This window comes from Salmo salar, chromosome ssa28 (assembly GCF_905237065.1).
Source record: "Salmo salar chromosome ssa28, Ssal_v3.1, whole genome shotgun sequence".
NCBI lineage: Eukaryota > Metazoa > Chordata > Actinopteri > Salmoniformes > Salmonidae > Salmo > Salmo salar.
In genome coordinates this window covers 9,035,898-9,180,076 of record NC_059469.1, presented here as the reverse complement: position 1 = coordinate 9,180,076, position 144,179 = coordinate 9,035,898, and the positions used below count along the sequence as shown (strand labels likewise).

General features: G+C 42.4%; 1 protein-coding gene across 1 annotated transcript; it reads right to left on the bottom strand.

The window, feature by feature from the left end:
- Nucleotides 1-47,898: 47,898 nt before the first annotated feature.
- Nucleotides 47,899-134,999, bottom strand: LOC106589191 (glutamate receptor ionotropic, NMDA 2C). Its single transcript, XM_045710218.1, has 16 exons — nt 134,767-134,999; nt 134,489-134,625; nt 134,199-134,279; nt 105,691-105,756; nt 103,186-103,374; nt 102,351-102,691; nt 102,081-102,195; nt 83,313-83,524; nt 77,706-77,874; nt 75,288-75,441; nt 74,476-74,601; nt 69,239-69,468; nt 59,307-59,467; nt 58,891-59,078; nt 58,084-58,316; nt 47,899-50,871 (listed from the first exon to the last, which is right to left on the bottom strand). Exons 1-16 carry the CDS (start codon nt 134,981-134,983, stop codon nt 49,231-49,233), a joined length of 4,260 nt encoding a protein of 1,419 aa, XP_045566174.1. The 5' UTR covers nt 134,984-134,999; the 3' UTR covers nt 47,899-49,230.
- Between the last annotated feature and the right edge of the window lie 9,180 nt (nt 135,000-144,179).

Here is a 144,179-nt window from a genome sequence, read left to right as displayed (position 1 = left end):
ATCACATTTCCAGTGGGTCAGAAGTTTACATACACTCAATTAGTATTTGGTAGCATTGCTTTTAAAATGTTTAACTTGGGTCAAATGTTTCAGGGAGCCTTCCACAAGCTTCCCACAATAAGTTAGGTGAATTTTGGCCCATTCCTCCTGACAGAGCTGGTGTAACTGAGTTAGGTTTGTAGGCCTCCTTGCTCGCACACACTTTTTCAGTTCTGCCCAAAAATTTCTATAGGATTGAGGTCAGGACTTTGTGATGGCCACTCCAATACCTTGACTTTGTTGTCCTTAACCTGTCTGGGCAACGTGGGACGTTTGCATCCCACCTTAGTCAACAGCCAGTGGAATCGCGTCGTGCGAAATACAAATACCTCATAAATGCTATAACTTCAATTTCTCAAACATATGACTATTTTACACCATTTTATAGATACACCTCTCCTGAATCGAACCACGTTGTCTGATTTCAAAAAGGCTTTACAGCAAAAGCAAAACATTAGATTATGTTAGGAGAGTACCCTGCCAAAAATAATCACACTGACATTTTCAAAGCAACTAGCATGCATCACAAATACCCAAAACACAGCTAAATGCAGCACTAACCTTTGACAATCTTCATCAGATGACACTCCTAGGACATCATGTTACACAATACATGCATTTTTTTGTTCGATAAAGTTCATATTTATATATAAAAACAACATTTTACATCGGCGCGTGACATTCAGAAAATATTTTCCCTCAAATGCTTCCGGTGGATCAGCGCTACAATTTACAAAATTACTATTCGAAAACATTGGTAAAATATTATATTTTCATTCAAAGAATTATAGATTAACATCTCGGGAATGCAACCGCATTGCCAGATTTAAAAATAACTTTACTGGGAAATCACACTTTGCAATAAACGAGGTGCTATGCTCAGAAAAATAGGGTAGGCGATACAGGTTAGCGCCATCTTGGAACCATCTAAAATCAAATATACTATTGTAAATATTCCCTTACCTTTGATTATCTTAATCAGAAGGCACTTCCAGGAATCCCAGGTCCACAACAAAGGTAGTTTTGTTCGAAAAAGTTAATAATTTATGTCCCAATAGCTCCTTCTTATTAGCGCGTTCCGAAGGCTACTCATAATGTACGAGGCGCGCGGGACTTGTCGTCACGAATGTGCAAGAAAAATATATTTACGTTCGTTCAAACATGTCAAATGTTGTATAACGTAAATCTTTAGGGCCTTTTCAATCAGAGCTTCAATAATATTCAAGGCGGACGATTGCATTGTCTTACTAAACGTTTCGGAACAAGAGGGTACCCATGGGCGCCCGCGTCATAGTAGTAATGGCCCTCCCTCTATGACAAATTTTCCAGGCCTCTCGTTCGGTCAGTTTTTACCGAAGAAGACTCAAACCACTTTGTAAAGACTGTTGACATCTAGTGGAAGCCTTAGGAAGTGCTAAATGAATCCTAACTCACGGTGTGTTTCATAGGCAAAGTGTTGAAGGTGATTTCACAAATCAGATTTCAACTTCCTGCATGGAATCTTCTCAGGTTTTGGCCTGCCATATGAGTTCTGTTATACTCACAGACACCATTCAAACAGTTTAACCTGTTAGGGCTAGGGGGCAGTATTGACACGGCTGGATAAAAAACGTACCCGATTTCATCTGGTTACTACTCCTGCCCAGTAACTAGAATATGCTTTGGATAGAAAACACCCTAAAGTTTCTAAAACTGTTTGAATGGTGTCTGTGAGTATAACAGAACTCCTATGGCAGGCCAAAACCTGAGAAGATTTCAAGCAGGAAGTGGCCTGTCTGAGAAGTAGTGTTTCATCTTGGCTCTTTTTATTGAAGACTCAGGATCTGTGCAATAACGTGACACTTCCTACGTCTTCCATAGGGTCTCAGAGCCCGGGAAAAAGTTGAACGATATCGAGGCAGGCTCTGGCTGAAACACTTTATCGCTTTTGGCAAGTGGCCACTCAGAGTACTATGGGCTTAGGCGCGTGCCCGCTTCGACCGAATGCTTTCTTTTCCTTTGTCTGTTTATCTATACGCAGATTCCCGGTCGGAATATTATCGCTTTTTTCTGAGAAAAATGGCATAAAAATTGATTTTAAACAGCGGTTGAAATGCTTGGAAGTACGATAATGGAATATTTAGAATTCTTTTGTCACGAATTGCGCCATGCTCGTCACCCTTATTTACCCTTTAGGATAGTGTCTAGAACGCACGAACAAAACGCCGCTGTTTGGATATAACAATGGATTATTTTGGACCAAACCAACATTTGTTATTGAAGTAGAAGTCCTGGGAGTGCATTATGACAAAGACAACAAAGGTAATAACATTTTTCTTATAGTAAATCTGACTTTGATGAGTGCTAAACCTGCTGGGTGTCTAAATAGCTAGCCCTGTGATGCTGGGCTATCTACTGAGAATATTGCAAAATGTGCTTTCACCGAAAAGCCATTTTAAAATCGGACATATCGAGTGCATAGAGGAGTTCTGTATCTATAATTCTTAAAATAATTGTTATGCTTTTTGTGAACGTTTATCGTGAGTAATTTAGTAAATTCACCGGCAGTGTTCGGTGGGAATGCTAGTCACATGCTAGTCACACGCTAATGTAAAAAGCTGGTTTTTGATATAAATATGAACTTGATTGAACAAAACATGCATGTATTGTATAACATAATGTCCTAGGTGTGTCATCTGATGAAGATCATCAAAGGTTAGTGCTACATTTAGCTGTGGTTTGGGTTTATGTGACATTATATGCTAGCTTGAAAAATGGGTGTCTGATTATTTCTGGCTCGGTACTCTGCTGACATAATCTAATGTTTTGCTTTCGTTGTAAAGCCTTTTTGAAATCGGACAGTGTGGTTAGATTAACTAGAGTCTTATCTTTAAAATGGTGTAAAATAGTCATATTTTTTTAAAATTTAAGTAATAAATTGAAGTATTAAATCGGGTACGTTTTTTATCCAGCCGTGTCAATACTGCCCCCTAGCCCTAACAGGTTAAACAATTGTTGGAAAAATGACTTGTGTCATGCACAACTTTTAATGACTCCAACCTAAGTGTATGTAAACTTCCGACCTCAACTGTGCATGTAAGCGTCAACCACTGTGACACGCATCTTTTCCCATTGAATGCAATGTATTGACATAAGCATCAACCACTGTGAGGCTTATCTTTCCCATTAATGCAATGTATTGAAATAAGCTTCAACAACACTGACGCTCATTTTTTCCCATTGAATGCAATGTATTGACATTGGCGTCAACCACTGTGAAGCTTCTCTTTCCAATTGACTGCAATGTATTGACATAAGTGTCAACCCTGTGGCACTCATATTTTCCCATTGAATGCAATGTATTGATTTATCTGGTGATGCTTGTCTTTGTATTGATATATGCTTCAATTTGGTGATGTTGATCTTTTCTCATCCCATTGACTACAGTGTACTGACATAAGCATGTGTTGTGATGAATGATATTTTGTTAAACCGTCACAGGATGATATTTTATTTTTATATCATGTTAGTGTGAATTTATGTGTGCGCGTGCGTGCGTGCAAGCCAAAAATAAATACATCTTGTCAGTCCCACTATCATTCATACTTTTATTGATGTGATCAAATCCCCTGAGTAGAGGGATGTCGTTTGTATTGGTATATGTAGCTTCAATTGCCCTATTCTATATCAGACACACTTATAAGTCTTTATTCACCTTCCTGAATAAAGGGCAGGAGGACTCCTGTGTGTGTGTGTGTGACAGATTTACTGCAGCGTGTCCCTGCTCTTTGCACCTTTGACCATGCCTGTGACTCTGTACAGGGCTTGAAGAGGAGAGTGGGTGGGGGATGGATGGGGGACGGATGAGTACAGGAGTTTTTCAGAGGGCGGCGGAGGATATAGAGGAGGTGGGTGATGTAGATGGTCCCATGGGGAGGAGGGTTGCAGGAGATGGCTTTGGAGGACGAAGGAGGGCTAGGGAGGGAACGGCCAAACTATTTAGTCTCATTTGTCATCAGCTGCACCAGTTGTGTGTCCTTATATTGTCTAGAAACAAGCGCCTTCGGAAATAATTCTGACACCATTACTTTTTCCACATTTTGTTAGGTTACAGACTTATTCTAAAATTGATTAAATTGTTTTTTTCCACATCAATCTACACACAATACCCAATAATGACAAAGCAAAATGTTAGCAAATTTATTTAAAACAATTATGAATTATCACATTTACATAAGTATTCAGACCCTTTACTCAGTACTTTGAAGCACATTTGGCAGCGATTACGGCCTCGAGTCTTCTTAGGTATGACGCTACATGCTTGGCACACCTGTATTTGGGGAGTTTCTCCCATTCTTCTCTGCAGATCCTCTCAAGCTCTGTCCCGAAGCCACTCCGCTGCACAGCTATTTTCAGGTCTCTACAGAGATGTTCAGTTGGGTTCAAGTCCGGGCTCTGGCTGTGCCACTCAAAGACATTCAGACATTTGTCCCGAAGCCACTCCTGCATTGTCTTGGCTATGTGATTAAGGTCATTGCCCTGTTGGAAGGTGAACTTTTGCCCAAGCCTGAGGTCCTGAGCACTCTGGAGCACATTGTCATCAAGGATCTCTCTGTACTTTGCCCATTCATCTTTGCCTCGATCGTGACTGGTCTCAGTCCCTGCCGCTGAAAAACATCCCCACAACATGATACGGCCACCACCATGCTTCACGGTAGGGATTGTGCCAGGTGTCCTCCAGATGTGACGCCTGGCATTCAGGCCAAAGAGTTCAATCTTGGTTTTATCAGACCAGAGAATCTTGTTTCTCATGGTCTGAGAGTCCTTTAGGTGCCTTTTGGCAAACTCATAGTGGGCTGTCATGTGCATTTTACTGAGGAATGCCTTCCATCTGGCCACTCTAACATAAAGGCTTAAATGGTGGAGTGCTGCAGAGATTGTTGTCCTTCTGGAAGGTTCTCCTATCTCCACAGAAAAACTCTAGAGCTCAGTCAGAGTTCTTGGTCATCTATCTGACCTAGGCACACCTAGGCACTCCCCCGATTGCCAGCTCAAGGAAGAGTTTTGGTGGTTCCAAACTTCTTCCACTTAAGAATGATACAGGCCACTGTGTTCTTGGGGACCGTTAATGCTGCAGAAATGTTTTGGTACCCCTAATTATGATAAGTGTATAATATTACATATTGGATCTTTAAAAAATACACCTTTTACATTACCCTGCAGTTTACCTATAAAATGGGCTGATGGTGAAGTATGCTATCCATTTGTTTTTTGTATGCTGTTCTGTGTATGCCATTTTTATATTTGAGAATTAACCAATGATATTAGGCCACACTTGGCCATGATTACAGACACCTGTGTGTCTTTTGACACTATATAAGCGAGTCATCCCACAGTGTTTGTGATTATACCCTGATGAAGACAGCTTGTCTGTCGAAAAGTTGGATATTACATTTTTGCATCTGAGCTCCTAGAGTGTGCGGCTCTCCTTTAATTTCAAGTTTTCTACTCCACTAGCCAGCACCTCGTCTAAATAGGTGTGTGTTTCTTTTTCTTCTAGACTGTTGGCGAAGTAGACATACTTGGTATTCATATACATTTACATTTAACTTTTAATCATTTAGCAGACGCTCTTATCCAGAGCGACTTACAGTAGTGAATGCATACATTTCATAATTTTTTTCTCCGTACTGGTCCCCCGTGGGAATATCACAAAAGAGCTCTCCACAATGAATTTCAATAGAAAACTTGTAAAAATAGACAAGATCCTGCAACCATGGAGAGGTAAATACCTGTCTATTTATGGAAAAAATTGCCCTGATTAAAATGATACATTTGGATTAGCTAGCACAATGTGCCATTGGAACACAGGAGTGATGCCCTTTCTGTGCCCTGCGGTCTCTCTGACTCTATAAGCATTTATAATTTCATTGAGGGGTGAGGGGCTGTACTCTGTGTTTGCAGTTCACCACACTCTCTCCCTCTCCCCTCTTCATCACTGCTTTATTCTGTATTTTCCTTGCTATCCTCTACCCTCCTCTCTACTCCCTCCCCCAGTCATTCCATTCCCCATACGTACACTGAAAACATAGATCTTCTGACCAGGTCACATTACCTACAAGGTTGAACTGTCTCCTGACAAGGATCTGACAAGGCCACACAACCGCACGCACAGAGACACCAAGGGACAGCCTGCGGGCACATAATGGGTGTTATCATGTGTGTCTGCAGGGCTTGGTCCAGTCTAGTAATGTTCTGTCGTTCTGTTTGGCTGAGCTACTAAATGGGTCCATTCTCATCTCTATCGGTCTATTGCCTGTTGTAACTTGTACGCTGAGAGTCGGGAAGCAAGTTCAGGGAGTGTATTTAATAAATTAACATAGAACAAAACAAAAAACACACGTAGCGTACAGACATGAAACCGAAACAGAAACAATACTGCCTAGGGAAAGAACCAAAGAGAGTGACAGATATAGGGAAGGAAATCAGGAAGGTGATGGAGTCCAGGTGAGACTGATGAGGTGCGTAATGGTGGTGACAGGTGTACGTAATAATCAGCAGACTGTCGACCTCGAGCACTGGAGAGGTACTATACGTGACACCTGTTATGTATTATAGAATAACTCTTCAAAGTAATGACTCGGGACGTCGCGTTTGAGATGAAAGCTTCTTTTAGTACTAATACTTGTTCATGTTACATTTAACAACTTTAGATTCTATAAAACAATAAAAGTAATTTGCTAGGGAAAGGTCAGGATAATCACTTGTCACTTGTACATAACTGCCGCGTTCTCTCTCTACCTCCTGTCGCAAGGCATTCTGGAACTTGCAGTCAAAAGCGTAATTCAATACTATCCAATACAACAAAGTACGTATGTAGTTCTCTCAATCTCCAACACACAAATTCTAATACAATTACATATGTAAATAACTGTAAAGAAAATATCTTTAGATACAGCTCAATGAATTAACTTAAACATTAACTCTGTAACCCATTAAAGTTACAACATGTATCTCATTTTAGAAACATGTACTTTCTCTCTCTTTTCCTCTCTTCCTCTCTTCCTCACTTTATTTCTTTCTTTCCACTCTGGAGTACACTATTCTGCCGTTTCTGCCATTAAAGAAGTCCAGCAGTTTACAGTAGAAAACAAAAGTCAACAACTGAAATGACACACATACTGTAAACCTTCACTGTAATACAGTCCAACGAACTACTAATATTACACTACAGGCAGACATCCCAGACATAAATGCTTCTTTAACTGACCTTTCTTCAAATATCCTAGGAGTTGAAGCACTACATTCAGAACGATTAATTTTATTTCCTTTGTTAAATCCTCTTCCCGCTGAGAGTTCACACTACGCCTGTGTTTAATCTGCAGATTCTGCTTAGCCAGCCTCATCTCTACAACTTCCAGCCTCTCCTCTCCAGGGACAGGTCATGGCTGATTGCCCAACCATACCCACCTCATCTGGGCTTGGATGGAAGGGATGACACCCTGAGCCTGGTGGAAGAAATCTAACCTGTGTTTGCATTTTGGGAACATTTTTGCCCAATTTGCCCAATGGGCCTGTCTTGTGTTTTTTGGTCAAAATGATCATTATCTGCTTAATAACTGGGGCCTCGAGGAAATAAATGGTCCAGTGTGTTAGGAATGCCAGGGCTGATTTTGGTCCCAGTCTGCCCCTGCATGTGCGTGTGCGTGTACGCGAGAGAGAGAGCTTGTGATTGGTACCAAGGTCAGTTCAAAGCTCTCGTTAAACTCTTGTTTTTCTCACGCCATCTTATTTCGGCTCAGAGAGAAATATGGAGAAATGATGAGGAGAGATGATTTTCACATTAATTAACAGTTTGACCAATTTGACTTCAGATACAAATGTTTTGTACACCTTCTCCAAACGTAAAAATGCTGAAGTTGCTCCAAACGTCACATTTCAACAAAAACATTGACAGCCTGGGTTGCCATGGTCGATCGTTTGAGCTACCTGCTACTGCTGCATTAATTCAGAATGGTTAGGTTAAGGGTTAAGTTTTGAGATCGGGTTAAAACCCCCAAAATGTAACAAGTGTCTAGCACTTGGATTGAACACGCGACGCTCAGAGTCAGAGCTCGCAACTTACAACCATCCATCACCTCTGTCTACAATGCCCTAGCAAAACCCAAGCCAACTTGATGGTAATAGCACTCACCGTTGCCCCTAGTGGTGGGTTTTTGAAGGCATTTCTCGACGTCCTCGGTACATGGATGGACATCCAATTTCGAAGTGAATCTTGAGCGACCTGGCTGGTTCCCATTACTGTGCTGTTCACTGTGAGCCCAAAAGACAGAGGGAGAGAGAAAAAGGTAGAAAGAGAAAGAGAGAACAGTAATTGCACTCTGTTAATCTCAGGACAGATTAGATGAGTCTGAGCACCATTAGCTGTGTTTGCCCAGAGGCCACACACACACCCAAAACACACACACACACACACACACACACAAACTCAACCTCACACACCCTCACACACAATGTGATACCGGCTTTGTGATTATAGACCAAGGCCAGAACTCAGACTCCCCAACATACAATCAGCTGATTAAACGTTCTGAATACAAAGCTTGCTTGAACTAAGACAATGTGTGTGCTTGTGGGTGCATGCGTGCATACTTGCGGTTCGGTGGGTGTGTGGTGCTTTAATGATGAAAACGATAGCAATCTACTGCAGGCGAGTTTTAATTGCCGCTTTCCTCCGGGCCATCAGAATATTTCCAGCACACACACACCCACCCTTCTTTTTTATTTTACATGTTTGCATTACAGTCTCTATGCACACTCACATGCTCACACAAACACACTCACACTCCAACACACACACACACTCACATACAATCATCATACACGCTGCTGCTACACTGTTTATCATACAGTATATCCTGATTCCTAGTCACCTTACCCCTATTCATATCTAACCCTACCAGTGGCGGTCAGTGGTGTTTAAAATTAGGGAGGACAATTTTTTGTTGTTGATGAGCATTTCCTTATTTCTATTACAGCATATTGGATGAATGTCATTCACATGCCATTCACCCAGCTCAATGCAACATCAATAGGTTCAGGTTTCTACATGATACTCAAATTTGCTCATCATGAGGTTGCTACAACCTAGCCTACAAATACAAATGTATAAGGTAGGCTCACAGGTCGATAAACAAATTGGAGTAATCAAGGTGAGACAGTGACACATGCAATACTGTCTTGCACATTCTTGCCTGCATCTAGCTGATCTAGAGCATAATCATTAGTCCAAACAGTTGCAAAATATTTTGTTTTGCATCTAAAGCCAGAGTTTCTATTGGACGAATGCAGGTAGGTCCATCCCCGTTTTATTCAGTTTACTTCCGTTTAAGAAACGTTTGCAACAGAATCGGCAGAATGAACACACCCCTGATCACCCAAACACACACAGTTCACTTTCATAGCAGCCATACAAACAGCATCATCACATTTACGTGCTTTCCTCTCACATTTTCCCTTCACTTCTGGACTTCAGTGCACAACACAACAGCTGTCTGTAACGAGGCAAAAAACCTCTCCAAGCCAGATCTTCATACCATAACCGCTAACCGTTGCACACAGCCCACATCGTTGTCACCATATTAGCCAACGTCATAGTCAACATAGGTACAATCCAATCCATGTGTACAATCACACAGTACAGTGTGCAGCAAGCAGTTTAGCAGTTACGTGAGCGGGCCCCGGTGGCAATAAATTAATAAAACTGAAAGCTTACCTTGACTTGGAAGAGTTGGAGAGTTGGATAGCCTTAGCCAGCTAGGTAACATACATAATATCCCTCTCTGTTTGAGTCAGGTTGTTGAGTAGGCTAAATTAGCTGAATTTGCTAGCTAAGTGAAAGTGAAAAAAATACAACAAAATCTCTCTTCTGCTTTGCCTTAACTTTTTTTTAAATTAATGTTAAAAACTGTTCAAATATTGTCTTTCTCTCTCTTTGAGTCAACTACTCACCACATTTTATGCACTGCTAGCTAGCTGTAGCTTATGCTTTCTGTACTAGATTAATTCTCTGATCCTTTGATTGAATGGACGGTATGTCAGTTTATGCTGCAAGAGCTCTGATAGGTTGGAGGGTGTCCTCCGGAAGTCTTCATAATTACTGTGTAAGTCTATGGAACCATGAGCCTCCTAGGTTTTGCATTGAAATCAATGTACCCAGACGTGGAAGGAAAATCGCTGTCCTTCGGCTACTACACCATGGTGCTACCTTACAGAATGTTGTTAAGGCTTCTATTGACCTTCAATGCAAAACAGTGTTTTAATCAGTTCTTTGGTGACGTGAATGTATTTAATATAGTTTTATGTAAAAAAGGTTCACTTTTTAATGTTTCAATATTTACATTTTTATGAAATTCACTGAGTAGGATGGTCCTCACTTTCTTCCTCTGAGGAGCCTTCACTAACTCCTGTATCCCTGCACATTGTAAATATGGTTTTGGCACTGACCCTGAAACAGACAACGAATATAGCTTACTTACTTTCTCATGTTCTTTGTATTTCTATTTTTGTTGTGTTGTGTTTTTGTACTACTTGACTTTATCATTTTTTCAGTAATACTGCATTGTTGGGAAAGAACAAGCAAGAAAGGCTTTTCACTGTACTAGTGCATGTGACAATAGAAACTTGAAATACACACACACAATGATAGAGCTTTATATGGCAATGACACTAGAAAAACGGAGCTACGGAGATGTATCTGGTGTGTGCGTTCGTGAAGGTGTGCGTGCCTGCTTACATGAGTGTGTGTGTTGCCGTGGGGTTAGCACTATATGAAGGAGTTGAGTAGTGAAGGTATGAATAAATATCTAGGGTAAGTTTCATGTTATCCAGCTACTGTAATAGGCTAGTCAGAGTGGTAAAGATGACAGTCAGAGCCACACATCTCTAAACAGGATAGTACAGAGTTCACAGAGCCTCATCACTGTTCTTAGAAAATAGCAATCTCACGCAGGTCTAGGACTCGTTACAGCCAGGGTTCAGTTGCGTTTCCCACATGCTTTATGGTGCAGATCGGGACACCAAATGCTCTAAGGTCAAAATCCTACAGAGATATTTTTATTATTTTTATTTAACTAGGCAAGTCAGTTAAGAACAAATTCAATTTACAATGACAGCCTAGGAACAGTGGGTTAACTGCCTTGTTCAGGGGCAGAAAGACAGTATTTTTCCTTGGCAGTTCGGGTGTTCGATCTAGCAACCTTTCGGTTACTGGCCGCCCCGATACAGTCACAACCAAAATGATTGGCACTCCGTGATATAGATGATCAAAAAAAGACTATAAAATAAATACAAATACTGAGCTCTATTTTCATGAAATCCAGCAAATGTAAATGCTTGGAGTTTTCTAAACGGCATTGGCACTTGGAATGGAGCCCGTCCTATGGTCAAATGACAGGAAAATAGAGCTCTTTGGCCATGCACCACAGTGGTGGGTTTGTCGTCAAAAGAATGCAAACGCAGAAAATAACCACATATCTACTGTAAAATAGGTCGGTTCACCTTTGATGTTATAGGTCTATCTTGCTTCCACTGGTCCATTGAGCCCTTGTTAAGGTCAATGGCATCCTTAACTCTACCAAGTACAGGACATTTTAGCCAAAAACCTGGTTGCCAGAAAGGTGAAACTTGGCCACAATAACCCCAAGCACACATCACACTCCGTAAAGAAATGGTTAATTGACCACAAAATCACTCTCTGGAATTGAATCCCATTGAAAACCTGCCATTTGAATTGAAGAGGGCAGTCCATAGCACAGACAAAGGATATCAAGGATCTGGAAAGATGATGTATGGAGGAATAGTCAAAGATCCTTCCCAATGTGTTCTCCAATCTCATAAAACATTTTAGAATAAGGCTCAATACTGTTATCCTAGCCAGGGGATGGTGCCAGAGTATTGAAAACAGTTGTACCAATAAAAAAAATCTGACTTGATGAAAAAATGATTTGTCTCTGAGCAAACGTATTAGTATAAATTTAAGTTTCCCATTTTTTGGGAGAATACAATATACAGCTGTTTTTTTATTATTTATTTTATACAGTCTTTTTTGCTCATTTTTATCAAGGGTGCCAAACATTTTCGAAGTTACTGTTTGTGAAAGTGCCCATAGAGTACCACCATTCTGTTGCCAAAGAAACACAGTAGAACTCATTTAGATGGGCACAACAACAAAAAAACTGTCAGCAACTCAAGTAAAAATGTATATTTCCAGTTCTGCACTGTTGAAGAGTATATAAATGTAATATATATATTTATTCAACAGAATATTATAATAAACGACAACCACTGTGATTATTATTATTTGACTTTGCTGGTCATCTATGAACATTTGAACATCTTGGCCATGTTCTGTTATAATCTCCATCTGGCACAGCCAGAAGAGGACTGGCCACCCCACATAGCCTGGTTCCTCTCTAGGTTTCTTTCTAGGTTCTGGCCTTTCTAGGGAGTTTTTCCTAGCCACCGTGCTTCTACACCTGCATTGCTTGCTGTTTGGGGTTTTAGGCTGGGTTTCTGTACAGCTCTTTGTGACATCAACTGATGTAAGAAGGGATTTATAAATACATTTGATTGATAGTTGTTAATAAGGCTGTAACAGTAGATTCTACTCCAGTTTATCTAAATAAATTGCCATATTGAAACTGAACCCATCCTAGATAGTTGGAGAAGGAAGGACGGGTCATGAGATCAAGGAAAAAGAGCATGAGATCAAGTGCCAACACACACACACACACACACACACACACACACACACACACACACACACACACACACACACACACACACACACACACACACACACACACACACACACACACACACACACACACACACACACACACACACACACACACACACACAAGGCAGTTAGCCTATCATTTAGAGCGTTGGGCCAGTTAGAGCGTTGGGTCAGTAGTTCAAATCCCAGAGCCAACAAGGTGAACAAGCTGTCGAAGTGCCCTTGAGCAAGGCACTTTACCATAATTGCTCCAGGGTCGCTGTTGATAATGGAAGACCTTGGATGTCTCAGGAAGAGATGTGATATGCAAGAAAACACATTTGCAATTCACACATTAATACCCACCAAATTATTATTATTATTCTCACACACACACACACACACACACACACACACACACACACACACACACACACACACACACACACACACACACACACACACACACACACACACACACACACACACACACACACACAAGGCAGGTAGCCTATCATTTAGAGCGTTGGGCCAGTTAGAGCGTTGGGTCAGTAGTTCAAATCCCAGAGCCAACAAGGTGAACAAGCTGTCGAAGTGCCCTTGAGCAAGGCACTTTACCATAATTGCTCCAGGGTCGCTGTTGATAATGGAAGACCTTGGATGTCTCAGGAAGAGATGTGATATGCAAGAAAACACATTTGCAATTCACACATTAATACCCACCAAATTATTATTATTATTCTCACACACACACACACACACACACACACACACACACACACACACACACACACACACACACACACACACACACACACACACACACACACACACACACACACACACACACACACACACACTCAACCAGGCAAACTCAGATAACATTCAGCAATACCGACCGTGAAAATAGTCAAATCCCACTCGGACAAAGTTCAGCTTTACACCATTCTCTGGTAATCAGCCCCCTTCACACCTCCTCTCCTGCCCTAGAGTGTCTAAGACACAGGTGTCAAACTCATTCCACAGAGGGTCGAGTGTCTGCGGGTTTTCACTCCCTCTCTTGGACTTTATTGATTAATTAAGGTCACTGATAAGTCAGGAACTCCCCTCACTGGTTGTCTGGGTCTTAATTGAAAGGAAAAACCAAACACCAGCTGACACTAGGCCTTCCATGGAATGAGTTTGACACTCCTGCCTTAAGATAACTATTTTTGGTGCTAGGTAGAACCCTTTTTGGTAATAAAGAACACCCTGTATATGGTTCTACCTAGAACCCTCTATGAAGGGTTCTACCAAGAAACCTTTTATCCTCTAAAGGATCTTCCTAGAACCCTCTATGAATGGTTCCACCAGCCTTATTAGCCTTTAAGATTAAATTATTTATGATATTACATATATCATAAGGCCTTTCTTTGAAGGCCTATTTTCTAACCTAAAACAGTGGTGTTAGGAAACTCCTGGTTAACAGGCCACATCAGCCCTACTTGTCCCATTATGCTGGCTTAAAAATTGAAATGTAATTCCTATTGGAATCCAGACAGGGTTAGGATATCCAACAAGTGGAATTATTTATCACCCGCAACATGCATAGCTTCTAAAGCCATGACATCAATTTCTGGAATTTTCCAAGCTGTTTAAAGGCACAGTCAACTTAGTGTATGTCAACTTCTAACCCACTGGAATGGTGATATAGTGAATTAAAAGTGAAAAAATCTGTCTGTAAACAATTGTTGGGAAAATTACTTGTGTCATGCACAAAGGAGATGACCTAAAAACTATAGTTTGTTAACAAGAAATTTGTGGAGTGGTTGGAAAACAAGTTTTAATGACTCCAACCTACAGTTGATATCGGAACTTTACATACACTTAGGTTGGAGTCATGAAAACTAATTTTTCAACCACTCCACAAATGTATTTCAAGGCTTACCTTCAAACTCAGTGCCTCTTTGCTTGACATCATGGGAAAATGAAAAGAAATCAGCTAAGACCTCCACAAGTCTGGTTCATCCTTGGGAGCAATTTCCAATCACCTGAAGGTACCACGTTCATCTGTACAAACAATAGTACGCAAGTATAAACACCATGGGACCTCGCAGCCGTCATACCGCTGAAGAAGGAGACGCATTCTGCTCCTAGAGATGAACGTATTTTGGTGCGAAAAGTGCAAATCAATCCCAGAACAACAGCAAAGGACCTTGTGAAGATGCTGGAGGAAACAGGTACAAAAGTATCTATATCCACAGTAAAACAAGTCCTATATTGACTTAACATGAAAGGCCGCTCAGCAAGGAAGAAGCCACTGCTCCAAAACCGCCATAAACAAAACAGACTACGGTTTGCAACTGCACATGGGGACAAAGATTGTACTTTTTGGAGAAATGTCCTCTGATCTGATGAAACAAAAATAGAACTGTTTGGCCATAATGACCATCGTTCTGTTTGGAGGAAAAAGGGGGAGGCTTGCAAGCCGAAGAACACCATCCCAACCGTGAAGCACATGGGTGGCAGCATCATGTTGTGGGTGTGCTTTGCTGCACAAGGGACTGGTGCACTTCGCAAAATAGATGGTGTCATGAGGGAGGAAAAGTATGTGGATATAGTGAATCAACATCTCAAGACATCAGTCAGGAAGTTAAGGCTTGGTCGCAAATGGGTCTTCCAAATGGACAATGACCCCAAGCGTACTTCCAAAGTTGTGGCAAAATGGCTTAAGGACAACAAATTAATGGTATTGGATTGGCCATCGCAAAGTCCTGACCTCAATCCTATAGAACATTTGTTGGCAGAACTGAAAAAGTGTATGCGGGTAAGGAGGCCTACAAACTTGACTCAGTTACACCAGCTCTGTCAGGAGTAATGGGCCAAAATTCACCCAACTTATTGTGGGAAGCTTGTGGAAGGCTCCCAAAACGTTTGACCCAAGTAAACGATTTAAAGGCAATGCTTCCAAATACTAATTGAGTGTATGTAAACTTCTGTCCCACTGGAAATGTGATGAATGAAATAAAAGCTGAAATAAATAATTCTCTCTACTATTATTCTGACATTTCACATTCTTAAAATAAAGTGGTGATCCTAACTGACCTGACACAGGGAATTTTTACTAGGATTAAATGTCAAGAATTGTGAAAAACTGAGTTTAAATGTATTTGGCAAATGTGCATGTAAACTTCCGACTTCAACTGTGTGATATATAACAAAAGTAAACCTTGAATTTGTAGGTTTAAAATATCCCTCTTGTAGCCAGGGTTGACCTATTTTATGAAATGTCATTGACTGGTAAATATACTGCTCAAAACAATAAAGGGAACACTTAAACAACAAATCCTAGATCTGAATGAAATAAATAATCTTATTAAATACTTTTTTCTTTACGTAGTTGAATGTGCTGACAACAAAATCACACAAAAATAATCAATGGAAATCCAATTTATCAACCCATGGAGGTCTGGATTTGGAGTCACACTCAAAATTAAAGTGGAAAACCACACTACAGGCTGATCCAACTTTGATGTAATGTCCTTAAAACAAGTCAAAATGAGGCTCAGTAGTGTGTGTGGCCTCCACGTGCCTGTATGACCTCCCTACAACGCCTGGGCATGCTCCTGATGAGGTGGCAGATGGTCTCCTGAGGGATCTCCTCCCAGACCTGGACTAAAGCATCCGCCAACTCCTGGACAGTCTGTGGTGCAACGTGGCGTTGGTGGATGGAGCGAGACATGATGTCCCAGATGTGCTCAATTGGATTCAGGTCTGGGGAACGGACGGGCCAGTCCATAGCATCAATGCCTTCCTCTTGCAGGAACTGCTGACACACTCCAGCCACATGAGGTCTAGCATTGTCTTGCATTAGGAGGAACCCAGGGCAAACCGCACCAGCATATGGTCTCACAAGGGGTCTGAGGATCTCATCTCGGTACCTAATGGCAGTCAGGCTACCTCTGGCGAGCACATGGAGGGCTGTGCGGCCCCCCAAAGAAATGCCACCCCACACCATGACTGACCCACCGCCAAACCGGTCTTGCTGGAGGATGTTGCAGGCAGCAGAAGGTTCTCCACGGCGTCTCCAGACTCTGTCACGTCTGTCACGTGCTCAGTGTGAACCTGCTTTCATCTGTGAACAGCACAGGGCGCCAGTGGCGAATTTGCCAATCTTGGTGTTCTCTGGCAAATGCCAAACGTCCTTCACGGTGTTGGGCTGTAAGCACAACCCCCACCTGTGGTCGTCGGGTCCTCATACCACCCTCATGGAATCTGTTTCTGACCGTTTGAGCAGACACATGCACATTTGTGGCCTGCTGGAGGTCATTTTGCAGGGCTCTGGCAGTGCTTCTCCTGCTCCTCCTTGCACAAAGGCGGAGGTAGCGGTCCTGCTGCTGGGTTGTTGCCCTCCTACGGCATCCTCCACGTCTCCTGATGTACTGGCCTGTCTCCTGGTAGCGCCTCCATGCTCTGGACACTACGCTGACAGACACAGCAAACCTTCTTGCCACAGCTCGCATTGATGTGCCATCCTGGATGAGCTGCACTACCTGAGCCACTTGTGTGGGTTGTAGACTCCGTCTCATGCTACCACTAGAGTGAAAGCACCGCCAGCATTCAAAAGTGACCAAAACATCAGTCAGGAAGCATAGGAACTGAGAAGTTGTCTGTGGTCCCCACCTGCAGAACCACTCCTTTATTGGGGGTGTCTTGCTAATTGCCTATAATTTCCACCTGTTGTCTATTCCATTTGCACAACAGCATGTGAAATTTATTGTCAATCACTGTTGCTTCCTAAGTGGACAGTTTGATTTCACAGAATTGTGATTGACTTGGAGTTACATTGTGTTGTTTAAGTGTTCCCTTTATTTTTTTGAGCAGTGTATAAAGTCATAGATATTTGATAAACTGATGAAGAAATTGTTGCAGGATGTAATCACTGCCACCTGGTGAGGTTATCATAGGGCTAACATATGCCAGGTTATCTGATTGGATTAGCTTCAATGTAGCTTTCTATCTTGTGCAAGTAACAGTTTTAATTGGCTGATATGCATTTTGAGCTGGAGAAACTACCATACGCATTTCATAAGGCCTGAGTTTGACCCTAACCTTCACTTTGAACGAAAATCTCCCAGCATGCTCTATTGCAAGTTGATTTTTAGAGTTATTTGTTTCATTATCTATGTTTGTGCATGGTCATTGATTGATTAATTAATATTATGCTACTCAAATATAAATTCAACATTTTCTAAACTAATCCAATATGTTATTTGGACTTATTGCACTCATTACTGAAATGGTTGTTCCAGTTTAGATGCTTTAGGTAGACTCATAGCTTAGTCTTCCCAACCCCGTCAGTCATTCTGATTACAGATTGCGGGTGATTCATTTTTTTTTTTAAGTAACTGCAAGGTGGCCTGTAAACCATCAGTTTCAGCCTATTGTATTACACTCCCAGATAAAAGGTTTCGATTTGTTACTAATGGGGTACAAACACTCATCACTTTGGTTGTACCCTGTAAGGCCATCCTTTGTACCTTTTAGTTATATAAGTGCATAATTGTACCCCAGTTCATAACTCAAATCACATCAGGCCTGCAAGTAGAGTTGCAAAATAACTTTCCCAGTGACTTTCCCAAAATTCCCAGATTTTCCAAAAATCCTGGTTGATGGCTTGCAAAGTGATGTGTAATTCCAGCCAGAGTTAAGATATCCAACAATATCAATTTTTATTTACCTGCAACTTGCAATCAGAATGAGTTCCAGATGTAGGAACATTATGAGGACACTACCTAGGAAATTTTAACTTGAACAAAGGTTTCAGTCACAGCTACAAAATAAATCTAAGTAATAAGTTTAGAAAAATGTATGTGAAGACTGAGATTTGAATACATAATTGTTGCAGGATGTAATCACTGCCACCTGGTGAGGTTATCATAGGGCTAACATATGCCAGGTTATCTGATTGGACCAGCTTCAATGTAGATTTCTATCTTCACACAGTGCATGCATATAATATATAGAATATACTGGATAAATATATTGGGTATATATTGGATTTTATAAACTGGGTGGTTCGAGCCCTGACTGCTGATTGGCTGATAGCCGTGGTATATATATAAATGTATATATAATCTCAATTAATATTTAAGCAATAAGGCCTGAGGAGGTGTGGCATATGGCCAGTATACCACGGCTAAGGGCTGTTCCTCCCCACGACACAACACGGAGTGCCTGGACACCGGCTTAGCCGTGGCATATCGGTGTCACGACTTCCACTGACGGTGGCTCCTCTCCAAGTTTGGGTGGTGCTCGGTGGTCGTCGTCTCCGGTCTACTAGCTGCCACCGATAATTTTTTTATTTTTCATTTGGTCTTGTCTGTTTTGATTGTGCACCTGTTCCTTGTTTAGGTTGATTATTGTGGGTATTTATTTTCTCCCTACCCGCTTTGTTTCGTGCGGGTTTATTTTAGTTTCCCTGTTTTTATGTCGGGTGACGTGATTTTGTTGATTACTTCATTCAGGTGTTTTCCCTAGACTTTGTTCTAGTGGTGTTTTTTGGACTGTGTATTTAGGTCCTGTGCCTGTATGTTTTGGATGGACTTCATTAAACACTTTTGATTGCATTTACTCCTCTCCTGCGCCTGACTCCTACACCCACCTCTCGTAGAGAGCCGTGACAATTGGCCATATATCACAAACCACCGAGGTGCCTTATCGCTATTATAAACTGATTACCAATGTAAACAGTAAAAATAAATGTTTTGTTTAACCCGTGGTATACAGTCTGATATACCACGGCTGTCAGCCAATCAGCAGTCAGGGCTCGAACCACCCAGTTTATAAAATCCAATATATACCCAATATATTTATCCAGTATATTCTATATATTATATGCATGCACTGTGTGAATCAGTAGACTGTACACTCAGTTGCCAGTTTATTAAGTACACCACCCCGTTCACGAAAATGGTTAGTCCCTACAGAGAGTGAGCCATGGCTTGCTATATGAAGCAGTCAGATCGGCATTGAGGTATTCAGTTACTGTTTGACTGAACATTGCAAAGGGCAAAACTACCACGCTCAGCGTGGTATGATCGTCGGTGCCAGGCGCGCCGGTTCCAGTATCTCAGAAACGGCCGGCCTCCTCAAGCATGACAATGTCTACGGTTTACCGAGAATGGTGTGGCAAACAAAAAACATCCATTCAACAACAGTCCTGTTGGCCAAAAACAGCTTGTTGATGAGAGGTTGTAGGAGAATGGTAAGAATCGTGCAAGCTAACAGGCGGGCAACAAACAGGCAAATAACGGCGCAGTACAACAGTGGCCTCAGTATTGAAAATAGGAGAAAGATTGTTCAAACAACACTTCTCCCTCTATTGCATTTTGATGATATTGTTTACATGCATGCGGCAACCTCTGTTTTGAAACCCTTGGACGCAGTCTATCATTCCGCAATATGTTTTATCACAGGGGACAATTTAAGGACTTATCATTGTAGTCTGTATAAAAATGTGGGATGGACCTCTCTGTCTGTAAGAAGAGAGCTTCATTATCTTTTATTTACTTACAAAGCAATCTCACAGAAACTCCCTTCATATGTAACTTCATTAAGTTAAGAATCATAAGTTACCAAACCCATTCTCAGGAATGGATAACACTAGAGATCCCTCCAGTCTCCACAGAGCTGGGAAAATCTGAATTTTTTTTGCATCTAATTTGTGGAACAATCTGCAGAGTTTACTGCAGTTAGATGTGCTGGTGCCACTCAGGCAGTTTAAATTATGATTGATTGAGGACCTCAATGTAGTTGAATGTGATTGCTTTTCTGAAATATGTTTATTTTGGTATCGTGTGCTGAATTATATTGTTTTGTACACACAGTATATGTGTATGTTTTATTATTCTGTTTTTATTGTAATGTATGCAGGGCTCTCTTGTAAAATATATTTTTAATCTCAATGTGACTCCCTGTTTAAATAAAAGTTAAATATAAATAAATAAAATGGTAGGAGGTGCCAGGCACACCGGTTTGAGTGTGTCAAGAACTGCAACGCTGCTGTGTTTTTCCACGCTCAACAGTTTCCCGTGTGTATCAAGAATGGTCCACCACCCAAAGGACATCCAGCCAACTTGACACAACTGTAGGAAGCATTGGAGTCAACATGGGCCAGCATCCCTGTGGAACACTTTCAACACCTTGTAGAGTCCATGTCCCGACAAATTGAGGCTGTTCTGAGGGCAAAAGGGGATGCAGCTCAATATTAGGAAGGTGTTCCAAATGTTTTGTACACTCAGTGTATGTATGGTATTGTGTTAAATAAATATAACAAATTATGATAACATTTTCACTTTAGGATCTCACTTGGTGAAGTCCATAGGACCGAAAATGGGTGAATGCAACAACCATGTCTCTGTCACTAACACATACAGTCATTGGTGGTAACTCTACAATTTACTCAAGGCAAGGCATTCTGGGAAATATTTGTAAAAGCTTTTACACTAAGCAGTGTGTTAATTCAACACTGTTCCGGTGTTGATTTAACTCTGTTATTATTTGTTCGTTTTTTTACAATGGAGAATTTGCTGTGTAGGGGACAGATTAAGTGTTTTTGTTGTTGGAATTTACAGATAACTGGCTGCCAGTAAGTTACCATAAAAACAAGTTACGTTTCTTACAGTGTAGCAGCCAACCTGCCCTTACTCCAATCCATTGTAATTACAGTAAAATGCTGTGAAATATAAACCATCCATTCATTAATTAATTCCTTACAATTACGGTAGTATTAACTTTTTAACAGTATAATACAGTCAATTTTTATGGCTTTGATACCATATTTACATTACAGTAGGTGTACTGTAATATGAAATACATAATTTTACTTACTACACCCACGAGTTGCCTGTCATATTCACAGTAACCCCTTTACAATGTAATGTTCTACTAGAAGAATAGTGAAAGAGAGAGAGCGGGATGAGGAGATCAATAGAAAGAGGTGCTGATTGGGGAACAACTGACTTCAGAAGAGACACACACATGGCTGAACACACCGGCACTCAACTCATTTGACTTTCATAAAGGTAGATCTGTGGGCATGTGTTTTTTTGGTTGAGAGGAGCTTTGTTGCCAGGTGATGAATGGTTCCATAGGTGCATATAAAAACATCTGTGGAGGATGCAAGACATAGAGAGAGAAAGAGAAAGAGACATGGGGGGGTCAGGACCCCCCCCCCCCCGAGGAGAAAATTATTCACATAATAATTCACATTCTCATGGACACACACACACCTGAGGAGCGTCAGGACCCCCGAGGAGAAAATGTAGTAATTATTCACGTTCTCGTGGAAACACACATAAACAGGTGAATGTCTCACAAAACCATATGACCTTGAACAAGGGTATATCGCTCAGACCAAACACACACAGACACACACACACACACACACCTGAGGAGCGTGGTGGTCTGAATAAATTGGCTCATGTGACGTAAACTACTCCAGATGCTCAGAGTCACCTTGAGAAAAAGAGAGGGCTGACAGGTGATATAGGAAGAAAGAGAATGAAAGGGGGGAAGGATAAGATAGAGATATTAGTGGAATATGAGAAAATAGAAAGGGGATGGGGATAGGGGGAAGAAAAGAGGAGTATGATTAGGGAGGGGAGAGGAGCGGTTGGATAAGGAAGAGATTGTCACGCCCTGATCTGCTTCACCTGTCCTTGTGATTGTCTCCACCCCCTCCAGGAGGCGCTTATTTTCCCCAGTGTATTTATCCCTGTGTTTCCTGTCTCTCTGTGCCAGTTCATCCTGTCTGTTTCAAGTCAACCAGCCTGTTTTTCCTGTGCTCCTCCTTTTGCTGTTCTCTCTTTTGCTAGTCCTCCCGATTTTGACCCTTGCCTGTTTTCTGGACTCTGTACACTCCTGCCTGACCAGTCTGCCTGCCCTGACATCGAGCCTGCCTGCCACTCTGCACCTCCTGGACTCTGATCTGGTTTTGACCTTTTGCCTGTCCACAACTATTCTCTTGCCTTGGAACTAATAAATATCAAACACTCAAACCATCTGCCTCCCGTGTCTGCATCTGGGTCTGGCCCTGAGCCCTTATAGAGATATTACATTGTGAATGGGTGGAGGTATAGAGAGGAGGGAGGGAAAGGGGATACCTAGTCAGTTGCACAACTGAATGCATTCAACCAAAATGTGTATTCTGCATTTAACCCATTCCCTCTGAATCAGGAGAGAGAGGGGTGAGTGTGGACATATTGGGGAGCATGACAAAAGGGACCATGTTTTGTTTCTAATAAAATATACGTTGAAGATATCTATTGATTTGAACTGTAATACTCTAAGATATTTTATTAACAATCTGTGGTAGTAGTTCAATTCCAGTAGTCTATTGCAATATTTTGACTGATATTTGGAATTTCTATTACTTCCATATTAAATATTTTGTACCCTGCACCTGAGAAGTGTTTGATGTGTGACATTTTTTTGATTAATTGTGTGCCACTCACGTCATGTCTGAGTCACTCTCCAGATCAGGCGACGTGATTGGCTTAGCCAGCAGGAGCGTTAATTACCTTGGCAACGCCAAGATTCCAGGCTCGGTGCCCACATTCATCCCATCCATCACAGGAGCCGGAATGACTTTAGCATTAAGATACGAAGATTTCGAAATTCCAATCCAAAACTGTTAACTGACGTAAATGGGCAGACGTGACACACTAGACATCAGTAATAAAGGTTGCTCTCTGGATAGCTTCTGGACTGATCGCAAAGAAACACATAAAAAAAACACCTAGTGAGCAGACTCTGTTGGAGCTTGTATGAGGAAAACTGTAACATAAAAAATAAAATAAAAAAGTTTAGCCCTAAAGTTTTAGACGTGTTTCTTCAAACAATATCAAATGGGAAAATCTTCATTAGTCCAAATATATCTGATTTCAAAACAAAACTGATCTTTATTTTGTTGAAATTAATGCAGCATTTGTTATGCCAGTGGGATGCAGACAGACATTTACAATATATCAAGAATCGTGTGTTGAGTGGCAGATAACAAAGACGCCATTTCCTCTTTCACAAAGAAACCCTCAAAATTGTTGATGAGGAAAAATTATTACGTTGCTTTACATATTGGGCACGATATGATCTTTTTCCATCTAGAGATTTTGCGGTGTGATTTGTCATCACTTCTATGCTGTCACCAGCCTATTAGACCAGAGGATCCAATTCTAAGGCGCTCCAGTTTCTGAATGGTTCCAGGATGGGTTTTGGGGAGCAATTTGAGCGTGGCACCGGGAGCGGTGAGGTTCTTTATACAATGATGTGTACACAGGCCATACATCATCAGTACTGTCAGACACACATGCACATATTGTACACACAACACACACACAAACATGTGCACGTACACGTACACAGTCTACACACAGTAACCATGACAATGGTGAGCTTTTCCCTCTTTCATTACGTAAAGAGGCGGCTCACATTGTTGTTGACTATACTCAAGATGTCACCAAACTATCGCCTGTGTGTGTGTGTGTGTGTGTGTGTGTGTGTGTGTGTGTGTCACCAGGCTGTCACCTCTCTCCTCATCCTTCCAAGGTGGAAGGCCCCTGTGGTCTGGCTGGCACCAATCACCCCAGCAAATGAACTACCCCACCACAACCTGCCACACAGCCAGTCCCGACAAGGAGCGTGGCCAGGCTGCCAACGACACACATACAGACACATTTGCCAGGCTGCCAAAGAGCTACAGAGCTCCCACTGAACCCATAGCCCTCTAATTAACTAGGGGTGTAAGTCTCAACCCCTCTGTACTCCCTCACCCCTCCTCTCTGCACCCCTAGCACCAAGCAGACAATATAACCGGTATTATTAACTGGCAGATACATTGTGACGTGGGGCGAGAGATATTACTCAGGTTACTCATGTTATTATTATCACAGAATTTCATTTGTTTTACATGAGGGATATTGACCATGCTCCAGGGTTTGACACTCTTTTTCCTAAATTAACACAAAAACCCGAGATGAAAAAGATACAATTATGAATAGGAAGAGAGAAGATGAGAGGAAAAAACAGAGTACATTGAGAGTGGTGAGGATAGAGTTCATTCTGGTTTTAACCCCAGAGGAAATCAGCATGGACGAAGAACCATTAATAAGAGTTATCTCATCGTTGTCCCCCATCTGACCAACACATTTTCCCCCTCCAATGGAGACAGGGGAACGACTTTCACCGTCTGGATTCACAGATGGCAGAATTCTGGTCACCCCCCCCCCACACACACACGCACACACACACACACACACACACACATCTAAACACACACACACACACACACACACACACACACACACACACACACACACACACACACACACACACACACACACACACACACACACACAGCCATAGTAGTAAGGCACCCCTAGAGCGAATTAGGGTTAAGTGCCTGGGTATTCAATGCCAAGGGAAGCCAGGCTTCCCCCCCCAATAATGACAAAGAAAAAAAAATATATCTTTCCTTTCTCTGTTTCATAAATGTCCTTCAATTTGCAAGAGTCTGAATGTATCTCACAAGAGTCTGAATGTATCTCACCGGAGAAAGCATCCAAGTGAATTGAACAGTGCCCCTCTGTCTCCGTATGTGTAGCCAGCCCATCTATGCTGTCTGGTCAAAAAGAGTATGACTGTTGCCGACCATAGCATTGAATGCCTCCCTTGATAAAAAAAGGTATAAAATAATAACCATTCGGCGTTGAGCGAAACTGAGTGAGCGCAGCTGTGAACGGTCCTGGCACAAGAAAAAAAAGTGTCAAGGGAAGCCAGTTTGGATTTGGTATCACGCCAATCACATCACATTTGAAGCAAAACGTAATTGACAGAACTTGAATTGTTACATTTCGTTATGTCGTTGTCCTCCTTTGGCCATGGATGGAGATAGGGATTTGGACTTTTTAGTGATGGGGCAGTATTCGGAAATTCAGATGAATGACGTGCCCAAATTAAACTGCCTGCTACTCGGGCCCAGAAGGTAGGATATGCATATTATAAGTACATTTGGATTGAAAACACTCTGAAGTTTCTACAACTGTTTGAATGATGTCTGTGAGTATAACAGAACTCATATGGCAGGCAAAAACCTGAGAAAATATCCAACCAGGAAGTGGTTTGTAGTTTTTCAAGCGATTGCCTATCCAAACTACGGTGTCTGTGGGGTCATTTTGCACTTCCTAAGGCTTCCACTAGATGTCAACAGTCTTTAGAACCTTGTTTCATGCTTCTACTGTTACTGGGGAGAGAATAAGAGCTGACTCAAGCCTGAGACCTATGAGTTGTTTACTGCGCGGGTCATTCCTTCTTTTTCCTCTGTAATGAATACGCTATTGTCCGGTTGGAATATTATCAAAGATTTATGTTAAAAAGACCCTAAGGATTGATTGTAAACATCGTTTGACATGTTTCTACGAACGGTAATGGAACTTTTTTACTTTTCGTCTCGGATTTTGCGCTCACGCATTATGCCTTTGGAATAGTGATCTGAACTCGCGAACAAAACGGAGGTATTTGGACATAAATATGGAGTTTATCGAACAAAATGAACATTTCTTATGGGAGTCCTGGGAGTGCATTCCGATGAAGATCAGCAAAGGTAAGTGAAGATTTATAATACTATTTCTGAGTTTTGTTGACTCCAGAACTTGGTGGGTAACTGTATAGCTTGCGTTGATGGCTGAGCTCTGTACTCAGAATATTGAACAATGTGCTTTCGCCGTAAAGCTATTTTGAAATCTGACACAGCGGTTGCATTAAGGAGAAGTGTATCTATAATTCTTTCAATAACTGTTGTAAATTTCATCAGCGTTTATGATGAGTATTTTAGTAAATTGATGTGCTCATTCACCGGAAGTTTTGGGAGGCAAAACATTTCTGAACATCACGCGCCAATGTAAAATGGGGTTTTTGGATATAAGTATGAACTTTATCGAACAAAACATACATGTGTTGTTTAACATTGAGTCCTGGGAGTGTCATCTGATGACGATCATCAAAGGTTAGTGATTCATTTTAGCTGTATTTCTGGTTTTATGACGCCTCTCCTTGCTTGGAAAATGGCTGTGTGGTTTTTCTTGTCTAGGCGCTGTCCTAACATAATCTAATGTTATGCTTTCACCGTAAAGCCTTTTTTGAAATCGGACAATGTGGTTGGATTAACGAGAAGTGTATCTTTATAATGGGATATAATAGTTGTATGTTTGAGAAATTTGAATTATGAGATTTTTGTTGTTTTGAATTTGCCGCCCTGCTATTTCACTGGCTGTTGACTAGTGTGTCCCACGGGTGGGACACACATGTCCCAGAGCGGTTAATTCTCCGTGCTGGCCATTGATTATAACTGTGATTCTGATCCAACCATAAATCCATACATTGTGCCCCCGGACTGAGAGGATGGAAGTTCAACATGTAGCTAGATGTAATAACTTTAGATATTTTGTTGTTGTTGTGTATTTGTCTTTTTTTATTATAATTTTTATTTGAGGTATTTTCTTAAAACTGTATTGTTGGTTAAGGGCTTGTAAGTAAGCATTTCACTGTAAGGTCTACACCTGTTGTATTCGGCGCAAGTGACAAATACAATTTTATTTGATGTTAACTAGCTGGCCTGGCGGATCGTTGCACCTGAAAGGAAGTTAGGCTAGCATGTATGACTGTTTACGCAACATGAAAGAGGATGGCTTTTCTCTATAAGTAGGGTGAGTTAACATGTTTTTGTACTTGCACGCACAGAAATCAGTACCATGGACAGCCACATCATATTTAGCTTTGACTAAATCATTTTTGGTAACATTTAGTTGTCACTGTATTAGACTAAGTATCGGTGATTATAAGTTGAAGTGGTGTTGGAACAGTGAACACAGCCACTGTTTAATTTATATTTTAGTCATTGATCAATAACAGAGGCTGCTGCCAACATACAGACTCAAATCTCTGGCCACTTAAATAAACAGACTTAATAAAGGTATCACTAGTCAGTTTAAATAACGCCACTTTAATAATGTTTACATATCCTACATTACTCATCTCATATGTATATACTGTATTCTATACAATCTACTGCATCCAGCCTATGCCGCATGCCATCGCTCATCCATATATTTATGTATACATATTCTTATTCATCCCTTTACATGTGTGTATTTGTGTGTTTAAGGTAGTTATTGTGAATTTGTTAGATTACTTGTTAGATATTACTGCATAGTCGGAACTAGAAGCACAAGCATTTCGCTACACTCGCATTAACATCTGCTAACCATGTGTATGTGACCAATACAATTTAATTTGATTTTACTTACAGTTGACGGGGGCATGTCTAGCAGGGCAGACATTTGACAAACTGACTTGTTGGAAAGGTAGCATCCAATGATGGCACCACGTTGAAAGTTGCTGAGCTCTTAGGTAAGGATATTCTACTGCCAGTGTTTGTCTATGGAGATTGCATGGCTTTGCACTCAATTCTATACATCTGTCAGCAACAGGTGTGGCTGAAATCGCTGAATTGGAAGGGGTGTCCACATACTTTTGTATATGTAGTGTATGTAAAAGGGGAATAGATAGGCACTAACAATCAAATGCAAACAATTCACCCAATGAAGTCATGAAACAATGAATGTACACAAATTGGCGGGAGAGAGCACATTCTGGAAAGAGACTGCCACACTCCCCTTCTTGGACTGTGCCATCCCCACAGCCTACAAAATGGATTAGTCTCGGCCTCCCCAATGGATTAGTTCACTGAGATGGGTGCGAATAAGAGTTTGTCCGTGATGTACACGTCGAGGAACTTAAAACTTTCCACCTTCTCCACTACTGTCCCGTCGATGTGGACAGGGTGGTACTCCCTCTGCTGTTTCCTGAAGTCCACGATCATCACCTTTTTTTTGTTGACATTGAGTGAGAGTTTGTTTTCCTGACACCATACTCTGAGGGCCCTCACCTCCTCCCTGTAGGCCGTCTCGTCATTGTTGGTAACCAGGCCTACCACTGTAGTGTTGTCTGCAAACTTGATGATTGAATTGGAAATGTGCATGGCCACGCAGTCATGGGGGAACAGAAAGTACAGGAGAGGGCTGAGAACGCACCCTTGTGGGGCCCCAGTGTTGAGGATCAGTGGGGTGGAGATGTTATTTCCTACCTTCGCCACCTGGGGGCAGCCCGTCAGAAAGTCCAGGACCCAGTTGCACAGGGCGGGGTCGAGACCCAGGGTCTCGAGCTTAATGATGAGTTGAGGGTACATTGGTGTTAAATGCTGAGCTGTAGTCAATGAACAACATTCTTGCATAGGTATTCCTCTTGTTCAGATGGGATAGGGCAGTGTGCAATGTGATGGCGATTGCATCGTCAGTGGGTCTAGGGTATCAGGTAGGGTGGAGGTGATATGGTACTTGACTAGTCTATCAAAGCACTTCATGATGACAGAAGTGAGTGCAATGGGGTGATAGTCATTCAGTTCAGTTACCTTAGCTTTCTTGGGAACTGGAACAATGGTGGCCATCTTGAAGCATGTAGGGACAACAGACTTGGATAGAGATGTGTTGAATATGTCCGTAAACACACCAGCCAGCTGGTCTGCGCATTCTCTGTGGATGCGGCTAGGGATGCCATCTGGGTCGGCAGCCTTGCGAGGGTTAACACGTTTAAATGTTTTACTCACGTTGGCCCGGGAGAAGGAGAGCCCACAGGCTTTGGTAGGGGGCTGTGTCAGTGGCACTGTATTGTCCTCAAAGCGAGCAAAGAAGTTGATTCATTTGTCTGGGAGCAAGATGTCGGTGTCTGCAACGGGGCTGGTTTTCTTTTTGTAATCCGTGATTGACTGTAGACCCTCCCACATACGGCTCGTGTTTGAGCCGTTGAATTGTGATTATACTTTGTCTCTATACTGATGCTTTGCTTGTTTGATTGCCTTGCGGAGGGAATAGCTGCACTGTTTGTATTCGGTCGTGTTTCCGGTCGCCTTCCCATGATTAAAAGCGGTGGTTTGCGCTTTCAGTTTTGCGCGAATGCTGCCATCAATCCACGGTTTCTGGTTAGGGAAGGTGTTAATGGTCACAGAGAGTACAACATCTGCGATGCGCTTGCTAATAAACTCGCCCACCGAGTCATCGATTACATCAATGTTATTATCTGACGCTATCCGGAACATATCCCAGTCCACATGATTGAAGCAATCTTGAAGCGTGGAATCCGATTGGTCATACCAGCGTTGTATTGACCTGAGCACGGGCCATTTCCTGTTTTAGTTTCTGTCTATATGCTGGGAGCAACACAATGGAGTCATGGTCAGATTTTTCAAAGACGTGGAGTGGGAGGGCCTTGTATGCATCGCGGAAGTTCAAGTAGCAATGATCCAAAAAGCTACCAGCGCTTGTCGCGCATTCGATATGCTGATAGAATTTAGGAAGTATGATTCTTAGGTTTGCTTTGTTATAATCCCCAGCTACAATAAATTCAGCCTCAGTGGAAAGTGGAAAAGTCTAGGAGCAACAACGGCTCAGCCGCGAAGTGGTAGGCAACACAAGCTCACAGAACGGGACCGCCGAGTGCTGAAGCATGTAAAAATTGTCAGTCCTCGGTTGCAACACTCACTACCGAGTACCAAACTGCCTCTGGAAGCAACATCAGCACAATAACTGTTAGTAGGGAGCTTCATGAAATGGGTTTCCATGACCGAGCAGCCGCACACAAGCCTAAGAACACCATGCACAATGCCAAGCATCGGCTGGAGTGGTGCAAAGCTCACCGCCATTGGAGTCTGGAGCAGTGGAAACGTGTTCTCTGGAGTGATGATTCACTTCACCATCTGGCAGTCTGACGGAAAAATCTGGGTTTGGCTGATGCCAGGAGAACGATACCTGCCCCAATGCGTATTGCCAACTTTAAAGTTTGGTGGAGGAGGAATACTGGTCTAGGGCTGTTTTCCATGGTACGGGCTAGGCCCTTGAGTTCCAGTAAAGGGACATCTTAACGCTACAGCATACAGTACAATGATATTCTAGACAATTCTGTGCTTCCAGCTTTGTGGCAACAGTTTGGGGAAGGCCCTTTCCTGTTCCAGCATGACAATGCCCCTGTGCACAAAGTGAGGTTCATACAGAAACGGTTTGTTGAGATTGCTGTGAAAGAACTTGACTGGCCTGCACAAAGCTCTGACCTCAATTCCATCGATCACCTTCGGGATGAATTGGAACGTCAAGTGCAAGCCAGGCCTAATCACCCAACATCAGTACCCGACTTTACTAATGCTCTTGTGGCTGAATGGAAGCAAGTCCCTGCAGCAATGTTCCGACATCTAGTGGAAAGCCTTCCCAAAGAGTGGAGGCTGTTATAGCAGCAAAAGGGGAGAACAACTCCATATTAATGCCCATGATTTTGGAATGAGATGTTCAACGAGCAGGTGTCCACATACTTTTGGTAATGTTGTGTACTTCTGAAGCCAAAAAATAAAAGACAATAATCTCTAGGTAATTTTGTTATACAAAGCTAAGTAAATAACAATACTAAACTACCAATCTGCTCGGACAGAACAGATCTGGCTGTAACTTCAATTAGCACCAAAGTGTGGAGTGAGATGTGTGAAAACTCTTAAGCCCAAAAATGGCAGGAGAGGTTCACATCCTCCTCCACCCAAATGCAGAGGCCTTTGAATCTCCCCACTCCATGGCGTCCCCCTGTTCAGATGTCATTACGGTACCCCTTGGATATAAAAAATAACCCTGCACAGAATAAGTACAAAAAGAATCTCTTCAAGGACAATCCAGAGACACTATTTGCTGACTGCTACAAAGAGGGGAACGTAAGCAACTTCATTTTTCACACAGACCATCCCCTGGCATGACACAGTGCTATAAGAGCACACTAACACCATGTCAAGAGGGAATCAGCATGGAAAATCACTATACTAGACATCAGTGGAGGCTTGTGACTTGAACAATTGAGGAGGATGGGAGACCCACGGTATAGGTGCGGAACGCACGGAGGCGACAACGTTTGTTTCAAAAATCATCAAAGACTAATTATTTTAACCTAAAGCATTTAATAAAGACATTCATAGTACAATAGTATGGTGAATGGGAATGAGAGGGCTACACACAGTGTTAGGAAGGGATCACAGCAGTGACTGACTTCCGTGGAGGACAGGATTTGACTGGGAAGACAAAAAAAAGAACACAAAACACATACAGTTAGACAAAAGAGCTAAGAATGAGTTAGTCCAAGTAGGAATGAAAATCATTGATGTGTAATAATATGATTGTGTATGTGATTGACTCTACATACAGTAATGAGATAAAATTGATAGGGGTACTCACAGTGCTTGGAGAGGAAACAGTCAATGTGCCAGTGGATGAGCGGGCACATGAGACATGGCTTCAGTTAATGTCAGGAGAAAGTTGACAATGGTAGTGGAGTGGAGCGGTCATCGCCTCTTAAATCAGGGAACAGGAGGGTACTTAGCTGGAAATACAAATAGCTGATACATTCCATACATCTGCACCATCGTAGGTTTGAACAACAACTTTCTCCATGAAGTTATACTCAGACATCTCAAAATTCACAAAGTCAAACACAGACTGCGCATCTCACCCACTTGACACATCAAAGTAGCCCAATAAACGTTCCTGAATAAAGCCCTGATTATCTACATATCTGACGATAACTGACAACTGCAAGCAGACTGTTGGCACCATAGGTCCCAGAGTGGTGGGGCAATTTTTACCCCCTGGGGCCCGGAGTTTATCCTTAACTATTAATCCTTGTGTTGTCTTAATAAAATAAAAATAAAAATGTCTTGAAAGCATTGTTAACTAATGCGCAATGCAGTCAGAGGCTATAAAAAGGTGCTAAAGATGACAGTCCCCCCAGTTCTCTTTGCTGAAGCCATGAGTGCACGTTTCCAGTGCCCAACAGGATGTAGATCTTATTTTTTCAGATGTCCAGGAAGAACAAGAGAACAATGATTTAGAAGAGGAGGTAGCATCTGAAAAGATGGGGAAGAATACAACCCAGAGCACGATGCATCATCTTCAGATGAATAAGAAATCCCCCAAGCTGAAAGAGACATTTTTGTCGAAGAACGGCACAATAATATGGTCCTTGTCATCATATGACAACCAGGGCAGGATGGCAGCACAAAATGTCATAAGGATGACCCCAGGGCCTACAAGACATGCAGTTTCCCATGCCCAGTACATCACCTCAACATTCTACATGTTCATCACACCAGCCATCGAAAAAAATCATCCTGGAGATGACAAGTTTGGAGGGTTTCCGTAAATATGGAGACAACTGGAAAAGGATGGATGAGATTGACCTGCGTGCCTACAGAGGGCTGCTAATCTTCGCGTGTGTGTATAGGTCCCGAGGCGAGGCTACATGTAGTCTCTGGGATGCAGAGAATGGAAGGGTGATTTTCCGTGCCACGATGCCACTGAAAGTCTTTCACACTCTCAAGAATGCTAGATTTGATAACTGTGAGTCAAGACCTGCAAGACGTGTGAGAGAAACTGGCGGCCATAAGAGATGTCTGGGAGAAGTGGGTGGAGCGTCTGCCATACCTCTACAACCCTGGGCCTGAAGTTACAGTGGATGAGCAACTGGTTCCATTCCAAGGTCAATTTGTGTTTTCATATCTGTAATGTAAGTGATTTACAATGTTCATTTTATTATGTATTGCTGTAATATCATTGATTTATGTGATTGTTTTCTGTGACACTGATACTAATTACTGATAGTAATCTCTTTCGTCAAATGGTCGCTGTCCTTTCCAGCAGTATATGCCCAGCAAGCCAGCAAAGTATGGCATCAAGATATGGGTGGCCTGTGACGCACAATCCAGCTATGCTTGGAAGATGCAAGTCTACACAGGGAAGCCGACCAGTGGAGGTCCGGAGAAGAACCAGGGGATGTGAGTTGTGCTTGATGTGACAGATGGACTGAGGGGGCACAATGTCACGTGGGACAGTTTCTTCATCTCTTATGACCTCAGCCAGCAGCTCCTGAAGAGGAAGATCATCATGGTTGGCACAGTTAGAAAGTACAAGCCTGAGCTCTCCCCTGCACTCCTCGCTACAAGGGGGAGAGAGGACTTCTCATCAGTTTGCCTTCACCTCCGCCACTACTCTAGATTCTTACCACCCAAAGAGGAACAAGGGCACACTGCACAAAACGGCTGAGATCAGTGATCGTGAGGACAGAAAGCCAGCCATCATTCTGGACTACAACCACAACAAATGAGGCGTGGACAACCTGGACAAGGGGATTGGAACTTACAGCTGCAGGAGGATGACTGCCCGCTGGCCACTGGTCATCTTCCATTAAATCATTGATTTGTCCTCATACAATGCCTTCATGATACGGAACAAGATCAACCCTACCTGGATGCCCGATAAGCGGAACAAGAGGAGGGTGTTCCTGGAGCAGCTGGGAAAGGCACTTGTAACCCCACACATTCGAAGAAGGGAGCGCCTCCCCTACACAGCAGCCTCTATAGCGCTTGTGAAAGCTGTTCAGGGGGCTGAAGCTTGTCCTGATCCACCTGAGGCTGCAGCTGGGGCAGTGAAGAGGAGGAGATGCCAATTCTGCCCCACAAAGAAGGACTTTAAAACAAATACTATGTGCTGCACATGTGAGAAATACATCTGCAAAGTCCATGCACACACACTTGCATACTGTCCTACATGGGCTAATTAGAGTTGATTGATTTATGTTCTTCACGTTTCTGTTTTGTATCTACTTTGATTTTATTCATATTTATTGTTGTTGTTTATACACCTTGTGGGTGGAGGCAATGGTTAAAAAAAATGGGAGAAGACTAGTATTTTGTAGTTGAGTTTCTCATTGTACAGTATATAATAATATATCACTACGTTGCCAAAAACGTTCAAGACTTTTATTGTTTCCCTTCAATAAAATGCATTCAAAACTACTTTCTGCACATTTCTGCTACTTTCTTAGGCAATACAAGTGCTATCTCTTGCAAAAAAAAAGTTTTACACCTATGCAGTAACTTTAGCAATAATAATAATAAACATCTACTTTAGTACAGAAAACAATTATGACAGGTGTATAGCCTTTCCCGTGGCTCAGTTGGTAGAGCATGGTGTTTGCAATGCCAGCATGGTGTGTGCAATGGCAGGGTTGTGGGTTCGATTCCCACGGGGGGCCAGTACAAAGGAAAAAAATTATTATAATAAATGCATGAAATGAAATGTATGCATTCACTACTGTAAGTCGCTCTGGATAAGAGTGTCTGCTAAATGACTAAAATGTAAAAAATGTGTGTTGTAATAAAAATGAGTGACGTCCACTGATTAAATGCAATCTTTCTGCATTGTGGCTCCCTGTGGCTCAGTTGGTAGAGCATGGTGTGTGCAATGCCAGGGTTGTGGGTTTGATTCCCACAGGGGGCCAGTACAAAAAAAAAAAAATTGTATGCATTCACTACTGTAAGTCGCTTTGGATAAGAGCGTCTGCTAAAATTGTAAAGAGGGAAAATCCAGATATTCACAAAGTTTGTGATGAATGACAGGTTGTTGTTTCTTCATGCAAAATTTTAGGAGTTTAGTGAAGGCGGTAATTTTTTACCCTTAGGACAAAGGGGAGTATACAGAATGTTAAGACTACACAAGGGACTACACAAAACTCGGGATCCTGTAAGGTATGACAGTGATTAATCAGTTGTAATTTGTTTTTATAAGGGCTATGATGGGACCAGTTTTTCCTACTCAGGTCACATGGTTTTAAAAAACTGGAGAGAAAAAACCTGTCAAACTCCAGCAACCTTATACTTCATGTGAATTATATTTAGACTAGATTAGGAAGGGGGATTTCCTCTACCCAGACACAGAGACAACAACTGATCGACAATAGAACTCACTGAGCTGAGCTCGCTTTCTGCATGTTTGCATCATACAGGCCTATGCAACCATAAGCCTTAAAAGAATTCTGTCATCACTATTATGTTGATTGGTTAAGTCCAGTTAATCATTTTGGATTGAAAACGTGTAGGCAGCCTAGCCAGCCCAATTTGGAATATAAACCAAAATTTGATTACATTCACATGTTCCCGTTACAAACAAATGGACTATAAATACACAACGTTACCAATTAGTTACCCTGGCCAAATGGACAGTGCACATAGGCTGTATGCAGCTGCTCTTATTAGTAGCCTAAATCCAGACTGAATTTCATCCCATACAGCATGTCAGATCTGTAATGTTTAGGTGTGCCTAGGCTGCTGCAATGTAATGAGTTTTTGCTTGTGTGTGTCTGGAGTGATTATGTGTTATCATCGTTGCTAAATAAAAACCCGGAGGAAAATGGAAAGCCAACTTGAGCGCATGCGAAGAAATGTGCTGCGTCAACCTCTCTCTTTAATCTAACTTTTAATGGATGATGCGATGGAAGCGATCTTCAAGGTGTGTCCTCTAAAAGCCAATTCAAATCACATCACATTTTATTGGTCACATACACATGGTTAGCAGATGTTAATGCGAGTGTAGAGAAATGCTTGTGCTTCTAGTTCTGACTATGCAGTAATATCTAACAAGTAATCTAACAAATTCACAACAACTACCTTATACACACAAATGTAAAGGGATGAATAGAATATGTACATATAAATATATGGATGAACGATGGCGTGCGGCATAGGCAAGATGCAGTAGATTGTATAGAATATAGTATATACACATATATGAGTAATGTAGGATATGTAAGCATTATTAAAGTGATGTTATTTAAACTTACTAGTGAATACTTTATTAAGTCAATTTATTTAAGTGACCAGAGGGTGCTCCCTCTGCTGTTTTCTGAAGTCCACGATCATCTCCTTTGTTTTGTTGACATTGAGTGAGAGGTTATTTTCCTGACACCACACTCCGAGGGCCCTCCCCTCCTCCCTGTAGGCCGTACAGTCATTGTTGGTAATCAGGCCTACCACTGTAGTGTCGTCTGCAAACTTGATGGATGATTGAGTTGAAGCGTGAATGGCCACACAATCATGGGTGAACAGGGAGTACAGGAGAGGCCTGAGAACGCACCCTTGTGGGGCCCCGGTGTTGAGGATCAGCGGGGTGGTGATGTTTCCTACCTTCACCGCCTAGGGGCGGCACGTCAGAAAGTCCAGGACCCAGTTGCACAGGGCGGGGTCGAGACCCAGGGTCTCGAGCTTAATGACGAGTTTGGACGGTATCAGGTATCAGGTAGGGTGGACTAGTCTATCAAAGCACTTCATGATGACAGAAGTGAGTGCAATGGGACAATAGTCATTTAGTTCAGTTACCTTAGCTTTCCTGGGAACAGGAATAATGGTGGCCATCTTGAAGCATGTGGGGACAACAAACTGGGATATGATTGATTATGTCCATAAACACACCAGCCAGAGGGTCATTGCATGCTCTGAGGACCTGGCTAGGGATGCTGTCTGGACCGGCAGCCTTGCGAGGGTTAACACATTTAAATGTTTTACTCATGTTGGCCACGGAGGAGAGCCCACAGGCTTTGGTAGCAGGCCGTGTCAGTGGCACTGTATTGTCCTCAAAGCGAGCAAAGAAGTTGTTTAATTTGTCTGGAAGCAAGATGTCGATGTCTGCGACAGGGCTGGTTTTCTTTTTGTAATCCGTGATTGACTGTTGACCCTGCCACATACAACTCGTGTTTGAGCCGTTGAATTGCGATTCTACTTTGTCTCTATACTGACGCTATGCTTGTTTGATTGCCTTGTGGAGGGAATAGCTGCACTGTTTGTAATCGGTCGTGTTTCCGGTCGCCTTGCCATGATTAAAAGCGGTGGTTTGCGCTTTCAGTTTTGCGCGAATGCTGCCATTAATCCATGGTTCTTGGTTATCGAAGGTTTTAGTCACAGCGGGTACATCTCCGATGCACTTGCTAATAAACTCGCCCACCGAGTCAACGTATACATCAATGTTGTCTGAGGCTATCCGGAACATATTCCAGTCCACGTGATTGAAGCAGTCTTAAAGCGTGGAATCCGATTGGTCAGACCAGCATTATATTGACCTGAGCACGGGCCGTTTCCTGTTTTAGTTTCTGTCTATAGGCTGGGAGCAACACAACAACGATTTTCCGAAGGCAGGGCGTGGGAGGGCTTTGTATGCATCGCAGAAGTTCAAGTAGCAATGATCCAGAATTCTGCCAGGTCGTGTCGCGCATTCGATATTCTGATAGAATTTAGGGAGAATTGATCTTTGCTTAGCTTTGTTAAAATCTCCAGCTACAATAAATGAAGCCTCAGGATGTATGGTTTCCAGTTTACATAGAGTCCAGTGAAGTTCTTTCAGGGCCGATGAGGTATCTGCTTGGGGGAGGGATATACACGGTTGTGACTATAATCGAAGGGAATTCTCTTGGAAGATAATGCGGTCGGCATTTGATTGAGAGGAATTCTAAGTCAGGTGAACAAAAGGATTTGAGTTCCTGTATGTTGTTGTGATTACACCATGAGTCGTTAATAATAAGGCATACACCCCCACCCTTCTTACCAGAGAGATGTTTGTTTCTGTCGGCGCGATACGTGAAGAAACCGGGTGGCTGTATTTACTCTGACAACGAGCCATGTTTCCGTGAAACAGAAAATGTTACTATCTGTCTCTCTGGAATTTTGTCCACCTTGTTATTTAAGATTGAACATTGGTGAGTAATATGCTAGGAAGCGGTGGATGGTGTGCTCGTCTTCTGAGTCTGACCAGTAGGCCGCTCCGTCTGCCTCTCCTGCGGCGACCTCATTGCTTTGGGTCGGCCTCTGGAATGAGATAGCATGTCCAGGGTCGAGGTCCGACCAAAGAATTCTTGCATGCCCAAAAACGCAGTGGTGTTGATAAGCCGCTTGAGAACGTCCCTGTTTCTTCATACTTTCTCATTGTGTTGCGCAGTTTGAATACGCAGACCCTTGTCATGATCGATGCAGATTTTTCCCCAGAAGCTTGAATCTGATGTGCGCATTTATATGCTAACCTGCTTTTCTTTTGCCATTTAGCTAAATGATCAATGTTCTTCAGGTCACTCTACCCCCCCTTTCTCCCCAAGGCTCACTTTCCAAAAAGCATGCAAGGCCAGCAATACAGGCGGCTTGATGAAAGACTCCCTGTTAAGCAGCTATACTTTTGATACCAATTGGTATTGAGTGCCCTCACCTTTTAATCCTTCTTATTGAAACTGATCTCAGGTAGAGGTCGGCCCTCAGTTTTAATTCACATCTTTTCTGTGTACCCCAGAGAATGAAAGGGGTTCTTCAACAAAAAGTCAACAGAATTTGTGGTAGCGTTGGTGGCAAAAACTGCTCACTCGAGCTGGTAGCTAGCAAGCTACTGCTACTTGTTACTGAAGTTAGCAAGGCAAATTTAAATAAATTGCACTAACTGGACACAAAAACAAAAGTTCTAAAACCAAGAATACAAATTGTTATCTACCTCCTTTCCTGTACTTTGAAGAAACTAATATGAATTAAAACCAAAATAAGCTCATCTACCATTTTTCAATCTCTATCCAAGCTTCTCAACACAGACAGCCCCCCCCCCCCCCTCCATAATGCTCTGCAGCACAACCCCAATACAACACACTAGATTCATTCTCTGATCCTAATCCCATGATTGGATGGACAACATGTCAGTTCACTTCCTCCGCGGAAGTGGTCATAATTAGGTTTTGAAGTCAATGTACCCCGAGGAGGACAGAAGCTAGCTGTCCTCCGTTCTACCCCAGAGAGTGCTGTTGAAGTTATTACTGTATAGACCTTCATTGAGAAACAGTGTGTTTTAACCAATTATCTGGTGACATATGAGTATATTTAGTATAGTTTTATATAAAAAGGATAACTTTAGCGTTTTACTATTTTTATTTGTATGAAATTTCACTGAAATTTCACTGAGGAGGAGCCTCCACTGCTAGACATTGAGAAAATTGAATGTCTGGAACAGAAATGGTGCAATTCCAGCAGGACTTTTACAGGCTCATAGATAGAGCACAGCAGGAAAAGCTCTCTCTCGGTGACAATTCCCCCATCCGGAGTGAGTATGATCACTCCTCATCCTTAAACTGCCCTGCAGATGAGCAGCCCCAAGAGGAAAGTCAAACCCCCAGCACTGAACAGACCCAGGTCCCACTACTGCACTTCTCCATTGTTGAGAAAGATAAATTCACAGAGCTGGAGAGGGAGATGGTGGAGCTCAGAGAGCTAGTCCACACAAAACAGACCCACAAAGCAGAGCAGCACAACACACACCCCATCAAAACACGGAGGGCTGAAGGTGGAAATAGACGGATGTCTGAGATAGCTGGCTGCACTCCGGACTGAGGTGAGAGAACTTAAGTAGGAGAGCGAGGAATACATGGCACTGCTAACATCATGATGAGGAGGGACAGGAACAAGGAGGAGGTGAGAAAGGTGAGGTGTGACAGAGAGCAGGACACTCCCCCAGAGAAGCCAGCAGAACAGCCCACCTCAGACCCGGACCACAACCTCAACACCACAATGGGAGAAACAACAGGACCCACCAACCCAACAAACCCCACGCCCCCCTAACATCCCCGCTGTCAGCTCTCTTCAATATCCATCCTGACAACCCCACACGGATCCAATGAGGACACACAAAGCCAGAGAAATGTGCTCCTCATTGACTCAAATGGCAAATACATTCAAGAGAAAAAACTTTTTCCCAAACACAAAGTGGCTAAACTCTGGTGCCCAAACACTAGGGATGCCCTGGAGCTGTTGTCAGAAAACAGACTAGCATCTCCCAGCCACATCATAATTCACATGGGCACAAACAACCTGAGGGCCCAGCAAGGTGGCCACAGCACTCAAGGGAGTGATTAAAAAAAAAGCAAGCCTCTTCCACTTTCCCCAACACATAAGTGGTCATCTCCACCCTGCCACCATACAGCGGGTGAATGCAAGCATTTCCGGGGACTGTGCCTTTAAACCTAATGTCTACCTGGCCCACCACAACAACCCTGGACTTAAACAGACTTCACAACCAGGTCCACCTCTTCAAGGCAGCAATCCCAACTTTTGTCAGGACCCTGAAGTACGTCACCCAAAACCGCAGCCCCAGCACCTCACACAGGAGAAACAGAGCAACGGACACCCCGTCCAGACCAGCGAGACACCCTCCAGGACCTGTGAGACCCCTTCCCAAAGGACCTGCACAGAGAGAACCCACACCAAGATGACCTATACTCTAACCACAGCATCACCAGCTACATCCCCACCCCAACAAGCCGAATCGCCCTCAAACAAACCCTGATCACACCCTATATATGGCCCCCCAGATCAGACCTATGCCCCTTCTGCCCCCTCATGCCCTCCTGCCTCTGCAGTAAGGACCTCAGAATGACAGCCGCACATATGCCCAGGCCGTGAGCAGAGCAACAGGCCCAAACCACACCAAACACCCACCCAAGCCCCATCCTGCAACCTAAGAGGCATGTATCAGATACTCAACATGCTCTGCTCACACCTGCTGTAATGGTCGCCTAAACCAAACAAAAACAACACTAGACACTATGGAACACAAAGCTTTTATAATCTCATCCTGGCATGTACAACGTCTGAGGTCATCTGACTTTTACCTAAAGAGCAGGAACCCAGATATCAAAGAAATTAGATGTTTCTTGTAGAACATTGTCATCCTACAAGAAACATGGTATAGAGGAGACTGACCCACTGGTTGCCCTCTATGTTACAAAGAGCTGGTTGTCCCATCCACCAAACTACCAAGTGTGAAACAGGAAGAGAGTCAGGGGGCATACTAATTTGGTATAGATCAGACCTAACACACTCTTAAATAAGTCAAAATAGGAACATTTTATATCTTGCTACCTATATCCCCCCCAATAGAATTCCCATACTTTAACGATCACAGCTTCTCTATCCTTGAGGGGGAGATGAAACTACTTCCATGCCCAAGACATGTACTAGTCTTTGGTGACCTAAATGCTAGAACTGGACAAGAACCTGACCCTCTCAGCACACGGGGGACAAACACCTACCTGTAGGTAACAGTAGTCCCTCACAAATATGCCCCCCTAGACACAACTATGACAAAACAACCAACAAAAACAGGTCACAACTCCTGTAGCTCTGTTGCATGCTGGGTCTGTACATAGTCAATGGTAGTCTTCGAGGAGACTCCTATGGTAGGTACAGTACACCTATAGCTCATCTCTTGGCAGTAGTACTGTAAACTACTTTATCACCGACCTCAAACCAGAGTGTCTCAGAGCGTTCACTGTCAGCCCACTGGGACCCCTATCAGATCACAGTTCAATACTCAATTACGAAGCATCAAAGCCAAAGGAACGGCACAATATTAAAACATTATTTAGATGGAAGGAAAATAGTGTACCAAAAAACTATTGGGCAACAACAAATTCAATCCCTTTTAGACAACTTCATGGACAAAACATTCCACTGTAATAGTGAAGGTGTAAACTTATCAGTAGAAAGCCTTAACAGTATATTTGACCTTTCAGCTTCCCTATCAAATCAAAAAATTTAAATCAGGCAACCTACGAAAATTAAAAACAATGACAAATGGTTTGATGAAGAATACAAAAACCTAAGAAAGAAATTGGGAAACCTAGCCAACCAAAAACAGAGACCCAGAAAACCTGTGCCTTCCGTATGGTGAATCACTAAAACAATACACAAAAACACCACGGAAAAAGAATGAACAGCACGTCAGAAATCAGCTCAATGTGATTGAAGAATCCATAGAATCTAACCATTTCTGGGAAAATTGGAAGACACTAAACAAAGTTATCTATCCAAAACAGAGATGGATAAACCACTTTTCCAATCTTTTTGGCTCTACAACAAAGCAAACAGCAAAAACAAATACATGATAAATTACAAATCTTAGAATCAGCTACCAGAATTAATTATTACATTGAATGAACTACAGGACAAAATACAAACCCTGCTACTCAAAAGGCGTGATATTGATGGAATCCTAAATTAAATGATAATATACAGACCATAAATTTCAATTGGATATGCTTACACTCTTTAACATTATCCTCAACTCTGGCATCTTCCCCAATATTTGGAACAAATGACTGATCACCCCAATCCACAAAATTGGAGATACATTTGACCCCAGTATATGGGCACAAGGTGAGACCCAGATGCAGACACAGGAGGCAGATGGCTAGAGTCCAAGATCTTTATTAACAACCCAAAAGGGGTAGGCAAGAGAATGGTCATGGACAGGCAAAAGGTCAAAACCAGTACAGAGTTCCAGAGGTACAGAAAGGCAGGCAGGCTCAAGGTCAGGGCAGGCAGAATGGTCAAGTAGGCGGGAATGGAGTCCAGAAAACAGGCAAAGGGCAAATCCAGGCTGACTTGAACATACAAGACGAACTGGCACAGAGAGACAGGAAACACAGGGATAAATACACCAGGGAAAATAAGCGACACCTGGAGGGGGTGGAGACAATCACAAGGACAGGTGAAACAGATCAGGGTGTGACATCCAATAACTACTGTGGGATATGCATCAACAGCAACCATGGGAAAATCCTCTGTATTATCATTAACAGCAGACTCGTACATTTGCTCTGTGAAAACAATGTGCTGAGCAACAGTTTAATTGAAAGACCACGTATTCACCCTACATAACCTAATTAACAAACAAACAAACAAACCAAAAACAAAGCAAAGTCTTTTCAAGCTTTGTTGATTTCAAAAAAGCTTTTGACTCCAATTGGCATTGAGGTCTGCTATACAAATTGATGGAAAATGGTGTTGGGGGAAAAACAGACAACATTTATAAAATCCATGTACACAAACAACAAGTGTGCAGTTAAAATTGGCAAAAAACACGTTTCTCAGATGTTTTTCAGAGAGGGGGACTGGGAGACTAGTCAGGATCGAGGGAAAGATGAACGGAGCAAAGTACAGAGAGATCCTTGATGAAAACCTGAGACTCTGCATGCAGCATTCTACAAAAACATCCTCCTTGTACAACGTAAAACACCAAACAATGCATGCAGAGAAGAAGTAGGCTGATGTCCGCTAGTTATGAAAATCCATAAAAGAGCCGTTAAATTCTACAACCATCTAAAAGAAAGTGATTCCCAAACCTTCCATAACAAAGCCATCACCTACAGAGAGGTTAACCTAGAGAAGAGTCCCCTAAGCAAGCTGGTCCTGGGGCTCAAACAGACCCCACAGAACCCCAGGATAGCAACAGCAACAGAATTAGACCAAATCATGAGAAAACAAAAAGATAATTACTTCACACAATGGAAAGAATTTACCAGAAAACAGCAAACTCGGATTGCTATTTGGCCCCAAACAGAGAGTACACAGTGGCAGAATACCTGACCACTGTGATTGACCCAAAATGAAGGAAAGCTTTGACTATGTATAGACTCAGTGAGCATAACCTTGCTATTGAGAGAGGCCGCCGTAGGGAGACCTGGCTCTCAAGAGAAGACAGGCTATGTGTACACTGCCCAGAAAATGAGATGGAAACTGAGCTGCACTTCCTAACCTCCTGCCAAATGTATGACCATATCAGAGACACATATTTACCTCAGATTACACTGACCCACCAAAGATTTTGAAAACAAATCAAATTTCGATAAACTCCCATATCTATTGGTTGAAATACCACATTGTTTGATCACAGCAGCAAGATTTGTGTTCTGTTGCCACAAGGAAATGGCAACCAGTAAAGAACAAGCACCATTGTAAATACAACCCATATTTACTATATGTTTATTTATTTTCCCTTTTGTACTTTAACTATTTGCACATCATTGTAACACTGTACATAACCCTAATATTACATTTGAAATGTTTATATTCCTTTGAAACTTTTGTTTGTGTAATGTTTACTTTGTTTATTATCTATTTCACTTGCTTTGGCAATGTAAACATATGTTTCCCATGCCAATAAAGCAATTTGAATTTCACTGAGAGACAGAGAGAGATAGAGAGTGAGAGAGAGAGAAGTGCACACACATACTGTATATAGAATAAATAAGAAATGCGCTTTGGTGATGAAATGTAAGTTCCTTTTGTTATAAAATACATTTTACCAAGACAAATATGATTATTCATGTTCTGAATTGTTCAGTGAGGTCTTTCACTAACCTATCATTAATATTATATCCAAAAACTCAGATTTCATAACCAAATACATCCGATAATAAGCAATGAGCTATGTTAACATAGCGATGCAGGTTTCTCGTAACAACTTTTGAGGATTTTACATTCTGTGGTCGTCGTCATCAAAGTTGTTTCCGTGGTTCGCAAAAAGCTAAATTAGCATGACACGAGCTGAATTAAATGTAGGTTTTGAAAATGAAAGCTTGTTAAATGTAAATGTGCTCCGTTGACATTTCACAGAGATACGCTTGTTTTTGTTAGAAATCCAATTTCTTTCTTACAGGAATTCTGAATTCATATGAAAAGCATATACTAAAATATGAAAATACTACATGTCATGTCTCAAAATCGATATCCGTCTAACCTCTGTATTGTTTAATGTCCCGCAGACTCGAGAAGAAAGATGATGAGTTCAATGGGATAGTGAGCCTGTCAGGTAGCAAGTAGCCTTAATTCTTGCACAGAATCCAGCCTAGTTGACACAATGCAATTCTGTAGATTTTTGACCACTTTTTAGTCACCCTAATTATGGCCATCCTACAAGGGTAAAAACTCCAATAACTTTTTAATGGATTATAACAGAGGCATGCGGTTTGGACATTGTTTTTAGAGGGTTATCTACACAATATTATTTTACCCATTGTTTAATAAATGCGTTTTGATTGGACACCCTTCATAGAGGGCATAGGGACAGTGGTAATAAGACAGAAACAGATGACAGAGAGTGAAGCCGGCAGTGAGAGATAAAGAGAGATAAAGCGACAGGCACAGAGATGCAGACAGTGGTAAAAAGAGAGAAACATGGGACAGAGCAATAGAGTCACACAGAGAGAGCAAAAGAGAGACTCACAGGCACGTTTGTCCAAAATACTTTTAATTGTTCTTAGTGATTAATTACAATGTGGAAAAATCAGGTAATACAGATACTAGAATAGCTTTCAATGACCTCCTTTAGCTATAATTTACAGAGAGGAGGGAGGGGAGAAATAGTAAGTTCTGCCATCATTACACAGAGAGAGGAAAGAGAGAGCGGAAGAGAGAGAAATAGAGAAAGAGAGAGGGGAAAAGGAAGGGACTGGGAAAAAGACGGAGAGAGAAAGAAAATCAATCAAAGTAAATGCCTCACCAAGTCAGTCAGTTCTGCCATTATAAAAGTCCTGAAAGATATGCCTGAATAGTTATTGGTAATTTGAAACTAATATATATATATATATATATATAGATAGATATAGATATACATATATATAGATATAGATATATATATATAGTTATATATATATCTATATAGATATATTAATACATTAATATAATACTAAAACAACAAATAGCATGATATATCTACAGTATATATTATCTATATCTAAATATAGAATACATATGCAGTGCATTCGGAAAGTATTCAGACCCCATGACTTTTTCCACATTTCGTTACATTACAGCCTTATAGTGAAATTGATTAAATATTTTTTTCCCCTCATCAATCTACACACAATACCCCATAATGACAAATCTAAAACAGGTTCATATTCATTTCTTACAATTTGTAAAATAAAAAAATCTGAAATACCTTACATACGTAATTATTCAGACCCTTTGCTATGAGACTCGAAATTGTGCTCAGGTGCATCCTGTTTCCATTGATCATCCTTGAGATGTTTCTAAAACTTGATTGAAGTCCACATGTGGTAAATTCAATTGATTGGACATTATTTGGAAAGGCACACACCTGTTTATATAAGGTCCAACAGTTGACAGTGCATGTCAGAGCAAAAACCAAGCCATGAGGTCAAAGGAATTGTCCGTAGAGCTCCGAGACAGGATAGTGTCGAGGCACAGATCTGGGGAATGAAACCAAAACATTTCTGCAGCACTGAAGGTCCCTAACAACACAGTGGCCTCCATCATTCTTAAATGGAAGAAGTTTGGAACCATCAAGAATCCTCCTAGAGCTGGCCGCCCCGGACAAAATGAGCAATCGGGGGAGAAGGGCAGGGAGGTGACAAAGAACCCAATTGTCACTCAGACAGAGCTCCAGAGTTCCTCTGTTGAGATGGGAGAACCTTCCAGAAGGACAACCATCTCTGCAGCACTCCACCAATCAGGCCTTTATGTTTGAGTGGCCAGACGGAAGCCACTCCTCAGTAAAAGGCACATGACAGCCCACTTGGAGTTTGCCAAAAGGCAGACCATGAGAAACAAGATTCTCTGGTCTGATAAAACCAAGATTGAACTCTTTGGCCTGAACGCCAAGCGTCACGTCTGGAGGAAACCTGGCACCATCCCTATGTTGAAGCATGGTGGTGGCAGCATCTTACTGTGGGGATGTACAGAGTACAGAGCGATCCTTGATGAAAAACTGCTCAAGGGCGCTCAGGACCTCGGAAGACGAACCTTCGCCCCCAGTCTAACGGGACAACGATACTAAGCACACAGCCAAGACAACACAGGAGTAGCTTCGGGACAAGTCTCTGAATGTCCTTGAGTGGCTCTCCCAGAGCCCGGACTTGAACCTGATCAAACATCTATGGAGAGACCTGAAAATAGCTGTGCAGCGACGCTCCCCATCCAACCTGACAGAGCTTGAGAGGACCTGCAGAGAAGAATGGAAGAAACGCCCTAAATACAGGTATGCCAAGCTTGTAGCATCATACCCAAGAAGATTCTAGGCTGTAACTGCTGCCAAAGGTGCTTCAAGAAAGAACTGAATAAAGGGTCTGACTACTTACGTAAATGTGATATTTCAGTTTTGCAAAAATGTATAAAAACCTGTTTTTGCTTTTTCATTATGGTATTGTGTGTAGATTGATGGGGGGGGGACTATTTAATCCATTTTAGAATAAGGCTGTAATGTAAACATTTTTGGGAAAAAGTCAAGGGGTCTGAATACTTTCCGAATGCACTGTAAATCTGATGAGAAGCCCTATTAGATTGTGTGCTGCTGTGGATGTATCATCCATCCAGTGTGATGTGCTCAGAGTAGGCACATATCTAGTATCAGCCTACCTTCCCAAAAACCTTACCTTAACCATCAGGGTGGGAACACAAAACTGACCGTAGATCAACGTCCAGGATTATATAGCTTCTCAGATCACTTCTATAGCTGAAACCTTTTCATTGCACTGTAGATACACACACTAAGGGCTGGATTCAATCCGTATCCCCACAGTATCACGGAAGATCCTCGTTATAGCTCGTTATAGGCAATGTTCCCACATTTGCAGAGACTGCACTTACAGTAAACCCTGCATGTCGGCTCAATCGAAAACTATCTTTGCATTTTAATGCCGATCTTTCTCAATACTTCCGCGATATGGATTGTGTCCAGCCCTTAGCTTTCCGTATTCCTTACCAATATACAGTGTGTTCATATCTACAACGGAAACCTTTTTATTGCAATTCTTCTCCAGATTCTTTAACTGTACTCATACTTATAGAAATTGCTGGGTTGTCATGGCCTTGTACATAGCAGTCAATAGATACAGGTAACTGTGATCTTGTTAGTGTGTATGGTTGTGGGAGGTTTTTTGCTTATATGGAGAGCTGAAGACATGTTCCCCTTTCGCTCGGCTCAGTGGAGAAGCGCTCGGAAATAACCCGGCAAGGGCTGACAACACACAGAACACACACAGCACACATACACACACACACAGAATACACACACACAGCTCTCTGGGCTATGTGACATCTCTGAGAGCATCTGTCCCACACAGCAACACTACTGACTCTGTACATCGTGGACACGTAATACAATGCACAGAACACAGGAATATAATGTTTCAAAGCAGCAAGTGAAATCAACATTCCATCAAAAGCCAAGGGTGCTTCTAAGGGTTCTCCTATAGGGACAGCCGAAGAACCATTTTAGGGTCTAGATAGCACCTTTTTTCTAAGAGTGTAAAAATTGAGAAAAGGGGACGTCACTGTGCTAGGCTGAGCTAGCTACAGTACAGTCACCTCCACTACACATCCTTTCAGTTTCATGCTTTTTCCAAAATGGACAATTAACATTCAGTCAAACACTCTACTTTGTCTGTTCAATAAGGAATAAGGAAGTTCAACTGTCCAACCTACCTACCCCTCAGCTTACCACCTTTACTGTACAAATCCTTGGTGTACATGTTTCTGTGTATGAGACGTAGCCCACCTCCCTCTGAAACGGTCACTGTGGATCACAAATCTTAAATGTGGAAGTCAAACAGTATATTCTATTGTATAAATTCCAGTATGTAAAGTCTGTAGTGTTTGTCTGTGTCTCTCAGACCTCTGACTCCAGACTAGACACGCGTCCCCAGGGCTGGGTCACACAGGATCTGTCCTCAGACCTCAAACCTCCTGATGCATCTCCTCTCTGGGGCTCTAAGCCCGGATCCTGGTCCTCTCGGTAGGCTCCATTGGCCCCATAGGCTCCATACAGACTGTCCTGGTACAGTGACCCCCTCTGGCCTCGAATGCCACCTTCACAGGGCAGGAGCTGGCATACTGGGCTGGGACTAGGGTATGTACCGGGGCTGGGGCTGGCGTGGTTGCTGGATGCCTGGGAATGGGCCTGGAGGTCCAGGGGGCCATGGTAGAGAGGCAGCCCAGGGTAGGAGGTTAGATAGTGGGAGTACTGTCTGCTGAGCAGGTTGGTGGCTCTCCGGACCACCCCAAGGCCTACCCCCCCTCCGCCTCCCTGACCCCCCAGCATGGCCTCCCTGTAGGTGGGCAGGTGGGTGGAGTTTGAGTACCGCAGCTTCTTACGTCCGTTCCCTTTCCTCTGGTCCTGCCTTATGTGGAGATACGCATGCTGGCGAGTTGAGGTGGCAGGGTAACATAGGTTGTTCCGGAGGGGGGCGGGGTTGTAGAGTTTAGTGGGAGTTTCTTGGTCGGCCATGATGCAGGGGAACAGGTCTGGTAAAGCAGAATGTGATTGGCAATCAAGGGATGTAGGCGGAGTTTCGTCTGGCTGGAGAATCCGCTCACTCCCCCAGGTGGCTCGGAGGAAAGATGGCCGTCGGTGGAGCCTCTGTCTGCCTGCCAGAACCAGCTCCTCCAGGGGAAGAGGCCAGGAGCCAACGCAGCCTTCTACCCCAGGACAGAGCACCGTTCCTGGGTACAGGGAGTCGGGCATCTGGGTCGAGACGTTGTTCTCCTGAAGGTGGTTGGCCCGGAGTTCAGCCAGACACACTGTCTTCTCCTCCCTGCGCCGCCTCCTCTCTCCTCCTCCTGATTCCCCTGAGAGGAGGCTCTTGCTCCTCCTATTCTTCCTGGAGGGTTCTGTGTGGGATGGATGGGAGATGGCAGAGGGGGGGTGAGAGAAGGGGTAGATGTCTGGCAGCTGAAGCTCACTATAGGGGATGAAAGGAGAGCGGGGGTGGGAGATGTGGTGGGGCTCCACATACAGCCTACCTGTGGAGGGTTGAGAGTAGGAAGAGAGGTGGTCCCCCCCAGCCAGGTCAAGATGAGTTCTACTGAGACTAGAAACAGAAAGTGGTCTGTCATAGAGGGAGGAAGTGCGAGCCGGGAGCGTGTATCGTAGCGGCGTGGGTCTCGCCAACCCCTTCTGCCTGTTCAGAGAAGTCACTACACCCAGCGTGCAGTATTGCGGGCTAAGGGGGCGCTCGGGGGACAGGTGTGTGTGTGTGTTCTCTGTGACATGAGAAAACCCTCCTGGAACCATTTCCGTGGTGACCTGCTGCGGAATGTGGACTGGCAGGTTGCCGCCATGGCGACCCCAGTGTTCTATGGTCTTGGTGGCGTGGTCCAGTGAGGTCTCGACCTGGGCAGAGTTGACCAGGTCTTTAGCGGTGCGTAGCATCTTAAGCATGTTAGCCTGGGCGTAGTTAGCTGTCAGATCTGAGTTTGCCAGGTTAGGGTGGTCTGGTTCCTCCACCCCGTTGAAGCAACTGTAGATTCCCTGGGAGATGGAAGAGAGAGGGAGAAAGGGATAGAGTAGGTTAGAAAGAGGGAGGGAAAGTAGAGGAAGGGAGAGAGGAATGGGGGGTAGGAGTGTAAAAATGATGATCTATTACACTTAACCTTCAGCTAACCTAGAAGCCCTGTAGAGAGAAGACTTGGCTCAAAAGTTACACCTCACATATAGTAAGAAAGTAATTTCATTCAACTAATTTTGCCAGTTTACAAAAGTTATGAATTCCTTTACCATTCCCCTGATTATACAGAACATCCCTATAGCCAGTGTTGTGTTCGAGACCACCTAAAGCGAGACCGATTCAAGACGAAGACCGGAGCAAATCGAGACAGAATCAAGACCGAGAACAGGAATGGAACAAGGGGTCCGAGACCGAATCAAGACCGAGACCAGAAAAATGTCCAATTCAAGACCATGATTGTAATTTTGTCAAATCACCACCATAATAAGAGTTGTAAATGTCCAGTATTTCAGTGTTCATATTTCAGAACAACATATGGATTCTTTAGAATTTCAAAATAGTGAAAAAATGCATGCTGAGGGAAATTAGAGCTGCTCTATAAATTATTACTAACCCAAACACAGTGGGGAACAATGGGCCTTCTACACTTTCAGAGACAGCTAAGGATTTATAAAATATTGACTACAATAGTATAATACTAATGATCATTATATTATTTTTTTCCATGATGTTCGGATTTAATCGTTTCAGTTTTTGTTGGAAAGGAAAGGGTTAACACTGAAGAGAAAATAATATCCAATCAGGATTTTTCTTTGCTGGTCTCTGGGAGATACATCTTGCTAGCTGAGTCAGCCATTGGCTAGGCCAACAGAATCTAGACGAAGGCATCTGCCAATAAACTGTATTAGGGCAACATTTTGGAGGGACAGTGGAATCAACCGATCACATTTTGACTTAATGGATGGGACCGTTTTTACAAAACGCATGGAAACTTTTGCCTTCTTGAAGGCCAACAGGTCACTGCGCAATAGCGAGCAGTAGTTTCCCACGGTCTAGCTAGCTTTTGTTGTCGGCTAGTTTTTAGTGGCTGTAGCAGGTGTTATGAAAGAGGATGTTGTTGCTATTTTGTTAGCTTATCCCTTTTCAAGAATAAATTTCAACAAGAAGTTAAGTTTCAAATGATCATCATCCGGTGAGTGTTTTTAGTTTTTATAACACTTGCTGTTGTTAGCCATCTCTTTGAAAATAACTTATGAAACACACATTTAAAGTGGAACTAACAGCATTTTAGCAACATGAAATTTGATAAAAAATCTATTCATGTACACCGCCAAGAAGAAAATTGTCATTTTTACATTTTCATAAATTCTTAGAATGTTTGGGAATTATTTATAGTAAGGCACATGTGATAATTCTATTGCAATATAGAGTGAGAACGTGGTGTTTGGACAATTAATAGACACTGCAGTAAATAAAACTGTTTTGTCTAGGAGCGGAGTCTACAGAGACTGGTGAGCTATAGCCAATCAGATCTACAGTAGGCCTTTATACAAACAAGCCATTTGCCCCACGGCCCTGCAATCATTCACATTGAACTGGACTCAGGGGCGGAAATCCCGGGGGGAACGGGGGGGACATGACCCCCCCATCCTGGGAAAAATATGATTCGTCCCCCCAATATATCACTGAAACATAACTATGTAATTTAAATAATATTAATAATATGCAATGAAAGCAATTGTGCTGATTATAGACACTTAATAGCGCGTTTTTAAGTTTCAAAAGATTGCGACCCCCCCACCCTTTGCCTCAATGGTTTGATCCACTGCCAGTTCCTTAGTTGGCAAGGTAACAGAGGGGTCGTGTCTACTGTCTGAAAGGCACTCAATGCACATAACTGACGTGAGGTTAATCCAGTCAATCGCGCACACACACTAGCTGAATATGCAGAGCTAGAGCGCAAATATTAACTATTAAGCTAGCTAGTACCTATTCCATTTATGTGGCGTCGTCAAAGATGGAATCTTTGCTATCGTCAATTTATTCCAAGATCAGCATGCAGATGATGTAAGTTAGTGCTTCAAAGTCCCTGTGATAAGGTTAGCGATAAACTGAAGTCCAAACTGAACAGAACTACACTCTCTTCTACCATTGTCTTAAATATATTTAATGGTCTCGTTGCAAAAGCTAAATTGTCGCAAGGGAACTTTTATTTATTTATTTTATTTCACCTTTATTTAACCCGGGTAGCAAAGATTATAGCAAACACCACTGAAACTGAATTGGTTCTCGCTAGCTTTGCAAATTCAGCTATTGTTGGAAGCCAGCCAATATAAAATTACAAAAGGTTGCAGCATATGCTGTGTAAATGGTGAACTCATACAGCTGTCAACTCTTGTCATTTTAATCCGTTTCACATTTGCTAGCTACCTTTTAGATCGAAGCCCAAATAGAATGATAGAAGATGATAGAAGCCCATCTCCTACTGTAAATAACATACACACTGTGTGTGTGTGTGTAGCCAGCCAGCCAGCCAGGTAGAAAAATGGCAGAAAAATAAAAGACGGACATCAGAGTATTTTTCAATACACCAAAACGCATAGTAAGAACCCTAGTAGCCTAATATCTCAAAGACTAGTTGATAAAATGTTCATAAGAAAGAAATGAAATTCTAATGGAAATGTTTCACAATGATGTCATTAGGCAGAGCAGGCAACAGATGGCACACAGACAGCAGAGTTGGGGACTGATATGCAGGGACAGACTGGCAGAGACAGGGAGTCTCAGGTAAGTTTGTTGAGTCTTTGTTTGGCAACATTATGAAAGGTTCTCAATTTTGACTTGTAAAATAGGAACATAATTGGAAAATGCCATGGATACCCCCACTCTCAACTTAAACTGGTGACTGATCTAAGATTTGTTAAAGGCAATGGTATTGCTGTTGTGATTAGTTGTGTAGTTTTGGGTACCGGTAGTTAGGAGTACGGCAAACACCTTATTTCTTTGGTTCCTCAATATACATTTACCATATTACAATGTAGGCTATGTGTTACAGCACTACTGTTGGTGTCCCCCTCAGGAATTGCTCTTGAGAAAATTTCATGTAATTGTCCCCTCCAAAGTTGATATCAGATTTTCTCCCCTGACTGGACTGTGTGTTTACAGGCAGTGGCAACAGCACAACTTAGATAATTAGAACTCATTCGACAAAAGCCACAAAATACACCTGAAAGGATTTCTGCAAATGTGTTAACACCATGGGAGTCCTCTTTCATTTGGGAACTCTACAGTACTATTGATCAAACAACCATGAAAAGTTAGGCTCTCTCTCCCTCCGTTACGCACATCAAGAAGTTAAAAAAATTAATGCTAGCCAGAGCAAGATGAGCTAAAATCTAACAAAGGAACATTTGATAAACCCTCTCAAACGTTTTCAGCTAGTAGGCCCTCAAAATTGTACTGATAAACCATGGGGAATTGTAGCCTCCTCGTCCTTCTGCAGCTTGCCTGCCAATGCATGCTTGTCCCAACCAAGCACCCAAGCTGACTGGTTAAATTTGCCTAGCTTGCTAGCTAGCTACTTCCAGACACAAATTAGAGAACACCTCACTCTGACAATTTTACTCGCCGTAGCAGAGCTGGTTAAGCTGTTTACATGTTATCTAGTGCATTCTTGACCAACTATTACTTTTTTTGTCTACATTTATTGACACCGGTCATATTCAGCAGGTGTTGCGCATTTGTAAATTCATCAGTTGTTCTGCGCTCTGGCAAACTCAAATGAGAGTGCTCCAAAAAAAGATAGGAGGGGAAGAAGGTAGTCACTCACCCACTCCTCCAATGGCATGACATGACATCCTCCTAGCAGCTTGATAGCTAGCTAGATAACGTTAGAATCTGTGTTTTTAGCTTGCTACATAAATAGATACCCTAGCCTATTAGCAACGTTATGACTGTGATCATTGCGATGTGATTATTGCAATCATTGCCCTTGCTAGTTTGATCGTATTGACATTCCCAGCCTTAGTTACATTCATTTTTTTTTATTTCACCTTTATTTAACCAGGTAGGCTAGTTGAGAACAAGTTGTCATTTACAACTGCGACCTGGCCAAGATAAAGCACAGCAGTTCGACACATACAACAACACAGAGTTACACATGGAATAAACAAACATACAGTCAATAATACAGTAGAAAAAAGAAAAGTCTATATACAGTGAGTGCAAATGAGATAAGATAAGGGAGGTAAGGCAATAAATAGGCCATGGTGGGGAAGTAATTACAATATATCAATTAAACACTGGAATGGTAGATGTGCAGAAGATGAATGTTTCATGTTTTAAAGTACTGAATGTCATCAGTTTTTGTCCAGAATATTGAGTCATTGAAACTGACACAGCGCATCCCGAATGGATCCAGCAAACAATGTACCAGACCAGCTGTGATTTACAACATGATAGCAATATTTTGGGATGACCAGGAAATGTATTGGTGAATTATATTAATCATGCACTGAACTGCATCCATCTATTCTGGCAACAATGTCTTTGTGTACATCATAGAACATTGAGTCAAATAGATCTTTAAAACCTCTTATAAAGTTGGTTTTGTAGCATAAACTGGGAATTTTATATTTTTTACTGATATTATGATTGTCTGTTTGTTTCATAACTGAATATTTTAGGTCATCGGTTACTTTGTGTGCTAAACGTGATATTCTTTTGCAATGGGAAGTGATAGTTGTACCTTTCGATTGGGAATTGCTTAATGGTTGTGTTTTTGTAATGTTATGATTGGGACCTACTGGCTTATTTTGCCTGAGTTTCTGGACTGCTTATCCTTTAACATCATGCTGCATGTGACTGCTGTCTTTCCACCGGCCCTATGTAATGGTGCCTGGAGAAGTGGGTATAATAAAAATGTGCCAAAAGTTGCCAAACGGCCCGCCCAGCGAAGGAAAGGCACCCTGGTGTGAAATATCTAGTTTTTGTATGTGTTTTTCTGTAGATTTTTCAGGTTCTCACTCTCATTCACACTTATTTTCAATTTAAAAAATAAAAATAAATTGTTCACAACAATGATAAACCACATCATTCTGATTGGGTGGGCCTGTCATAGACTGGCTCCTCAGTAGGTGGGCCTCTGTCCACCCAGGTCCATCCATGTCTACGCCCCTGATGCAAACAGCGCATGATGACAATTGCGCATCACAAATAGCAGTGGTGTAAAGTACTTAAGTAAAAATACTTTAAAGTACTACTTAAGTCGTTTTTTGGGGGTATCTTTGCTTTACTATTTATATTTTTGACAACTTTTACTTCACTACATTCCTAAAAGAAAATGGTCTAATTCACACACATATCAAGAGAACGTCGCTGGTCATCCCTACACATGCTTTGTTTGTAATTGATGTCTGAGAGTTGGAGTGTGCCCCCTGGCTATCTGTAATTTTAAAAAACATGAAAATGGTGCAGTCTGGTTTGCTTTATAGAAGGAATTTGAAATGATTTATACTTTTACTTGTGATGCTTTAGTATAATTATTTTAGCAATTACATTTACTTTTGATACTTAAGTATATTTAAAACTAAATACTTTTAGACTTTTACTCAAGTAGGATTTTACTGGGTGACTTTCACTTTTATTTGAGTCATTTTCTACTAAGGTATGTTCCTCTTTTACTTTTACTCAAGTATGACAATTGGGTACTTTTTCCACCACTGACAAATAGCCTACTACTTCAGACTAAACTTTTTCAATACCTGGTTTGCATACCCATTGTTGCATTAGTCAGCATTTACTGGCTACCAATGTCATTCGTCTCTGAGCTGCTCCATGCCAAAACTAGTTGAGAGCTGCACGCTCTTGCTGCCTGCAGATGATATTCTGCTGAAACTAGGCTTTTTGTGCGGCGCGCATGTGAATATATTTCACGTGCTTTGCAATTGTGGAGGCTTCTTTGTGCACGATTTCTCTATTGTACTACATCATTGATAAGTTGCATACCTTTACTACACTGCTTTGATATGCATCAGTAGGGATTAAGAAGTGAGTATATGAAATGCCCACTGAAAGAAAAGTAGGTATATGGTTTATACCTGCATATAGCCTCCACCACTGGCCCTTTCTGTTCTACAAAAAGTGCACTCCCCGACATGTGCGCTGTTATTACAGTTGATGTCCATTCAGAATCACGAACTTGTCAGACACTGAAGGCCTATAGGTTTGCCACTGCGCAAACATGTCTATAATAGATATGAAGGCTGTTATCATGCTGTATTCATGTTTGAAGAATATTTGGCCTGGCGAAGCGGTTTTATGCGCTGACTGAATGGAATCTGATAATTCTGAGTTTTTACTCTGCTGCTAGTCCTCACTGTCCGAGACCGAGTCAAGCCCGAACAAGACCGACACTCAATATGTGGTCTCGATACCGGACTCGAGATCGAGACCTGTCTTGAGTACTACAACACTGCCTATAGCTAAACAAACACACACACACAATGAACACACGCACACACACACACACACACACACACACACACACACACACACACACACACACACACACACACACACACACACACACACACACACACACACACACACACACACACACACACACACACACACACACACACACTGAACACACTTGCTGAGCAAATAGTCTCATACTGCATCGGCAAACAGAGAGCCGAGTCTCCTGACTGCCCTGTTCACAGTCGACTGAAAAACTGACAAAGCCCAAATTAATTTGGCCCTCAGGGGCCCCCATAGGGATTAATTATCAGATAGTAATTTAGCTGCAAATCTGATAAGCCCTGATACAGTCACACCTCTGCAATTACACTCTGCTAGAGCAGGATGTGCACACACACACACACTCTTTGTAAGAGTGGTGTTCGAGTTGTGTCTATAGATTTTTGGCTAGTAACGTTTTTCTTATTCCTTCCTTGATACTGCCTCTCCTCTTGCCAACAACCACGCTTTCATTACATAGATTGATTGTTGATTAACACTAATGTTGAGCTGGAATTGTAACTGTGGTTCGATCTCATTATAACTATAGCTGGCAGATGATAATGTAGTCATTGAAATGATAGGCGGTGTAAACAGCACTAAGAGCTCATATCAGGCTTCATACATTGGCCACACATCCTCTCTCTCTCTCTCTCTCTCTCTCTCTCTCTCTCTCTCTCTCTCTCTCTCTCTCTCTCTCTCTAAACCTCTCTCACCCTGCTGATAGCGAGCAGGAAGTCCATGCGAGGAGACTTGTCTAGTTTCTTGCGTAGTTTCCAGTAGAGTAGATGTTCCCAGGCGAACACCAAGAGACTGAGCCCCATGGCCACCAGTAGCATGTAGAAGACCCCGGCCATGTTATCTATGTCCAGCTTACTACTCATCACCTCGTTCTTCTCATTCTGACAGATGCCTGACAGCCAGACCGTCTCCAAGCGCTGGGTGTCACCTGGGAGAGAGGAGAGGAGAGGGACATGGTCATAATCCCCTTGAGGAGGGACTCACAAGTGAATAACTAGTCAGATTCAGCCGCTTTATCTTTCTTTCAAATAAGGGTAGGCTACTGAGGAAAGCATTATTTATGACTTACAAATTGGGGTTAGCAGTGAACAAGAGACGACTTCCATAATTCTACCGTATCAGTAGGACCACAGATGGGTAATTGTACCGAAGCTCCTGTTATACCTATATAAGTAACCTTTTCTGTGTCTGCATGTGTGTGTGTGTTGTATAGTTTGTATTCCCAACACTGTCCTCATGATATCTCTAACACCTCCCTGTGGTCCCTACGATCCTACTGCGATAGGGGATATTAACTCCTACTGTGTGAGTGTGTGTGCCCATAGCGGTTATCATCCTCACACCTAGCCTACTGTGATGAAGGATATTAACTCTCTCTCTAAGCTTCACCCCCGGTGCTGCTGCACACACTGTCGTCAACAAATGAAGATGTGCCAGCTCTACGGGCTGTGTGTGTGTACGTGCGTGCGTGTGCGCGCGCGCATGTGTTTGCAGTGACACACCGTCTCCCAGGAACTGCAGCAAGGCCAGGTCAATGGGTCGTTTCCATCTGGAATCTTTCTGCAGGGCTATGCCATAGCCTGTCGTGGCAAACACTTTCCCAGAGCCGATAGTCACAAGCTTACAGCCCTCGTCCTTCCCTGCCATGTAGTTCAACACCGCAGCATCATAGATGAATGCATCCAGCTTCCTATTGAATGACACAAAAAAGAATCAGACAGTGATGTAATAAATCTCCAGATTATATTAGGAATGAGTTATAAAGTAGATGCATAGGGAGCCAAATAGAACTCCTTCCAGTAAATGGGACTAAATCCAATTTTTGGGTTAATGGACTGTCATTTATTTTGAGGTCATTGGGATGAGGGGTTGAGGGCTGGAGGAGAGTTCAGTGTTAAGCGCAGTGTATTTTTCTTACCCTGTCTTGAGGCTGTTGAGAGCATCCTCCACTCCTTTCTGGTTGTATTTGACCATGTGTGCGTGCATGTCGGGGTAGTTACTTCTGATGTTCCTCTCTGTACTGCCGTTAGGGACCGTACCAAAACGGAATGGAGGGTAGTGCTCCTGAGGCTTCTGGAACTGTAGTAAGTGATGAGGAGAGGAGATTCAGTTCAATGAGATCTAATTCAGAGCAGTCCTATTCATTTCAAACTGATTCAAATAAATGCAGTTTCACTCAATTAAATTCCTTTTGATTGAATGTCATTCTACCCTTTTCAATTTGATTAGATTTGATATAATTCAAGGCCGTTATTTTTGAGTCAATTCAATAGCCATAGATTGCCCGGACCTGCTGTTAGCCCGGACCTGCTGTTTTCGACTCTCTCTCTCTACCACACCTGCTGTCTCTAACTCTGAATGATCGGCTATGAAAAGCCAACTGACATTTACTCCTGAGGTGCTGACCTGTTGCACCCTCTACAACCACTATGATTATTATTATTTGACCCTGCTGGTCATCTATGAATGTTTGAACATCTTGGCCATATTCTGTTATAATCTCTACCCGGCACAGCCAGAAGAGGACTGGCCACCCCTCTGAGCCTGGTCCCTCTCTAGGTTTCTTCCTAGGTTTCTGCCTTTCTAGGGAGTTTTTCCTAGCCACCGTGCTTCTACATCGGCATTGCTTGCTGTTTGGGGTTTTAGGCTGGGTTTCTGTATAGCACTTTGTGACATCGGCTGATGTAAAAACGACTTTATAAATACATTTGATTGATTGATTGAGTTCAGTCTACTACACTCAAAAAAAAAACGCTGCTTTAAAAACAACTCAATTTGGGTAAATATAGGACAGAACACATGTTGGGTTATTTTGACCCAGCAGTTGGGTCATTTAAGAACACATTGCCAGAGCCAGGTTGGGTTGTTGATGCTGCGGTATTTAGCTAAAATCAGAGATGGGTAGACAAATATTACACAAATATTATGGCTGAACTCAAATGTGCTGGTTGATAAAATACCTGTATTTATGGGAAAGATGTTTGAAAAGGGTGTTTTGTTCTTAAATGATATTGTAAATTTTAATAATAGAGTTATGTCCTTCATGGAGTTATCATAATTGTACGGGAAGGTCTGCTCAATCCAAGAGTACAACCAATTGATTACGGCATTGCCCCAAAAATGGAGGATGCGGGTGGCAGTGGGAGGAGGTAGGGAACTGGTCTGTCTGCCCAATATAAAGGATCAAAACTGGCGGAGGAATAAAAATAGCATAAATAGGAAAGTATACCAGTTTCATTTGAGGACCAGGATGTTGACAACTGTGTCATGCAGATCGCAAAATAGTTGGGAAGAGATTGTTGATGTACCAATTTCATGGTACAGGGTGTATGAGTTGATATATAAAACAACGCAAGATTCAAGACTTCGTGCTTTTCAGCTAAAATTATTATATAGAATTCTTGCCACCAACAAAATGTTGAATACTTGTGGCATACCATCATCGAAGCTCTGCAGATTGTGTTGTGAGGATACAGAATCAATAGACCAGGTAGCCTGTTTCTGGTCTCAGGCTCAGGAATGGCTGAAAATGCATAGCATTGATCTAAAATTGACCCTAGAAATAGTACTGTTAAGAGATCTGGAGAGACCGGGTCAGTTAATTACTAATATACTAATACTCTTAGTAAAAGTATTTATCTTCAACACGCAATCTGTAGATTCTATTCGATTAGATAGATTGAAATTGTACGTTAAACAGCATAGTATAGTTGAAAGATATGTGTTGCGTAGAAACACGAAGTGGGTGACCAGCAGAGATAGATGGGATGGGCTGAGGGAAGCTGAGGGTTGGTATGTGGAATTGGAGACAAGTGGGAGTGGAGTTGCTGTGTGAGAGAGAGAGAATGATGGTCAAAAGATAAAGGGAAAAAAAGTCAAAATAAAACATAATAAAAGTACATTTGAATGGCACTAAGTGGCAGTGTTTTTACAACTAATGCCGGTTTGCCTGAGGCTGATGCCGTGCAGGTGTTTGTACACATGCATATACACACACTCTCATTCAAATAAACACATACAAGAACACACACATACATGTAATAGTGCCAGACATGCACACAAACATATAAAGTAGGCATTGCTGTTATGATTTCAGTTGTCCTTGATGTCCTTTGTTTTAAATGTATTATCTAGTTGTATTTTTTTGCATTGTTGTTTGATGTTTTCTTCTGTCTTTTCCTTTTTTCTCTTTAGTTCATTCTCTTGGTTGTTGGTGCATTGGGGGTTCTTGGGGGTTGGGAATGGAATGAATTGTTCAGTTTTTTTCCGGGGGGGGGGAGACTGTGGGAGGGGTCTAGAATGGTTGAGGAACAGCTATTGGGGAACTGTGGGGGGATCTTGGAGGGTTCGGGTTTCACAAGATTGTGATCATGAAAAAGGATAACTATGACACATATTTTATATCACTATCATGCACACGCACCCTCACACATAATGATGGCTCTGTTGCGGAAAGACTGATACATGTTTGATAGTGTCTTGATGCTGTATTGTTTGTCCTTCATGTTCTAATACTTTAATGTTACCCCTTCCTTGTGTTTTTTTGTAATAAATAATACAAAATAAAAAAATTATTTCAATCAGAGATGGGAATTATTTCTATTACATGTATTTCAAATACGTATTTTAATCACACTATATATACAAAAGTATGTTGACACCCCTTCAAATTCATGGATTGGCTATTTGAGCCACAGGTGTAAAAAAATCAAGCACACAGCCATGCATTCTCCATAGACAAACATTGGCAGTAGAATGACCTTACTGTCATAGGATGCCACCTTTCCAACAAGTCAGTTCGTCCAATTTTTTCCCTGCTAGAGCTGCCCTGGTCAACTGTAAGTGCTGTTTTTGTGAAATGGAAACATCTAGGAGCAACAACGGCTGAACCGCGAAGCTCACAGAACAGGACCGCTGAAGCGCATCGTGAGTAAAAAAACATCTGTTCTCGGTTGCAACACTCACTACCAAAGCGAGGTCCATACAGAAATGATTTTTCGAACTTGACTGGCCTGCACAGAGCCCTGACCTCAACTCCATCGAACACCTTTGGGATGAATTGGAACGGCGACTGCGAGCCAGGCCTAATCGCCCAAAATCAGTGCCGACCTCACGAATGCTCGTGGCTAAATGGAAGCAAGTTCCCGCAGTAATGTTTCAACATCTAGTAGAAAGTCTTCCAGAAGAGTGGAGGCTGTTACAGCAGCAAAGGGGGGACCAACTCCATATGTATGCCCATGATTTTGAAATGAGATGTTCGACAAGCAGGTGTCCACATACTTTTGGTCATATAGTGTACTTCTGAATATTTTGTATTACACTGGTCTGAATAACACTCCAATGTAGTATTCAGAGCCCTTGACTTTTTCCACATTTTGTTACATTACAACCTTATTCTGAAATTGATTAAATAGTTTTTTTCTTCATCAATCTACACACAATACCCCATAATGACAAAGAAAAAACCTGTTTGTGTATTAAAAAATGTATTAATGTATGAAATTTAAAAACTGAAATATCACATTTACACAAGTATTCAGACCCTTTTACTCAGTACTTTGTTGAAGCACCTTTGGCAGCGATTACAATCTCGATTCTTCTTGGGTAAGACGCTACAAGCTTGGCACACCTGTATTTGGGGAGTTTCTCCCATTCTGGATGGGGAGCGTCGCTGCACAGCTATTTTCAGGTCTCTCCAGAGATGTTCTATTGGATTCAAGTCCGGTTCTGGCTGGTCCACTCAAGGACATTCAGAGACTTGTCCCGAAGCCACTCCTGCATTGTCTTGGCTGTGTGCTTAGAATCGTTGTCCTGTTGGAAGGTGAACCTTCGCCGCAGTCTGAGGTCCTGAGCGCTCTGGAGCAGGTTTTCATCTTTCCCTCGATCCTGACGAGTCTCCCAGTCCCTGCCACTGAAAAACATCACCTAAGCATGATGCTGCCACCACCATGCTTCACCACAGGGATGATGCCAGGTTTCATCCAGACATGAAGCTTGGCATTCGGGCCAAAGAGTTCAATCTTGGCTTCATCAGACCAGAAAATCTTGTTTCTCATTGTCTGAGTCCTTTAGGTGCCTTTTGGCAAAGTCAGCTGTCATGTACCTTGTACTGAGGAGTGGCTTCCGTCTGGCCACTCTAACATAAAGGCCTGATTGGTGGAGTGCTACAGAGATGGTTGTCCTTCTGGAAAGTTCTCCCATCTCCACAGAAGAACTCTGGAGCTCTGTCAGAGTGGCAATTCGGTTCTTGGTCACCTCCCTGACCAAGACCATTCTTCCTTGATTGCTCATTTTCTCCGAACGGCCAACTATAGGAAGAGTCTTGGTGGTTCCAAACCTCTTCCATTTAAGAATGATGGAGGCCACTGTTCTTGGGGACCTTCAATGCTGCAGACATGTGTTGGTACCCTTCCCCAGATCTGCGCCGTCACGCTATCCTGTCTCAGAGCTCTACTGACAATAGCTTCATCCTCATTCCTTAGTTTTTGCTCTGACATGCATTGTCAACTGTGGGACCTTATATAGACAGGTGTGTGCCTTACCAATCATGCCCAATCAATTTAATTTACCACATGTGGACTTCAATCAAGTTGTAGAAACATCTTAAGGATGATCAATGGAAACAGGATGCACATGAGCTCAATTTCGAGTCTCATAGCAAAGGGTCTGAATACTTATGTAAATATGATATTTCAGTTTTAATTTTTTTTAAATTTGCAAGAAATACTGAAATGTATTTTCACTGTCATTATTGGGAATTGTGTGTAGATGGATGAGGAATAAAAAGAATGTAATACATTTTACAACAAGGCTGTAACATCACAAAATGTGGGTCTGAGTACTTTCTGAATGCACTGTATTTTATAAGAAGATACTTTAGAAAGCTGTCATTTGTATTTTCAAAATGCAAAATACTTTTGTGTATCATTTCTTTATAGCGTTTCACAATTGTGTGACCCCTTTCCCCCTACATTGGTATCAAAAGTCTGACGGCACTATGGTGTGATAAGAGCGTCTGTTAGATGAACTACAGTAAATGGAAATGTATAGCCTATGTAAAAATGAACAATTGCAAAGCATGCTGAGTATTCCTCGAATGAGTTCCGCGTCAAAACAAGGCCAATGACAATACCCAGTGTGCTTTGCAGTTGTTCATTTTCATTTTCACATGTACATTTACATTTTGGACATCAGCAGACACTCTTACCCAGAGTGACAGCGCATTCAACTAAGGTAGATAAACAACAGCATACGGTGTCACGGTCATAGCAAGTAAGACGTTTCTGTAACAGTTACTGAGAATGTTGTTGCTGTTCGGCAGGCAACTTGCAAATGTATTTTTGTAATTCAAAATACAAAATATAGTGCCTTCAGAAAGTATTCACCTCCCTAGATTTTTTCACATTTTTGTTGTTTTACAGCCTGAATTTAAAATGTATTTTGTCACTGGCCTACACACAATACTACATAATGTCAAAGTACACTTTGGATGGTGTATCAATACACCCAATTACTACAAATATACAGGGGTCCTTCCTAACTCAGTTGCCTGAGAGGAAGGAAACCGCTCAGGGATTTCACCATGAGGCCAATGGTGACTTTAAAACAGTTACAGAGTTGAATGGCTGTGATAGGAGAAAACTGAGGATGAATCAACAACATTGTAGTTACTTCAGTATACTAACCCAATTGACAGAGTGAAAAGAACGAAGCCTGTACAGAATAAATGTATTCCAAAACATGAATCCTGTTTGCAACAAGGCACTAAAGTAATACTGCAAAAAAAAAATATGGCTAAGCAATTAACTTTTTGTCCTGAATACAACATTTTATGTTTGGGGCAAATCCAATACAACACATTACTGAGTACCACTCTCCATATTTCCAAGCATAGTGGTGGATGCATCATGTTATGGGTGTGCTTGATTCTAACATGTATTGACTCAGAGGGTTGAATACTTATCTAATCAAAATATATTTGTGTTTTAGTTCTCATGATTTTTTTTACAGATGCTAGAATTTTTCCTCCACTTTGACATTACAGAGTATTTTGTGTAGACTGTTGACAGAAAATGACAATGAAATCCATTTTAATCCCACTTAGTCATAAAATGAGTAGTAAGTCAAGGGTTTGACAACTTTCCGAAGGCACTGTACATGTATTTTAATTAAATACAGTACTTTGCAAAATTATCTTATATTTTGATACATTGGTCTTTAGGGTATTTTGTAGTTGTATTTTGTAGTTTGTAATTTATGCCCATCCCTGGCTATGATCCACCGGGTCAGATCAGAAGACTGGAGGCGTGGCTTAGTTGAGGCATGGCTTTTGGCTAGTTGTTTTTGGCCACCTGTGAGAGTAAATGTCATCCCAGTTCATCTGTTCTGTTGTATTGTCAATATACACTGCTCCAAAAAATAAAGGGAACACTAAAATAACACATCCTAGATCTGAATGAAAGAAATAATCTTATTACATACTTTTTTCTTTACATAGTTGAATGTGCTGAAAACAAAATCACACAAAAATAATCAATGGAAATCCAATTTATCAACCCATGGAGGTCTGGATTTGGAGTCACACTCAAAATTAAAGTGGAAAACCACACTACAGGCTGATCCAACTTTGATGTAATGTCCTTAAAACAAGTCAAAATGAGGCTCAGTAGTGTGTGTGGCCTCCACGTGCCTGTATGACCTCCCTACAACGCCTGGGCATGCTCCTGATGAGGTGGCGGATGGTCTCCTGAGGGATCTCCTCCCAGACCTGGACTAAAGCATCCGCCAACTCCTGGACAGTCTGTGGTGCAACGTGGCGTTGGTGGATGGAGCGAGACATGATGTCCCAGATGTGCTCAATTGGATTCAGGTCTGGGGAACGGGTGGGCCAGTCCATAGCATCAATGCCTTCCTCTTGCAGGAACTGCTGACACACTCCAGCCACATGAGGTCTAGCATTGTCTTGCATTAGGAGGAACCCAGGGCCAACCGCACCAGCATATGGTCTCACAAAGGGTCTGAGGATCTCATCTCGGTACCTAATGGCAGTCAGGCTACCTCTGGCGAGCACATGGAGGGCTGTGCGGCCCCCAAAGAAATGCCACCCCACACCATGACTGACCCACCGCCAAACCGGTCATGCTGGAGGATGTTGCAGGCAGCAGAACGTTCTCCACGGCGTCTCCAGACTCTGTCACGTCTGTCACATGTGCTCAGTGTGAACCTGCTTTCATCTGTGAAGAGCACAGGGCGCCAGTGGCGAATTTGCCAATCTTGGTGTTCACTGGCAAATGCCAAACGTCCTGCACGGTGTTGGGCTGTAAGCACAACCCCCACCTGTGGACGTCGGGCCCTCATACCACCCTCATGGAGTCTGTTTCTGACCGTTTGAGCAGACACATGCACATTTGTGGCCTGCTGGAGGTCATTTTGCAGGGCTCTGGCAATGCTTCTCCTGCTCCTCCTTGCACAAAGGCGGAGGTAGCGGTCCTGCTGCTGGGTTGTTGCCCTCCTACGGCCTCCTCCACATCTCATGATGTACTGGCCTGTCTCCTGGTAGCGCCTCCATGCTCTGGACACTACGCTGACAGACACAGCAAACCTTCTTGCCACAGCTCGCATTGATGTGCCATCCTGGATGAGCTGCACTACCTGAGCCACTTGTGTGGGTCGGAGACTCCGTCTCATGCTACCACTAGAGTGAAAGCACCACCAGCATTCAAAAGTGACCAAAACATCAGCCAGGAAGCATAGGAACTGAGAAGTTGTCTGTGGTCACCACCTGCAGAACCACTCCTTTATTGGGGGTGTCTTGCTAATTGCCTATAATTTCCACCTGTTGTCTATTCCATTTGCACAACAGCATGTGAAATTTATTGTCAATCAGTGTTGCTTCCTTAGTGGACAGTTTGATTTCACAGAAGTGTGATTGACTTGGAGTTACATTGTGTTGTTTAAGTGTTCCCTTTATTTTTTTGAGCAGTATATGTTAAGGATGAGTAATGACACTTTTGTATTTTAATAAGACTTAGAAGGTGTATGCGTGCCTTAAATGCTGGGAAGGGTACCAATTTGATATAATGTTATTAATTCAGCAACATTTTAATTTGCAGTGTACAAATTTAACATGATGAACAGGAATGACATTTACTCTCATGGGTGGCCTAAAATAACAATCTGAAAGCCACACCCTCAATAGACCATTCCTTTGAATTACCCAAACATGGGTAATTTTTTACTTTCATGCTGGGTTGACCCAGCAGCTGTGTGTTTCTTAAAGTCTTACAAATGTTATTTTATTGTCCTAATATAAAATTAATAACATCATCAATGAAAGACTTTGACACAGTGGTACCAATTCCAATATTTGGGTATGAATAGGTTCTTGATTAACTCATACTCTTATGTACGCCTCATTAAAGCTACAAAATGACTAACTCTAAATTGTAATGCAATGACAATACCACAGACAAGACTAACCTGACTGACATTTACCTTCATGGGTGACCAAAAATAGCTATCTGAAAGCCACACCCCTACTTAGCCACACCTCCAGTCTTCTGATCTGGCCTGCTGGGTCATTGCCAGGGATGGGCATAAATTACAAATTACAATTACAAAATACCGAAAGACCAATGTATCAAAATATAAAATACTGTTGCAAGTATTGTATTTAATTAAAATACATGTATTTTGTATTTTAAAATAAAGAACTACATTTCCAAGTAACCAGAAGATCAGCAACAATATCTTGTGTGGTTGTGGAAACGTCTTACTTGCTTTGACTGTGATATGTTGTTGTTTGTCTAACTTAGCTGCATGCACTCTGGATAATTCTAAATGACCGAAAGCTCATTAGAATAACTCAGCATGCTTTCCCATTGTTTATTTTTACATAAACATTTATATTTAGTTCCTTTAGCAGATGCTCTTATCACACCATAGCATAATCAGACTTCTGATACCAATGTTGGGTGAAAGGGTGCCCGAAAATTCTGAACCGCTATAAAAAAAAAGTATTTTGTATTTTGAAAATACAAAAATTTCAGCTTTCAAGAGTATCTTGTTACAAATTATATTGGAGTGTAGTTCAGTCCAGTGTAATACAAAATACACACTACTCAGAAGTAATTGGAATATGTATTTCAAATATATGTAACAGACATACTGCCAATCTGGTCATAGCTCAATAACCCAACTAAGTGCTGGGTCAAAAATAACTATTTACCCAGGGATGGATTGTTCACACAGCATTTTTTTGAGTGTAGTACTTCAACTCAGGGCCGTTTGGCCAAGTCAGTTCAGAGTTGAGAGGATTCAAAGTGCAGGATGGATGAAACCTTTGACAGAACCACACAGAAACCAGACGCTCATGAAACTCAATTAAAGTGTAAATAAAAACTCTCCATTATAAGCTGTTAGTATTGACCTTCAGAGCCCTGTGAAGATGGATGGACCTCTCTACAATAAGATCCTTTGTGTGTGTGTGTGTGTTCACTGTCTGAGAATAATATAATATTGTCTCAACACCTCCCCTGAGGCCCTGGCTTTTTCTCTCTCTCTGTATCTATTCTCTGTTTATTTGTTTCTCGCTCTCGCACTCTGAAGTGAAGTTTGTCGCTTGTCATTTTCCTCTTCTGTGATTACGCTGAGGAATTGCGAGCCAAATTAAGAAAAGTGTGTGTGTGTGTGTGTGTGTGTGTGTGTGTGTGTGTGTGTGTGTGTGTGTGTGTGTGTGTGTGTGTGTGCTATGGTCTGACAGGGAGAATCTTTGACAGGATGAGCCCAGAGAGGACAGTTATCAGGATGGATGGATTGATGGATGACTCAGGGATTGATTAGATGTCCTACCTTCTTGTCAGACAGTCCAGACACAGTGTCTATGTACTGCTCCTGGATCATGAAGGCAGCCAGGTTGGCAGTGTAGGAAGCCAGGAAGATGACAGCGAAGAAGGCCCACACCAACACCATGATCTTACTGGTTGTGCCTTTAGGGTTCTCAATGGGGACTGAGTTATTGAACACGATGCCCCACAGTAGCCACACAGACTTCCCTATGGTGAAGGTAGGACCTCCAGGTGCTGGGGGAGAGGAGCAGAGATGGGCAGTATTTATGTTACATAAACACTACCGGTCAAAAGTTTCAGAACACCTACTCATTCAAGGGTTTTTCTTTATTTGTACTATTTTCTACATTGTAGAATAGTAGTGAAGACATCAAAACTATGAAATAACATGTGGTAACCAAACAATTGTTAAACAAATCAAAATACATTTTATATTTGAGATTATTCAAATAGCCACCCTTTGCCTTGATGACAGCTTTGCACACTCTTGGCATTCTCTCAACCAGCTTCACCTGGAATGATTTTCCAACAGGCTTGAAGGAGTTCCCACATATGCTGAGCACTTGTTGGCTGCTTTTCCTTCACTCTGCGGCCCAACTCATCCCAAACCATCTCAATTTGGTTTAAGTCAGGTGATTGTGGAGGCCAGGTCATCTGATGCAGTAGTCCATCAATCTCCTTCTTGGTAAAAATAGCCGTTACACAGCCTGGAGGTGTGTTTTGGGTCATTTTCCTGTTGAAAAACAAATGATAGTCCCACTAAGCCCAAACCAAATGGGATGGCGTATCGCTGCAGAATGCTGCGTTAGCCATGCTGGTTAAGAGTGCCTTGAATTCTAAATTAATCACAGACAGTGTCACCAGCCAAGCACACCCACACCATAACACCTACTCCTCCATGCTTTATGGTGGGAAATACACATGCGGAGATCCTCCGTTCACCGACACCATGTCTCACAAAGACATGGCGGTTGGAACCAAAAATCTCCTATTTGGACCAGACCAAATGACAAATTTCCACTGGTCTAATGTCCATTGCTCGTATTTCTTGGCCCAAGCAAGTCTCCTCTTATTATTGGTGTCCTTTAGTAGTGGTTTCTTTGCAGCAATTTGTCCATGAAGGCCTGATTCACACAGTCTCCTCTGAACAGTTGATGTTGAGATGTTGAGTTACTTAAACTCTGAAGTATTAATTTGGGCTGCAATTTCTGAGGCTGGTAACTCTAATGAACTTATCCTCTGCAGCAGAGGTAACTGGGTCTTCCATTCCTGTGGCGGTCCTCATGAGAGCCAGTTTCATCATAGAGCTTGATGGTTTTTGTGACTGCACTTGAAGAAACTTTCAAAGTTCTTAACATTTTCCGTATTGACTGACCTTCATGACTGACCTTCATGTCTTAAAGTAATGATGGAATGTCATTTCTCTTTGCTTATTAGAGCTGTTCTTGCCATAATATGGACTTGATCTTTTACCAAATAGGACTTGATTGGCTCAACTGATTGGCTCAAACGCATTAAGAAGGAAAGAAATTCCACAAAGTAACTTTTAAGAAGGCACACCTGTTAATTGAAATGAATTCCAGGTGACCACATCATGAAGCAGGTTGAGATAATGCCAAGAGTGTGCAAAGCTGTCATCAAGGCAAAGGGTGGCTACTTGAAGAATCTCAAATATAAAATATATTTTGATTTGTTTAACAATTTTTGGTTACTACATGATTCCATATGTGTTATTTCATTGTTTTGATGTCTTCACTATTATTCTACAACGTAGAAAATAGTAAAAAATAAATAAAAACCCTTGAATGAGTAGGTGTTCTAAAACTTTTGACCGGTAGTGTATTTGAAATACATATTTTAATTACTTCTGAGTATTTTTTTATTTGAATTACACTGGGCTGAACTACACTCCAATGTATTTTGTATTTTCAAAATTCTGTAATTTGTATTTTCAAAATACAAAATACTTTACATTACCATTGAGAGTTAGAGGCGGGGGGATGTTAGGGAGGAGAGGGAGGTGGAGATTAGATGTTTGGTTAATAAACCCAAGGTATCATAACAGCCTCATTAGCAGATGTACAATTGGATGAATGGATCAATAAAGCTCCCAAGATTCAGTGTTGTTGATGTGTTTCATGGAACATAATCCTTATACGTCCATGTTCCTATACTGTTGATGACAGAATCATGAATTTCAAATTAGCTTATTTCTATAGGCCCCTGCTAGGCATTATAGAGAGCTGAAAAGGTCAAACTTATATAATGTTTCTATTCATAGGTCATTCCCTAACACATCACTCAACCCAGCAGCATTAGCGATCCTCTCAGCATTAGCCTAGCTACTGAAAGGTTAGGCATTAGCCTGCCTCCACCTGGTGTGTATCATGATGGGGAAGACAGCATTAGCCTATAATTGTGTGTCGTGTTGGGGAACACTGCGCTTGCCGCTAGCCTGCTTCTAGCTGTGTGTCGTGTTGGGGAACACACCCTCAGTCCATCCATCTTGGTCATCTTAGCGGAGCCACATCCATCTCCGTCAGATTAGCCTAGCGACAAATGTTAATTAAACCAGGAAGTGACCTTTCAGACAGTGAGACGAGTGCAAGCTCTGGCATCTCGGCAGGCTGGGATTGAATAGCCATCTTCGTTGTGTGCAAGGCTATACCCCACAGTCTCCCGGGGACTCTCGGTCTGACATTCTGTTTCATAACCTGTAAAGCAGGCTTCCCCAACAGTTGGCCCGTGGGCCGAATTCCGTCGGAGGGTGATTTTATTTGGCCCCCCAAGTTGTCAGAAATATACAGTACCAGTCAAAACTTTGGACACACCAACTCATTCCAGGATTTTTCTTTATTATTACTATTTTCAACATTGTAGAATAATAGTGAAGACATCACAACAATGAAATAACACATATGGAATCATGTAGTAACCAAAACAGTGTTGAACAAATCAAAATATATTTTATATTTGAGATTCTTCAAATTAGCCACACTTTCCCTTGATGAGAGCTTTGTACACGCTTGGCATTCTCTCAACCAGCTTCATGAGGTAGTCACCTGGAATGCATTAAAAGTTCATTTGTGCAATTTATTTCCTTCTTAATGCTTTTGAGTCAGTCAGGTATGTTGTGAAAAGTTATGGGTGGTATACAGAAGATAGCCCTGTTTGGTAAAAGATCAAGTCCATATTATGGCAAGAACAGCTCAAATAAGCAAAGAGAAACGACAGTCCGTCATTACTTTAAGACATGAAGGTAAGTCAATCTGGAACATTTCAAGAACTTTGAAAGTTTCTTCAAGTGCAGTAACAAAAAACCATCAAGCTCAATGATGAAACTGGCTCTCATGAGGACCGCCACAGGAAAGGAAGACCCAGAGTTACCTCTGCTGCAGAGGATAAGTTCATTAGAGTTACCAGCCTCAGAAATTGCAGCCAAATAAATGCTTCACAAAGTTCAAGTAAAAGACGCAGCTTAACATCAACTGTTCAGAGGAGACTGTGTGAATCAGGCCTTCATGGTCGAAGTTCTGCAAAGAAACCACTACTAAAGGACACCAATAAGAAGAAGAAACTTGCCTGGGCCAAGAAACACAAGCAATGGACATTAAACTGGTGAAAATCTGTCCTTTGGTCTGATGAGTCCAAATTTGAGATTTCTGGTTCCAACCACTGTGTCTTTGTGAGACGCAGAGTAGGTGAATGGATGATCTCCGCATTTGTGGTTCCCACCGTGAAGCATGAGGAGGTGTGATAGTGTGGGGGTGCTTTGCTGGTGACACTGTCAGTGATTTATTTATAATTCAAGGCACACTTAACCAGCATGGCGACCACAGCATTCTGCAGAAATATGCCATCCCATCTGGTTTGGGCTTAATGAGTGTTTTTCAACAGGAAAATGACCCAAAAAATACCTCCAGAATGTGTAAGTGCTATTTTACCAAGGTGAGTGATGGAGTGCTGTATCAGATGGCCTGGCCTCGATTGAGATGGTTTGGGATGTGTCGGACAGCAGAGTGAAGGAAGAGCAGCCAAGAAGTACTCAGCATATGTGGGAACTCCTTCAAGACTGGAAAAGCATTCCAGGTGAAGCTGGTTGAGACAATGCCAAGAGAGTGCAAAGCTGTCATCAAGGCAAAGGGTGGCTACTTTGAAGAATCTCAAATCTAAAATATATTTTGATTTGTTTAACAATTTTTTGGTTACTACATGATTCCACGTGTGTCATTTCATAGTTCTGATGTCTTCGCTTTTATTCTACAATGCAGAAAATAGTAAAAATAAATAAAAGCCCTTGAATGAATAGGTGTGTCCAAACTTTTGACTGGTACTGTCTATATACAGTTGAAGTCAGAAGTTTACATACACCTTAGCCTAATACATTCAAACTCAGTTTTTCACAATTCCTGACATTTTATCCAAATAAAAATTCTCTGTCTTAGGTCAGTTAGGATCACCACTTTAAAGAATCTGAAATGTCAGAATATTAGTAGAGAGAATGATTTATTTCAGCTTTTATTTCTTTCATCACATTCCCAGTGGGTCAGAAGTTTACATACACTCAATTAGTATTTGGTAGCATTGCCTTTAAAATGTTTAACTTGCGTCAAATATTTCAGGTAGGCTTCCACAAGCTTCCCACAATAAGTTGGGTAAATTTTGGCCCATTCCTCCTGACAGAGCTGGTGTCACTGACTCAGGTTTGTAGGCCTCCTTGCTCACACACGCTTTTTCAGTTCTGCCAACAAATTTTCTATAGGATTAAGGTCAGGGCTTTGTGATGGCCAATCCAATACCTTGACTTTGTTGTCCTTAAGCCATTTTGCCACAACTTTGGAAGTATGCTTGGGGTCATTGTCCATTTGGAAGACCCATGTGCGACCAAGCTTTAACTTCCTGACTGATGTCTTGAGATGTTGCTTCAGTATATCCACAAAAATTCCCTTTCTCATGATTGGCCATCACAAAGCCATGACCTCAATTCTATAGAAAATTTGTGGGCAGAACTGAAAAAGCGTGTGCAAGCAAGGAGGCCTACAAACCTGACTCAGTTACACCAGCTCTGTCAGGAGGAATGGGCCAAAGTTCACCAAACTCATTGTGGGAAGCTTGTGGAAGGCTACCCGAAATGTTTGACCCAAGTTAAACAATTTAAAGGCAACTGAGTTTGATCCTGGGTCTCCTGTGTTAGCCCTCTGAGCTAAATCCAGGCTAGCAGACAGGTTAGTCTCAACTCACCTTTGGCACTGACCAAGCTTCGGTTGTAACCGACAGGACTGAAGTACTCAAACACGAATACAGTCACAGCGACCACGGTCAGGCACATTACAAACATCATCACCCACACCGCTGGGCTATAGGGCTCTAGTGGAGAGGAGGAGAGACACGGAGGGGAGCGATAGAGCGGGAGGGAGGGAGGGAGGGCAAAAGAGAGAAGGAGAGAGAGACATCTTTCTTTTCAGGTATTTTGGACTGGCCAACAATGGCTAACAATGTCTTCTGCATAGTATCTAAAGAAGAATTAAAGGTAATAATGGGATTCTTAATCCATTCCTTTGGTTGTCGTATTAGCTTTTGTACTGCCAGGCTCAAACAAGGTAATTATACATAATTTGAAGATCAGGGAGAGAAGAGGCAGAGATAAAATTATTAATTTTAACATGGGAAAATATCCAGCAACTTGTTTTCATTTTGATTTTGTTGTTTCAGGGTTTATGTGGGATTTAGTCATATCTGCAGGATAAAACTTTAATCTAAAGTTTCCTAAAGCAGAAAAAACAGACCACTGAGACAGAACTCAGTAAAGTAGGCCACACACACGTTTGAGCTCACTGAGCGTTGCCATGGGAGCTAGCGGTCTTGCTGCATCCATGGGGAGAGGCATCATGGCTGACAATACAGGTAAATTACTCTTAGGCACACATCTAGGATCGTCTTGTCCTCCCCATATCCTAATGATAGCTATTGGAGTAATTAAACTAAACTGACCTCAGATCAAATTCTATTTACATTATCTAAAGTCAATCAATTAATCAATCCTACTATCTCACCAAGGAAGGCGGAGGGGGAGACAGTCCCATTGCTACGGGCAACCATGACGCTGATGCCCGTCTCAACGAAGGGCACGGAGAAGTCGATGATCTCAGAACGCTCCTCATTTATGGTGAGGGAACCTATGGCCATGTCTGCTTTCCTATAGAACACCTGGGAGAGGAGAGGGTGAAGAATGAGACAGGGTGAGCAAAAGAGAGTGGCAGGTTGATACATGTACATCTTTACATTATACAACTGACAATAGGATTTACTGTACATAATCCCACTGCTAACGTACAGTGCATTCAGAAAGTATTAAGACCCGTTCACTTTTTCACATGTTGTTACATTACAGCCTAAAATGTATTAAATAAAAAATATCCTCATCAATCTACACACAATACCCCATAACGACAAAGCGAAAACTGGTTTATAGAAATGTTGGCTAATTTATTACAAATAAAAAACAGAAATACCGTATTTACATAAGTATTCAGACCCTTTGCTATGAGACTCGAAATTGAGCTCAGGTGCATCCTGTTCCCATTTATCCTCCATGAGATGTTTCTACAACTTGATTGGAGTCCACCTGTGGTAAATTCAATTGATTGGACATGATTTGGAAAGGCACACACTTAACTTTTTAAGGTCCCACAGTTGACAGTGCATGTAAGAGCCAAAAACCAAACCATAAGGTCGAAGGAATTGTCAGCAGAGCACTGAGACAGGATTGTATCGAGGCACAGATCTGGGGAAGGGTACCAAAACATTTCTGCAGCATTGAAGGTCCCCTAGAAAACAGTGGCGTCCATCATTCTTAAATGGAAGAAGTTTGGAACCAACAAGACTCTTCCTAGAGCTGGCCGCCCGGCCAAACTGAGCAATCGGGGAAGAAGGGTCTAGGTCGGGGAGGTGGCCAAGAACCTGATGGTCACTCTGACAGAGCTCCAGCGTTCCTCTGTGGAGATGGGAGAACCTTCCAGAAGGACAACCATCTCAGCAGCACTCTACCAAATCAGGCCTTTATGGTAGAGTGGCCAGACAGAAGCCACTCCTCAGTAAAAAGGCATGATACGTCGCTTGGAATTTGCCAAAAGGCACCTACTGTAAAGGACTCTTAGATAATGAGAAACAAGATTCTCTGGTCTGATGAAACCAAGATTGAACTATTTTACTGATTGCCAAGCGTCACCTCTGGAGGAAACCTGGCACTATCCCTACAGTGAAGCATGGTGGTGGCAGCATCATGCTGTGGGGATGTTGTTCAGTGGCAGGGACTGGGAGACTAGTTAGGATCGAGGGAAAGATGAATGGAGCAATGTACAAAGAGTTCCTTGATGAAAACCTGCCCCAGAGCGCTCAGGACCTCAGACTGGGGCGAAGGTTCACCTTCCAACGGGACAACGACCCTAAGCACACAGCCAACAGAACGTAGGCCTGGTTTGGGGACAAGTTTCTGAATTTCCTTAAGTTGCCCAGCCAGAGCCCGGACTTGAACCAAGATTGAACATCTCTGCAGAGACCTGAAAATAACTGTGCAGTGACGCTCCCCATCCAACCTAACAGAGCTTGAGAGGATCTGCAGAGAAACTAATTATGGGGAAGTGTGTGTAGAATGAGGAAAAAAACGATTGAGTCCATTTCATAAGAAGGCTGTAATGTAACAAAATGTGGAAAAAGTCAAGGGGTCTGAATACTTTCCGAATGCGCTGTATATAAGAATGGCACACTATGGTATTTTTCTCTAGAATTACCTCAAAATATATCAAACACATACAAAGTATTGAGCCTCTGGGCAGAGGAATGCAGGCAGTGATGTTCTCATGAGGAACACCTGTTTTGGCATACGCCTTAGGATGCAACTGTGTTTGATGTGTGTGTTTTGCATCTTCAGCACCATATGTGCATGTCCTCATACACCATTGCCTAGTTAAAATGCACCATCAAAGAGATAGGCAGAGCTACTGTACACCTACCCAGGTTACCACTGCCACTGACCACTGCCTCTTTTTCTCTCCTGCTCCCAAAGAACACACAGCACATAGTTAGGAGTAGGAGCGCTGTAGCTATTTATGGGGAAGCTAGCTTATATTCCAATTGTTATCGTTCTGGGATTTGAACCAGCAGCATTCCAGCTACTGGTACACCTCTCGAGCCTCTATGCTACCCACCACCTCTGCCCTAGCACAGACATCTCCTGTAATGTTCTGCATTCCTGGTCCTGGAAAACTAGGGTGTGCAGGCTTTTGTCCCAGGCCAGCACTAACACGCTTGATTACACTAATCAACGGACCATGAAAGCCTTGATAAGTGTAATCAAGTGTGTTATCAGAATGCAAGTGGAGCTTTTACCCCATTGCTTACACCTATGGATTACTCTCAGATTCCCATGGACTAGGGTTTGATATGGGGTTTGGCATTAGTGTTCCTCTCACCTCTCCGATCATGCCGTTCCAGATGCCACTGATCATCTTTCCATGTTTCCCGTTAGTGACCAGGTAGAGGTCGTAGGAGAACTTAATGGTGCGAGACAGCTTCTTCAGAATGTCTATACAGAACCCCTTACAGCACAGCTTGGTGTAGGGCTCCGAGTGGCCCACAATACTGTAGGGAGAGGAGGAGCGCACACACAGAACAGAGCTTAGTAAATTCTTCAGTGACCTGAGATATAGCAGAGATAGACCCACACACACACATACAGAGAGAGAGAGAGAGAAAGAACGTAGGTGAAGCATGATACGTTTTTGGAGAAAGAAGAGCAACTCCTAATTGACCTAATAGGTCCTATTATTGACCTCCTAAACAGCAGTAGCACAGTGAGCCCTGATGGCTGGAGATGTGAGACATATCAGATCAATAAGCTAAACAGCATCATAGCCGAGCAAAGAGCAAACTGTACTCTGTACTAATGACTGGGAATCAAGGACCTGGTCTGCAGACAGGAATGACAACAGTAAATCAGTATCCCCCAGACACACACACACAAACGCACACACGCAAACAAGCGTGCGCATACACACAAACAGAGACAGAGATGCACGCACGCAGGCAGAGGGGCAGGCACGCACACACACACACACACTTAGTCCAGTCTGAAACCTTGGATGTCTGAGGACCGGAGACAGACTCTAAACACAGGCCATTAGGCTGTTTGGAGGAACACTGACACACACACACATACACACAGAACGGTGATGATCCGTCACCTCCAGCCTCCCCTCGACCCCACTGTCTAATGATGTGTAGGTAGAGGGGGAGGACAGAGAGAGAGAGGGATGAAAGAGAGGTGATGGTTGTTGTTGTTTGACCTGGAGTAAACAGGTCTGTCCCCGTCTCCCTCATCTCACCAGCTGCCTGGGCTAAACGCTGCAGGTTAAGAGCTCTGAGTTAGGGTGTTCTAATGTGTGTGTGTGTGTGTGCGTGTGCGTGTGTGTGTGTGTGTGTGTGTGTGTGTGTGTGTGTGTGTGTGTGTGTGTGTGTGTGTGTGTGTGTGTGTGTGTGTGTGTGTGGGGGGGGGACGCTACACAACAATAAAACTACTTCCTCTATCTCCCCCAACTCTACACATACACGCACACAGACACACCTGAGGATTAGCGATGGCTCTGTTGCTCCAGGGTTCTTCCCTGAAACTACAGCAGTATGAAACAATGTGAACAGAGGGAGGAAATCTAAAGCTATAACAAAAAAAAGCTTCCTTTGCTATGAGGAAGGAAGATAGAGAATGATGGAGAAAGAAATAATGAGGAAGGAAGATTGAGAATGTATGTGTCAGTGGGGAGATTGCCAGTGGTGTACCCTTAGGTATGTGATGCTAATACCTATGGCTCGATTGCAACCAACAGGCAGAATTTAACACACTCCTGCAGGTTACTGCTGGATTTCTTAAAACGCTACAAATGGGAGATGACTAAGCTTGATTGCAACAAAAAAATGCACAAGGATAAAACGGCAGATCAGTTGATCTCTCGTTGTTACCGTGTCAAGTGGTTATGATACCAGATAGCTGGTCTAGATTCTCTACTACCGCCCCGAATGAAATATCAAACTATCAGGAGCATCAGAAATCAAGGATGATGGATGTAAAAAAAAAAGACTTATTTGAGTATAAGAATATAGAAGTAGTAGCCCTCATTTCATTCAAACGCTTCACCTTAAATGGCAAAATAAAATAAGAATTGCCTTTCAATATATAACATAAATGACTACGTTTTCATTTGATTAAAAAATATAGATGATATAACTCAATCATAATTTACTTGATATAGTTGCAAATTTCTAATATGGACTTTTGAAAAGATATGACCATATCAGACCATTTTCTTTTAAAGACAGTTGCATTTAATGGAGAGCATAAATTGGAAACAAATAAAATAAAATGAGTAGGCTACACCTTTAACATAATTTTTCCGTTCATACAACGTGTTGGGAAAATTGCCACAGTAGATTTGTCATGGTAGAAAAGGAAATACTTTGTTTCAAATAGATACATCACTCTTAGTCTGCTCAACTAGCAAGATTAAAATGTTCCGATGATAATACCCACCAGAGAACAAAATAGTCTTGAAAAATCTTGGTTGCAATCAGGACTTAAAGTTAAACATCTGCATAATGCAGATTTTGTGGTTAACGGTGGTGGACGATGGTTGCAATTGAGATCAGTTGTGCTGGTGGTTTTAGCTCGTATCGATAGTTTAACGAGAGCTGGCGATAATCTAGTGGCCATCAGTGGTTGCAATTGTCCCAAAGCTTCTACATAACTAAACTAGTGTCTGCAGTGCTGCACTTGAATATTCTGCCATTGCAATACAACACTCGTGCACTCTGGGCGTCCCCGAACCAGAACTGCTCGCAGGTTTATGGCGACTACATTACAATCAGATACCCACACGTAGACAAGTTAGGATTCTACCCAGACAAAGCATCATACAGCATGTAGAATCACACACCAATAGCATCACTCTTGTGGCTAGCCCACAGTCAGTTAGAGAGAGTGCTTTTGACTGCCTTAAAGAAGGGTTAGCGGACAACGTCACGAAAACGGTGCACATGCTTCAATGGGGCAGAGGTCTGTGTGACTTTTTGATTTGGGATGGTCAGATAGCTAGCAACAATGACAAGATGTTGCCATGTGGGAAATCGTAGGTGACTTGTTTCAGATGGTATCAAGAACAAGATAAAACTATCTCTTGATTTGAAGTGTTTTTACTGATGTCACCTCTATGCTAATGTCGCTCAAATTTGCTAGCAACTACAGTATAATGACGTATTTGACACAAGTGCTCATTGTGCAAATGTATTTGTTTTCAAACATTTGAGACTAAATATAGTTTACATGTCAACAATCTAAGCCAACTGTCTGTTTTGCTCCATAGTTGCACATGCATCGGTTTTGTTGCTGAACAAACAACCTGTTTATGCTACTCTCACTTATTGGAGTTCAGTTATCTTGCCAATGAGACCAGCCGCTGTCCAAAGAGATGAGTTTTAATGAGTAAAAAAACCTTTCAATTACACCAAACATCTGCTACGGAGAATAGCTATGTCACCCAACATATGATTAACATCCTTTATTTTACTTTCACCAACTCTCTATCTCTGGTAGCCCGTAGAGTTGATTACTCCCCAAGCATGGTGGCTAGGTAGGTAGGTAGGTAGGTAGGTAGGTAGGTAGGTAGGTAGGTAGGTACAGACAGACAGACAGACAGACAGACAGACAGACAGACAGACAGACAGACAGACAGACAGACAGACAGACAGACAGACAGACAGACAGACAGACAGAACGCCATAGAAAAACATGGAAGGTCAGAGAAGAGACACTATGTAAGCACTGTGGGTTGGGTGAAGTAGATGATGAGCAGCTCTTCCTACTCCACTGCTCAAAATACGACTCAATCAGAGGTATTTATCTCCTGAAATTTGAAGAAAGAATTGCAGGATTTCTTGAACTGCCTGTTGAGGAGAAAATCTGCATTTTGTTTGGAGAAAATGTAGAGACAGTAGATGTTGCCCCAGATGATGTCCTATCCTGTCATACTATAAGAGAGAGAATAGCCCTTGCAGATTTATATTTCTCAATTGTTGCTGTTTGTTAAATATTTTGTTTATTATTTTCCTATATATTATTATTGTTGCTCAAACACATTATTCATTTCTGTAATACTCCATATACATTGCTTTGGCAACAGTGACAACCACCCATTCATGCCAATAAAGCGTTGAATCAGGAGAAAGAGAAAGAGAGAGAGAGGGTTGTGTGATTTCTATCCAACGGTACCATGATATGTATGCCATCGTTGGTAGATAAATCTTCTTTACAGCCAATCAATGTGCCATCGCGCTAAACTACTCTCCCCACACATCTCTCCACTATTAATATACTGGGTCTATAATTGATGTGCTGACTCGTGTGAATGTCTAAGGAATGTACAGCGGGTGTGTAACAAGTGTATAAATGGTTGCCCCCTGGTGTGTCATTGTTGTGTTATGGGTTGGCTCCTATTAGTAATCCGTTTCACTCCAGGTGTGTTCATGCACATGGTTTGATACAGCTTGAAGGATCACACAGCTCCTATGTGCTCTAAAAACAGTGCAACATAGTGTATGCATGCATGTTTGCATGTTTTAAATGTATAAAAGTATCCTGGTCTCAAAATCTAGCTTCCAGTATGTGTTTACCAGATACACCTTAGCCAAATACATTTAAACTCAGTTTTTCACAATTCCTGACATTTTATCCAAATAAAAATTCTCTGTCGTAGGTCAGATAGTATCACCACTTTATTTTAAGAATGTGAAATGTCAGAATAATAGTAGAGAGAATGATTTATTTCAGCTTATTTCTTTCATCATATTCCCAGTGGGTCAGAAGTTTACATACACTCAATTAGTATTTGGTAGCACTGCCTATAAAATGTTTAACTTGGGTCAAACATTTCGGGTAGCCTTCCACAAGCTTCCCACAATAAGTTGGGTGAATTTTGGCCCATTCCTCCTGACAGAGCTGGTGTAACTGAGTCAGGTTTGTAGGCCTCCTTGCTCGCACACGCTTTTTCAGTTCTGCCCACAAATTTTCTATAGGATTGATGTCAGGGCTTTGTGATGGCCACTCCAATACCTTGACTTTGTTGTCCTTAAGCCATTTTGCCACAACTTTGGAAGTATGCTTGGGGTCATTGTCCATTTGGAAGACCCATTTGCGACCAAGCTTTAACTTCCTGACTGATGGCTTGAGATGTTGCTTCAATTTATCCAAATAATTTCCCTTCCTCATGATGCCATCTATTTTGTGAAGTGCACCAGTCCCTCGTACAGCAAAGCGCCCCCAGAACATGATGCTACCACCCCCATTGCTTCACGGTTGGGATGGTGTTCTTCGGCTTGCAAGCATCCTTCTTTTTCCTCCAAACATAGCAATGGTCATTATGGCCAAACAGTTCTATTTTTGTTTCATTAGACCAGAGGACATTTCTCCAAAACGTACAATCTTTGTCCCCGTGTGCAGTTGCAAACTGTAGTCTGGCTTTTTTATGTCGGCTTTGGAGCAGTGGATTCTTCCTTGCTGAGCGGCCTTTCAGGTTATTCGATATGGGACTCATTTTACTGTGGATATAGATACTTTTGTATCTGTTTACGCCAGCCTCCACAGGTACACATCAAATTGACAAAAATGATGTCAATTAGCCTATCAGAAGCTTCTAAAGCCATGACATAATTTTCTGGAATTTTCCAAGCTGTTTAAAGGCACAGTCAACTTAGTGTATGTAAACTTCTGACCCACTGGAATTGTGATACAGTGAATTATAAGTGAAATAATCTGTCTGTAAACATTTGTTGGAAAAATTACTTGTGTCATGCACAAAGTAGATGTCCTAACCGACTTGCCAAAACTATAGTTTGTTAACGAGAAATTTGTGGAGTGGTTGAAAAACGAGTTTTAATGACTCCAACCTAAGTGTATGTAAACTTCCGACTTCAACTGTGTGTGCAGCCATCTGTATACATTTGCAATTTGTATGTTGTTGTTGGTGCGTGCGTACCTCTCGGTGCGGTTGGACTGGCGTCGGCAAGGCACGGTGTTGCGTACGCAGGTGCCCGTGTCGGGGTCCACGTTTTCTACGATGACGAAGGGCCTCTCCTCCAGAGTAGCTACCGTCAGGTGGCGGTCATCTGATACCGTCTCCAGAAAACTGCCATAGCGAGGCCACACCGGGTAACGCACCTGGAGGATTCCCCGCTCTAATGTACCCACCTGTGGGGGGGGCAGGAGGAGAGAGAGAGTGGGAGAGGTAGGGAGGAAGAGAGAGAGAGAGAGAGAGAAAGAGTGTGAGAGAGAGAGAGAGAGAGAGAGAGTATGAAGGGAGAGGGTGAGAAAGAGTACATGAAAGTGGATTAAACACACTCAGGGCTGTAGATCTGAGAGAGGCTGATCCAGGTAATCCAATGGATTGTGACCCTAAGCAGAGCCCCAGAGGACCCAATGATCCTCGTTAAGAACCTGTCCTCGCTTAACCCAACTGGGGCTCCATTTATCACCCAGGCTTCTATCCCTGGAGCTTCCAACTCCATCCCTCCAGTCATAAATCATAGTGTCTCTTCTTTTATATGCAGATGACATTGTATTGATCTCTGAAAGTGAAGATAAGCTTCAAGAAATGTTATATATTGTTTTTAACTGGTGTGAACAACGGAATCTGAATATCAATGTGGACAAAACTAAGGTAGTAAACTATTGGCATTCAGCAGTGACTAGAACACTGCTGTGGTCCAGGCCACAATAGATATGATCAGTGAGTACAAGTATATGGGATTGATTTTCAAAGACTTTGTGGATCACAATGTGTCTGTTAAGTACAGTGATGGAAAAAAGTATTTGATCCCCTGCTGATTTTGTACGTTTGACCACTGAAAAAGAAATGATCAGTCTATAATTTTAATGGTAGGTTTATTTGAACAGTGAGAGATAGAATAACAGCAAAAAAATCCAGAAAAACACGTCAAAAATGTTATAAATTGATTTGCATTTTAATGTGGGAAATAAGTATTTGACCCCCTCTCAATCAGAAAGATTTCTGGCTCCCAGGTGTCTTTTATACAGGTAAAGAGCTGAGATTAGGAGCACACTCTTAAAGGGAGTGCTCCTAATCTCAGTTTATTACCTGTATAAAAGACACCTGTCCACAGAAGCAATCAATCAATCAGATTCCAAACTCTCCACCATGACCAAAGAGCTCTCCAAGGATGTCAGGGACAAGATTGTAGACTTACACAAGGCTGGAATGGGCTACAAGACCATCGCCAAGCAGCTTGGTGAGAAGATGACAACAGTTGGTGCGATTATTCGCAAATGGAAGAAACACAAAAGAACTGTCAATCTCCCTCGGCCTGGGACTCCATGCAAGATCTCACCTCGTGGAGTTGCAATGATCATGAGAACGGTGAGGAATCAGTCCAGAACTACACGGGAGGATCTTGTCAATGATCTCAAGGCAGCTGGGACCATAGTCACCAAGAAAACAATTGGTAACACACTACGCCGTGAAGCACTGAAATCCTGCAGCGCCCGCAAGGTCCCCCTGCTCAAGAAAACATATACATGCCCATCTGAAGTTTGCCAATTAACATCTGAATGATTCAGAGGACAACTGGGTGAAAGTGTTGTGGTCAGATGAGACCAAAATGGAGCTCTTTGGCATCAACTCAACTCGCCGTGTTTGGAGGAGGAGGAATGCTGCCTATGACCCCAAGAACACCATCGTCAAACATAGAGGTGGAAACATTATGCTTTGGGGGTGTTTTTCTGCTAAGGGGACAGGACAACTTCACCGCATCAAAGGGACGATGGACAGGGCCATGTACCGTCAAATCTTGGGTGAGAACCTCCTTCCCTCAGCCAGGGCATTGAAAATGGGTCGTGGATGGGTATTCCAGCATGACAATGACCCAAAACACACGACCAAGGCAACAAAGGAGTGGCTCAAGAAGAATCACATTAAGGTCCTGGAGTGGCCTAGCCAGTCTTCAGACCTTAATCCCATAGAAAATCTGTTGAGGGAGCTGAAGGTTTGAGTTGCCAAACGTCTGCCTCGAAACCTTAATGACTTGGAGAAGATCTGCAAAGAGGAGTGGGACAAAATCCCTCCTGAGATGTGTGCAAACCTGTTGGCCAACTACAAGAAACGTCTGACCTCTGTGATTGCCAACAAGGGTTTTGCCACCAAGTACTAAGTCATGTTTTGCAGAGGGGTCAAATACTTATTTCCCTCATTAAAATGCAAATCAATTTATAACATTTTTGACATGCGTTTTTTCTGGATTTCTTTGTTGTTATTCTGTTTCTCACTGTTCAAATAAACCTACCATTAAAATTATAGACTGATTATTTCTTTGTCAGTGGGCAAACGTACAAAATTAGCAGGGGATCAAATACTTTTTTCCCTCACTGTACATATCAAACTATGCGAATTGTGCCCTTGGTGCCATCATTGCAAATTACAAAGCCATGGGGGGCTACCATTTAAATGTTTCACTAAACTGTTTGATTCATTGGTGCTACATATCGTATTTGCACTTATGCTGCAGGAGTATGGGGGCACAGAAACTATATTTTACTTGTGTAAATGCTGATTTTACCTTGGTGTGGATAAATACACGACATATCCTGCTATTCAAGGCGCTGTATGGGTTGGAAAATATGGCATCGTCAGTTGCTATGTATTTTTTTAAATGGCAGTGATTTTGCATCATGCATCAGCCAAAATGGAAATTGTAACAGTCTTGATGAAAATAATAAACTATGTGACATGTTAACAGATAACAATAATATGCAGTGCCTCTACTTTTTCCACATTGTGTTGTGTTACAGCCTGAATTTAAAATTAATTTAATTGAGATTTTGTGTCACACACAGTACTCCATAATGTCAAAGTGGAATTATGTTTTACAAGTTAATTCAAAATGAAAAGCTAAAATGTATTGAGTCAATAAGTATTCAACCCCTTTGTTATGGCAAGCCTAAATAAGTTCAGGAGTAAATATGTGCAAAAATAGTGTTTAACATAATTTTGTTATGACTACCTCATCTTTGTACCCCACACATACAATGGCATCACACAAAGCAGCCACAACTGTCAGTAAGAGTGTCCATGATTGAGTCTTTGAATGAAGCACTTGAGATAAAACTGTCCAGTTGAAGTGTTTGATGCAGCTCGTTCCAGTTGATAGCTGCAGCGAACTGAAAAGAGGAGCAACCCAGGAATGTGTGTGCTCTGGGGACCTTTAACAGAATGTGACTGGCAGAACAGGTGTTGTATGTGGAGGACGAGGGCTGCAGTAGATATCTCAGATAGGAGGGGAGTGAGGCCTAAGAGGGTTTTATAAATAAGCATCAAACAGTGGGTCTTGCGACAGGTATACAGAGATAACCAGTTTACAGAGGAGTATAGAGTGCAGTGATGTGTCCTATAAGGAGCATTGGTGGCAAATCTGATGGCCGAATGGTAAAGAACATCTAGCCGCTCGAGAGCACTCTTACCTGCAGATCTATAAATTATGCCGCCGTAGTGGGTAGGATGGTCATCTGAATCAGGGTTAGTTTGGCAGCTGGGGTGAAAGAGTAGCGATTACGATAGAGGAAACCAAGTCTAGATTTAACTTTAGCCTGCAGCTTTGATATGTGCTGAGAGAAGGACAGTGCACTGTCTAGCCATACTCCCAAGTACTTGTATGAGGTGACTACCTCAAGCTCTAAACCCTCAGAGATAGTAATAACACCTGTGGGAAGAGGGGCATTCTTCTTACCAAACCACATGACCTTTGTTTTGGAGGTGTTCAGAACAAGGTTAAGGGTAGAGAAAGCTTGTTGGACACTAACAAAGCTTTGTTGGTGAGCATTTAACTTCTCTAGGGTAAGGGGGCAGTATTTTGACGTCCGGATGAAGAAGGTGCCCAGAGTAAACTGCCTGCTACTCAGTCCCAGAAGCTAAGATATGCATATTATTAGTATTAACACTGTTTGAATGATGTCTGTGAGTATAACAGAACTCATATGGCAGGCAAAAACCTGAGAAAAAATCCAACCAGGAAGTGTGGAAATCTGAGGTTTGTAGTTTTTCAAGTGATTCCCTATCCAATATACAGTGTCTGTGGGGTCATTTTGCACTTCCTAAGGCTTCCACTAGATGTCAACAGTCTTTAGAATGTTGTTTCATGCTTCTACTGTGAATGGGGAGAGAATAAGAGCCATTGGAATCAGATGACTGAGAAAATGACATGAGCTCAGTGGCGCGCGCTCCCGTGAGAGTTAGCTGTGTTCCTTTTCTTTTTTGAAGACAAAGGAATCATCCGGTTGGAATATTATGGAAGATTTATGATAAAAACATCCTAAAGATTGATTCTATACATCGTTTGACATGTTTCTACGAACTGTAATACAACTTTTTTGACTTTTCGTCTGAACTCACTGCGCGAGCACAGTGGATTCGGATTACTCGACTGAATGTGCAAACAAAAAGGAGGTATTTGGATATAAAGGATGGACTTTATCGAAACAAATGAACATTTATTGTGGAACTGGGATTCCTGGGAATGCATTCCGATGAAGATCATCAAAGGTAAGTGAATATTTATAATGCTATTTCTGAGTTTTGTTGACTCCACAAAATGGCGGGTTTGGTTTTGTGACTGAACGCCGTACTTAGATTATTGCAAAGTGTGCTTTCGCAGTAAAGCTTTTTTGAAATCTGACACAGCGGTTGGATTAAGGAGAAGTGTATCTATAATTCTTTGAATAACAGTTGAATAACTTATCAACGTTTATGATGAGTATTTCTCTAAATTAATGTGTTCGTTCACAGGAAGTTTTGGGAGGCAAAACATTTCTGAACATTACACGCCAATGTAAAATGGGGGTTTTGGATATAAATATGAACTTTATCGAGCAAAACATACATGTATTGTGTAACATGAAGTCCTGTGAGTGCCATCTGATGAAGATCATCAAAGGTTAGTGATTCATTTTAGCTGTATTTCTGGTTTTTGTGACGCCTCTCCTTGCTTGGAAAAAGGCTGTGTGTTTTTTCTTGTCTAGGCGCTGTCCTAACATAATCTAATGTTACGCTTTCGCCGTAAAGCCTTTTTGAAATCGGACAATGTGGTTGGCATTAACTTCTATGGGCTAGGTGGCATGTCACCGTCCCACTCTATTCAACAGCCAGTGGAAGAGTGTGGCGCGAAATACAAAACCTCAGAAATGCAATAATTTCAATTTTCAAACATATGACTATTTTACACCATTTTAAAGACAAGACTCTCGTTAATCCAACCACATTGTCCGATTTTAAAAAGGCTTTACAGCGAAAGCAAAACATTAAATTATGTTAGGAGCGTACATAGCCACAAATAATCACACAGCCATTTTCCAAGCAAGCATTTATGTCACATAAACCCAAAACACAGCTAAATGAAGCATTAACCTTTGATGATCTTCATCAGATGACACTCCTAGGACATTATGTTATACAATACATGCATGTTTTGTTCAATCAAGTTCGTATTTATATCCAAAAACAGCTTTTTACATTGGCATGTGACGTTTAGTACTAGCATTCCCACCCAAAACCTCCGGTGAATTCACAAAATTACTCACCATAAACGTTGACAAAATACATAACAATTATTTTAAGAATTCTAGATACAGAACTCCTTTATGCAATCGCTATGTCAGATTTTAAAATAGCTTTTCGGCGAAAGCACATTTTGCAATATTCTGAGTACATAGCTCAGCCATCACGGCTAGCTATTTTGACACCCGCCAACTTCGGGGCTCACTTAACTCAGAATTACTATTAGAAAAATTGTATTACCTTTGCTGATCTTCGTTAGAATGCACTCCCAGGACTACTACTTACACAAGAAATGTTGTTTTTGTTCCAAATAATCCATAGTTATATCCAAATACCTCCGTTTTGTTCGTGCGTTCAGGTCACTATCCAAAGGGTAACGCGCGAGCGCATTTCGAGACAAAGAAATTCTAAATGTTCCTTTACCGTACTTAGAAGCATGTCAAACGCTGTTTAAAATCAATTTTTATGGTATTTTTCTCGTAAAATAGCGATAATATTCCAACCGGACAATAGTGTATTCATTCAAAGAGAAAAATAAAAAACAGCATGGTCGCGGGACCGCGCATCTCCAATCTCTTTGTCACTAGGCAGACCACTGACAAACTGTGCTAGTATACTCTGCCCAGAGACAGGAGATGCCTCAATCCGCTTTCTGAAGGCTTTAGAGAGCCAATGGAAGCCTTAGAAAGTGCAACGTAACCACAGAGATTTTACATTTACATTTACGTCATTTAGCAGACGCTCTTATCCAGAGCGACTTACAAATTGGTGCATTCACCTTATGATATCCAGTGGAACAACCACTTTACAATAGTACATCTATATCTTTTTTTTGGGGGGGGGTTAGAAGGATTACTTTATCCTATCCCAGGTATTCCTTAAAGAGGTGGGGTTTCAGGTGTCTCCAGAAGGTGGTGATTGACTCCGCTGTCCTGGCGTCGTGAGGGAGCTTGTTCCACCATTGGGGTGCCAGAACAGCGAACAGTTTTGACTGGGCTGAGCGGGAGAGATACTGTAGTTTCGAAAGGGACTAGAAAGAAGAGCTACAATTTCTCAGACAGGCCACTTCCTGCTTGGAATTTTCTCAGGTTTTTGCCTGCCATATGAGTTCTGTTATACTCACAGACACCATTCAAATAGTTTTAGAAACTTTAGAGTATTTTCTATCCAAATCTACTAATAATATGCATATTCTCGTTTCTGGGAAAGAGTAGTAACCAGTTTAAATCGGGTAAGTTTTTTATCCGGCCGTGAAAATACTGCCCCCTAGCCCAGACAGGTTAATGAGAAGTGTATCTTTAAAATGGGATATAATAGTTGTATGTTTGAGAAATTTGAATTATGAGATTTTTGTTGTTTTGAATTTGGCGCCCTGCTATTTCACTGGCTGTTGAATAGTGTGTCCCGCAGGTGTTACAGATGTTACAATAATGTCTGAGACTATAACAGAATTGACATGGCAAGCGAAAATCTGAAGAAAAACCAACCGTAAATCTTTAAATTTTTTGGTCCCAGGCTCCTACAATGGAAAGCTATGGGTCCTATGTAATTCCGTCTCCCAGATTGCAATTCCTATGGCTTCCACTAGATGTCAACCATCTTTATACAAGGTTTCAGGCTTGTTTTTTGAAAAATAAGCAAGAATTTAAGGTTTTGGTGAGGAGAGGAGAGCACCGGAACAATATCAGTCATTCGGCGAGGGAGAGGGCGTGCGCTTACTAATTTTGCTTTCCTATTGAACATACTTCTTTCCGTATTAAATATTATAGTTTATTTACATTTTAGAGTACATGAGGATTAAATAGTGGTGATTAAAGAGCTCAGACATATGCTTCTTGTCAGTAACAACCACATCATCAACATTAAGGGACATGGGCAGCTGTGAGGAAGAGGGTTTATTCTCCAGGTCTTTAACCGTTTTCCAGAACTACTTGGGTTTAGACCCTCAGAGAGAGAACTGCTCCTTCAAGTAACTAACTTTGGCCTTCCGGATAGCCTGAGTGCACTTATTTCTCATTTGCCTGAATGATAGCCAGTCAGCCAAATGGAATTCTGAAGTGGAGTAACTCTGCAAGATCACATGTTGTCCCGTGTGGCTCTGTTGGTAGAGCATGGTGTTTGCAATGCCAGGGTTGTGGGTTCAAATCCCATGGGGGACCAGTATGGAAACAAATGTATGCATTCACTACTGTAAGTCGCTCTGGATAAGAGCATCTGCTAAATGACTAAATTGTAAATGTAAGATCACGGTCGAACCAGGGGCTGAACCTGTTTTTAATTCTCATTTTCTTTATGGGGGCGTGTTTGTTAACAATACCACTGAATATATAAAAAAAAGAAGGTCCAAGCGTCTTCAAGCTGATTCTATACCATTTTACAGAGGCCAGTTTGTCACGTATGATCCCTCTCCGGCCTCTAGGTCATCAAGCTGCTGATTGGTTCTTTCCTCAGGTGTTATTGACTCTGTTTTCATGTTGGTGCGTTGTTTGTGTTACGTGTTTATTGTTTTATTTATTTATTAAAACACTCACTCCCTGAACTTTCTTCCCGACTCTCAGTGCACTCGTTACACAGTTCATGAAGGAAGGCTTCCTCATTAAAGTTTTTTTGCAAACGTAGGCCGATACTGATGGAGGATTTTAGCATCCAGCAACAGTCAACAAGAGCTATTTGAAAGTTTAGTGCTTAGAACCAGCAAATCAAATTGTTTGGGGACAGACTTGGTGAAGACAACCGAGTACTGAATGTGATCCTTGGTAAAGATTGCCACTCCCCCACCTTTGGAAGATCTGTCTTGCCGAAAAGGTTATAACCAGAAAGGTTAACATCAGTATTCAAAACACTCTTCCTTAATCATGTCTCAGTAATGACCAACACATCTGGATAGGAGCTGTGAACCCACACTTTCAATTGATCCATTTTAGGTAATAAGCTTCCAGTGTTAATAACATGCAGAAAACCCAGGCTTTTGCGAAAGCAGAAATCAGTGAAGCAGATATCAGAGTACAAGTCAGAATTGGGGTTAGCAACAGTAGGTGCGCCAGGGTGTACATGCACATTTCCAGATATCATCAACTAGAATACAATCAAGGCACGGCATAGTACATGGAGAGCTCTGCAGTGCTGATTTATGACATCTGAATGTGCATCAGATGGCAACAAGATCATATTGTATAGCAATTTTATCAGGTAACATGAATACAAAGCCGGCGAGAGGTGGTTAGAATAGGATGGGAGGGCAAAAGTTTGTGTAACCAATAGAGAGTCAGATTCGCGAGTGTGGGAACAAACAGTCTGTCCCACGGTTGGGTAAAGGAAGTTTGTAGTCAACAAAGTACGCAGGAGTCATGGGGCAAATAGTAAAATGGCAAAATGCACAATATTTTTTTTAAATATATATAACGACTTGGGCTAGCCATTGTAAGTTCAGAGTCACTCGCCCCAACAGTGCATGTGTGCTGGAGGCGAGTGAAAGCTCGGGAGAGAGGGGTGAGTGTGGTGGAGGTACCTGTACCAGACAGGGGGAGACAGGGCAGGGCAGACGGCAAACAGATCGCCAGGTGGAATCCAAGCAGCAGTGCAGCAGGCAATGGGAGTAGGTGTCACCCACTTGGGATACGCTTTTATTTCTAGAGGCAGATTTCTTGTAGAAAATGCCAGTGAATGTTCTTTGAACAGCAGGAGGGGGATTCAGAAGACTCCTGACACTTGTTGGGCCCAAAGACTGTTTACTTCACACCTTAGTGCTAATTGAATTTGTATTTGGTCTGTCCTTGCAAGCCTGGGAGCCTTAACTCAGCATTCAGTCCCCATTAAGTAAAATATATCATTGTAATGTACTTTATTATAATTTTTTTCATTTTTCTTTTTCTTCTTGGCTTTCAAAATAGCCTCAGACCAAACACTACTCACTCAGTTCCAGGTTGGAATGGTGTCCTCAGGTCTCTGCTGTTTGTTTGTTAGAGCACCCTCCGTATAGATTGGGGGAAAAAAAACCTTGAAAGCAGTAATCTCTGCTTTAGGTAATTAGGCAATTAGTAATAATTAGGTTGTGGGTTTGGAGTTTTGATCTGGAGCGAAGGCCAAGCTGTGGAGGGTGGGTAGCATCCTGCATACAGCTGAAGTCGGAAGTTTACATACACCTTAGCCAAATACATTTAAACTCAGTTTTTCACAATTCCTGATATTTAATCCCAGACAAAATTCCCTGTTTTAGTTCAATTAGGATTACCACTTTATTTTAAGAATGTGAAATAACAGAATGATAGTAGAGAGAATGATTTATTTCAGCTTTTACTTCTTTCATCACAATCCCAGTGAGTCAGAAGTTTACATAGACTCAATTAGTATTTGGTAGCATTGCCTTTAAAATGTAGCCTTCCACAAGCTTCCCACAATATGTTGGGTGAATTTTGGCCCATTCCTCCTGACAGAGCTGGTGTAACTGAGTCAGGTTCGTAGGCCTCCTTGCTCGCACACGCTTTTTCAGTTCTGCCCAAAAATGTTCTATAGGATTGAGGTCAGGGCTTTGTGATGGCCACTCCAATACCTTGACTTTGTTGTCCTTAAGCCATTTTGCCACAACTTTGGAAGTATGCTTGGGGTCATTGTCCATTTGGAAGACCCATGTGCGACCAAGCTTTAACTTCCTGACTGATGTCTTGAGATGTTACTTCAATATATCCAATTGTCCATCTATTTTCCATGATGCCATCTATTTTGTGAAGTGCACCAGTCCCTCCTGCAGCAAAGCACCCCCACAACATGATGCTGCCACCCCCGCGCTTCACGGTTGGGATGGTGTTCTTTGGCTTGCAAGTCTCCCCCTTTTTCCTCCAAACATAACAATGGTCATTATGGCCAAACAGTTCTATTTTTGTTTCATCAGACCAGAGGTAATTTCTCCAAAAAGTACGATATTTGTCCCCATGTGCAGTTGCAAACCGTAGTCTGGCTTTTTTATGGCGGTTTTGGAGCAGTGGCTTCTTCCATGCTGAGCGGCCTTTCAGGTTATGTCGATATAGGACTTGTTTTACTGTGGATATAGATACTTTTGTACCTGTTTCCTCCAGCATCTTCACAAGGTCCTTTGCTGTTGTTCTGGGATTGATTTGCACTTTTCGCCCCAAAGTACGTTAATCTCTAGGAGACAGAACGAGTCTCCTTTCTGAGCGGTATGATGGCTGAGTGGTCCCATGGTGTTTATACTTGTGTACTATTTTTTGTACAGATGAACGTGGTACCGTCAGGTGCTTTGAAATTGCTCCCAAGGATGAACCAGACTTGTGGAGGTTTACAATTTCTTTCTGAGGTCTTGGCTGATTTCTTTTGATTTTCCCATGATGTCAAGCAAAGAGGCACTGAGTTTGAAGGTAGGCCTTGAAATACATCCAGAGGTACACCTCCAATTGACTGAAATAATGTCAATTAGCCTATCAGAAGTTTCTAAAGCCATGACATATTTTTCTGGAATTTCCCAAGCTGTTTAAAGGCACAGTCAACTTAGTGTATGTAATCTTCTGACCTACTGGAATTGTGATACAGTGAATTATAAGTGAAATAATCTGTCTGTAAACAATTGTTGGAAAAATTACTTGTGTCATGAACAAAGTAGATGTCCTAACCGTCTTGCCAAAACTACAGTGTGTTAAGACATTTGTGGAGTGGTTGAAAAAGGAGTTTTAATGACGCCAACCTAAGTGTATGTAACTTCCGACTTCAACTGTATGTACCTGCCGAAAAATCCAAGTTTATCTAACTCCAAATCTATCCATTTGTAAAAAAGAACACGTTGGAAAATGTGAGAGCTTACATCAAGCTGTGTCTTTCTCTCTGGAGACCTCATCTGTCACAATAACCTAAAACACAAGACCAAATGTACACTGGAGTTGTTAACCAAGACGATATTGAATGTTCCTGAGTGGCCTAGTTACAGTTTTGACTTACATTGGCTTAAAAATCTATGTCAAGACATGAAATGTCAGTCTAGCAATGATCAACAACCACCTTGGATAATGTTTTTTATAATAATGTGCAAATATTATACAATCGAGGTGTGCAAAGCGCTTAGACTTACCCAGAAAGACTCACAGCTGTAATCAAAGGTAGCACGTAGCCTAGTGGTTAGAGCTTTGGACTAGTAACCGAAAGGTTGCAAGATTGGAATCCACGAGCTGACAAGCTAAAAATCTGTCATTCTGCCCCTGAACAAGGCAGTTAACCCATTGTTCCTAGGCTGCCATTGAAAATAAGAATTTGTTCTTAACTGACTTGCCTAGTTAAATAAAGGTTCATAATAATAATAATAATTAATCAAATGTTAATTGTCAATTCAGCAGGTGTAAACTGTACTGTGAAATGTTTACTTACAAGCCCTTAGCCCTTAACCAACAATGCAGTTCAAGGAATAGAGTTAAGAAAATATTTACAAAGTAAAAAATAAAATAAAAAGTAATAAAATAACAATAATGTGGCTATACACAGGGGGTACTGGTACAGGATCAATGTGTGGGGATACAGGTTAGTTGGGGTAATTTGTACATGTAGGTAGGGGTAAAGGGACTATGCATAGATAATAAACAGCAAGTAGCAGCATTGTACAAACAAAGGGGGGAGGTCAATGTAAATAGTCCGGGTGGCCATTTGATTAATTGTTCAGCAGTCTTATGGCTTGGGGGTCGAAGCTTAAAAAGGAGCAATTTGGACCTAGACTTTGCGCTCTGGTACCGCTTCCCGTGCAGTAGCAGAGAAGAGTCTATGACTTGGGTGACTGGAGTCTTTGACAATCTTTTGGGCGTTCCTCTGACACCGCCTAGTATATAGGTCCTGGATGGCAGGAAGCTTGGCCCCAATGATGTACTGGGCCATACATACTACCCTCTGTAGCGCTTTGTGGTCGGATGCCAAACAGTTGCCATATCAGGCGGTGATGCAACCGGTCAGGATGCTCTCGATGGTGCAGCTGTAGATCTTTTTTAGGATCTGGGGACCCACGCCAAATCTTTTCAGTCTCCTGAGGGGTAAAATGTGTTGTCGTGCCCTCTACACAACTTTATTCATCTGTTTGGAACATGATAGTTCATTGGTGATGTGGACACCAAGGAGCTTGAAACTCTCGACCCGCTCCACTGCAGCCCCGTCGATGTGAATGGCCCTCCTTTTCCTGTAGTCCATGATCAGCATCCTTTGTCTTGCTCACGTTGAGGGAGAGGTTGTTGTCCTGGCATCACACTGCCAGGTCTCTTACCTCCTCCCTATAGGCTGTCTCGTCGGTGTTCAAGCCTACCACTGTTGTGTCATCAGCCAACTTAATGATGGTGTTGGAGTCGTGCTTGGCCACGCAGTCGTGGGTGAACAGGGAGTACAGGAGGGGACTAAGCACGCACCCCTGAGGGGCCCCCACGTTGAGGATCGGCGTGGAAGATGTGTTGTTACCTACCCTTACCACCTGGGGCGGCCCGTCAGGAAGTCCAGGATCCAGTTGCAGAGGGAGGTTTTTAGTCCCAGGGTCCTTAGCTTAGTGATAGCTTTGTGTGCACTATAGTGTAGAACGCTGAGCTTTAGTCAATGAACAGCATTCTTACATAGGTGTTCCTTTTGTCCAGGTGGGAAAAGGCAGTTTGGAGTGTGATTGAGATTGCGTCACCAGTGGATCTGTTGGGGCGGTATGCGAACTGGAGTGGGTCTAGGGTTTCTGGATGATGGTGTTGATGTGAGCCATGACCAGCCTTTCAAAGCACTTCATGGCTACTGACGGGAGTGCCACTGGCGATAGTCATTTAAGCAGGTAACTTTCGCTTTCTTGGGCACAGGGACTATGGTGGTCTGCTTGAAACATGTAGGTATTACAGACTCGGTCAGGGAGAGTATGAAACTGTCAGTGAAGATAATAGCTGCCAAATGTGATTCTAACATGTATTGACTCAGAGGTGTGAATACTTATGTAAATGGCATAGAGTGAGCTCCACAAGTATTGGGACAGTTATATATTTTAGTGAATAATGATAAGTGAGAAAGTTACAGATGCACAAATATCATACCCCCAAGACATGCTAACCTCTCACCATTAAAATAACAGGGGAGGATAGCATTTTTTGGGGGTGGGGGGGGGGGGTTGATATTTATGCCTCTGTAACTTTCTGACTCATCATTATTCACGATTCATTCCGGATTATCAGAAATCAAGGTAAGATCCAGATGCAGACACGTTGAATTGACAATGGTTTAATATTCTAACAGGGGCAGGCAATAGACAGGTCAAGGCAGGCAGGGGTCAGTAAACCAGAGGTCAGTAAACCAATACCAGAGGGCAGGCAGGCTCAGGGTAGGTAGAGGTCAACAATCCAGAGGTGGGGCAAAGGTACAGTTCAGCAGGCCGGCTTAGGGGCAGGGGAAGGGGCAGGCAGAGTGGTCAGGCAGCAGGGCTCAGAGTCAGGACAGGCAAGGGTCAAAACCAGGAGGGCGAGAAAAAGAGAGACTGAGAAAAGCAGGAGCTGAGAACAAAAATGCTGGTTGAACTGACAAACAAGACGAACTGGCAACGGACAAACAGAACACAGGTATAAATACACAGGGGAAAATGGGGAAGATGGGCGACACCTGGAGGGGGGTGGAGACAATTACAAGAACAGGTGAAACTGTTCACGGTGTGACACAGGATTATCCGGAATCATGGTAGATTCCAGATTAATGTAGAAGTGTTTAGAAAAATATTATATTCTTATTTACAATAAAAGTTCTTCCAAAATGACACAATACATTGTTATCCATTAATCTCTATTGGGGACAAAATAATCTGAAACACAACCGAAACAAACAGCAAATGCTAGGAATATGGGACCAAATACAACACTTTCGACTACTTTAATACAAGTACAGTGTAAGTAAATTTGTTACAATTGTAAAATCACCCGCTATGGATGAAAATACCCTCAAATCAAAGTCATTGTATAATTTCATATCCAGAGTGGTGCAATACAGAGCCAAAACCAGAACAGTGTCACTGCCCTAATACTTTCGGAGTTGACTTCATTTATGTATTTCATTTACAATTAAACAGCAAAAATTTCTAAAAACATGTTTTCACATTGTCATTATGGGGTATTGTGTGTAGGTTGGTGAGAAAGAATATATAATTGATCTATTTTGAATTCGGGCTGTAACAAACAACAAAATGTGGAATAAGTCAAAGGTAAATGCCTGCACTGTAAAGACCTGCGCCAAAGCCTGCCATCTTATCCTCCAATGGAGATGTTTCTTTTTATGTGCCCAATTGTCCTTTTATCCACTGTACTTTGTTTTTATTTTTTATTTTTTTAATGCACAGGCTACATGTGTATAGATGATGTCATGTATTATAGATGAAACCTGTACAATGTTTGATCATGATTGTTTTTAGTGTTGCAGAACTCAATATGAGTGATCCACAATGTGGTTGGATTATTGTATCATTGTGGAGTGACACTTAAATACATTTTTCTAACTCTAAATCTAGCTCTGTTGATTTATATTACATAAAAAAGTAGAAATAGCTACAACACTATTTAAAGCCACATTAGCATGTAAATAACCCACACTATTGTGTCTGACTCTATGAATTTCAGTGCAGTTTTAACAGTTACTGAAATCAGTCACTCCTCCCTCCCTCTCTAGGAGGAAAGAAGTGAGGAAGATAGAGAGACGGTTCCCCCTGACTTAGTTTAAAAAAAAATGAGAGGTGTAGTGCTGTCAGTGTGTCAAAAAGAGAGAGAAGGGATGAAAAGGGCATGTCATATGCACAAACCCACAAGTGAGTGCACAATGACACTTTTTCACTAATGAATGAGCTACATGACACTGGAGGTAAGGAGGGGGAGAGAGGTTTTAAGGAAAGAGTGAGTGAGCGTTACAGAGAGAGTGAGAAGGTTAAAAGGGAAGAAATAGAACCAGGGGTTGTGAATGACTGTGTGTTCTGTAGGAATTCCGGAGCATTGCAAAACCTCAGCAGCCGGACTTTTTGTTTGTGTTTTCAGACTGCACAGTCACGACCCACACACATGCACACGCACACACAACCACACACACACACACAAACAATGTTATGTTCCTCTATACTTGTAGGGACCTAAAATGTTTTTCTATTCAAAATCCTATTTTCCCTAACCCCTAACACTAAACCTAACTAACCTTAACCCATAAACCTAAGCCAAACCCTACATCTAATTCCTAACCCTAAACCTAACCACTAACACCTTACCCTAACCCTAATTCTAACCCTAACCGTAATTGTCACCCTAACTCTAACCCCTAATCTTAAAATAGCCTTTGTCCTCATGTGGATGTGGGAAATGTCCCCACCAGGGAGAATGTCTCTTGTTTTACTATCCTTGTGGGGACTTTTGGGGATTTTAGGTCCCCGCACGGACAGAAGAACCAAACCACACACACAAATCTCCCAAGGGTAGCCAGAGGACTATAGTAGGACTATAGGAAAAGGCCAGAGAGTAATCCCCATCCTACTATTGAACAAATGTATTCCTGCCCTGCCACAGCAAGCCTACTGTATCAATGTCACTGCCTGGCATGTATGTATGTGTGTGTGTGTGTGTGTGTGTGTGTGTGTGTGTGTGTGTGTGTGTGTGTGTGTGTGTGTGTGTGTGTGTGTGTGTGTGTGTGTGTGTGTGTGTGTGTGTGTGTGTGTGTGTGTGTGTGCGCGCGCGCAGGGTAACAGATTACCTGCAATCCGTAACATGTAAGGGATTACAAAAAACGGTAACTGTAATCCATAGCGTTACCAGAAAAAATCTTGTAATAAGGTTACAGATACTTTTGGAAAAACTAGATGGTTACTTTGAGGATGACTTTTAAATTCAGAAAGGATGTTTGAGAGAAAAAAAATCGTTGACACTGTTTTCTCAGTGACATTCAAATCAGCATTGAAAAAAGGCACAAGTTTAAGCTTGTTCCACCTGAGTGAGTCTGACCACAAGTCAGAGACCACTATGATGACACACCAAATTAGTTTGATGGATCGCGGGAAAAGAGCAGGAATAGGCTTTTTTAGTCTACAGTCCAAGCTATGTCTTTGAATAGTACGACTGCTGTCGGCATCCAAAGATTATCCAATTTAAATAAGTGCTTGGAGGTAAGGATGACAGCAGTGGTGTAGTCCACGGCGATACAGATCACTTAATAGCGTTATCTACATAGCGCATTGATGTGAGTCACACTGTTGCCCTCTCATTTAGCTATTTGCACCTTACGGATTGTGGTTCTAAATGTGTATTTGAACCCAATAAAGATTGAATTCAAGAAGTTTAAGCTGCCTATCAATCATTGTTTTTGAAACCAGTGGACAGCCAGTGAAAAATGCACTCTTGCAACAGCTGCACAGTGCGGATCCCAGTCTATGGAATAAAAGTGGGGCTTTTATTGCTGAAACTCGCACACTTTTGATAGACTTAAAGGGGCAATCTGTTGCTACATCCATTTTTGGACTTAGAAATTATATATACTGTATATATCCATTGATTATTGAAGAATATAACTTACAAATGACTCATGAGCTTAGTTCAACTGTCACACCCCATGTGAACCCAAAATATAAGCTTGTTATTCTCCAATGTTTGTAAACATTGTAAATGTAAACAAACACTGTATAGCCTCATAACATGGCTAAAACAATACTTCTGATATCATGGATGGTCAGTTATTGCATCTATAGCTCTGACTATTAATTTGAGACAGAGCATCCCTCAGATTTGACCAAAACAGTGGCAGGGTGGCCATTTTGTAATTGTTTCATCTGTGAATTATCAAGATATCAAAGTGTCACCAACAAACAGTTTAAGAATAGGCCTATAGCAAATGCAGCATATGGCATTCATTTTTCACATGTAAATAGCACTTTTCAGTAGTGCTCAAAGCATGGCATTCCATGAGTGCAGCATTTATTTATTTATTTATTACATTTTTAGTCATTTAGCAGACGCTCTTATCCAGAGCGACTTACAGTAGTGAATGCATACATTTCATACATTTCCCCCCCCCACCCCTACTGGTCCCCCATGGGAATCGAGCCCACAACCCTGGCGTTGCAAACACCATGCTCTACCAACTGAGCCACACGGGACCATTTTTCAACTGGAATCAATGAGCCCGATCAGTCCTCCATGACAACTAAATCATAAACATCAGCTTAGGGATGGCTAATAAGTCCTTAGTGTTGGGGTTATGCTCAGGTTAAACAATTTGGCTAATCTATCTTTCCATATTTCCAAGTTCTATTCTTGAAGATCAAGGGGTATAACATTTATTGGAATGACTGGAATTCTGATGGAAGTGTTGGCTTTGAGGATGACCAGTGAAATATACCTGCTGGAGCGTGTGCTACGGGTGGGTGTAGCTATGGTGACCAGTGAGCTGAGATAAGGCGGGGCTTTCCCTAGCAAAGACTTATAGATGACCTGGAGCCAGTGGGTTTGGTGACGGATATGTAGTAAGGGCCAGCCAACGAGAGCATACAGGTCGCAGTGGTGGGTAGTATATGGGGCTTTGGTGATAAAACGGATGGCACAATGTCCAAAGAAGGGACAGATGTTTACAGAATGGTGTCGTCTGCGTAGAGGTGTATCAGAGAATCACCAGCAGCAAGAGCGACATCATTGATATATACAGAGAAAAGAGTCAACCCGAGAATTGAACCCTGTGTCACCCCATAGAGACTGCCAGAGGTACGAACAACAGGCCCTCCGATTTGACACACTGAACTAAAATGTAACATCCATACATGGCCAGCTATGTAAACTTTAACACTGATTTATCCTGCAATAGATGTGGTTCAATTGGTAACATACATTTTTGTCTTCTTCTAATGCCTCTTAAGGGGAAGTAATCTAAATGTAACTGAATGTAATCAGATTACGTTACTGAGTTTGTTAATCCAAAAGTTATGTTACTGATTACAATTCTGGACAGGTAACTAGTAACTGTAATAGATTACATTTAGAAAGTAACCTACCCAACCCTGTGTGCGAGTGTGCGTGTGTATACCCTTGGACACAGCTGTGCAACTGAATACACCACCAGGGGAGATACACCACTTGTAGATGTAACCAGATAAATAAGGTAGTGCTGTGTTGGTTGTTTCACGGTCCAGACACACACACACCCACTCACTCACACTCATACACGCATGTAATTCAGTACCTTGTCCCACAGTCTGTCTCTGTCCAGTGCGATAATGGCCATGGAGGGGTTGGTCAGGTAGCCATCACTGTTGAACGACAGGTCCTTACGCTCCCATGTCACGTTTAGCATGTGTCTGCAACACACACATACACACAGATTCAGTTTTCAGCACTCACACACACACACACACACACACACACACACACACACACACACACACCTGTTTAGTATGTGTCTACTTACAAAAACACACACTGGACGAGAGGGTGTGTGGCCTCACACACTCACCTGAACAGTGTGTTGTTGTTGATATGTGTAACTGGTGTGTTGCAGTCGCTGTGTCCCTCTGGAAGGAACCCTTGATGCCTTCTGAAACTATCCGCCCCTTTGGCCACTATGGCCACTCCCTCTCTGACACGTTGCCTCAGGCTCTTCCTCCAGTGGTCAGTGATGACGCCAATCAGTCCTACAGGGAAGCTGATAGGTGGAGGGCTCTCTGTGTTGCCCAACGCGAGGGAGGGGAGGATCCAGATGTACCCAGGTCCCAGTAGACCCACCTCCCCTGCTACCTGGAACAGGTACTGGGCCTCTTCATAGGAACAGTAGGCCAGGAGTACCTGGGAATCAATCTAGAGGGACAGATAGATATAACACTAAGTAATACCGAACATTAACCTCTAAACCTAACCGTAACCTTAACCCTAATTCTAGCTTCATGTCCACATCCCTGTTCAACCCTAACCCTAGTTTCAACCACAGCCCTAACCCTAGCTTCATGTCCACATCCAGGTTCAACCCTAACCCTGGCCTCAACCGTAACCTTAACCCTAATTCTAGCTTCATGTCCACATCCCGGTTCAACCGTTACCCTAGCTTCAACCCTAACTTCATGTCTACATCCAGGTTCAACCCTAATAACAGGCACGGGTCCTCTTCATAGGTACACCTGTATAGAGACATAACATACTTTAACTACTAACAAGCCCAAACCTTTTCTCTCTCTCTCTCTCTCTCTCTCTCTCTCTCTCTCTCTCTCTCTCTCTCTCTCTCTCTCTCTCTCTCTCTCTCGAAACCTCTCTCGAAATCTCTCTCTCTAAATAGTTAAAAAAATTATCTCTCCTACCTGCTGTAACATGCGTTTGGCTCGGACGTCACTGGTTCTGACAGACATCTCCAGAGACAGGATATCTTGTAGCCTCCACAGGAAGTAGGAAGTGTCCGTGTAGGATCGGACGTAGTCTACAAACGTCTCGTATCCCGGCCACATGCTGGTGATTATTACAAAGTCTCCCCAGTCATACTCCTCCATCAACTAGAATATAGACATGATAGAACATATTCCACTAATAAGAGTACATTTTGGCTAGTGTAATTTGGTCCAAAATAACTTTTTATTTCACCTAATTAACATTGTCATAAATAGCACATGTTCAAATTAATTTGAAAAAAAACACGTTTTTCTATCTCAAGAAGTTAAATAAAATAAATATTTTAGTATTTTGTATTTGTTTTTATTATGGATCCCCACTCTTCCTGGGGTCCAGCAAAATTAAGGCAGTTTATACAATTTTACAAACATTACAATACACTCAAAGACCGTGTGCTCTCAGGCCCCTAGTCCACCACTACCACATATATACAGTACAAAATCCATGTGTACGTGTGTGTATAGTGCGTATGCTATTGTGTGTGTGTGTGCATGCATGTGTCTGTGACTATGTTTGTGTTGCTTCACAGTCCCCGCTGTTCCATAAGGTGTTTTTCTATCTGTTTTTTAAATCTAATTTTACTGCTTGCATGAGTTACTTGATGTGGAATAGAGTTCCATGTAATCATGGCTCTATTTAGTACTGTGCGCCTTCCATAGTCTGTTCTGGACTTAGGGACTGTGAAGAGACCTCTTGTGGCATGTCTTGTGGGGTATGCATGGGTGTAGTTCAAACAGACAGCTCGGTGCATTCAGCAGGTAGTCCGTCTCTCCTCTACTTTGAGCCAGTAGAGATTGACATGCATATTATTAATATTAGCTCTCTGTGTACATCCAAGGGCCAGCCGTGCTGACAGTGCTGTTGTATCAATATGTTTTGACCATGGCAGTTTACAATCCAGGGTAACTCCAAGCAGTTTAGTCACCTCAATTTGCTCAATTTCCACATTATTTATTACAAGATTTAGTTGAGGTTTAGGGTTTAGTGAATGATTTGTCCCAAATACAATGCTTTTAGTTTTAGAAATATTTAGGACTAACTTATTCCTTGCCACCCACTCTGAAACTAACTGCAACTCTTTGTTAAGTGTTCCAGTCATTTCAGTCGCTGTAGTAGCTGACATGTGTAGTGTTGAGTCATCCGCATACATAGACACTCTGGATTTCCTCAAAGCCAGTGGCAATTCAATAGTAAAGATTGAAAAAAGTAAAGTGCCAAGACAGCTGCCTTGGGGAATTCCTGATTCTACCTGGATTATGTTGGAAAGGCTACCATTAAAGAACACCCTCTGTGTTCTGTTAAACAGGTAACTCTTTATCCACAATATAGCAGGGGGTGTAAAGCCATAACATATAAGTTGTGTCAGCAGCAGACTATGATCGATAATGTCAAAAGCAAGTGCCAATGAAGTGCAAAATAAAGTAACAGGGTTGACCGTGACAGGGTTGATGTTTTGATCTTAAATCAGCGATAAATCCCCTTGTGACAGGGGGAATAGAAGCTTGTTGTGTGCACCAGGGAGGGGAAATTGAATGCAAGCTTCACAAAAAAATAAAATTGTTCAAACATCTCTAGCCTATCTATGTATGGGTAACAGAGTTGACGTGTTGTGCTGGATGCACTCAGTTTTCCACCACAAAACACCAGAAAAAGGCCAAAAAGAGTAGAACAAGCTCACCTGCTTTCACTCTATGATTTTACATGTACAATGTTTCTTTTGAAAAAATAATTTAAAAAGGAGTAGTTTCACCATATTGAAACGAGAGTTCAGTTCACATAAAAGATTTGACCTTGAAATGAGGGACAGATGTTAATTGATCACTAATAACATAAATACATAATAATCTTCAGAAATAACTTGGTCAAAGCTTTAAAATGAAAACTTGGATAAGTGGGTTGAAATCTTAATATAATTCGAAAAAACATGACAAGGAACATGTCAAAATGCTGAATTGTGGCACTTTAGCGCAGGGTTTCTCAAACTCGGTCCTGGGGCCCAGCCTGGTTGCACATATGTTTTTTTTGTCCTAGCACTACACATCTGATTCAAATAATCCAAGCTTGATGATGAGTTGATTATTTGAATCAGCTGTGTAGTGCTAGGGCAAAAACCAAAACGTGCGCCCAGGGGGGCCCTAGGACCAAGTATGGGAAACCATGCTTTAGCAAGTCTTTATTCATACTAATAATCTGAAGGGGACTTAATTTAATATAACAGGCTTTTAAAATGCAATATTGGTGCACAATTTCTACTTAAAATATCAAAGGAATGCAAAAAGTACTTGTGGAACGACCCATAAATGTAAAATCATATATTGACATTACATTTCAGACCACAGCTTTCCTGAATACTAAATTCTGAATGGCTGAAAAGGGGCTTTATAAGTGAACATGAACTTTAGATTATTCTATTCCTGTACCTTGAACATGCAGACGATCTGCTGCTCCAGGGAGGCACCCATCTGGAGAAATGTGGAACCCTCAGCCTAAAGGGGGGAGGAGTGGGGTGAGAAGGAGAGGGAGGGGGGAATGAGAATATGTTAGCTCTATCCAATAATACTGTACACTATTCAGGTGAGCACACTCACAAACACTTGCAAACTCTCAAGTAGACATTTTCCACACCCAGAGGAGGTAAATAACATGTGGTCAATCCTATCGCTGTTATAACACCTAAACACACCTACACACCTATAGACACACACAAACATAAACGACGGGCTGTGAGTGTCAATTCTATCCCTAAAGTCACGCTATGAACACTGATATACAGTGCATTCGGAAAGTATTCAGACATTTTTCTTAAAAAATGTATTAAATACACCAATTTCTTTCCTCATCAATCTACACACAATCCTCCATAATGAGAAAGCGAAAAAACAGAAATACCTTATTTACATAAGTATTCAGACCCTTTGCTATGATACTCGAAGTTCAGCTCAGGTACATCCTGCTTCCATTGATCATCCTTGAGATGTTTCTACAACTTGATTGGAGTCCACCTGTGGTCAATTCAATTGATTGGACATGATTTGGAAAGGCACACACCTGTCTACATAAGGTCCCATAGTTGACAGTGCATGTCAGAGCAAAAAACAAACCATGAGGTCGAAGGAATTGTCCATAGAGCTCTGAGACAGGATTGTGTCGAGGCACAGATCTGAGGAAGTGTACCAAAAAATGTCTGCAGCATTGAAGGTCCCCAAGAACACAGTGGCCTCCATCATTCTTAAATGGAAGAGGTTTGGAACCACCAAGACTCTTCCTAGAGCTGGCCGCCCGGCCAAACTGAGCAATCGGGAGAGAAGGGCCTTGGTCAGGGAGGTGACCAAGAACCCGATGGTCACTCTGACAGAGCACCAGAGTTCCTCTGTGGAGATGGGAGAACCTTCCAGAAGGACAACTATCTCTGCAGCACTCCCACAATCAGGCCTTTATGGTAGAGTGGCCAGACGGAAGCCCCTCCTCAGTAAAAGGCACATGACAGCCCGCTTGGAGTTTGCCAAAAGGCACCTACTGTAAAGGACTCTCAAACAATGAGAAACAAGATTCTCTCTTTTACTGATTGCCAAGCGTCACATCTGGAGTAAACCTTGCACCATCTCTACGGAGAAGCATGGTGGTGGCAGCATCATGCTTTTGGGGTGTTTTTCAGTGGCAGAGACTGGGAGACTAGTCAGGACAGGGTAAAAGATGAATGGAGCAAAGTACAGAGAGATCCTTGACGAAAATCTGCTCCTGAGCGCTCAGGACCTCAGACTGGGGCGAAGGTTCAACTTTCAACAGGACAACGACCCTAAGCACACAGCCAAGACAACGCAGGAGTGGCTTCGGGACAAGTCTCTCAATGTCCTTGATTGGCCCAGCCAGAGCCCGACTTAAACCCGTGCGAACATCTCTGGAGAGACCTGAAAATAGCTGTGCAGCGACGCTCCCCATCCAATCTGAGTGAGCTTGGAGGATCTGCAGAGAAGAATGTGAGAAACTCCCCAAATACAGCTGTGCCAAGCTTGTAGCGTCATACCCAAGAAGACTTGAATCTGTAATCGCTGCAAATGGTGCTTCAACAAAGTAAAGGGTCTGAATTTTATTTTTAATTTTTTACAATTTCTACATACCTGTTTTTGCTTTGTCATTATGTGGTACTGTAATTTATGTAGCTTGATGAGGGGGGGAAATTATTTAATCAGTTTTAGAAAAAGGTGGTAGCGTAACACAATATGGAAAAAGTCAAGGGGTCTGAATACTTTCCGAATGCACTATTTGTGAAACCGTTAATTAAACATTACCTTCTCAGCAGGCATTCTGTATACAGTCTACGACTGTGAGCAGACTATATAAGCTGTCATAAAGCCTACACAACAATCCGATGAAAATGACATAGTACCTGATGTAATAACACACTTTGAAAAGGCAAAACGTAGGATTCCAACAGGCCCCTCAGGCGCGACGTCCGCTGAAGGCCCATTCTGCTAACCGGCCTGATAGCTATCTAGAGCTACTTGGAACCCAACTAATTCCACGACTGGTCTATCGACGTCACCGCACGAAGAGGCAAAAACAGACTTACCCCCATCGCAACGTCCCCCAAAGGCTAACTTGCTAGACCCAGTCTGCTAACAGCTAGCTTGCCTGCCCCGGTCTGCTAACTGCTAGCCCCGGTCTGCCATCTGCTTGCTTGCTAACCCGGTCTGCTAACTGCTAGCTTGCCAGCCCCGGTCTGCTAATTGCTAGCTTGTTTAGCCCCGGCCTACTAACTGTTAGTTTGTTAGCATCGGCCTGCTAACTGTCTGAATCGCCGTGTCCCCAGTCAGCCCAACCAATCACTGGACCCATATGTTCACTTGGCTACGCATGCCTCTCTCTAATATCAATATGCCTCGTCCATTACTGTCCTGGTTAGTGATTACTGTCTAATTTCACTGTAGAGCCTCTAGCCCTGTTCAATATGCCTTAACCAATCATGTTGTTCCACCTCCTACATATGCGATGACATCACCTGGTTTAAATGTCTCTAGAGACTATATCTCTCTCATCATTACTCAAAGCCTAGGTTTACCTCCAATGTACTCACATCCTACCTTACCTTTGTCTGTACACTATGCCTTGAATCTATGCTATCGTGCCCAGAAACCTGCTCCTTTTACTCTCTGTTCCAAACGTGCTAGACGGCCAGTTTGTATGGCCAGTTCGTATAGGTCCTGCAGTGCCTAGCTCCACTCCCACTCCCCAGGCGCTCTCATTTGTTAACTTCTGTAACCGTAAAAGCCTTGGTTTCATGCGCGTTGACATTAGAAGCCTACTCCCTAAGTTTGTTTTACTCACTGCTTTAGCACACTCTGCCAACCCGGATGTCTTAGCCGTGTCTGAATCCTGGCTTAGGAAAACCACCAAAAACTCTGAAATCTCCATCGCTAACAATAACATTGTCCGCCAAGATAGAACTGCCAAAGGGGGCGGTGTTGCAATCTACTGCGAAGATAGTAATACAAAACTCTGCAGGCTATCCAAGTCTGTACCCAAACAATTCAAGCTTGTACTTCTAAAAATTCACCTTTCCAGAAACAAGTCTCTCACTGTTGCCGCTTGCTATAGACCTCCCTCTGCCCCCAGCTGTGCTCTCGATACCATATGTGAATTGATTGCCCCCCATCTATCTTCTGAGCTCGTGCTACTAGGTGACCTAAACTGGGACATGCTTAACAACCCGGCCATCCTACAATCTAAGCTTGATGCCCTCAATCTCACACAAATGATCAATGAACCTACCAGGTACAACCCCAAATCCGTAAACACGGGCACCCTCATAGATGTCATCTTAACTAACTCGCCCTCCAATATACACCTCTGCTGTTTTCAATCAAGATCTCAAACGATCACTGCCTCATTGCCTGCATCCGTAATGGGTCTGCGACCAAACGACCACCCCTTATCACTGTCAAATGCTCCCTAAAACACTTCTGCGGTCTTTCTAATCGACCTGGCCGGGGTATCCTGGAATGACATTGACCTCATCCCATCAGTAGATGATGCCTGGCTATTCTTTAAACGTGCTTTCCTCGCCATCTTAAATAAGCATGCCCCACTCAAAAAATGTAAAACTAGGAATAGATATAGTCCTTGGTTCACTCCAGACCTGTCTGCCCTTGACCAGCACAAAAACATCCTGTGGCGTTCTGTATTAGCATCGAATAGCCCCCGTGATATGCAACTTTCCAGGGAAGTTAGGAACAAATATACACAGGCAGTTAGAAAAGCTATCTTTTTCAAACAGAAATTTGCATCCTGTAGTACTAACTCAAAAGTTCTGGGACTGTAAATTCCAGGGAGAATAAGAGCACCTCCTCCCAGCTGCCCACTGCTCTGAGGCTAGGAAACACTGTTACCACTGATAAATCCACTATAATTGAGAATTTCAAGAAGCATTTCTCTACAGCTGGCTCTTCTTTCCACCTGGCTACCCCTACCCCGGTCAACTGCCTGGCACCCTCCACAGCAACCCGCCAAAGCCCCCACCATTTCTCCTTCACCCAAATCCAGATAGCTGATGTTCAGAAAGAGCTACAAATCAGCCGGGCTAGACAATCTGGACCCTCTCTTTCTAAAATTATCTGCCGAAATTGTTGCAACCCCTATTACTAGCCTATTCAACCTCTCTTTCGTATCGTCTGAGATTCCCAAAGATTGAAAGCTGCCGCGGTCATTCCCCCTCTTCAAAGGGGGTGACACTCTAGACCCAAACTGCTACAGACCTATATCTATCCTACCCTGTCTTTCTAAGGTCTTCAAAAGCCAAGTTAACAAACAGATTACCGTACCTTCTCCGCTATGCAATCTGGTTTCAGAGCTGGTCATGGGTGCACCTCAGCACCGCTCAAGGTCCTAAATGACATCATAACCGCCATCGATAAGAGACATTACTGTGCAGCCGTATTCAACCTGGCCAAGGCTTTCGACACTGTCAATCACCACATTCTTATTGGCAGACTCGACAGCCTTGGTTTCTCAAATGATTGCCTCGCCTGGTTTACCAACTACTTCTCTGATAGAGTTCAGTGTGTCAAATCGGAGGGCCTGTTGTCCGGACCTCTGGCAGTCTCTATTGGTGTGCCACAGGGTTCAATTCTCGGGCCGACTTTCTTCTCTGTATACATCAATGATGTTTCTCTTGCTGCTGGTGATTCTCTGATCCACCTCTTTGCAGACGACACCATTCTGTATACTTCTGGCCCCTCTTTGGACACTGTGTTAACTAACTTCCAGACGAGCTTCAATGCCACACAACTCTCCTTCCGTGGCCTCCAACTGCTCTTAAACGCAGGTAAAACTAAATGCATGCTATTCAATCGATCACTGCCCGCATCTGCTTGCCCGTTCAGCATCACTACTCTGGACTCTGAATACGTGGACAACTACAAATACCTGGGTGTCAGGTTAGAGTGTAAACTCTCCTTCCAGACTCACATTAAGCATCTCCAATCCAAAATTAAATTTAGAAGGCTTCCTATATCGCAACAAAGCATCCTTCACTCATGCTCAAACACACCCTCGTAAAACTGACCATCCTACCGATCCTCGACTTCGGTGATGTCATCTATAAAATAGCCTCCAACACTCTACTCAACAAACTGGATGCAGTCTATCACAGTGCCATCCGTTTTGTCACCAAAGCCACATACACTACCCACATTTGCGACCTGTGCACTCTCGTTGGTTGGCCCTCGCTTCATACTCGTCGCCAAACCCACTGGCTACAGGTTATCTACAAGTTTCTGCTAGGTAAAGCCCCACCTTATTTCAGCTCACTGGTCACCATAGCAGCACCCACTCGTAGAATGCGCTCCAGCAGGTACATCTCACTGGTCACCCCCAAAGCCAATTCCTCCTTTGGCCGCCTTTCCTTCCAGTTCTCTGCTGCCAATGACTGGAACGAACTGCAAAAATCTCTGAAGCTGGAGACTCATATCTCCCTCACTAGCTTTAAGCACCAGCTGTCAGAGCAGCTCACAGATCCCTGCACCTGTGCATAGCCCATCTGTAAACAGCCCACCTACCTCATCCCCATACTGTATTTATTTATGTATCTTGCTCCTTTGTACCCCAGTATCTCTACTTGCACATTCATCTTCTGCACATCTACCTTTCCAGTGTTTAATTGCTATATTGTAATTACTTCGCCACCATGGCCTATTTATTGCCTTAACTTACCTCATTTGCACTCACTGTGTATAGACTTTTTGTTTTCTTTTGTTCTACTGTATTATTGACTGTATGTTTTGTTTATTCCATGTGTAACTCTGTGTAGTATGTGTCGAACTGTGTCGAACAAATCATTAAAATCCAGATGGAAAGTATTTACACAAGAAGCAATCTAATATCACACAGTCAAACTCTCAGTCATTTAGTAAGTTCACCATTCTGCCATTCTTGGCCAGGTTGCAGTTGCAAATGAGAACTTGTTCTCAACTAGCCTACCTGGTTAAATAAAGGTGAAATAAATAAATAAAAATTGAAACTAGTTAGGTGGAGTTTGCCTTGTCTCCCTGCAGTCTTGAACTGTAAAGCTGCAAAAACGGTTCATGTGACTCATGAGGTTTCTTTGTGCACTACTAAGAGCAATTGCGAAATCTGCAAATTATGAGCAAATTTTTGGTTTTATTGAAAGAATACAGACGAGTTTGCTATTTTTATCAAAAGTACTAAAGTTTTTTAGTCAGGAAATGTGTACCTTTCTACCTAAAGTGGTTGCAATTATTTTATAAGCTACCTGTATTTTGTGAAACACAAAAATGAAAATTTAGAAGGTGTGTGTGTGTGTGTGTGTGTGTGTGTGTGTGTGTGTGTGTGTGTGTGTGTGTGTGTGTGTGTGTGTGTGTGTGTGTGTGTGTGTGTCAGCCATCTAAACATGCCTAACTGCACTCTGCATTCATTGTGAGAAACAGTTCCCGAAACAGTCCAAGCAGTGTGTTGCCAAAAAAATAACCAGGTGCTGGAGCGGCGACAGGATGCAACTGTGGTTTACAGGGATCCTTCATCCCACCTGCCCAAGCATAATCTTCCAGACAACATTGCCACAGAGGAGAGACCTGAGAAAGAGGACCTGGTTAGATCAGAAGACATCACTCCAGGATTTGTTCTTTATATGTGTCACAATGGGTGGATTGAGGAAGCAGGAGAGGTGGAGTCAGGCGCAGGAGACAGATGATTCCGGGAATAAAACTTTTAATAAATATTCGCACGGAAAATACAAGCACGGTGTGCAAGGTGTGCAAAATCGAAGGCACCACCCTCTACGAAAGAAAACTAGGGACGCAGCCCAACAATAATTCCCTTTGAAAAACACAGACCCTCACAAGCAACATCAGCCCAGACAATAAACAATCCCGCACAACCCACAAACCTAACTAGCTAGCCTAAATACCCCTCCCCACTAACAACTAATACAACACAGGTGCGTAACTAACCTAGACCTAATTAACAGAACGTGAAACAGAGATCAGTGGCAGCTAGTAGGCCGGCGACGCCGAGCACCGCCCGGCCGAGGAGGGGCGCCACCTTCCGTAGGTGTCGTGACGATATGCAACCAAACGTCTTCCCTTTTCTTTGTTGAGGGGGCACAAAAAATGCCTGAATGTTTTATATTACATTTTTGTGTCAGAAAATATACTGAACAAAAATATAAATGCAACATGTAAAGCGTTGGTCCCATGTTTCAAGTTCCCAGAAATTTTCCACGGACACAGAAAGCTTATTTCTCTCAAATTGTGTGCACAAATTTGTTTACATCCTTGTTAGTGGGCATTTCTCCTTTGCCAAGATAATCCATCCACCTGACAGGTGTGTTATATCAAGAATCTGATTAAACAGTCTGATCATAACAAAATAAAAGGTCACTCTAAAATGTGAAGTTGTGTCAAAACACAATGCCATAGATGTCTGAAGTTTAGTGTGTGATTGGCATGCTGACTGCAGGAATGTCCACCAGAGCTGTTGCCAGATAATATAAATTTAATTTCTCTACCATAAGCAGCCTATAATGTCATTGAAGAGAATTTGGCAGTATGCCCTACCGGCCTCACAACTGCAGACCACGTGTAACAACGCCAGCCCAGGACCTCCACATCCGGCTTCTTCACCTGCGAGATCGTCTTAGACCAGCCACCCGGACAGCTGATGAAACTGTGGCTTTGCACACTGTAAAACAACGTGTTCCAGTTTCCGCCAATATCCAGCAACTTCGCACAGCCATTGAAGAGGAGTGGGATAACATTCCACAGGCCACAGTCAACAGCCTGATCAACTCTATGAGAAGGAGATGTGTCTTGCTGCATGAGGAAAATGGTGGTCACACCAGATACTGACTGGTTTTCTGATCCACGCCCCCATCTTTTTTTAAGGTGTCTGTGACCAACAGATGCATATCTGTATTCCCAGTCATGTGAAATCCATAGATTAGGGCCTAAGGAATTGATATCAGTTGACTGATTCCTTTTCTGAACTGTAAATCAGTAAAATCTTTGAAATTGTTGCATGTTGCATTTATATTTTTGTTCAATGTATATTATAAAAATGACAATACAATTCCTGCTTTATTGGTCCATTTGCATGAATATTCTTTATTTTTGCGGTCACATTCCTAACATGATACACAACAGACACATCACAGTTGTGACACTTCCACTTCCTGAAAACCAGTGTAGACCCCTTAATGTGATTGATATTTGGCTCAGATGGCATTTACCACGCAGGCTGCGAAAGGGATCTGGACCCCTGGACCCAATGTCTCACCGGGAGGACCCACTCCAAAATGATGTGATATGAGATTAGTCTCAACTGTCTGGAATGACAATAGATCAAAGGGATTTCAGAATCTGGAGCAGCAGTCATGTACTCATAGCATTACATTTTTGGGGACAATATGGAAACAGGTTTTCATTTTCTGTTCTTAGATTTTGCGGTTATTTCAAGTTCAGTGTGTAGGCCTATATTTCCTATATCCTACTCAAATAAAAGATGCTAAAAACATTGTGATCATGTGAAAACCTATCTGGACAGTGTTTGAGATCATGTAGAAACATAAACCCACAACAGTCAAGCTCAGAAGTTTATGATGAGCGATCATTCAGTTAAGTAAAGTTTAGCTACTTACTCATTGGATATCTGTCATTTTGGTCCATCTGGAGCGGGGTTGCATCTCCAATTTATTTTTGGGATATGGAAGAGGAAGAAAAAATCCAGGACACCAGAGTTGATGTGGGCAGCAAAATCCCTGTTGTTGTGAAAGCTAACAAATTGTTTCTCAACATTAATAATCACATTCTCCATAGCGTAAGCGTTCTTCGTGAGTCTGCATTGGCGCACAATTACTCTACCGATCTGCGTTCATCTTGGGGATGAGCTGGGGCTGTGGTTCTGCTGCTTCTCCGGCCTCGGTGGCTAGAGAGGTGGCGGCCATCTGAAACGCAGTTTGCCTCAATTCTTTGTCAGAATACTCAGGCTCAAATAAATACGGTTCGACGCCACCATCGGCACCACTCTAGTAGTTTTCTTCATCACTCGCAAATATTTAATCGTCAGACATGCTTCAGGTTGTTGTTTACTTTCGTATAACTAATCTGTAATGCTAGGCTTTGTGATTGTGAATAATCAAATCAAACTTTATCTGCCATATGCGCCGCATACAACAAGTGTAGACTTACCGTGAAATGCTTACTTACAAGTCCTTAACCAACAGTGCAGTTCAAGAGCAAGAAAATATTTACCAAGTAGGCTAAAATAAAAAGTAATAATAAAAAGTAACACAATAAGAATAATAATAACGAGGCTATATACAGGGGGCAACGGTAACGAGTCAGTGTGCAGGGGTACAGGCTAGTTGAGGTAATCCGTACATTTAGGTGGGGGCTAAGTGACTATGCATAGCTAACAAACAAACAGTGAGTAGCATCAGTGTAGAAGGGGGGGGGGCCATGTAAATTGTCCGGTGGCGATTTTTTTGAATTGTTCAGCAGTCTAATGGTAGAAGCTGTTGAGGAGCCTTTTGATCTTAGACGTTGCGCTCCGGTACTGCTTGCCGTGCGGTAGCAGAGAAAACAGTCTATAACTTGGGTGACTGGAGTCTCTGACAATTTTATGGGCTTTCCTCGGTGATGCAACCGGTCAGGATGCTCTCGATGGTGCAGCTGTAGAACCTTTTGAGGATCTGGGGACCCATGCCAAATCTTTTCAGTCTCTAGAGGGGGAAAAGGTTTTGTCGTGCCCGCTTCACGACTGTCTTGGTATGTTTGGACCATGATAGTTCATTGGTGATGTGGACACCAAGGAACTTGAAACTCTCGACCCACTCCACTACAGCCCCATTGATGTTAATGGGGGCCTGTTCGGCCCACCTTTTCCTGTTGTCCACAATCAGCTCCTTTGTCTTGCTCACATTGAGGGAGAGGTTGTTGTCCTGGCACCACACTGCCAGTTCTCTGACCTCCTCCCTATAGGTCGTCTAATCGTTGTTGGTGATCAGGCCTACCACTGGTGTCATTAGCAAACTTAATGAAGGTGTTGGAGTCATGTTTGGCCATGCCGTCGTGGGTGAACAGGGAATACAGCAGGGGACTAAGTGCATACCCCTGTGGGGCCCCAGTGTTAAAACTTCTTGGTGACAGGGGGCAGTATTCGGAAATTCAGATGAATAACATGCCCAAATTAAACTGCCTGCTACTCGGGCCCAGAAGGTAGGATATGCATATTATTAGTAGATTTGCATAGAAAACACTCTGAAGTTTCTAAAACTGTTTGAATGATGTCTGTGAGTATAACAGAACTCATATGGCAACCTGAGAAAAAATCCAACCAGGAAGTGGTTTGTAGTTTTCAATTGATTGCCTTTCCAAACTACAGTGTCTGTGGGGTCATTTTGCACTTCCTAAGGCTTCCACTAGATGTCAACAGTCTTTAGAACCTTGTTTCATGCTTCTACTGTTACTGGGGAGAGAATAAGAGCTGTCTCAAGCCTGGGACCAACGAGTTGTTTACTTACTGCGTGGGCACGCAGGCGCACCGTTCTTTATCCTCTGTAATGAATACGCTATTGTCCGGTTGGAATATTATCGAAGATTTATGTTAAAAAGACCCTAAGGATTGATTGTAAACATCGTTTGACATGTTTCTACGAACGGTAATGGAACTATTTGACTTTTCGTCTCGGGTTTTGCACTCGCGCATTATGCCTTTGGAATAGTGATCTGAACGCGCGAACAAAACGGAGGTATTTGGACATAAATATGGAGTTTATCGAACAAAACAAACATTTCTTGTGGAAGTGGGAGTCCTGGGAGTGCATTCCGACGAAGATCAGCAAAGGTAAGTGAAGATTTATAATACTATTTCTGAGTTTTGTTGACTCCAGAACTTGGCGGGTAACTGTATAGCTTGCTTTGATGGCTGAGCTCTGTACTCAGAATATTGAACAATGTGCTTTCGCCGTAAAGCTATTTTGAAATCTGACACAGCGGTTGCATTAAGGAGAAGTGTATCTATAATTCTTCCAATAACTGTTGTAAATTTTACCAACGTTTATGATGAGTATTTTTGTAAATTGATGTGCTCATTCACCGGAGGTTTGGAGGCAATACATTTTCTGAACATCACGCGCCAATGTCAAATGGGGGTTTTGGATATAAATATGAACTTTATCAAACAAAACATACATGTATTGTGTAACATTGAGTCCTGGGAGTGTCATCTGATGAAGATCATCAAAGGTTAGTGATTCATTTAAGCTGTATTTCTGGTTTTTGTGACGCCTCTCCTTGCTTGAAAAATGGCTGTGTGGTTTTTCTTGTTTAGGTGCTGTCCTAACATAATCTAATGTTATGCTTTTGCCATAAAGCCTTTTTGAAATCAGACAATGTGGTTGGATTAACGAGAAGTGTATCTTTATAATGGGATATAATAGTTGTATGTTTTAGAAATTTGAATTCTGAGATTTTTGTTGTTTTGAATTTGCCGCCCTGCTATTTCACTGGCTGTTGAATAGTGTGTCCCGTGGGCGTCCCACATGTCCCAGAGAGGTTTAAGGATAAGCGTGGCAGACGTGTTGTTGCCTACTCTTACCACCAGGGGGCGGCCCATCAGGAAGTCCAGGATCCAGTTGCTGAGGGAGGTGTTTAGTCCTAGAGTCCTTGGCTTTGTGATGAGCTTTGTGGGCACTATGGTGTTGAATGCTGAGCTGTAGTCAATGAACAGCATTCTCACATATGTGTTCCTTTTGTCCAGGTGAGAAAGAGCAGTGTGGAGTGCGATTGAGATTGCGTCATCTGTGGATCTGTTGGGGCGGTATGTGAACTGGAGTGGGTCTAGGGTGTACGGGACGATGCTGTTGATGTGAGCCATGACCAGCCTTTCAAGCACTTCATGGCTACCGACGTGAGTGCCACGGTGGCGGTAATCATCTAAGGCAGGTTACCTTCGCTTCCTTGGGCACAGGGACTATGGTGGTCTGCTTGAAACATGTAGGTATTACAGACTCGGTCAGGGAAAGGATGAAACTGTCAGTGAAGACACTTGACAGTTGGTCCGCGTATGCTTTGAGTACATGTCCTGGTAATCGGTCTGGACCAGTGGCTTTGTGAATGTTGACCTGCTTAAAAGTTTTGTTCACATCGGCTACCTAGAGCGTTATCACACAGTCATCCAGAACAGCGGGTGTTCTCATGCATGCTTCAGTGTTGCTTGCCTCGAAGCGAGCATAAAAGGCATTCAGCTCGTCTGGTAGGCTCGCGTCACTGGGCAGCTCACGTCTGGGTTTCCTTTTGTACTCCGTAATAGTTTTCAAGCCCTGCCACATCCGAGCGTCAGGTCCGGTGGTAGGATTCAATCTTAATCCTGTATTGACACTTTGCTTGTTTGATGGTTCGTCTGAGGGCAAAACGGGATTTCTTATAAGTGTCCGGATTAGTCTCCTGCTCCTTGAAAGTGGCAGCTCTAGCCATAAACTCGATGCAGATGTTGCCTGTAATCCATGGCTTCTGGTTGGGATATGTACGTACAGTCACTGTGGGGACGACGTCATCGGTGCACTTACTGATGAAACCGATGACTGAGGTGGTGTATTCCTCAATGCCATCGGATGAATCCCGGAACATATTCCAGTCTGTGCTAGGAGAACAGTCCTGTAGTGTAGCATCTGCGTCATCTGACCACTTCCGTATTGAGTGAGTCACTGATACTTCCTGCTTTATTTTTTGCTTGTAAGCAGGAATCAGGAGAATAGAATTATGGTCAGATTTGCCAAATGGAGGGCGGGGGAGAGCTTTGTATGCATCTCTGTGTGTGTAGTAAAGGTGGTCTAGGATTTGTTTTTCCCTGGTTGCACATGTGACATGCCGGTAAATATTTGGTAAAACTGATTTAAGTTTGCCTGCATTAAAGTCCCCGGCCACTAGGAGCGCCACTTCTGGGTGAGCATTTTCTTCTTTGCTTATGGCCTTATAGTGTAGGTTGAGAGTGGTCTTAGTGCCAGCTTCGCTTTGTGGTGGTAAATAGACGGCTACAAATAATACAGATGAGAACTCTCTTGGTAGATAGTGTGGTCGACAGCTTATCATAAGGTACTCTACCTCAGGCGAGCAATACCTCGAGACTTCTTTAATATTAGACATCGTACACCAGCTGTTATTGACAAAAAGACACACACCCCCATCCCTCGTCTTACCAGAGGTAGCGTCTCTGTTATGCCGGTGCATGGAAAATCCCTCCAGCTCTATATTGTCAGTTTCTTAGTTCAGCCACGTTTCGGTGAAACATAAGATGTTACAGTTTTAATGTCCCGTTGGTAGGATCTTTGCACGTCTGAGGTTCACAAAAGAGCACCTGGATGTCCCACAGTGCTACAGGCAAAATATTCCGTGGACAGATGAAACTACAGTTGAGTTGTTTGTAAGGAACACACAACACTATGTGTGGAGAAGAAAAGGCACAGAACACCAATATCAAAACCTCAAAACACCGGCTTCGAGGGCATTATCAGTTTTATGCAAAGGGTTACCAACATATTCAAATAATGATAGTGACTTAATTATTTTCATAAAATTTTATTTTGGTGAATTTATTCATATTATTTAATCCTTCCATGACATATAGTCCAGACACAAATCAAAGGTTGCTACCCAAGCCAGCTGGTCTTTCATTCTATCGTTTCGGGTCTTTTATTCTGTATCTATGGACGCAACCCAGTCGTTCCTTCTAAGTGTTCCATTGTAATACTGGCTGGAAACGTTCTTATCCCTTGTTTGCTAGCTAGCCAACTACGGCTAACATACAGTCATGTCGAAAGGGCAGCCAGAATAACAGAAAAGTAGCTGCATTTCTTTAAGCTGTTTTCTAGTGACATTTATTTGGATACAGCTAATGAGCTAATGATGCGCATGGCATAGAAAATGTGCTCTCTCAAAAAGGCACTGTTGTTCAGAGGAGATAGCAAACAACCCAGCTAACACAATCACTTCAAACTGAAGCTGGAAAGACTGCAAACTAGCTGCACTTAATTTTGTTTTACCTGTTTTCTACTGACATTTCTTTGTCTGCTGTTGAAAACCAAATGCTAGTCTAAAAGAAATGGGAGATAATGTCTAGAGGTTTTTATATTGGAGATCATGTTTATAAATCGACTGGCTGGGCTAATGAGACAGTGTGTCACGGCTTTCTTCGTCGGAGGACGATATAGCGAAATCGTCGTCCGAAAAGGTGGACCAATATGCAGCAGAGTTGGTGTTCATTTTCTTAATTTATTAACAAACGTTGAACACGAAAAAACAGGAAAACAATAAGCACGACAAATGACAGTTTTGCATGCTAACAAAACACGCAATGCAAAAACAATCTCCCACAAATACAAGACAAACACACCCAACTAATATAGGACTTCCAATCAAAGGCAACACCAAACAGCTGCCTTCAATTGGAAGTCCACCCCAATTAACTCAACATAGAAACACACTCACTAGACTACACATAGAAATACATAAACATAGACCATAACTCAAAACCCGGAAATAATAAATCAAACACCCTCCTAACTAACACACCACCCTGAACCACATAAAACAAATACCCTCTGCCACGTCCTGACCAAACTACAATAACAATTAACGCTTATACTGGCCAGGACGTGACACAGTGGATTGCTCAGTGAGATGGAACAGAATAAATATGCATTTCAAAGTCATAGCTTTAGCTGGTGGTAACTTGTGGAATAGACACTGGCTGGAATGCATTTTTAACCAATCAGCTTCCAGGATTAGACCCACCCGTTGCATAATTGACTAATATTTGCCACATTCAAATCATTCTCATGTCACAATATATCACCACAGTCCGTGCCATGGTGAAATTTCCACTCCTGTAGATCTGAAATAATTTGATGGTGAAACTTGCCAGCCAATCAGAAAAGCAGGCGAAGCAATTCAGGCATTCTTGAATGTCAGTGCAATCCTTGTCCTGCAAAGAAACATTATTTTTATAGTTGAAAAAAGGTATTTCGCATCAGTGGGCATTTAGAATTTAATGTAGAATGGAGCTCCATAGTTACATGATGACATCACATGTAGGGTGACCACATTTAAAATAGCCAAATACGGTACAACAGAATGATTTTGCGGGACATTCCCGGGACAGTGTAGCCTACATGAATAAAAACATTTGGCAGCACCCCCCCACCCCCTGACAGATCTTGCATGTCATTATAAAATTGCAACATCTGCCTATTGTCTCAAAAATATTTTCTATTTTTAATACCCTCAAACACCAAGTTAGGTATACCTAATTTCATCACTGTCAATTGTGAATGATAATTCCTTGTGTTTTACCAGTGAAATGTCCAAACTGCGTCTGCATGCCAATCATTTGATCTCAGTTTCAAGGGAATGTACATTTAGATCTTTTTGAATTACTGTTTTGTGAGCTAATTAGAGCAGATGGTGTTAACAAACTGTTGAGTTTAGGCCGCATGCTAATTATTTTGGGACCATTCAGCTAACCATCCTGAAATATAAGAAATTAGGTGCTGTTATTGGAGTAACAGTAATGTTATACTATGCTATTATATTTGGTTCTGTTATGTAGACTACTAATTAATCATTATGTGATCTTTGAAGACATTGGTTCAGCTTTTATTATAACTTTACTAAGGGATCGAGCCCCATTCTGAGAAGTGGCGGAGCGATGCTCTGGTGTGCTGTGGCAGCACTATACCCCTGCAGTCCGTTGCACCGAACTGGCAATTGAAGCATAGCCAACTTTTGCCTTGTGCAAAATTTGGTGATAGAATTGAGAGAACACTGTGTCTGTTTTATGAAAATCAGGGAATATTTGGCCAAGGAAACATTCCTGGTAGGTCTCAGGGAATGTAAAACAGTTAGGATGGGAGACTTTTAACATGGTATTGAGCAGCAAATATATTAAATGAGCAACTAATAAGCATGGAGAGCCTCCCAAGTTTTGATGAAATTACCTTATATCGTTCAGTCTAATAACACTATTTACATAATTTTGTAGCGCTTTTTGTAAGTACACTACTGTACATGACCAAATGTATATGGACACATGCTCGTTGAACATCTCATATCAAAATCATGGGCATTAATATGGAGTTGGTCCCGCTTTTGTTTTTATAACAGCCTCCACTCTTCTGGGAAGGCTTTCCACTAGATGTTGGAACATTGCTGCGGGGACTTAATTCCATTCAACCACAAGAACATTAGTGAGGTTGGGCACTGATTTTGGTCGATTAGGCCTGGCTCGCAGTCGGCGTTCCAATTTATCCCAAAGGTGTTCAATGGAGTTGAGGTCAGGACTCTGTGCAGGCCAGTCAAGTTCTTCCACACCAATCTTGACAAACCATTTCTGTATGGACCTCGCTTTGCTGAAACAGGAAAGGGCCTTCCCCAAACTGTTGCCACAAAGTTGGATGCACAGAGTCGTCTAGAATGTCATTGTATGCTTTAGCGTCAAGATTTCCTTTCACTGAAACTAAAGGGCCAGGAAAACCATGAAAAACAGCCTCAGACCATTATTCCTCCTCCACCAAACTTTACAGTTTGCACTATGCATTCGGGCAGGTTGTGTTCTCCTGGCACAGCCAAACCCAAATTCATCCGCCGGACTGCCAGATGGTGAACTGTGATTCATCACTCCATAGAACACGTTCCACTGATCCAGAGTCCAATGGCGGTGAGATTTACACCACTCCAGCCAACGCTTGGCATTGCACATGGTTATTTTAGGCTTGTGTGAAATCCAATTTCATGAAGCTCCCGACTAACAGTTCTTGTGCTGACATTGCTTCCAGAGGCAGTTTTGAACTCAGTAGTGAGTGTTGCAACCGAGAACTCGTTTTGTGAGTTTGTGAGGCCTACCACTTCTCAGCTGATCCGTTGTTGCTCCTAGACATATCCACATCACAATAACAGTATTTACAGTTGACCGGGCAGCTCTAGCAGGGCAGAAATTTGACAAACTGACATGTTGAAAATCACTAAGCTCTTCAGTAAGGCCATTATACTTCAAATGTTTTTCTGTGGAGATTGCATAGCTGAGTGCTTGATTTCATACACCTGTCAGCAACAGGTGTGGCTAAAATAGCTGAATCCACTAATTTGAAAGGGTGTCCACATATTTTTGTATATATTGTGTATATAGTTGGTAGGCCAAACTGTCCTCTCCATGTTTAGCTGGAATTCAGCCCGAAAGGATTTGAGAAATACGATTGGTTAGCTATAGGCCTATGATATTGGCCTACTGTCTCGTCTTAAACTGCGCAGAATATCAGATCTCAACAACAATTGGAGAAGTGTTTTAACATCACCATTAGGCTGTGGCTACCACATCCTCATGATTTATATTTCATAAGCCATCGTGACTGAAAGAGACAGGTTGGAATGTCTAACTGAAATACGGGACAAATCAACCTTTATTTCTAAATTGGTGGTGTTTGAATATGTTGATAAAATGCAGGACATAATTGTTTGGTTGCGGGACGCAGGACAAAAGGCCAAAATGTGGGACTGTCCTGCACAATCCAGGACATGTGGTCACCCTAACCACATGCTCCGTGTACCTTCAAAATTATTCAGCAATCATCATTTATTCGGAAAAAAACTGTTTCTATCCTTATTTGTTGCAATAAAGAAAGTTTGATGAAAGAAAAACACACTCCTGGGAAATGGATCAAAATGTTGTCAATGATTTGTTTTTGCGACACTGCTTTTGTTGAATAAACCTGGGTCAATGGAAACCTGCCTATTGACTGATTTCACCTGTATTTTTAGACTTTGCACTTCAAAGTAAACCTCAGCTCTGTTATAAATATACCAGTGCTTAATTTGAGCAGGATCATGCCAGCACAGGATCCGGCACCTCTCAGTTTTGGACATTTAATTTTGGAACCTATTTGACAGGATCCGGTACCTCTGGTGGCATAAAACGTAATTTTCAGCCAAACAGGCCTTTCGCAATATTTCAAATACAATCATGGGATAGCACAGGTTGGAAAGCAAATGGGTCCTGCTGAAACAAAAATAGTTACCTGGCTGTAGGCTACGAAAATATAATCCAACTTTCAAATAGGCCTGTTGAGTGAACAGCATTGTTTTTACAAACTGAAATGAGGGAGATTGGCTTTTGGCACGAGCTCATCAGCCATTGCCGTTGAGTGAGCTGCGCATCATTAGGTGAGTCAGTGAAACTGGAAAGCTTTTTAAGGACTATAATTTCCTCCTCATATTGTACAAGATTTTGTCTCTTCCACACACCTAGGCCTAGGCTATTGATGGATTCAAGTGATGTCATTTTTTATGATCTCTCATTCTCAATTTGTCAGTGTCAAAGTAGCCTGACATTTCAATAATTTGTGCGGTATTAAAAAATATTCTGCTTAAGTCTCCAGTCATGTAAAATTACATAGAATTGTATGAAATGCATTTATGCATTCCTTCAAGACTCCTTTTTTCCTTCAAGACTGCTCTGATGTCAAACATTTCAAGTCAACATTTCTTGATATGAAACTTTTAAGTTGCATGTATTTGAAAATATCTACATTGGTCAATGCACTAAAGAGGAACAATGGGTACATATTGAAGATGCGCATGCTCATCCCCAGAACTTTTCCCTTGTCTATTTTCAAAGGATAAAGCTAAGAACATTGACCACTTCATCGTTAAGAACACTATAACAATATGGAAGAAAATGAAACATATTCTACAAGAACCAATATCACTCCCTAAAAACACAACCCCATGTTACAATCCTTGTATAGCTTTTCAGAATTCACCGATAAATTGGTCCACATGGAAAACTAAAGGCATAGAAACCAAAAATACATTTTAGTATTTTTGGTTTCTATGCCTTTAGTTTTCCATGCGCATCTTCAATATGTACCCATTGTTCCTCTTTAGTGCATTGACCAATGTAGATATTTTCAAATACATGCAACTTAAAAGTTTCATATCAAATGTTGACTTGAAATGTTTTTGACATCAGAGCAGTCTTGAAGGAATCCTAAGAGTCAGAAAAGGATATTCATGTGATAAGATACATAAAACCTTGCAGACAGCCTATCTAACTGACAATGTCTTCGAAAAAAAGATTAACTATTGGAACTAAGACTTAAAAATAACTGATATTGGCACAAGGTGGGGGGAATGTTGAAACATAACTAACGAAATATCAGTTAATGAAATATGAGATTTAATCCACTATTTACTAATCCATATAATTTATTACGCAAGATAAAAAATGCACAATTCCTTCAACACAACGGCAGAGTCATGTCTTAAGTGTAAAACTAACAATGACTCAATCATTTACAGTCGTGGTCAAAAGTTTTGAGAATGACACAAATATTAATTTCCACAAAGTTTGCTGCTTCAGTGTCTTTAGATATTTTTGTCAGATTTTACTATGGAATACTGAAGTATAATTACAAGCATTTCATAAGGGTCAAAGGCTTTTATTGACAATTACATGAAGTTGATGCAAAGACTCAATATTTGCAGTGTTGACCCTTCTTTTTCAAGACCCTGCAAATCACCCTGGCATGCTGTCAATTAACTTCTGGGCACCATCCTGACTGTTGGCAGCCCATTCTTGCATAATCAATGCTTGGAGTTTGTCAGAATTTGTGGGTTTTTGTTTGTCCACCTGCCTCTTGAGGATTGACCACAAGTTCTCAATGGGATTAAGGTCTGGGGAGTTTCCTGGCCATGGACCCAAAATATCAATGTTTTGTTCCCCGAGGAACTTAGTTATCACTTTTGCCTTATGGCAATGTGCTCCATCATGCTGGAAAAGGTATTGTTCGTCACCAAACTGTTCCTGGATGGTTGGGAGAAGTTGCTCTCGGAGGATGTGTTGGTACCATTCTTTATTCATGGCTGTGTTCTTTGGCAAAATTGTGAGTGAGCCCACTCCCTTGGCTGAGAAGCAACCCCACACATAAATGGTCTCAGGATGCTTTACTGTTGGCAAGACACAGGACTGATGGTAGCGCTCACTTTGTCTTCTCTGGACAAGCTTTTTTCCGAATGCCTCAAACAATCGGAAAGGGGATTCAGCAGAGAAAATGACTTTACCCCAGTCCTCAGCAGTCCAAATCCTGTACCTTTTGCAGAATATCAGTCTGTCCCTGATGTTTTCCTGGAGAGAAGTGGCTTCTTTGCTGCCCTTCTTGACACCAGGCCATCCTCCAAAAGTCTTCACCTCACTGTGCGTGCAGATGCACTCACACCTTTCTGCTGTCATTCCTGCCTGCTGTCATTCCTGTACTGTTGGTGCCCCGATCCCGCAGCTGGATCAACTTTAGGAGACGGTCCTGGCGCTTGCTGGACTTTCTTGGGCGCCCTGAAGCCTTCTTCAGAACAATTGAACCGCTCTCCTTGAAGTTCTTCATGATACGATAAATGGTTGATTTAGGTACAATCTTACTGGCAGCAATATCCTTCCCTGTGAAGCCCTTTTTGTGCAAAGCAATGATGACGGCACGTGTTTCCTTGCAGGTAACCATGATTGACAGAGGAAGAATAATGATTCCAAGCACCACCCTCCTTTTGAAGCTTCCAGTGTGTTATTCAAACTCAATCAGCATGACAGAGTGATCTCCAGCCTTGTCCTCATCAACACTCACACCTGTATTAATGAGAGAATCACTGACATGATGTCAGCTGGTCCTTTTGTGGCAGGGCTGAAATGCAGTGGAAATGTTTTTTTGGGGATTTGCATTCAGTTCATTTGCATGGCAAAGAGGGACTTTGCTAGTAATTGCAATTCATCTGATCACTCTTCATAACATTCTGGAGTATATGCAAATTGCCATCATACAAACTGAGGCAGCAGACTTTGAAAATTAATATTTGTGTCATTCTCAAAACTTTTGGCCACAACTGTACAGTTTTTTTACTGTTCCACTATATGACCACTGATTATGATTACCATGTGTTTCTGGATAGACCAGAGCTATTTTCCATATGGAGCCCTGGCTAGGATACGGTACGTGTTTATGAGTGTTTATCACGCAGTTGTGTGAGTATTCCTCAGGGGACACTAGCTGTCTCCCTCGTTAGGAGATACTGATGTTAGCGGGTGTACCAGTCCCCCAACACAACATCTGGATACACCACTGTCTACTGAACACAACCAACAAATATGACTCATAGCCTGGAAAACACAAAGGCACGCAAGTATGCACGCGGACACAAACGCACGCAAACAAACACACAAATTGCAAGCATATCCGACCGTGATCAGAAAACACACACACACCAATAGCAATCAGATAAAACAATCACACACACACTCACCAAAAGAAAGCATACGATAACACATGCAAGCATGCCCACACACACACCAATAGCCAGAATATATACGATCACACACACACTTTGTCTTCCTCCCCCCTCTATATCGTACCCTCTTGATCATTTGATTGATACATGCATAACCTGACAAAAGACATACAGCTCCTTTCCTTTTTTTCATCTTTCATCTTCCTTTCATTGTTCCTTGTTTAGTGATGGATAGATCAGGGACAGAGGATAAAGGACAAAAAAAGAACCAGAAATAGGTGTCAGACTGAATAGCAGGGTCCTTTAAAAGATACCAAAGACATCAAAGATATGCCTCCTCCTCATTATTATCGTCATCATCAGGGCCATTGATAATCAAGCACTATTGAACCCTTTTATCTATGAATAGGATCACACACACATAAACACACACACTTCCCTTGCCACCTGCAGGTTAGAGAGGCGAGCCAGCGGGGAAAAATCTGAGTCTGATGGGAAAAATCTGGCTGGAAATTAGTTGGCAACCGGAGGGTTGCTTGTATCAAATCCTAGATGCCATTGCCTGCCGTTGTGCCCTTGAGCAAGGCACTTAACCTCCCATAAAAACTGCTCTGGGGCACCCACTGTGGCAGCCCTCCACTCCTTTCCAAAACCTATATATGTATGAACAGTATGTGTGTCTTTCGGGGGATTGGGATAAAAGCGAAAGTAACATTTTGGTTGGACCCTAGGTTGGGTGCAATTGACCAATAAAGTGATCTTAATCTTAGTCTATTGTAAGAAACCCTGCTAATGAGTTTGTCGCGTTAACAAAGACCAGGGACTATAGAGTAGATCAGCCTAGATATGAACAGGGTGGATCAGAAGAGTTTTATCTACTTCCTGTTGTTTTCTATTCAGTGTCCAGTGTCAGTCTTGCCGAACCTGTCATGTCATCTTGTCTAATGTCAGAGGATGGAGATCTCTATTGCTGTGTGTCTTCTGAAGAAAGCTGTCTCTCAATACTTTGGCTTTCAGCTGTTTTGTCTCATAGAGCTGCATGCATCTTATATGTTGATTGTTATCATAGATGTCTACAGCTTTAGACAGCCTGTCACTCTACACTGTCTTAAACATATGCCTGTTAGCTGTCTCTCTAAACTGCCTTAGACATAGGCCTGTTAGCTGTCTCTGTACACACTCTTAGAATGAAGACAAAAGGGTTCTTCGGCTGTCTCCATAGGAGAACCTTTTTTGGTTCCATGTAGAACCATTTTGGGAAAAGGTTATAGTATGGAACCCAATGGGGTTCTACCTGGAACCAAAAGGGTTCTTCAAAGGGTTCTACAATGGGAACAGCTGGAGAACCCTTTTAGGTTCTAGATAGCACAATTTTTTCTAAGACATTTTAGATGTCTCAAAGCCATACCTTCGCTTGAAGAGCCAGGACTGATTGTGTGTCAGCGAGTGACTCATCTCTCAGAGTCTTTAACAAGCTGTCAATTAGACCATTATAAAGAAGAGACAAGGGTTATCTATACTCTAATTACAGATAGAGCCAAATACTCTCTCGCAGGCTATCAGCTATCCACAAGTGTGAGAGGTGGGGGGGATGGGGGGGATATAGAAAGGAAGAGATAGAGAGGGAGAGAGGGATTGAGGAAAAGAGAAAGGGAGAGAGAGAGTGGAGGAGAGAAATAGAAAAAGAGAGTGGATAGCGAGAGTGTGAGAGAAAGCGAGTGGTGGAGAGGAGGGGGAGAAACAGAGAGAGAGAAAAAAACAGAGTGGAGGAGAGATGGAGAAAGAGGGGGAGTAGAACAGGGAGAGCGTAATAGATGAGAGAGTGACAGGGGCAGTAGGGAGTCTCTACCTCCTAAAGGGTCTAATTAAGTGTTTAATAGAGTGGCAGAGCTCTGAGAGACCACTGGCTGACTGTGTCACACACACGCACGTGCGCACACAAGTGCACAGACAGACACACACACACACACACACACACACACACACACACACACACACACACACTCACTTGATGCCATCAGCCCAGCATAGTGCTTGCTACCTGCCATCACATCATCTGTCTCCGAGGATCTTACCTCGGAAGCGAGGTCATTCCCCAAACTGTTTAATAAAGTGTCATATTGCATTCTGTCTTTGTTATTCATTCAGTTAAGCCTGTACTCGAGTGAACTGAAGTACTGACTTCTGTCAGTAGGCTACAGCTTCATATAGACACCAGATTATGACTGATTTATTTCCACTCAATCAATCACTGTCTCTCAATATCTCCATCACGTCTTTGTGTTTGATGCATTTCTATCTAAAACATTGACTCAACAACAGCCCAACCCCTGTTCAGGTACTTATTCACATTCCCACTATTTCACAGCATTATCATTGTACTACTACAGATATCTATATTCCCAGTATTGTTGTCAGTAATATTCCTGTGCACATACATTTAAATTCCACTGTTAGCTCTGTTACTGTTAGCCCAAATGGGAAGCCCACGGTGGTCAACTCGCCCAGTACTATTATTTAAAATACCATAACTCTGGATACCCCCTCTGTTTTCAAAGCATTTATAGTGCTTGGGCTGTTACACATAAACGTGCAAAGCTTGATATCAAAGATGGACCTTCTTGATGTCTGAGTATAGACACAAGCCCTGATATTCTGGTTCTCACGGAGACCTGGCTCAAAAATTTCAGGTGAAATATACCAAAAAGGGGAGAGGGGTAGCTACTACATTACCGGTCAATAGATTTAGAACACCTACTCATTCAAAGGTTTTTATTTATTTTGACTATTTTCTACATTGTACAATAAGAGTGAAGACATTAAAACTATGAAATAACACAATCATGTAGTAACCAAAAAAAGTGTTGAACAAATCAAGATATATTACTGTATATATTTGAGATTCTTCAAAGTAGCCACCCTTTGCCTTGATGACAGCTTTGCACACTCTGGCCATTCTCTCAACCAGCTTCACCTGGAATAGTTTTCCAACAGTCTTGAAGGAGTTCCCACATATGCTGAGCACTTGTCTGCTTTTCCTTTACTCTGCGGTCCAACTCATCCCAAACATCTCAATTGGGTTGAGTTCGAGTGATTGTGGAGGCCAGGTCATCTGATGCAGCACTCCATCACTCTCCTTCTTGGTCAAATAACCCTTACACAGCCTGGAGGTGCGTTTTGGGTCATTATCCTGTTGTAAAAAAAATGATAGCCCCTCTAAGCGCAAACCAGATGGGATGGCATATTGCTGCAAAATACTGTGGTAGCCATGCTGGTTAAGTTTGAAAAGCAAAGCACCATCACACCTCCTCCTCCATGCTGCACAGTGGGAACCACACATGCGGAGATCATTCATTCACCTACGCTGCGTCTCACAAAGACACTGAACCAAAAATTGCAACCAAAAATCTCAAATTTGGACTAATCAGACAGATTTCCACAGGTCTAATGTCCATTGCTCGTGTTTCTTGGCCCAAGCAAGTCTTCTTCTTATTGGTGTCTTTTGGTAGTGGTTTCTTTACAGCAATTTGACCATGAAGGCCTGATTCATACAGTCTCCTCTGAACAGTTGATGTTGAGATGTGTCTGTTACTTGAACTCTGAAGCATTTATTTGGGCTGCAATTTCTGAGGCTGGTAACTCCAATGAAGATATCCTCTGCAGCAGAAGTAACTCTGGGTCTTCCTTTCCTGTGGTGGTCCTCATGAGAGCCAGTTTCAACATAGAGTTTCATGGTTTTTGCGACTGCACTTGAAGTTTCTTTTGAAGTTCTTAACATTTTCCGGATTGACTGACCTTCATGTCTTAAAGTAATGATGGACTGTTGTTTCTCTTTGTTTATTTGAGCTGTTCTTGCCATGATATGGACTTGGTCTTTTACCAAACAGGGCTATCTTCTGTATACCACCCCTACCTTGTCACAACACAACTGATTGTCTCAAGCGCAATAAGATGGAAAGAAATTCCACAAATGTACTTTTAACAAGGCACACCTGTTAATTGAAATGCATTCCAGGTGACTACCTAATGAAGCTGGTTGAGAGAATTCCAGGAGTGTGAAAAGCTGTCATGAAGGCAAAGGGTGGCTACTTTGAAGATTTTGATTTGTTTAATACTTTTTTGGTTACTACATGATCCTATATGTGTTATTTCATAGTTTTGATGTCTTCGCTATTATTCTACAATGACGAAAATAGTAAAAATAAAGAAAAACCCTTGAATGAGTAGGTGTGTCCAAACTTTTGACTGGTACTGTATGCGATATCAACACTTGTGGCAGCATGTTCTCTAAGTGTCACGATTCCCAAAAAGTTTGTGTTTTTGATCATAAATGTAGCCCTATGCCAAAATATGCATTTGTTTGTAACAGGGATCCACCCACTCTCTGCCTAAGCAAGTTCTGTCCGGCACTGGCATCATTACTGAAAAAAGAGAGATAAGTGATGCATTTAATCAGGGTAAGGTTTTACTAAGCTGACATATGGAATCATTTTAAGATGGTCATACCATGGATCATTTAGCTATTTTATTTAGAATTTTAAGATCCCTTTAGGTCTAAAAAATGTATATAAAAAAATATTTGATAAAATATTGAATTTGGATTTACTACTACAAAACATAGAAATGCATTGAATAACACCTTTATAAATGTCAAAAAAGACAGTCATCAAAGAAATCATAAGGAATTAGGAAATATTTGTTGGCACAAAACTACCTCCATACTTCCATTCATTTGTATGGGTTACCTTCAGACAGGTCCTGTGACACACTGTAGCTCGGCCACCTTCCACCGCAGATGCGCCCTCATACCATCATGGCCACTTAATTATTCCCAACTTCCAATTGACTCCTTCATCCCCCTCCTGTTCCCTGTAACTATTCCCCAGGTCGTTGCTGTAAAATGAGAATGTGTTCTCAGTCAACTTACCTGGTAAAATAGGGTTAAATAAAAAATAAAACAACCTAAACGGGTCGATTTTAGGTCCTGTACTTTACTGTCTATATAAATATTGGTCTATCTGCAAAGAATTGTAACGTACACCTGTATGCAGATGACATTGTTGTGTATGCTATTGCCCCCATGGTTGACCAGGCTTTTTCAGAGCTGCAATCTGCCTTTGTTGCTTTGCAGAAAGCATTTGAATTAACAGAAATGTATACTTAATGCAGATAAAACCAAGGATATTAAGTTTTCTGATAAATATCTGGGCATCTGAATTGATGAAAAGTTATCTTCTAAAAAGCATATGGATGAGTTAGTTAAGAAGTTGGGAATAAAAATGGGCCTCTTCTTTAGAAATAGATCACACCATTTATATGAATGCAGCTGCCACTGCACTGAAACCATTAGATGCAGTTTACCACAACACACTTAGCTTTATTACGGGTGACAGGTTCAGTACACATCATTGCATCTTATATCAGAAAGTAGGCTTGCCCTCTCTTAAGTCTTGTAAATCGACACACTGCTCTCTTTTTGTTTATAAAGCACTCTTGCACAAACTTCCACCGTACCTTACTTCATTGTTAAAATACAGAGAGACGAGCCACCAGACACGATCACAGGGATGACTTAAGACGTCCGCACACTTCCCATCTGAAACAGTTCGGAACTGTTCCTGCATATATTATGACATTTTGTGACGCTTTTCTTCGTTTTGGTCTTCGGCAAGGTGGTAACCCTTGTGACCTTATTAATTATCGCTCTATTTCTAAACCTTCTTGCCTAGAAAAACATTTTGAGTTCTTGATTAATGCTCAGCTAAGCTATTTCTTAACTTCCATAATCTATTCTAAATCTGCATCAGTCAGGCTTCAGACCAGGGCAGAGCACCATCTTGGGAGCATCACTGGTTTTAAACGATGTGGTAAATTGTTTGGATAGGAAGAAACACTGCGCTGCTCTATTCATTGACTTGTCTACGCATTCGACCACTCTTTACTAATTCCCTGCTAAATCTGAACATCAGGCTAGGCATGTGCACGTAAGTGAGAGAGGTATATATTCTTATTCCATCCCTTTACTTAGATCTGTGTGTACAGGTATTAGGTAGTTGTTGTGGAATTGTTAGATTACTGTTAGATATTACTGCACTGTCGGAACTAGAAGCACAAGTATTTTGCTATACTCGCAATAACATCTGCTAACCATGTGCATGTGGCCAATAAAATGTGATTTGATTTGAGAGGGAGTATGTGTGTGTGTGTGTGTGTGTGTGTGTGAGTGCATCTGTACTATATGTGTGTGAGTGCTACTGTCAGCACTATAAATACAGGGTGTTGATGACAGGTGTTAGTGCCTCACATCTCTTGGGTGAGGGGAGGGGGGAGAGGAAAAGGGGAAGGAAGGAGTGACGAGAGAGAGAGATGAGAGGGAGGAATAGTAGGCGAAAGTGGGAAGATGAGTTTGAAGTGGGGTGAGGGATGAGTTAGGGACAAGAGGAGGGACAAAGTGAAGATAAAGAGAGAGTGAGGATAGGGTGAGATTCAGTGGAAACTGTGGTGATCAGGCTACTACAGAACTAGAAGTGATCTGATGACTGATCATCTCTCTACACTCTAAGCATCGAGCTCAATGTGTCTACTTGTTTCCTAGCAGAACAACTCTTTCCCAGCTATTATCTGATTAAGATTGATGGAGATGAGGTAGAAGACATATTTCTATTTCTCATCCATGCCCTGTGTTGCATGTTTAGACAGAACACACACATTTATTTACAGACTGGTGTTAAACAGCATATCTGTAGAGGTGTTGTGGTGTTGCATTGCTGTCTGTAGGTGTTTGAATTGGTACCCTGTACAAATCTTACCCTACGGGGTCCGGACTACTGATGTTTTCTGTTCTACCAGATAATGAATTGCATCCACCTGGTGTCCCAGGTCTAAATCAGTCCCTGATTAGAGGGAAAGACTGAAAAGAAGCAGTGGAACTGGCTTCAAGGTCCAGGGTTGAGTTTGAGGGATATACAGTATAGGTGATTTGTCTCACATGATGTGGTGTCTAGAGGAGTTTTAGTACTACATTATGTGTTATGCTAGGGTTATTTGTGATTTGTGTGGTAGCTTGAGTATATATACAGTATTATGTGTTGTCTTACCTTGTGAGGTATGACAACGGTAGATCCTCCGCTGATGCCAACGATGGGCAGAGCTGTCTGAGTCGACAGAAAGTCTAGGATCTGAGCCACTTCTGCCACCTGCTTTTATTAGGTCCAGGAGATAGTCAAATACATACATACAACATATAGAGGATTTTTACCAAGGAATCTGGCATCTCATATTTATCCCGTTTTTTCAATATCCCCAAAGGACAGAGGTCAGTATCTGAGTTAACCTTTCGCCTTGTTTAACATGATTGATTGATTGATTGATCGATCGATTGACTGACCTGAGGTCCAGCTCCTGATCCCACATCGTCCTCGAACACGACCCCATGCAGTTTCTCTGTCGCCATGGTTTCACAGAGACGTGTCAGCAGGGCACGAGGGTTGGTGTCGTTAACCAGAACAGTGACCGGGTTCACCTCTAAGAAGAAGACAAAAAAGCAGAAGAAGAAGAAGAAGAAGAAGAAGAAAGAACGTTGTACTCCAAAGTGAACATAGTAAAGAGCACATAAGTATCAATGTCAAGAACATACAGTGGCAAAACTGGTTCACAGGTTCATACCTAGGGGAAGATCAGCGAAGTCCTCTCTGCTCAAATGACCCCTGACCTCATTCTGGTAAGCAGAGCCACAGAACACCACTGCCACGTTAATAGAGGGATGAGGGATGAGAGGGCGGGAGAGGAGGGGAGGAGGGGAGGAGAGGAAGAGGAGGAGGAAGAGGAGGAAAAGAGGAGGATATCGCGGAGAAGAAGGTGGCTGTCCTGGAGGAGCAGCCATGTCAGCACCTTACTGCCTGGAGAGGAGTAAGAGGAGTAAAAATAGAAAGAGGGGGAAGAGAAGGAGAGAAAGAGATATGGAGAGGGGGAGGAAGTGAGGGTGGGACAGAGGGTTCAAAGATAGGGGGTTGGAGAGGGAGAGAAATTGAGAGCAGTAGTCAGACATGCAAGCAGCTTTTGTCTTGTGACAATTGATGTGTCGCTCCACAAAACTATTATCTTTTGCGTCCCTTTGATATTTTAAGTAGAAATTGTGCACCAGTATTGGATTTTAAAAGTCTGTTATATTAAATGAAGTGCCCTTTAATATAGACCACATGGACAATTCAATAAATCCAACATTTTTATATGAATAAACATTTGCTAATGTCCCTTTGTGCACTCTCTGTGACTTCTCGGAAGATTTTAACCCACATTTTTCCACATAATTGTAAAGCCCTATTTATTTTGTTGCTTTGACAAAGTATTTTCTGAAGATTATAATTTATTTAATGTGATTAGTGATTGATAAAAAATAAATACAAATCCCTCATTTTATGGTCAACCCTGTTACGCAAACTGAGCCCTCACTTTAATATTGTGAAACTATTCCTTTTTTCCCTGGTGTTTTGTGGTGGAAAACTGAGCACATCGAGCATAACATGTCAACCCTGTTACCCATAGATAGACAGGCATAAAATGTTTTACCAATTTACATTTTGGGTGAAGCTTGCATTCAATTTCCCCTCCTTGTTGCACACAAGCTTCCATTCCCCCTGCCACAATGGGAGTTATGGCTGAGTTAAGATTCAATTAAACCTGTTACAGTTAACCCTGTTACTTTATTTGGCACTTACTATAGTCTTTATTTAGATGGGGTAACATTAAGTGTAACGTCTGCTTCCAACTCACACTCTCAAGCACGTAGATCCCCTGAACGCAGCTCACTTTCCAGCCCACTTTCCAGCTCACACTCTCAAACATAGATCCCCTGAACGCAGCTCACGCTCCAGGTCCCAGTCACCTGAATTCTGATCACCTGTTCACACACCTGTATGTCATTATCACACACTATTTAGTTCAGTTCTTTGCACCCCATCATTGTAAGGCATTGTTTGTTTTGTGACACACTTCTTTTCAGAGTGCTGTTTTGCTTGTAATTTAATCCCCCCTGTGTATGATAGTTTTTTTGCCTGCCTCACTAACGACGCCTTTTCCTTATTCCCTGCCTGTTCTTTAGCCTATCGGATTTCCTGTTATCAACCTATTTCCTGATCTCCCAGATGATGTTACTAGCCTTTTCCCTGCCTGTACTGTTGCCTTTTGGACCCCCTGTGTATGACCTTCTGCCTGCCACTGGACCCAGCTATCTGCCTCCTCCTGTGGTCCTTTACAAATAAACAGGTGCTGCGCCCTGCGCTTGAAACCAGCTCTCTGTCTCCCATCGTGTTCATTACATTAAGGGCCCAGTGCAGTCAAAAATGTTTTTATTTTTTATTTTTGTCATTTTATATATACACTGCTCAAAAAAATAAAGGGAACACTTAAACAACACAATGTAACTCCAAGGCAATCACACTTCTGTGAAATCAATCTGTCCACTTAGGAAGCAACACTGATTGACAATACATTTCACAAGCTTTTGTGCAAATGGAATAGAAAACAGGTGGAAATTATAGGCAATTAGCAAGACACCCCCAATAAAGGAGTGGTTCTGCAGGTCGGGACCACAGACCAGTTCTCAGTTCCTATGCTTCCTGGCTGATGTTTTGGTCACTTTTGAATGCTGGCGGTGCTTTCACTCTAGTGGTAGCATGAGACGGAGTCTACAACCCACACAAGTGGCTCAGGTAGTGCAGCTCATCCAGGATGGCACATCAATGCGAGCTGTGACAAGAAGGTTTACTGTGTCTATCAGCGTAGTGTCCAGAGCATGGAGGCGCTACCAGGAGACAGGCCAGTACATCAGGAGACGTGGAGGAGGCCGTAGGAGGGCAACAACCCAGTAGCAGGACCGCTACCTCCACCTTTGTGCAAGGAGGAGCAGGAGAAGCACTGCCAGAGCCCTGCAAAATGACCTCCAGCAGGCCACAAATGTGCATGTGTCTGCTCAAACGGTCAGAAACAGACTCCATGAGGGTGGTATGAGGGCCCGACGTCCACAGGTGGGGGTTGTGCTTACAGCCCAACACCGTGCAGGACGTTTGGCATTTGCCAGAGAACACCAAGATTGGCAAATTCGCCACTGGCGCCCTGTGCTCTTCACAGATGAAAGCAGGTTCACACTGAGTACGTGACAGACGTGACAGAGTCTGGAGACGCCGTGGAGAACGTTCTGCTGCCAGCAACATCCTCCAGCATGACCGGTTTGGCGGTGGGTCAGTCATGGTGTGGGGTGGCATTTCTTTTTCGGGGCCGCACAGCCCTCCATGTGCTCGCCAGAGGTAGCCTGACTGCCATTAGGTACCGAGATGAGATCCTCAGACCCCTTGTGAGACCATATGCTGGTGTGGTTGGCCCTGGGTTCCTCCTAATGCAAGACAATGCTAGACCTCATGTGGCTGGAGTGTGTCAGCAGTTCCTGTAAGAGGATGGCATTGATGCTATGGACTGGCCCGCCCGTTCCCCAGACCTGAATCCAATTGAGCACATCTGGGACATCATGTCTCGCTCCATCCACCAACGCCACGTTGCACCACAGACTGTCCAGGAGTTGGCAGATGCTTTAGTCCAGGTCTGGGAGGAGATCCCTCAGGAGACCATCCGTCACCTCATCAGGAGCATGCCCAGGCATTGTAGGGAGCTCATACAGGCACGTGGAGGCCACACACACTACTGAGCCTCATTTTGACTTGTTTTAAGGACATTACATCAAAGTTGGATCAGCCTGTAGTGTGGTTTTCCACTTTAATTTTGAGTGTGACTCCAAATCCAGACCTCCATGGGTTGATAAATTGGATTTCCATTGATTATTTTAGTGTGATTTCGTTGTCAGCACATTCAACTATGTAAAGAAAAAAGTATTTAATAAGATTATTTATTTCATTCAGATCTAGGATGTGTTGTTTAAGTGTTCCCTTTATTTTTTTGAGCAGTATATTTCCACAGGTTGGAATAATACTGTGAAAATTATGGTAATGCCGATTTAGTGTAAGAGCTGTTTGAAAAGAGCGCCTAACATTTTGACCACATTGGACCTGTAAATTGAACCTGTGCTCATCGTGACAGAAAGTTAAATTAAACTACCAGAAATTGACCCATTTTGTGGAATGACCCTGAAACCCATAATCCTTCAGTGCATTTAAGTATTATATATTTTTCTCTCTCTCCATCCCTGTTCATTGCAATCTCACACACACCCACTGACTGACACCAGCGCCTGACCTCCATCAGACATTAGCATTTTAGTCTCTAGCCCCTTTCTACAAGATGTCATCTAGAAACATTTCATTTAGATTAGATGTATTTATCTTTTGGTCACATGTACAGGGTCGCAGATATAGTTGCAGTGTACAGTGAAATTCTTAAACTCAATGCTCCAACAGTCTACGTGTGAATGAAACAATAAAAATAAAAAAAAATATATATATATATACAGTATATACATGTTTACAACTGTGACAATGATGAATAGAGATGTCCATTGGGGTGTGGGCAGGATAATTGTCCATTGAGGGGTGGGTGGAGGAAAATACAATGTCCACATGGGGGATCAGCGGAAGTGGTGGTGGCTATTCAGTACAACGTTGAGTGTGATACGTACTCACTCAAAGTCAGTACGTACATTTAAACACAGTCAGTGTCAGCACACACACACTCACTTTCAGTACTAACCCACACTGTCAGTAGGCTATGTACATATCAGTTTTATCATTTCATTGGATAAGGATGTCCTAAAAAAAATGTCTAGTAATCCAGTGGTACATGCAGATTTGGACTGTTGACTTTTGATGGGATTGGACAGGGTACATGAAATGATTGAATTCTTGTCCAGGTTGTTCATGTCCATGTTATTCAGTCAGATGACAGGCTTTACTCTGGGCCTTTTAGACACAGTCTACAATAACTAGTGCTGAACAACTGCAGGGACATGAGTAAATAGTACCCATCTTCAAAGGCAGGAGCATTCGAAGTCATATGAAAAGGAAACAGACAAAATCACCTTAGAAAAGAGAGGCTTGAAAGAGAGTTGAAAGGATACGTCTGATGACAGTTCTATTCTAAGAACTTAATATATTTCGTTTTTTTAGTCTCGTTCCTCATTTGCACACCAAAACGACAATATCCCAGCATCGAGACATTGGGTCATTTGGTCTGTATTGGAACAAAAGATAGGAAGTGGGGGATGTGAGATGATTATGAAGGCCTCTCTGATGACCAGAGATCACACAGATGGATTAACCAGCGGTCACTACGTAGACACATAGCCGCAAGAAGTAGGGGTGCTGAGTGTGCTGCAGGCCTCTAAGGCCTCTGCAGTTCTCTACAATAACTTTTTTTTTTACTTCTTTTTTTTAAGTAGTGCACTGGACCGTTACTTGTCCTGTATTAGTGGACCAATATAGCATCTTCCAGCGGCAATGCATAAACACCACACCAACAGCACATCTGACAGAGGAGAGTGTATGGTTTTGGGGGGAGGGAGGGCGTAGCGTGTGTGTGTGTGCGTGTGTGTGCATGCGTGTGGGTGCTTGTGTGTGATTGTGTGAAGCAGGAACAGGATTGTGCATAGGTTGTCAAGCACCAAAGGTTTCGCCTGGTTAGTTTGCAATGTCCACTTTAAAATCCCACAGACAAGAAGAAATGCTTTCAACATGCACAATGTGTCAAAAGTATGCGCATGCATGCCTGTGTGTGCGTTGCGTATATGTTTATGCCGGCGTGAGCATGTGTGTAATAGAAGACAAGGTCTCATTCTTTCTCATTTGAAAAATACATTGTGTTTTTACAGTTATATGATCGATACTAGTCACAACCCGAGTCCAAACACATGGGAAGGGGGGGGGGGGGAGTATAGCAAGAAGGAGAAAGAACCATTCAAAGAGAGGGATAGAGAAACAGAAAGATTAGAGAGAAATGCAGACAAGGGGGAGGGAAAATTGAAAAAAAGAGAGTGTGTGGGTTCGTTAGAGGAGTTGACTGGAGAACAGAGATGCTGGTTGCAGATACACTCAGCCCACTATAAAAAAGTATTGTGAAACAGACACAAATTACTTATGTTCACCACACGATTTTGTGTACAGTGCATTTCAATCATAGATGAAGGTAGTAGGTTACTTAAAACTGTCACACCCTGATCTGTTTCACCTGCCCTTGTGCTTGTCTCCACCCCCCTCCAGGTGTCGCCCATCTTCCCCATTTATCCCCTGGGTACTTATATCTGTGTTCACTGTTTGTCTGTTGCCAGTTCGTCTTGTTTGTCAAGTCAACCAGCGTTTTGTTCTCAGCTCCTGCTTTTCTCAGTCTCTCTTTTTCTCACCCTCCTGGTTTTGACCCTTGCCTGTCCTGACTCTGAGCCTGCCTGTCTGAACACTCTGCCTGCCCCTGACCCTGAGCCTGCCTGCCGTCCTGTATCTTTGCCCCTACTCTGGATTACCAACCTCTGCTTGACCTGAGCCTGACTGCCATCCTGTACCTTTGCCCCACTACTTTGCATTATTGACCCCTGCCTGCCTTGACCTGTCATTTGCCTGCCCCTGTTGCTGTAATAAACATTGTTACTTCAACACAATCTGCATTTGTGTCTCAGCCGAAACGTAATAAAAACAGAAACGATAGGAGGGAGATTGGTCGGGGAGGATGGGTGGGTGTATAATGCGAAGGTCTAGCAACCCAAATGTTGTGTGTTCGAATGACAATGAACAACTTTAGCATTTTAAATAATTAGCAACTTTGCAACTTCTTATTACTTTTTAACTAGCTATTTAGCTAGCATGTTAGCTAACCCTAACCCTTTAGTTACTTAGCTAGCGTGTTACCTAACCCTAACCCCTACCTTAACCCCCAGCCTAGCTATTGTTAGCCACCTAGTTAACCAAACTAACGTTAGCCGCATCAAGTTGGAAGTCGTTATGAAGAAAATCGTGTACTGGTCAAGAATGCATTTTTTGTGTGCCTTTCACAAATTTCAAATCAGTAATTTGTCTATTTTCACGGTTTTCTGTTATAATGTGTTGATAACACTATAATCTCTACACTCCGGGCTGGGCGGTGATGGACACAGCAGATAAACAATAGAAAGTTTGTGGGAGAGTGGGATAAGGTATAGGACAGGATATGAGCATGTCTAGAGACAGACAGTAGACGGTGTAACCTCACCCTGCAGACCTCAGTTTCATACAGTGTAACCGAGTTGGTTTGATGACCTACGGTATCATGAATCCTTAGACCTGGACATTCATTAGCTCCCAGAGTTAATGCCCAGGCTTTAGCTTAGAGGCCTTACACAGTCTTCTGGTGCCCAGACAGCCAAGGTTAAAATAAAATACATTTGTATTTGTCACATGCTTTGTAAACAACAGGTGTAGACTAACAGCGAAATGCTTACTTATAAGCCCTTCCCAACAATGCTGTCGTGACGTGACTATCGTTAATCTGATGACTGTTATTTATTTTATCAACCAACTATGTTTAATTGATACTCAATTAAATTAATTATGTAAGAACTCATTAGAAATTTAGGGCACCACGGGAAAAGTTTGTTTAATGAGTTACCGTCTCCCAAATTAACTCAAGAATATTGTAACAATCGTCCAAAGGAGTAGACCAAGGTGCAGCGTGGTATGTGTTCATCTTGATATTTATTTGAACTCTGAACACAAACAAAATAATAAACAATGGAACACGACCGTCATGTCTTGCAGGCTTTACACAGCAGTACAAAAATAAGATCCCACAAGGAGGGAAAAGGGCTGCCTAAGTATGGTTCCCAATCAGAGACAACGATAGGCAGCTGCCTCTGATTGGAAACCATACCTGGCCAAAACATAGAAATATAAACCATAGAATGCCCACCCCACACCCTGACCTAACAACATAGAGAAATAAACCGTCTCTCTCAGGTCAGGGCGTGACAGTACCCCCCCAAAGGTGCGGACTCCTGGCCGCAAACCTGAACCTATAGGGGAGGGTCCGGGTGGGCATCTATACTTGGCGGCGGCTCTGGCAGGCAGCCGCTAAAGATTCTGGGCTGCAGACCGTCGCTGAAGACTCTGGGCTGCAGACCGTCGCTGAAGACTCTGGGCTGCAGATCGTCGCTGAAGACTCGGGGCTGCAGACTGTCGCTGAAGACTCGGGGCTGCAAACCGTCGCTGAAGACTCTGGGCTGCAGACCGTCGCTGAAGACTCTGGGCTGCAGACCGTCTCAGGAGGCTCCGGACTGGGGAGCGTCGCTGGAGGCTCCGGACTGGGTAGCGTCGCTGGAGGCTCCGGACTGGAGAGCGTCGCTGTAGGTTCCGGACTGGGGACCGTCGCTGCAGGCTCCGTGCCATGGATCATCACTACAGGTTCTGTGCCATGGATCATCACTGGAGGCTTTGTGCCATGGATCATCACTGGAGGCTCTGGGCCATGGATTATCACTGGAGGCTTTGTGCCATGGATCATCTCTACAGGCTCCGGGCCAAGGATCATCCCTACAGGCTTCTTGCCATGGATTATCCCTACAGGCTCCGGGCAATGGATTATCACTGGAGGCTTCGTGCCATGGATCATCCCTACAGGCTCCGGGCCATGGATCATCACTGGAGACTTCGTGCCATGGTTTATCACTACAGGCTCCGGGCCATGGATCATCACTGGAGGCTTCGTGCTATGGATCATCACTGGAGGCTTCGGACCATAGATCATCACTGGAGGCTTCCTACGTGGAGCTGGAACCGGTCTCACCGGACTGGGGAGACGCACAAGAGACTGGGTGTGCAGAGCAGGCACAGGGTATACTGGGCCATGGAGGCGCACTGGAAGTCTGGAGCTTAGGGCTGGCACACCCCGTCCTGGCTGGATGGTTATTTTAGCCCAGCAAGGGCGGAGCGCTGGCACAGGACAAACTGGTTTGTGCTGGTGAACGGGGGGTACCGTGCGTAGAGCTGGCACAGGATAACCTGGGCTGAAGAGATGCACTGGAGACCAGGAACGCTGAGCCGGCACACTTCTTCCTGGCTGACTGCCAACTCTAGCACGGCAACTGTGAGGAGCTTGCACCGAGCGCACCGGCTGTGAGTGTGCACTGGCGACACAGTGCGCATCACCGCATAACACGGTGCTTGCTCGGTCACTCGCTCCCCACGGTAAGCACGGGTAGTTGGCTCAGGTCTCAACCCCGACTTCGCCAATCTCCCCGTGTGCCCCCCCAAAAAATGTTTTGGGGCACTGCCTCTTGGGCTTCCGTTGTTGCCTTGCCTGTTCCTCCCAGTATCGCCGTTCCACTTTCGCTGCCTCTATCTCCTCTTGCGGATGTGATACTCCCCAGGCCTTGTCCAGGGTCCTGCCCCATCCAGGATTTCCTCCCAGGTCCAGTCATCCTGCCCACGCTGCTTGGTCCTTTGGTGGTGGGATCTTCTATAACGATCGTCCAAAGGAGTAGACCAAGGTGCAGCGTGGTATGTGTTCATCTTGATATTTATTTGAACTCTGAACACTTAAACAAAATAATAAACAATGGAACACGGCTGTCACGTCTTGCAGGCTTTACACAGCAGTACAAAAGTAAGATCCCACAACTCAAGGAGGGAAAAGGGCTGCCTAAGTATGGTTCGCAATCAGAGACAACGATAGGCAGCTGCCTCTGATTGGAAACCATACCTGGCAACAAAAAAAAAGATATATAAACCATAGAATGCCCACCCCACACCCTGACCTAACAACATAGAGAAATAAACCGTCTCTCTCAGGTCAGGGCGTGACAAATATATAGATATCATAACAGTCACTAAATAATAATTTCCTCATGTCAGTCTCATTCTGACTTCATAAATCTGCACAAACCCGAGACTCACTGATCATTGAATACCACACAAATTGATTTGATTATTTATTTACTAACAAACTAAGGGATAACATAGGATACACACACACACACACACACAGTATAGGGTATTGATTAGAAACTTAATACGATAACAACAAGTCCCTAGCGGACTAAGACAATATGACACTTGTTACACAAGATGGAGATTTAAAGAGAGAGAGAGAGCGAGAGAGAAAGAGAAGCAACACTT

Coding starts and splice junctions, on each gene's coding strand:
- LOC106589191 (XM_045710218.1), bottom strand. CDS start 134,983: ATGGCTGCTCCTCCAGGACAGCCACCTTCTTCTCCGCGATATCCTCCT. Junction 105,757..134,198: donor CCGTTGTCATACCTCACAAG/GTAAGACAACAC, acceptor TCCCCCCTTTAG/GCTGAGGGTTCCACATTTCT. Junction 59,468..69,238: donor CTGGACTGTCTGACAAGAAG/GTAGGACATCTA, acceptor CACTTACTACAG/TTCCAGAAGCCTCAGGAGCA.